Source organism: Carex rostrata, chromosome 12, assembly GCF_964058835.1.
Source record: "Carex rostrata chromosome 12, lpCarRost1.2, whole genome shotgun sequence".
NCBI lineage: Eukaryota > Viridiplantae > Streptophyta > Magnoliopsida > Poales > Cyperaceae > Carex > Carex rostrata.
This window is the reverse complement of record NC_135929.1, coordinates 2,492,297-2,598,924: the sequence shown is the minus strand read 5'-3', so window position 1 is coordinate 2,598,924 and position 106,628 is coordinate 2,492,297. Positions and strand designations below refer to the sequence as shown.

The window sequence follows — 106,628 nt, the reverse complement described above, 5'->3', positions numbered from 1 at the left end:
GTGACGCATTATATCAAGAAAAAAAAATCTCTTGTGACACAAAAAGGATCCTCTTTATCTCGTCATAAAAAAATTATTTGCCTGAATTACACTATAGACAAATTCATGATGCTGGCTGTTGAACTACTATGAATGTTGGGTTGTTAAAAATGGGGTTGTTTCCATTTTTGGATTTGTTCTGTTTTCTTTGTGAAATAAAGAAATTAACGTACTATCTTAGCTCCGTTTTGAGGGACTAAGGTAACAAATGGAGTTACGGTAGTACGTTTATTTATTTATTTATTTCACAACAAACTTAAGCATTTTGAGGACTAAAGCTCCACATCTCTGTTTTTACAAAAATGATGACAACGATAACTTGGGAGGCAGAGTCCGGGAAAATCAAATAATTCGTAGCAATAAAGAATATTATTTGCTAAAATATCAAAATGATATGAACAATTTGATTTTGGTTCTTTTTTTACAGCAGACACAAAACCCAAGGACCAAGTTATTTTGAACTTCAAAGTCCTATTTAGTTCTTTTTGATAAATTAAAGGACTCTTTTCTTTCTTTTTGAAAAGTTTAAAAATAATTCGGTGCAAAATGAAAGTTCAGACAACGACCTTCAAAAACTTATTTGATGCAAATGAGAGTTCCAACATCAACTTCGATTTTTTTTTATTGTGGCATTTGACTTGGCAAATAGTGAAGGAACCAGGAGAAAAAATAACTGTCATACAAGCAGCAAAGGAAAGAGAGTTTTAGAAAAGATCACTAGTTGAGCTTCATCAAAAATCAAAATCATTTTAGCAGACCACCATGAAGAAAGGTATTCAAGGTCAAAAAGTAGCCATATCAAAGCACGCTATCAAAAACCAAACCACCAACGCACCAAACAACAAAACCAACAGGTCTATACGCCCACTTACTATAACTAGCTTATTGGAGCAACACCTACAGTTAGTCTCATACTCTAAGCCACCAGTAAACCAAACTAGCACTGCCACCCATAGTTGAGAGAAGCCACTCAAAGAAGAGACGGAGTAGTTGTTCTCGGTGCACCCTGGGCCTGGAGCAGCCCATCCCTAATCTGTGAAGCTATGTCCTTGACCGCACCAGGTCCATGGGGAATAAACACTGAAGTCGACTTTGACTGTGCACCAATATCCTTCATTGTGTCAAAGTACTGTGTGACGAGCACCATGTCCATGACATCCCTGGCAGAGGTGCCAGGCACGCCCTCTGAGAAGGCTAGCACGCTGTCACGCAAACCATCTACAATTGCTTGACGCTGGCGCGCAATACCGACTCCAGCCAGGTACTTTGACTCAGCTTCTCCCTCGGCACGCTTGATCTGGATGATCTTGTCAGCCTCGGCCTTTTCATTCGCAGCCAGCCTGTGCCTAGCAGCTATTAAAGGGAGCTTTTGGTTAATTAAAGTTAATTTTGTGAAATACCACATACTCTCAACTAATTATGAATGAAAGAAAAGAGTAGACTGCAATACTTGGGATCTAACTAGAGAATCCCTTCAACAAAGCATTTTAATGTATATGATAAATTGATAACATTTCATATCCTATAGGATCATAAGAAAAATATAATTTCCTTCCCCTCTAAAGTAGTCCCACATAACATTCACTTGTCCTGTTTTATCAAGATCCATCAGTTAAATTGTGATTGATATTATTTTAGGCTTAAAGTATTATTAATCAGGACAGTTTAGAAACTTGCCTGCATTGATCTCATTCATGGCCCGTTTGACATGTGCATCGGGCTCAATATCCACAATGAGAGTCTGAACTATCTCATATCCATACATAGACATTGCCTAAACCAGAAAGAAAAATAACTCAAATCATCAATCATATTTCGAAAGCTGGAAAAGAAACAAAAACAAACCTAATTAAGAGCTAGAATGGTTACCTTCTCAAGTTCTTCTTCCACAGCCTTTGCAATTTCATTCTTTTGCTCGAATGCATCATCCAGCATCAGCTTTGGGATGCTAGCACGGATCACTACATAATAATTGCATTAATTTTGATATATCGTTATACTCTCCAAATGTATAAAATGTAGCAATTGTATAAAATATATGACATAATGCAAAACCATACCATCAAAGACATAAGATTGAATCTGCTCTTTGGTGTTTGTGAGCTTGTAGAAGGCATCAGAAGCCTTGTCAGCCAGAGCTCGGTACTGGATAGATGCGACCACAGTCACAAACACATTATCCTGAAATACATAACAGCAGCAATGAAATGAGAAACATAATATATCTTTCAAGAGTTGGCTGCTTGGTTTTAGTTTTCTTGGAGTAATTTTCATAAATACGAGAAACTAAAGCAGCATCATGACTGCCAACATATCAGTATATCACACCTCAAACTACACAACAGCTTGATAAGAAGAACTTCGCAGCATATTCTTATAAAACCTTAAAACACACTAATAATAACATTCAAACTGGGAGGCATCTCACATTCAAGCAAAAGATTTACCTAGAAAACTGCCATCCAAAAGAAAAAAGAATTAACCTACAGGAATGCTATTGTTAATAACTTAATGCTCTTAGAGTGCTTAAAATATTCCAAAAGGTTCCTTCTCAGAACAGATTGATCATGAGGGAACTTCAATTTTATACATTTGATAGACCTGAAGTTTAATTACGGAATAACACTTGAAATTATCTGTATAACTTACTGTATATAATTTAGTCTATTAACTCACAAAGATAGACAAGTGCTAATTTCACATGTAACCCTTCAAGTATCAAGATATTACATGAACCCCTGCAAAACCAGAGATGTCAACTTGTAAAACATCAAAACTATCCTCTGTAGGATGTACCACTCCTTTCCAGGTTATCAAACCAAACCCAGCCTTTTCTCTGCTGCTAAAAATGCTAAACAGATGAGGGAGAACAGAGGGACAATAAGGCTTACAGCGGCCTATCAGTTAGTCCCCTGTTTCCAGGGGTGTATATGAAAAATTTCCAAAACTAAGATGTGAGTAGGAATTGGAAACCTTAGTCTTAGTCTCGCAACGAACATCCAGCTGTTGCAAGCGGAGAGTGAGGTAGCCGGCAACGCTTTTTCCAAAGCACCACGGCACGAAATGGCATCCTGGATCAAGGATATCATCAAACTTTCCAAAGGACTCTCTGACGGCCACAGTCGATTGCAACACCATAACACATCCAAGACATTGCCCCATTTTTCACACTACAAAAGAAAATGTCACTTTGATGAATAACGAGGGAAAATCTTAAAAGACGCAAAAGGTGCCAAGCATGGACAGAATGTTTTATAAAAGATGCATTTAAGTTCCGATCTGTGCATAAAATAATAAGGTGTAAGATTGGCTAAAACTCTAATTTTATAGGAACCATTACAAATCTGAATAGGAGAGAGTTGCATGTTTTCCTTGAATGAAAAAAAAAAAAAAATTCACTAAACTAGACAAAATCCATGAGACATGCCCTTTTCTTGCTTAAATCCTGATCAATAATATTACAGGCTATAGATCAGCAAGGCTACAAAACATGCATCCGACAGAGAAGAAATAATTTCAAAAAGTATGTAAGTCAGAAAAAAATATTTTATCAACATATAATGGTGTTTTTTCCAATCTCATGAACAGTTCAGGTGCACAACGAAATATCAAATCTATTTGAAACGGATATATAGGCAGTTCCAAAGAGAGAAAATACATAACAAAAACATTCCGACGAACAAATATAGCCAATTTAACACGAAAAGTTTGATAAAAACAAAACAACAAAAAAAGGAGAATACCGAATAAACCAAAAGATTAGCAAGAAAGATACCTCTGACGAGATATACCGAAAAAATTCGCTAAGAAAAATAGAAAGATTAATCCGGCTGAAGGAATTCCCGCAATTTTACCTTTCACTCTTCAGTAAGGCTCGCAGCACAAAATAAGTTTGTAAAGGATTGCGGAACAAGAAAAGAGAAGCTAGGGTTTATAAAGATAACACGCAAAGGGGGTTAAATCAAGAGACGGTAAGAAGGCATTTCTGTGAAACTACAGAAGGTAATTTTTAGTATAAGACAAAATTATAATACTCCATTAGATCAAGAGTTAAATCCTTCCTATTAATCAGGCGTACTAATCAGTTTATCTCTAATTATGGATATAATTAAGCCTGAATTACAGTAGTGTAAGCGACTATGCGTACCTCTCTGGACTCTGAAGGCGGGATGAAGATTGCAGGAGAGGAGAGTGAGATCAGGACCAATCTGTGGGGCCCAGATTTGAGCGGTCTTTCTCGCTGAAATTTTTAGGGGAAATTAGAATGCAAAAATGCCACCCAAAATTTGCTAAATGTGACTCCAAATCACATTTATTTAGAAAATTACTACAATTAACAAATTTTTATACATTTGTAATAAAAAAATAAACATAATATATTGTATTTTGAGTAGTACTTTCATATATTCCAAAAATACCCTCACAGTAACCCATTAAGTCCGATCCGATCCAAAAGAAATAATGAGCCGTCTCCTCTCTTCCGTCGAGCAAGCTCTCCCAGTCGAATCTCCTCTCTTCCATCGAGCCTCTCCTCCCAGTCGCCTCTCTTCCGTCTCCTCTCTTCCGTGGATCTGGAATTTATTTGAATTGCATAACTATTAATATCTCTTTTGATTTTATTTGGCTGAATACATTGGAATTTATTTGAATTGCGTAACTATCAATTTACTGCTTGAACCACTCAGTGCCACATTTTTCTGGTACTAAACCCAGCTAGTGATTGGTAAAACCCCCCCACGGGCTCAACCCGGACCGGTCCGCCTGTGCCCGTGCCCAGACCGGACCGTGCCCGTGCCACGGGTATGCACGGGTACACGGGCACGGGTATTAAACGGGCCGGACCCGGTTTTTTGGAAAAAAAAACCCATGCTTACCCGGACCGTAGTGCCCGTTAACCCATGCCCGTTAGCCCATGCCCGTGAATCCGTGTACCCGTGCCCGTGACCGTGTACCCGTACCCGTTTAAAATTTCAAAATTCCCCCCAACTGGACCCTTAGTAGATTCAAATCTATATTCATTTTTTTTGTTAATCACTATAATAATTATTTTGCTAATTTAATTTTTAGTCGATTTTTTTCAGTGATTGGATAACAGATTATGAACAAATTTCTAGTTATGAAATATAATATTATTGTTATGTTATTGTTTGATCCCTTTTATTTAATTATATTAAGAATTATCAATAAGAATAATTATATTGACTATTATACATTTTCAAAAGAAAATTTTGATTTTCCATGATTATTTTCGTACAATCAAATATTTATTTCAGTACATTCGAATAATCATTCAAATACATTACCATGACAATGAATTTTTGTAAATTAACTTATAAGTTCATGCATCATTAAAATTTCATTCTAGAAAGACTTAAATAAAAACCTTATGAAGCATAATTAATTTTACAAATAGGCTAGAAAGATCTTGTATATGGGCTACTATTATTCAGTCAAGATTCTCCTACATAAATATTATAGAAGAGATGAGTGGTTAATTTCATTGCTTATAATTGATTTTTATAGAAGCTCGTAATTCCAATTTAACAATCCATAAAAAATGTAAATTAACTATATAAAGTTAACTAATGAACATATTAAGGAGAAAATCTTTAGGATGCCCCTAATTTTTTTTTTTTTTTTTTTTTTTGAAACTCTTGATAGTGGCCACTAAATTATTTTCTTATATTTAACTATCCAACAAAAAAAAATTAATTAATATGCAAAGCCAACTTTGGTGCTTGGTATAGGTGCAAAGATATCTATATATTTTAATGTACATCATCAATAGGAAAGCAAGCTGTCTGCTTAACTAGTATGTTAGAGATGGATGATTAATTTAATTGCTTATATTTGATTCTCCAAAATAAATAATATATAAGAATGAATGGTTAATTTCATTGCTTATAATTTATTTTTAATAGGTTAAAAAAATAAGTTAGATTCATTTTTTTGAATATGTGAAGTAATTGTATTTGTTTTGAATATGTTATATTTTATTTTTGAAATTCAAATTTGTTTTTAATAGGTTATAAAAATAGGTTAGATTTATTTTTGTAAATATGTGAAGTAATTTCATTTATTTTGAATAGATTATATTTTATTTTTCAAATTCAGATTTATTTTTAATAAGTTAAAAAAATAGGTTAGATTCATTTTTTGGATAGGTTAGATTTTATTTCTCAAATTCGGATATATTTTGATTTTACATGTTAGATTCATATTTAAATATGTTAGATTTTATTTATAATATTAGATTTTAATAGGAATAAATTTGTATTTATAATTTATTGGTTTTCAAAGAAAAAAAAAGAAAAAAAACAGAAAAAAAAAAACAGAAAAAAAGCAGAAAAAAAAAAACCGAACCCGGACCGCCCTGCCTCCGAACCCGTGACGGGCACGGGTATTAAACGGGCAGGGCAGAATTTTTGAAAAAAAAAACCCGTGATGTCCAGCCCGTTGTACCCGTGTGCCCGTGACGCCCGTGCCCGTGTCTACCCGTGCCCGTGCCCGATTTTTGCCCGGACCGCCCGGCCCAGTCCGTTAACCAAACACTAAACCCAGCACATATGCTCTAAGGTTGCTCCTAGTGTGCATGCATACCCTAATTATCACACAATTCCTTGTTAAATAGCCACATTAGTGAACTCTAATGGAGACAGGACTATTCATATGTAGATGGTTTAATAGATACAATTCCTTATTGTTTCTTTTCACATCGATTTGAAATCTGATGGATCCCACTTGAAGTGTTTCGTTAACCTTCATTTTAATGTGCCAATTTTGAAGAGGAAGCCACGGAGAGGAGAAGAGGCGAGCCTAAAATTGTTTATTTATGTCGCGTTAGAAGAGAAATAAATTTTGAAGATAAGGCTATTTCTGTCACTTCACTTATACTATAAATTGTTTATTTAAAATTATACATTAGTATGGTATTTGTGGCAATTTTCTGAATAAATGTGATTTGGAGTGGCATTTAGCAAAATGGAAATTTTGGGGTGGCATTTTTCTAAATTCACCATTTTGGAGTGGCATGGATCTAATTTTCCCAAATTTTTATTAATAAAAAATTAATTAAACAAAATATAGGATAAATATGAAAACGTCACTTATTAATTAACTAAAAAAAATATTGGACGTTCCTATTAATTACGGTCAAAAAAGGTTGCCTGGACGAGAAACTCTATTACTCCCAGTAATTTATTTTTTTAGTTAATTAATAAGTGTGGTAATTAGTTTATTGCTAATTAGACCGTGATAGAGGACGTTATAAACTATCACATTTTCCTTATATCTCGAAAAAACTTAAATTCATTCTTCATTATCGATATTTATTTAATTAATTTTCTATTAATAAAAATTTCGGTCTTTCTCGTGTTTGAGAAATAATACATCTCACCGAGTAAGTGTCCCCGTTTTTCCAACGAGCAAGTGCATACTGCAGAGTAGGTCCAATAAGCTTTGAACAATTGGACCTACTTAGGCTACTTTTGAAGTCCGATGGACACAAACTGTTTGATGCGCTTTAAAATCTGTGCAAACGAAATTCAGAACAGATGCGTGCGAATTTTAAAGTGTATCGGATGGTTTTGATATTCATTGAACTCAATAGTAGGTTCAAAGCCCATCATATCTATAATTTTTTTCCAACAAGCATGTAATTTGTCGTTTTTAAGTAAATAAATTATATTAACAAATAACTTATTTATTTAACATTCGTAGCAGCTGAAAGCAGTTATCAAAGGGAGAGGGGGGGTTTCCGATGGGCATCGGACCAAATCCTGTTCGATGGGCTGTTGGAACTGTCGGATCTACTTTAGGATTTGTGTGTACGGATTTTAAAACAGATGCGAAATTGCGGGTGCAAATCCTAAAGCAGATCCGACGGTTCCAACAGCCCATCGAACAGGATTTGGTCCGATGCCCATCGGACACCCCCTTACCCGTTATCAAAATAATAACTTGTGTCTTGTAATTACATATATGTTTTTTGGTAAATGAATTGTAAATTAAAACTTGCAAGGCTGTCTGCATCCCTTAAACCCTTTCCTTCAATAAAATAACATTTCCAAATGAGTTTCCATCTAAAAAGTAAAGATTTGTCTTAAGATTTATTCGTCTGTACAAACTTCCTCGTTGATAAAAAAACTAGTATGATTTTTTCTTGCTTAGGGAAAAAAATTTTGTTGAAGGGCAACTACATTTTAAAATAAATAATTCTTTTTCAAAATGATTTATACTCTAGTAAAACTGCTAAATAATTTTTAAGGGTCCTTGAAAGCTCCAAAAATTAGTCCGGAAATATGTACTACATAAAACTGAATATGTTCGAAATTTGTATTAATAACATTAAAATCAATCAAATTAAAGAAAATGAAATCACTATTTGGAAAAATCGAGATATGACATTTTTTCCGTATTATCCAGCAGAATTTATAGCCAATTACATCAGAATTAGGTAAAAAGAAAAAACTAATTATGTTGAATAATTCAGCGGAATTGAACAAAAAAAATACTAGTTCCAATTATCCTGTGAAAATGTTGAAAATTCCAGAAACATGTCATTTTCTTTGATTTAATTGATTTTAAAATGTTGTAAACAAAAATTCCAGGAATGTATTTTTCGAGTGTATATCCTATCTATGCGATACCACACTAGGGGTGCAAACGGATCGGATAGTGGTAAAACCATATCCGTATCCGTTTTTATTTTCTGAATACGGATCAGATATTAGGTGGATATGGATACGGATCGGATATTAACCGGATATGGATATCTGCTTTTTATAATAGTGAATAACATAATTTTTTTCATAATTCATATTAAATTATATAATATTTATCTACTATTTGGATACGGATAATTAAAATTTTAAACCATATCCGTATCCGTATCTGCACGGATATTCGAATATTGGATATCCGTATTAAATTTTCAAATACGGAATCGGATACGGTCGGATAATATCCAACCCGTTTGCACCCCTATACCACACAGATGTAGTTATCTTACGGTTTCGATTCTACTTCTACGGAATACGATATGTCATTGTCATTGGATCCGAATTCATGTTTTGCTAAGGCGTGATGTCACCTCGCTGAGTTGCGGTCGACTTTATCTCTCTCTTTTTTTTTTCCTTTCGAGCATACCTATCCCGATTTTTTTATTTATATCCAAAAATTAAATTAAATTTCAAAAAATAACCGAACCGGATGTCAAATTTGAAATCTACCCAAACCGGTTAACCGTTAACCGGACCAAATTTCCGGTTAACGGTTAACCGGACCTTTTCAAAATGGTTCGGTTAACCATTAACCGGACCCAAACCATGGGTCCGGTTAACGGTTAACCGGATTCGTTGGTTCGCTGAACCGTTAACCGAACCCAATTTTTTTTTTTTTTTTTTTTTTTAAAACAGAAAATTTTAAATGCATATGTATATGTATTTTTTTATTTTATATGTATATGTATATGTATATGTATATGTGTATGTATATTTTTCTATAATTTTAAATTTCAGATTTGATTTACAAATTTTTTTTGTGTAAATTTGATAAATCTAAATACGAATTTTATTTTATATGTATATGTAGATTATATAGAATATATAGTGTTTAGGGTTTAGGGTTAGTGTATATAGATTATATAGAATATTAATAAAATAAATATTCCGACAGAATATATATAGTTTCTGCAACATTCAATTATTAAGGTCTAAAATAATAATAATAATAATAATAATAATAATAAGGTCTAAAATTATTTATATGAAAATATATATAATAAATTTCTGCAACAGAAAATTAATTAGGCCGAAAATTATATATGAATTCATATAAAATCATAGAAAATACCAACATAATACAATTTGTGCAACATATACACACATATAGTTTTTTGTACATGCAATCCCATCTTATCCTATCATATAACATATAGTCAAGATCCAATACAACACATATAACACATAGTTCGGTCCTTCCCCTTTATTAGCCATGCAATCAACTTTTGGCCAAAATTCAGCAAGTTCGGCCCATTTTGCCAAAACGCATGGCTGTCATTGAGGTTGGACCGAATTTTTGTTCATCTTAAGTTGTATTAGATCCAATATAGCAAAAATAGAGATGCGCATGTGAGGCCTCTTGGGAGGTTAAAGGTCTCCAACTTTTGCATCTCCCATAAATTTTAATAATAGAGAATAATTATGAATTGATTCAAGAATAATAATTCTCAAAATTTATACGAACCAAAGAATTAAATAAAATTAATAATTCTCCGATTAAAATTAGTAATTAATCCCAAAAAAAAATTTACTCTCGGATTAATCCAAAATTCGTCCAAAATGAATTTCTCAGTTTAAATTAGTAACTGTATATTTCAAAAAAAGTAAAAAAAAGTAAAAAAAAAGTAAAAAAAATTGGTAACTGTATATTATTTATGTATATGTATATGTGTATGTGTATGTGTATTTTTCTATAATTTTAAATTTCATATTTGATTTACAAAAATTTTTGGTGTAAATTTGATAAATCTAAATACGAATTTCCATGTATATTTTCAATAGAAAAAAAAAATTGAAAATTTTCTGTTTTAAAAAAAAGTAAAAAAAAAAAAAAATGGGTTCGGTTAACGGTTCAGCGAACCAACGAATCCGGTTAACCGTTAACCGAACCCAAACCCTTGGTCCGCTAAACGGTTAACCGAACCAAGGGTTCGCTAAACGGTTAACCGAACCCTTGGTCCGCTAAACCGTTAACCGAACCTAGGGTCCGGTTAACCGTTTAGCGGTTTGGGTACTTTTAAAATTTGAAATGCGGTTCGGTTGATTTTTGAAATTCAATTTAATTTTTGGATAAAAATAAAAAAATCGGATACCTATCTATATCAGCTTTCTTAATATAGTTCTTATAAAGGGCTGAGCAAGCTTCGTGAGCCCAATATTTTTCATGATAATTATCTTCTATTGTGTGAAAGTAGAAAAAAAAATGGATGCAATCAGAACCGTTCATCTCCATCATAAGTCGGGACCGTGAATTCTGTTGCATAATTTCTAACCAACTAGGCGTGATTTAATGGTTTTTTTTATTTTATTAAAGTTGTACTGTGTACATCTCAGCAAGAAAAAAAGCTTCTTTTCAACCAAATTAAGTGAAAGAAACATAATTTACTGAAAAATTTATTGGTAGGAAATAAAATAATAATAATAATTAAAAATGAGAAAGATATTGTAGGAGTTTTAAAAATGGAATGGCCTTCCCATTTTTTAAATTCCTACATTACCATTACCATTTTTATTATTTATTTTTTTATTTCTCATCAACAAAAGTTTCGGTAATTTGTAGGGTAATAACTAAATATTTAAACTACAGATAAGCGTCTTAGAGCATCTTCATCCCTGAAACTCTTTGAGTTTCTAATCTGATGTGGCAGTTTCTAAACCAATTTCAAGGATGCAGATGGGTTTCTTATTTAGCAACTTTGCTCCAAAGTTTCTTAATAAGAAACTGTTTATAAACTCTGATGTGGTCAAATAATTTGCTGAAATTCTTTTCTCTTGTAATTTATTTGCTGATGTGGCAATTAAGAAACTCTAATTTTAGTTTCAGAGATGTGGAGGTTTAGAAATGATAAGCCGAAATTGTATCTATTGAAACCTAGGGTTTGTTATGTAAATTAAGCCAAGTTTTGATTAAATTAGGTTTAATTAGGTTAGAAGTGTCCAAAAGTTCAAGTTACTGCCCTAGTTATGTTTGTTTTACAGGTAATCAAGTGTTTGGAGCTTAATGAAGCAAAACGGGTGAGTTAGCACGAAGATTGGAGCTTCTACCAACATTCATTGCGGCCTGCAACCAAACAAGTCAAAGTTTTCATTTCTGCACCTTTCTTGCGGCCCGCAGGAACTTTATTGCGGCCCGCAATGACCTCTCCAGATTTTTCTACGCAGTCTGTTAACTGCCTCCATGCACTGCGGCCCACAATGAATGTATTGCGGCCCGCAATTAGGTCGGTTCAGAGCCCGAATTTGCTATTTTTGGTTGGTTATTTCTAGGTTTTAGAGGGGGTATAAAAAGGGAACTTGTAGAACAGATTGAACACGTTTTTTTTAGGCAGAATTTCTAGTTTTAAACAAGGAAAAGCAAAGAGGAAAGCAAGAAGAGAGAAGAAGGAGGAGAGAGCAAAAATCGATCAACCGGTTTTATTGTTTTCTTTCCTTTGGAACTCTTTTATTCTTTTGATTTGATTTGTATCTTAGCCATGGCTGGCTAAGGGCTTTTCTAGGGTTGATTAGGGTTGTACTTGAAACTTTTGTTACGATTTAGTTGGTTTTATTTTATATATTCTTGTTCTTTGTTATGATCTATTCTTTATTTTAATTGATTGTGAGGACTTAATCGAAATTGCATGAAACCCTAGGATTTGGTATTTACAATTGAGAAATTGAATATTAGGTCCAGACCATAAGGAATAGAGTATTTGATAGGCTAAGTACCGAGAGGTGACGCTTGTCTTATACGGGCTTCACCCAATAGTTTAGAAAATTGTGCCAAGTACCGAGAGGTGAAAGATAGTTTTCTAGATCAATTGGGACAGTAAGAACTTAATGATTTTAGATTAGAGTAGCCAAGTACCGAGAGGTGACGTTTATTCTAATTTAAATATGGTATTAATATAGAGATATCCCTTTGTACCTACAACACCCAACTGTGCCTTCATAACTAAAAGAACAAATTTAATAAACCAATTAGTCATAACACTAGTGGATAGGAACCCTAAGAAACCCTAATTTCTCATACTTGTTAAAAACTCAGATTTTGCTTTAAGACTTTGGTTTAATTCATTTTAATCAAAACCAAACCAACCTTTGAACAAACAAAAACCTTTTTACTTTCTTTTACTAAATTAAATTGTTAGGTTAGAATTAATATTCCAACTTGTCCCTGTGGAGACGATCCCTAAGTACTACTTGACAAGGTTGTACACTTGCAACCGAATTGAGCGTAAATTAGGATTTATTACTTGTATTGTAATATACCACATCAAGAAACTTTCAGAGACAAAATTTCTTAAAATTAGTTAACAGTTATTTAGAAACTTCAAGAGTTTCACGGATATAGATGCTCTATCAGATCCATCTTGGTATGTAAACTTTATAGAAAACCAATTGTAAGAATATCACCTAAGACTATGTAAACTATTTAATCTTGTAAAAAGTTACAATAATGTCTCCTAAGACTTTGTAATTACTAGTTTCACAGAAGAAAAATAGTAATTATAAAATTATTAATCTTAAAAATTAATTATTTTTCCATATCAGAATAAAATATTCTGAAATTGATGTTAAAAATTACTAAATTATTAATATGATAAATAAATTCAGTTTGCTCTTAGCAGGACCTTGTTAGCATGGTAGGTGCAAATATTCCCTGCCTCATTTAGAAGAGGATTTTTATAGAGGATGGATTATGTGATGCCAGAAGAGCATAGGTTGCAAATTTTTAGTAATGCATATCACATGCACAGCTTAGACTTGAGTGCATGATCTAACTTGATTGTGACCTCATCTTCTCCAACAACTATGAGCCGTTGATTACGCATAATAAGAAACCTTTATAGAATTGCATTTCTTGCTACCTATGATTCTGTCTTGATAAGACTGTTGTTCTAGAACTGCACACGGCAATTCTTAACACATGACATCAAAAATTAATTACACAAAGCAAAATATAAAAAAAATATAAAAAAAATAAGATGAGAGAAATAGTGAATGCAAAACCCCCAAGACTAAAGCAAGAACCATTCACAACAGCAGAACAGTCAATTACACCCGGTCAAATCAAGATTCTACTATAACTTTAACACTAAAAATTTACCTTTCTTACCAACAGAAGAAGATTAAAAAGGGGAAAAAAAAAGGGCGGGGTAGAGGTGGGGGTGGGGGGAGGTGGATCCAAGTACCCAACCAACAATCAGCACTATCCTTTTCAAACAGTTACATTTGATCAGACACCGGCTTTCTCTCATAGAAAACAGGTCAAGGTGCAGATTTCACATTAGGTTTCGGTGAGTGACGGTATGGTGAGGCAAGGGGCCCGTTTGACAGGCTTCTCATAGGGAGGTGGTGTCCATTTCTAGTGAGAGAATTCTGGCTCTTCAGCCCATTGAAGCTTGCCGCACGCTCAGCTTGCATGGACTGAAAGAAGTATGAACTGGAGGCCATGTCTTTCAAGTTAAGTAAAGGTTTTAGAGCCTCTACTACCTGGCTCATAAGAGGTCTGGCTTTGGGGTCACGGCTGAGACAGGCATGCGCCAGCTGAGCAGCCTTCTGGGCACCTTTGATCGAGAAGTTCCCTTCAAGTCGGGGGTCGATCAGGCGGTAGAACCGACGTCGCTCACCTAGGTGTGGGCGGGCCCACTCAACCAGGTTGTGCTCTCCATTGGGCCGGTTCTTGTCCATTGATCGCCGTCCTGTCATCATCTCCAGTAGTACCACACCAAAGCTGTACACATCGCTCTTTGATGTGAGGTGGCCTAAAGAGAAAGGTCAGAATATAGTTAAAAACAAGGATATTATATACAAAGAGTAAAATTTCAGAAAGCCCCAGGAAAACATAAAAAAACATATGCACACAATTACCCTCCCCCAATCTCTTCAGAAATATACATAGCGGTTGCTCAGCTGATAACACTATAACATCTGGTTTATACCTAATAGTCACACCTAGGTTGAGCATATTTAGAAGGAAAAGAGAGGTATAGGAAGTGTGCTCTGCTAGGGCCATATTGGTAATTTTTTTAATTTCCAGGGTCCATGACAATTTTCATGTGTTCAAGTTATGTGAAATGGAAGCCACAAGACAAACAAAGTGGCCAGACAAATGTAACAAAACTTGTCATCTGTTTAGTACTTTAAATATAATTAATGAGGGATGGGGTGTATTAAAATCCTACTTCACAACTGTGGCTACTGAAGTCCAAACTCAACCTAAACATCTAGATGTGTCCCACACCATTTAGATGGGACGTATAACAAACTTGGTGCAATTTAAAATAGTTTAATCATCTATCAGTGATTTCAATATTCAATAATTCAGCTTTACTGCCATAAATGGATCCTCCAATTATTTCAAACTTTATACCCTACTTATCTAAGAAGTGGAGAACACATAGACGGCTTTGATTTTTCCATTTTGACAAACTTGATACCAGTTGTAAATAAGTCAGGCACCAATATCTCTATCTTAACGATAAATAAATGAAAGAAATAGCGGAAGTCGTACCAGTCATAACATACTCTGGAGCAGCATACCCATAAGTGCCCATGACACGCGTCGAAACATGAGTTTTATCCCCCTCGGGACCATCTTTAGCAAGACCAAAATCTGATAGCTTGGCATTATAATCCTTCAATGGTAACAGGAAAAATAATCAAGCATGGAAACAAGAAAAAAAAAAAATCAAGTATGGACACAAAAATAATGATAAATGCTGCAAGTTTTAAATGCCTATACCGTGTCCAGGAGAATATTAGAAGTCTTGAAGTCACGATATATAACTGGCCTCTCAGCTTCTTCATGGAGGAATGCTAAACCTTTGGCTGCACCTAGTGCAATTTTCATTCGAATTCCCCAAGGTAGAGGCAGGGACCCTGTTTTATACAAAATCGTGCATTCAACTTTCAGAATATTATCTTAAACATAATGCAAGTGAAGTATTAATGTAAAAATTCATAGAAAAAAAAATATGTATTTTTCTCTATAAAGGAGAATAGACAAATATGTTCTTTAGATTTGATGACACAAAGAGTTGTATAAATAATGAATGATACCAAACAAAAGTTGTGCTACAGATTGCAAGGAGGAAATACACATGGAACCCTGCAAAATGTTATATTCATGAATACTGAGAAATATCATGTACCCCAGTATATGTTATACACCCCTTTAGTTCCTCATTTCACTTCAAATTTTAAACCTGCTTCATTTTATTATTTACACACTGAGTAACTAATTAGAAGCGTAACTGTTTTGAAGAAAACAGAAGGGGTGTAGGTATGAAATTTGCACTAAGCAAGTGCTTACATGATATTTCACATTTTGCAAAAATTTACTTCGACACATCCTTCTGGGGCACCACCCATGAAACTACTCCAACTTCTAGAGTAGAGGTGTTTATAACTAGCACGAAGTTTTAATGGCTTCACTAAGTGTGCAAAGTATACATGAGAGATAGAGGTGTAAATATGAAATTAGAAGTATGATAGTTTTGAAGAAACAAGGAAAGGTGTAATATAAAATAACACTTAAGGAGGTGCATAAAACATGTTCCCAATTCGCAAAAATATATTTCGACGCTACTTTGTTGAACACGCATGAAGCTAGTCCAAATTCTAAGTAGACAATTTACAGTTAGTAGACTTTTAATGGAGAGAGAGAGAGAGAGAGAAAGTACGTACTTCTAAAAAGGTGATTTTCTAAGCTGCCACGAGGCATGAACTCGTACACCAACAGCCTTTGGTCATCCTCAATGCAATATCCAATAAGCTTCACCAAATTTTGATGCAGCAGGTTTCCCAAGAAATTCACTTCCGCCTACATACACATTCAAAACAAATTTCATGAGTACATCTATGGTAACTAAGAACAAAAACTACAACCCCTAAATGCTATCAAGTATGAAAAAAAAAGAGATCTCCAACCCACAACCCCTGTCAAAATCCCTTATAAAAATAAAAGGAACACCTGAAGTACAATTCTTCCTCTTTTCACATGTGTTTTGGTTGTTTTCCTAATTTTTAGTATAAAAAGAACCCTAAAAACATACCACCCACTCCTTGTGGCCTTGAAGCCCATCATGGTTGAGGGTTTTGACTGCGACAGTGAGACCCGTTCCTGGTTTGACTGGAGCAGTCCCATTCTCTTCAATCCAACCCTTGAATACACAGCCGAAGCCGCCTTCTCCAAGAAGACTCTCTGGTCTAAAGTTACGCGTCGCCGACTTGAGTTCCTGGAATGTGAACTTACGCAGCTGAGAGGCAACCTTGAGTTCCTCACCGACTTTGGAAGAGGAGATGCTGTCAGTGTTGCTGGTGGTGGTTGTGGTTGAGCCCGAAACCACCATTAGTCCCTGTTTGGCTGCTGAATCACGAGCCTCATGACTGCTCCCTTCATTTATCGATTTGCTTTCTGGAAGACGGCAACAAATAAGTTATTGTCAAATACAACAAAAGTTTTCAGAATATATCATCACAATCAATATTGGATCCCCCAACAGAGAATATATAAAATTTTCAGAATCAGTTGCTAAACAGAAACACAATTGTGAAGCTCTCTCGGAGTTTGATAGTCAAGTTTGTGAAGATGATGTCATTAGGTTAACCTAAGCCTTTCATCCCAAATTCCTGCTCAGTAAAAATTAGTTGCATAAAAAAGACTATCCCATTAAAAAATAACACTCCTCCCCCTAATTCCTTCTCCTGAACCTAGGACAAATTTAATAATTTCAAGGGAAAGAAAATGATACTTAAAATTAAGACAACAGTTTTTAGTCTAATAGAAACTTATTTGATCAAATTTTACAATCCTCATGTATTCTACACTATAAAAAGAGAACACAAAGACTGAAACATGTTGTAGGTGTGCTACCTTACCTATTTCTAGCAGCCCAAGTCGGGTCCCACCATACAAATCCATGTTCAATTCAGCATAAGGTAATTTAAACTATCAAAAAGTACAAAATATCAAATCCAATAAATTCTGCACCAGATTAGAACATGGAGAAGAGACATTATAACCTTTAAGAAAAAAACTAACTACTTTTGATTTAAATATATCACGTGGGGCGGCATGGTGTATGCAATTACTAACAATAATACTCCCATCCAGTCATCTTTGTCCCAATCAATCACCGTCTTTTATCTTCCTTAAAACTATTCCAGAATTCCTACCAAATTACCTATCAAATATAATTCTCTGAATTTTCAAAGCATGAATTTTGAGATGAGAATGAACCTACCAATTAAAGCATTAAATGACTGAAAAAAGTTCCAAAAATGCTCTGTTATCATAAATTAACGAAGTAATCTACAAATTACCATGAAACAGCCTACTCTCCAAAATTGAACAGACCTGATTTTCTTTTAAACTGAAATCTAGCCAGATAACACGAAAAATAACAACGGTTAAACTCACCACATCGAGTGCTTGCACTGCTGATCGAAGTATCGACCTTGGATCTAGATGACATGCAACTTCCCATCAATGGAAACCTAATCCAGCAGCCAGGCTGTTCTTCTCTCTCCTCCACTTTTTTGACAGTTTTGTTCTTCTTTCCTGTGCTTTCCTTCGTTTTCCCTGCCCCGTCCCACGCCCCAATTTGCAACTCCTCTTGACCTAATCCCATCCTCTTAGCAAAAGAAACTCACGAAGATTTCAAACAGAAATGACTACAAACAGCGCGAGCTACTTGGGATAATCGCCACGCCAGATTCAAATTCAAAGCACATAATTCTGCAAATCCACCGCCGAATCTGAACTCAAGACTCAAACTTTACACCGAAATTTGAAAGCCTCGACCTTTTGCGTTGCCCAGGCAGTGAAGAATCTGAACTAAATCGAGTGGAGTATGCGACTTTGAAGAGCGATCGAGATTTCTCTCCGAAGGATCAAAATCCCCAGATTATCGACTCAAAAAGAGAACTTTTTTCTTGGGGGGTGGAATTGAAGGTGGGCCCAGTTGTACGGACTAGGGTTGGGGTAAAGTGAGGGTATAACCTGGGACCCAGCTGCCGGTGATAGAGGCAGCGCCGCCTAGCATTGCTGGTGGGTTTAAGGGGGAAAAGGGGCGTGAGAATAATACGGAGAGAGAAAAAGCGAGACAGACGAAGAGTGTGGGGATGGAGAAGAGGAAGAGAAAAGGCACGGGCAGGTTGGGCAGGTCAGATTTATCTACAGGCGGAGGTTTTATTCCCACTGAATTCTCACAAATGGCTGACGTGGCATCGATTTCTTCGAGTATAGAAAATGCTTTTGAGCTGATCGAATATGGAAATTTAATTGTTAAAGAAAGGAACCTTGAACTTTTTGAACTTTATTGAACAGCTCCTTGTGCATTATTTTTATTCAATGAACTTTTTTTAATTATTCACTTGATATTATTAAGTTATTACTTCCATAAAAAAATTGATACGTTCTTAATATGGAACTTGCCAGCTGGTAACAAATATGAAATTTGTAAAATATTTAAAAAAAAAAAATTCGATGCAAAGTTTGAGAAAAGTTCGATGTAAGATCATGACATTGTGAAGGGCTGCACGAACATTGTCACAATAAATCTTATAAATCTCTTCTTTTACAACGGTGTAAATTGAACAATGTAGAGGTTGTATTTTTCCGACATTTTGAAAATATGAATTTGTGTGATCATGTAACTATTAAATGCACAGTGGTGTCATTTGACCGACTTTATTAATATTATATTAAGTAGCATGCCTTATATATATTACAGATATTTAAAAAATAAATCTCTCCAAAATTGTTTCCACCGAAAAGTGTTAGCTCCGTCGTATGTTTTTTTAAAGATTATTTCACTCGATATTGTTTAGTTTTTGTTTTCATAAAAAAATATATGTTGTTATTATAGAACTTGCAAGTTAGTAAAAAAGTACGAAATTTTGATAATTATCCGACAAGGTCAGAATTTATTGATTCGTATAAAAATTTAAAAATTTCAATGCAATGTCTGAGAAAATTCGTGTAAGATCACAACATGGGCACAGAAATTGAACATGGGCACAGAAATTGAACTGATTTTTACTGTTATGTGGGGAAAAAAAAATTCAGTTGAACTGAATTTTTATTTTCTCACAGAAATAATAAAAATGCCGAACAAGCCCTAAAAATAATATTTTTCTAACACTTTAGAAATATAAATTTGTGTCCTGCACAGTAAGTTCAATTGACCCACTTCATTAAACTTTATTAAATAGCACGAATTTTAGATATATTTTATAGAGATTTAGTAAATCTCTCCAAAACTTTTTCCACCAAAAAGTGTTAGCTCCGTTATATGATCTTTTTAAATTACTTCACTCGATTTTATTAAGTTTTTTTACTTTCCTAAATATTAATATGTTAAAATGGCTCCTGCATAATATTTAGTAATTATCCAATGAGATCATAATTTATTGATCAATAAAAAAAAAAATTAATTCCAATGCAATATTTGAAAAAAAAAAAATCAATATAAAATTACAGCATCATAAATGGTTGCATAAAGATTATCACGATACATCCGTAACATCCTACGATTTTTATTAGTGGTAATTTGAACGAACTTAAGGTGATATTTATTTAACATTCTTGAAAAATAAAATTTATGTGGAAAGTGACAAATCTGATCAATTTATCCCCACTCACTTCATTAAAACCGTGCTAAATAGCATTAATTTATAATATATATTTTACAGAGATTTTATACATCTCTCCAGTATTTGATTCTCTTTTCTTGTTTATCTTGATCAGAGTCTTTATGTTTTTACCGAAATTTTTATTTATACCATTTAAAAAAATAAACTAAACAACAATAATTTCTGAGTATTTTCATTTTCACTGCATTCTTAGTTTCAAACTGAAAATAGCTTTTTGATATTTCAAACTGAGAACTGTATAATCAATTTATGTCATCATTTTGAAACTGTGGACACCCACAATCTGTCTGCAGCTTCAAACTGAGGATGTGGTGAAAATGTAATTACTCAGAAATAATTGTGGTTATTTGGTTTATAATTTCTTTAAAGATGGTATAAATAGATTTTTCAATGTTTTTTCTCTGCTGTATTTTTACCTTAAAGTGCGTTTAACGCGTCTGAAATGTAATGTAAATTCTAAAGATAACACAACTCTTCTGCGATCGCTCTATAAATATTATTATGCACCTTACTATGTTATCCTCTATTAAAGAGAGTTTAAACATTTCAAAATATATATTTATTTTTATTTATTTCTAAACTTACTACATGTAAAATTGATTTATAAAATCGTATGATTTTATAATTCAGCATTTTTAACAAACATTTATTTTTATCAATGTTTAACTCACATTGATTTAATACGTCATAGATGAATTAAACATCAATCGCCTCATTTGAGTTTGAAATACAACATATTCACATTGATTTAAGATTCCTAAATCTTACTAAAAATTTCAAAGATAATTCATTCGCCTCTTGGGGAACCGAATCGTCTGCCCACTTGGGGGCAGGAAATTCCTGCCCCCAGAGTCACTGCAGAGTGGGCCCCCATTTAATTCTAAACCCAAAATTATTTTAACCCTAAACCCTTTAACAGTAACCGGGCCCACCCTGCAGTGACTCTGGGGACAGGAAATCTGATTCCGCCTCTTGGCATGATGCAAACGGTGCACCATTTGGTCATTGATGACGATGTGACACTAAAAATAATTGATAATCGGTGCGCATCATTTTCTTAACAAGTGCAATAATTTTAAAAAATATTTGAAAGGAATACTTGAAAAAACTAACTGAAACAAGGTCTAAGGGTAATTATCTGTCAAATAATAGTTTTTTTTTATTATGATAACCTTTCCACAAATAAAAACCAACAGTGCATTGACACGTTTGATATATGTAGATCTCAGTAGAAATGACAAGTGCAAAAAACGGCGCCACAAAAGAAAGCGTGAAATTCATAATTTTTTTTCGGTAAAAAGGAAAGTGTGAAAGTTCGGGCAGGAGGAACTTTTAGCAAGGACCGAGGAATTGGTTTCCTCTGAGATATCTCAAACTTTGCGTGACTTTATGGAAATTCCCAACCGTTTAAATACGTTCTACACGAATCTCAAAGCACACGTAATACTGACCCCCTACATCACCCCGAATAGGCACCGGACACGTCGGTCACGCAAAAGTTGACATATCTCAGAGGATACACACTCAGACCGAGGGAGCTCGCAAAGGCCCACTAACACGAGTACACCGTACACGCATAATTTTTAATATGCGTTACAAATCACGACCGTTCGTTTCGGAAAGGACGGTGTATCCATTGGAGCAGCGTACGAGAGTCTGTGGGGTCATGGTATGGATCCCCTAGAATATTCGGTAGAATCAACTGTACAATAATACAAGTGACTGGGAATAAATTTGAACCTTATATATATAGTTTGTTTATAATTTATTTTCTAAGAAAATTTCATAAGCAAGAACTGTGTATAATCTTTTGAGATTTCGATTTATTTTAAGGACCTTAAAATGGACCAAGCTCATGCAAAAGGAACAAATAAAACAAATTTCTAAAAATGAAAATCATATGTGCAACAATTATTGTTGGTTTAAACTATTTGAGACTATTAACATTTTTTCATCTAATAAATTGAAAAAAAGAAGTGAAAGAGAGAAATAAAATTATGTCCAAATTTCAAAACTAAAAAATTTGCGCACGGTAGATGCAGACTGCTGTATTAGTTTACATATATCATTACAAACTAAACTATAACCAGAGATAAAAGAAGGCATAGAAGAAAGGACTTTATCTCTTCGTAAATTTTTTTTCTTTACATTAATATCTTTTAAAAATTATTGTTAATCTCCTTCACAGAATGAAATGACATGACACTTATTCATCCAACTCTCTTAATCTCAATTTTATGATTTCATATCATGACAAAAAAAATAGTTTTAAAAAGCTATCAATTGTGTAGTTTGTTCTTCTGACTTAAAATTCTAAACAATCAAATAGACAAAGGATTGTAGATTCGCTGACAGAGACAGAAAAGTCGTCCGTTACACTTGTACGGTCGGAGTATGCGGTGTTTCCGAATGTACATAAATGCTCTATTTTTTTAACTTAAAATTTTATATTTGTATTCTGACCGGGTAGCCGTATACAACAGTCTTTAATTATTTGTTTTTTTTTTTACATGACTTTAATTATTTGTTACTTCTACAAATCTACCCTTATAACTCTCTGAAATCGAATTGAATTTCTTCTCAGACCAGGCTAATAATTGCATGAGTTTCTGTTACGATTTTCTAGCAAATCTTTTACTAAATCTTTAGCAAATTTTTCACGGATAATTTGGCAATTTTTTTTTTTTTTTTTTTTTTTTTTGCATTATATGCTTGATGAATTTTTTTTCATAGCTAGAATAAATTTGTATTCCTAATAGAAAAAAAAATTAGGATACTTGTTCAGCATATGCTTGATTAATACTATTTACAGAGTTAGGCTGGGGTGCTATGGATAGCATAGTGGCCTCTATGCTACGGCTCAATATTCGAGTTTTCAAAATCCAAACGGTCGATCCGAACCGTTCATCTTATTCTCCATATTAATATCTGCTTGGAGACCAAATTTTATAATTTTCTGAATTTTTTTACTATTTATTAAGCCACTTTGAAAATCGCTAATCCAACGGTTTTACTGTTTTGTGCAGCCACCGTTGGATCAACAATTTTGTAAAATACTTAATAAATAGTAAAAAAAATTCATAAAATTATAAAATTTGGTCTCCAAGCAGATATTAATATGGAGAATAAGATAAACGGTTCGGATCGACCGTTTGGATTTTGAAAACTTGAATATTGAGCCGTAGCACGGGAGGCCACTATGCTATCCATAGCACCCCAGCCTAACTCTTATTTACAAGTTAAACGATGCACGTCATTAAATCTTAATTAGTATTATGTTAACTCGGTCATTCATTTTTTTTAATCTATTATGCGTCTCTTTATAGAGAGATTAGACAATTCAACATCTATATTGAAGTTACAATTCTTGCTCAATTAATTTTAATTAAAGGGTTAAGGATATGATTCACTGGGGCAACTGCTATTTTGGGATTTTGAAATTTCATGGAGATATGTAATTTGAATTAAATTTAGAGTTAAAATTAGTATAACTTTTTTGATTCGGATTAGTAATTAGATTAGAAGTGAGAGAACTAGAAATAACAAGCTATAGCATTGTATTTTATTTAGTATCTAATTGGCTAATAGGTTTGAATTCGATTCGTTACTTTTTTGCCCTCCTCTGATGAAAATCTTGAATCCGCCCATCTCGGTACGTACCACGACATTGAGCCCGCGGTTTTTATTCCTGCTCAATATTGAATATATCCGATGCTTTAAATTATTTTCACGGTATTGCTAGATTCATTTTTGTTCAATACAGTTCTTACCAAGGTTCTAAATAGCGTTTATAGCGACATAGCGGCGAGACAAAAAAAAACCTTTAGCAAATAGCGCAGCTATAGCGAAAGCTATTATACATAGCGTTTTTTTTTTTCTTTTCAAAAAATATATTTTATATTTCTACTAATAATAAACATTATCTAAAGTCCCATAAAAAACGCCAAATTGATTAAGAAGTTCAAATATTATCTCAGGACTAGAATTTGTTTTAATTTCTGAAGAGCCCAACGAACAATGCATGATACAAATAATTTAATTGATGCAGTCCAACGCACAATGTTCAAATTTATTGATATAGCTTCTTAAATTAAAAAAAAAGAGCTCATGTAATTTAATTTTGGTTTGGACTTTAAAGTTCATTTAAATTGTAAAATAATAATAATAAGTCCATGTAGCATAGCGGACCGCTATAGCGGTCGTATCTCAATTGGCACAATTTTACTCTGTAACTTAGTTTTTTAGATCCAAAACCGCTATAACTAACTATTTAGAACACTGGTTGTTACACATTTTTATATTGAAGCAACAACTGAATTTGTGGATCATATGTCAAAAAGATTTCCTAAGACTCGTAAATGATCAATGGATTGAATTTTGATCATATTCTAGCATATCGTAAATTTGAGTCCATTGAGATTTTACAAGATTCGGATGAATATCCATATCCAATAAAATCAGAAGATCCGTTGTCTTAAAATATTTTAAAATGTTATGAATCAGATATGGAATGTCTTAGTCGATTTATTTATAGCAAATTAACATGAGAACTAGGGTGTTGTTAAGATCATCAAGTTTTTTGGTGAACTCAAGTCTAAAATCTATCGAATCGGCTTCAAACGACGAATCTGAACCGTTGAAACCCGTCTACCGTACGAGTGATGTGTCTACATGTAAAAACATTTATTTTTAAAATTAATTTTGCATAGAGTCAAAGTGGTAAAAAAATTTCAAAAAAAATGAATGTATTAAAATTAATTTATTAACCTTCTAATTTTGACAGCTTGACTTTATACTAAATTAATTTGAATGTTTAAAATTTTCACACGTAGACACGTCATTTCTAAGGTATGCGGGTTTCAACAATTCGGATTTGTCATTTAAAGCAAATTCGATGGGTTTTAGACTTGAATTCACCGAGAAACTTGGTCAACTTAAAGAACACCCTAGTTCTACTCAATTAACATATATATTGTCTTTACAATGTAGAAATAGAAAATACTAACATAGCTCAATTAATTAAATCTCTCAGCATATACATAATATAGCTATATTGGAAGCATCTCAAAACGTATTTAATTTATTAGATTAATATTATTTATCAAATTTTAAACGGGTTTTGCATTCTGATCTTGTTATAACCAATTACAAATTCAACGAGCAGGATCGATCCTCCTTCAAAATTTACAGCAGATCCAATGAGTTACGTCTAAATTCTGAGATCTACAAATTGATCGGTTCATCCAATTTCGAATCGTTAATTGAATTGTGAATTCTACGTGCCACGGAAGAAATGATTGAACAAGCACCAAACCTAATCACTTGATAAAGTGATAAAACATGCATAACAAGAATGAGACACTTTTCGTAAGGATAAAAAGTGACTTTTTGCGACGGACTATCCTCATTGTTCAGTTTTTTTTTTTTGCAACGGACGGCCGTCATAAGTGCGTTTTTTCCCTCGCAAAAAGTGTCTACTTTCTTGTAGTGATGTATCAAATCTTGTAATTTTTATAGACGTGATATATGCATAAGTCTCGTCATTTCTATAGACGTGATATAAGTGTCGTCATTTTTATCGACCTATTTACATTAGAGTATGGTTAAAATGTATTATTGGTTTTGTGTTCCAATCATGTTCTATATTCTTATCTTTATTTTCAAAATTTCAAAAAGTCAATCTGAACGGTTCAACATGATCTTCGTATTATAATATATTTTGAAGGCCAATACTTTTTTGAAATTTGTTTACTATATTTTTAGATATGTACAAAATCACTATTTTCATATGGACCATTTAAGATAGTGATTTTGTATCTATCTAAAAAATAGTAAAGGAATTTCAAAATATATAAAATTTGGCCTCCAAACATATTTTAATACGAAAATCACGTTGAGCAGGTCGGATCAATTACCCGAATTTCAAAAACGGAGATAAGAATGTGAAGCATAATATAAGTACAAAATTAATAGTGTATTTTAACCCTACTCTTTACACTGTTAGATTTCAATATAGTTACTATATTTGTGACGATTGTTAATATTGTTCATATAATATTTTATTAAGTAATTTCTCATTATTATATTCAATATTTTATAAATGAGATTTCAATATACAGTTACAAGTCATGACAAACCAACATAGTGATGCCCATGTAGTATTATGCGTCTGCACAGACTGCATATGCAGTCTGCATGTAGTATGTGTCTACATGACCGCATGTAGGGGTGGAACTAAAAAAAATAGATAGCGCGAGGGCGAGAAAAAAATGTAAAAATGTATAATAAAGAACGGGGAATTTGAGCCCAAGTTCTTCCACAACCTAACGACTAACTTTAATCACTAGGTTACAAGTAAATATTTAATTTTATTTAAGGGGTGCTAAAGTATATAAAAACTTAAAGAAGAAGAAAATCCAATTAAATTTTAATATACATAATTAAAAAAAATTAGAATCATGAGGTGACTTATTTCTTTTTGAAGTGCACTAAGATCCGCTCATAACTGCATATATAGTCTGCATATAGGGCTGCATATTAAAATCCACATATATATAATTGCATGATATTTTAAGTGCAATAACAAACCATATATACGGTCCATGCAGATGTATTTAAAAACACTGAATATATATTCACACGTTTCTTTTGTTGGATGATTCAGACAACAACAATAGATTTATCTTTTTAGAGATTTGAGATGAAAATGCATGACTTATAGCTTTGGCAACCACTACAGCAAAAATTACTTTGAGATGAAAATGCATGACTTATAGCTTTGGCAACCACTACAGCAGAAATTACTTTCTGTGACTGGATTTCCGGTCACAGACCACAACACCGGTCGCTGATCCCCCGGTCGCAGATGCTATTCTGCTGACGTAAACGGTCGCTGAATGACGTCAGCCGGTCGTTGCTTGTTTTTGTTGACGTCAGAAAATAGTTTCAGCGACCAACATAACGGTCGCAGAAACTAATAAACCGGTCGCAGAAAGCGTTTTGTCAGTTTTTTAGGATTGTTTTGTTATTTAAATTTGCACCATTTAATAATTGGTACAACACGTACCAACATACAACATAAACATTGATACATACACATAATACAAGACATCGATACATAAAAAATAGATATAAACATAAATATCAAAAAACTGATAATATATCGATCAAACATAAACATCGAAATGTCAAGTAATATATCAATCTAAATGTCGCATAACATAAACAGATAATCTAATCAAGTACCATAAATAGATAATCTAAATGTCAAGATAACATCTGAACAAGATATAAATAACTAAACTAAACAGTACCATCGTCGCCATCATCCTCGTCATCATCCTCGTCATCCTGAGGAGCGGGAATCGAGACCGGCTGCGAGCCTGAACCTCCCTGTGAAGTTGTAAAAGGGTATTTTAGATAATTATGATTTAGGGTTTACATTTCACAATTAAAACATACTGAAATATTGAATTTCGTACCGGAGCTCTGAACCGAGCCTCCACTTGAGCCTCAATGCGAGCCTCCATCTTATCAAGTATCCGGGAAGATATCCTCTCAATATCTTCTTCTGTGAGATGCGTCGATGGCGGCATAGAAAAATATGACTGTGACGAGTGTGACCGAGCACTGCTAGACCCACCAGAGCGAAACATGCCTCTCGTCTTGCTTGAAACATTAAAAGTAAAATAATTAGTATTATCTGACAAAATTAAAAATAAATTTAAAATTTCAAAGAATATTTATTTTACCTAGAGCACCGAGACCGTAGTTATCGCCGTGGACATTCTGATCATCAACGCCCGTAGTGAACCACAGATCGGCGTCGTATCTGGGCCATGTCTCTTTATCCTTTCCATACTTGTCCTTCATAGCTTTCTCATATTTTAGCTGCAATTTTTGTAAAATATAACAATAATGTTACGTACAACATGAACCATAATATTTTATACAACAATTCGAAAGTACTATTACCTGTGCATTTTTAGCCTTACTACTAACGTATTCCCCAGTCTTCTTGTTCGTATGGGTAGGCTGAAACAGCTCATCGCTCCATCTGGGTTCGCGCCCTTGTGTTTGCTCATGTTAAGAATTTGAAAGACAATTTCATTTAAAAAAAGATTATCAAGGTTAGTTCGATTATATTCAATAAGAATGAAAATATATTAATTGAATGAAAAACAACTTACGAAGCGCTATTTGTAAACAAGTATGTTCACAGAGCCCGTCAAAGCCCCTGCACCAAAATCAATCTCACAATTTGAGCAATTCGACCATCTAAACCCTTGAACATGTCCGATTTTAATCTTCCTGCCAAACAAAAGGAATAAACTGCCAAACATGTCCGATTTTAATAAACCTGCCAAACCTCTTTAGAGCCTAAATTAGTACTGGTACAAAGTCCTTGTTCTCACAAAATTCAATCTTAAATAATAGTGGCTAAGAAACAATACATTAATAAAGCATTAAGCAAACAACCACATAAATCATAGGAACCCTCACAAATAAAAAACAAAAAACCAAACAAAAGGTGCAAGTACATCATATGGCTCAGCCCATATACGAAATCAGTACCATGTCGGCACCAAAATCAATCTCAAAATTTTGGGTAATTAACATCATAGAACACTCAACAAAGGGGCTTAGCAATCAATGCCTTCCGGAAAAATCAACAACCCGGCAAGGACATAAGCAAATCGCAACAACCAATTTATAACAAGTTTTGATTTAGATAATTACCCGAGAAATCTTGAACACACAACGAACAACTCAGGACAGCGGCTGGTTTCAAGGAACTAGAAAGCCTCGCCTCGCAACTGTCCCAAAATCAAAATAATATACCAATAAAAGAACTGAACTGGCACCGAATCAAAATAATAATACCATGTAATACTATACGCTCAAAATCAGAACTTGAGAGCCGAATTATACTCAAAATCAAATACTATACGCTCAAAATCAAATTAAAATTACCTTGATACAGTAGAGAGGCGGCACAGGCGATCCTTCTTCGCGCAGGCAGAGGCGACGGTCTGACAGTCTGGCACCGCCGATCCTTCTGCTCGTTTTACGGGGAGAGGAAGTGAGAAACGGAATGTAGTTTAGGGTTTAGGTAAGAGAATGGGCGGCGGCGGCGATTTTCGGTGGCTGGCGAGAGATGGGCTGGTGCGAGAGAACGAGGGGCTAGGGTTCTGTCGTCGACGGAGAGAGAAGGGTTTGAGCGCGCGGTTCTGTCGTCGATTTTCGACGCTGGCGCCTTATTTTTTTTTGGCGAAAAAAACTTTTAGCGACCGGCGTCTTCGCCGGTCGCAGATATGGTCGCTGAAAGTCATATTCGCTGTTGATTTCCGATTTTCTTTTTTTTTCGAAAAAAAATAACAATCTGCGACCGGCGTAAACACCGGTCGCTGATACCGGTCGCAGTAAAATAGTTCTGCTGTAGTGAACCCTTGATATTACGTTATTTTTATACTGATGAAAATGCAAAAATATTTATATACTGAATGAGCCTCGCAAGTTGAGATTCGAAATGAAATGCATGGATAAAAATAGATTGATAATATTATTTGACAAAAAAAAAAGATCTTCTCTGTTAATTAATTACATAAATGAATATGCACATTCTGAGATAAAATAAAAATAGTGCTGATCGATCATCGTTTCCATCGTTTCTTATTTTGCATGGGCTGAGATGAAAAAATGTCAAATTAATTATTAACCGCCTATAAATCAGGCATCTATAGTTTGATGCGATGCTCATTAAAGCTGGTTGTTGTATTATTAAATTATTTAGAGCTTGGTGGGTTCAGCCACTTTTATTTTCCTTGCTTGACTGTCACACACACACTAAATATGCAATTATTTTTCCTTTGAATGCATATCTAATCTAACATTTATGTCTTTTGAAATTATTATGAAGTGAACTGGAATTGCCAGCTTTCTAAATTATTATAATTCAGATAATTAAATTTACATTCTCACCATCCTTTACCTGATCTCCAATTTTTATTTAATGAAATATTTTATCTCCACTGAATTTTTTTCAGGATTTATTTTTGCTTAGAAATAAAATATTATTTTATGCTGAAGAGGTGAGGAATCAGATATATTGGTTTTCAAAAAATAGGTAAAACCAACTAATTATTACAGTGTCAACTTGAGAATATTACTTACACAGTTACACCAGAGCATTTCTACGGTGTAAGCAGCTCTTTGATTTTTTTTTTTACACCAGATTTTTTTCGTGCATCGAGTGGGAAAAAATTCCTTGCATCGGATTTTTTTTTTCTATGTTGTAAGCAATATGTCCATGTTTACACCGTAATAATTTTATGATGCTACATATTTTTCAAAAATCTCCCTAACTCTTTCCCTTTTTAGTAGAAAATAATATTTTATTTTAAAATAAAATAAATCCTTATTAATTTGCATTCAGTCGTTCTCCTTAAATTTTTAAATAAACCATAATCTCAAAAAAGATAAACCAAACCATTACGTTTCTTGAAAATTTTGAATTTTGACACGGCCGCATCTAGAGATGCGGCCACCTTTTTTTTTTTTTTTTTTTTCGTGCGGTAGTTCAATCTGAACGAAAAAAAGGAGTGGCCCTGGCCGCATCCCCTAGATGCGGCCCGAAAAAAGGTGGCCGCACCTACAGGATGCGGCCGTGTCAAAATTCTAATTTTTCAAAAATCGTGATTGTTTGATTTATCTTGTTTGGAAGTATAGTATATTTAAAAATTTCGTGTCGTTCTCGCTTAAATAATTATTGAGATTTTATGACCTTAATTAGTTAGTTTTATCCGTAGAATAACGTATTACCCAACAATTTTGGAAAAATAAATATTAACGGCGTTGTTTTCAACTTCTTGCAGTGCACGAATTATATGAATTTTTTTGAAAAATGATATTAATAGCGTCGTTTTAACTTCTCGAAGCGTACAAATTATATATTTTGACTCGATGTTTAAAGTATGCAGTAAAACCAAGTTGTCAATATGTTGTATCGAAAGTTGAAATCTCTTTTATTATTACTGTGTGTGAGGTATATTTGTCAAAGAGATCAAGCAGGTGCATTGATGAATATTAGAATATAGCAGTTCAAATGCACCGTTTTTTTTTCTATATGCGTGGAATTGTCTAATGTCAATGATTGGTTGGCAGAGATTCGGACCGGTTCTCTGACCGATGCAGAGTAGACTTTTGCAATATGTCCTTAAAAAATATTATTATTGCAGTACATATCAATTAATTATTGGCAAAGGCTTCTATGGACATAAGGACCTATTTGTAAAATGAACATATTTTTATTTTCAAAGTTCAAACAGTCGATCCGAACTGTTCATCTTATTTGTATAGACCGATGCAGAGTAGACTTATCTTATTTTCATCTTAATTGAAAATGAACATATTGTTAGACCGATGCAGAGTAGACTTTTGCAATATGCCCTTAAAAAATATTATTATCGCAGTAGATATCAATTAATTATTTGGTTTCTCAATTAAAAGTTGCTGATTTCGTTTAAATGAGGCTTTTTATTTCTATTTTAAAAAGAAATCCCCTTATTTGTATATTTCTATTTGTACTTCACATTTTCAGGAATATGCATTTTTCTTTGCTTTTATTTGATTATGTAAAAGTTACACTGTTTTTAACAATAATTTCTTTTTTTTTGTTGTATTAATTTATTATACTTGTTCGCTTGGATACATGATTTAGCAAAAGATTATCATAGTGCCTAGTGTTGTTTTCAAGCTTTGTTCTTTGAAAAGAAAAGTGTTTGAGATAATATTGAATTAGTCTTTATTGGTTATACAAATTCTTTTTTTTTTTTGTTGAAAACCCGTAGGCGATTGCATTGATCTAACAATTTACAAGGCAGCTATTATATAGGTTTCTTTGTTAAATTAAAAAACAAAGAGAGAATGAAAACCTATACATGCATTGAACTACTTGTAAAATCATCTAATTTGCTATGTTATAGTAGATATTGTAGGGTGGGACAAATTCACAATATCCTCAGCCGAACCCGAAAAATCGAGACAGATGAACAAAATAATGAGAGACAGAACTCTTGAACTGAGTCATCCACTCAAATGAAGCGAGGCAGGATGAACCGGGTTAGACGAGGGGTGGAGTGGGCGGGATGGCAGACGGGTGGCCAGTTGACTCTCAGAACGGCAATCTGAGCGATGTCTCCAAGGTTTTTGTGGAGTTCACAAGGAAGCGCTTATTTCTTGCTTACAAATTCTTTTATTAATTATTATGATTGTTGGGGTAAATTTAGAAAAGGACATTCAAACATTATTGACGTAATTTTAAAATCTATTAAAGAATGATTTTATTATGCTCGTAAAGACCACGCGACAAATATATTTAAATAACTCTAAAATTTCAAAATGAATATTATACACACATGCATAAAAAACTAAAATTATGCTAAATTTTTTTAGTAATTAATAAACTTTACAGAGGTCAATGTGCAATACAGATAAACAAATAATTTCAACTATGAGTTTATCCTACCGAATCTGTACAATTCAATGATTTACAAATGTTCAATTGAAAAATCAGCAGTTTGAATGATAAGACTAAATTTTTTAGAGAGAATTCAAACCCTCTCAAGTCTCAAGTTAGGTGGGCCTCCTTTTTCTTCTCTAATTACGTAGACACAACAGTAGTTTTTTTGAGTTGCATGATTGGCGGACTATGCCGCATCGCATCCTTCTTTGATGAGGAAAAGTCTTATTCTTTCCAAAATCGATGCCGCCCAGAGGAATGCATAGCCGAGAGGCACTATATCTAACCGACTGGGACAATCACCGCTCAAAGAGGAGAAGGAAGATGGCACTGAATCAAACCGGACCGAGACAGTCACCACTCAACCAAAAATGCACTGAATCAAACTGAACCGGGAACTGAATCAACCAGACCAAGACAGTCACCACTCAGAGAAGAGAAGAGGAAGGAGACTAACTCTTTACAATCTCGTCATCGGGATCAACCATAAAGTACGTACCATATTCACATATAGCTATTAAAGAATGATTTTATTATGCTCGTAAAGACCACGCGACAAATATATTTAAATGACTTTAAAATTTCAAAATGAATATACACACACGCATAAAAAAAAAACTAAAATTATGCTAGAAATTTTTAGTAATTAATAAACTTTACAGAGGGCAATGTGCAATACAGATAAACAAATAATTTCAACTATGAGTTTTTCCTACCGAATCTGTACAAATCAATGACTTACAACTGTTCAATTGAAAAATCAATAATTTTAATGACAAGACTAAAAGAATTAGAGAGAATTCAAACCCTCTCCAGTCTCAAGTTGGTAGAATTAAATGTGCAGATCCAATATATTAATGAGAGGAATTTGTTATCGTTTCCTGTGGTACTTTATTGCAATAGAATATCATAGCTTATTTCTTACCGCTTTTCATTCCATTGCTATTCGTTGCAGGGAATACTGTAAACTTTTTGCTATAACTATTTTTGACTAAGGAAAAAAAATCCTGATCCATATCATGTGCAGATGATGTAGATCGAACGGTACAGGACATCGTGTGAGAAGAGTGCTGAGAAGCTTGGATCTTTAACCAATGTTCTAATTTGTAGCACTGTTCCCTACGGGGCCGTTCGGCAACAAAGGATTAAGCCTCCTTAAGGCTTAATCCGCTTCCTTTAGCTTCCTTAGCCGCTTAATTCTACCGAATACCGGTTCTTTAGCGCGGATTAAGAACACCTCCTTTAGCTTCATTTTGCCCGGACTTTAAGGCACCCATACCCCTTCTTTTAGCTTCCTTAGCAAAATCCACGGATTAAGACAACCGAACATCGGTTCCTTAGCGCTCCTTAAGCTCTTAATCCTTTGTTGACGAACGACCCCTACGGGTGCAAACGGATTGGATATTATCCGACCGTATCTAAAAATTTAATACGGATATCCGATATCCGAATATCCGTGCGGATACGGATATGGTTTTAATTTTAATTATCTGTATTTGAATAGTAGATATATATTATATAATTTAATATGAATTATGAAAAAATTATGTTATTCACTATTATAAAAAAGCGGATATCCGTATCCGGTTAATATCTGATCCATCTAATATCCAATCCGTATCTGGAAAATAAAAACGGATAAGGATATGATTTTACCACTATCCGATCCGTTTGCATCCCTATTGTTCCCCCTTTTTTTAAAAAAAAGTTGACCACTGGTACCGATAATTAAATTAAAAAGTCTGTACAATATTTTTACCTTATTTTTTAATTATATATTGTAGGTCAAACCACTTAATATATTTTTAAATTTCTGTATATATTACAGAGTATTTTTTTTATTTTGTGGGTTTCAAATATATTATCTTTTATACGGGAGTCATGTACTTTTGTCACTAGACCAAAAACAGATTGTTAACACATCTACTTTATTAATTTATAAAATATAGTTTTCTACATAAATAAGTATACTAAATCTGTAATAGATCAAAAATCGTGGAGCACGGGGAGAGAGAGGAACATGAGACTATTCTCTAATAGTCAACACTAGAGATTGGAGTTAGATGACATGCATATAAGATATTATTAGAGGTCTCTAAACTGCTATCTGAAAGTGGGTAGAGTTAGGGGATAAAAAGGAGACAAATGTTTGCTCCAATGTATAAGATTGTAACTAAATTTTTTTATCAATATAATTGCTGGCAACAATTACCGTCACCCATATAAAGAAAAAAACGTAGAATCCCTCGAAACAAGAGACTGAAGACTCTGAGAGTGTGCTCCACAACTCAACTATTAATAGAAAGGAACGACAAGTCAGGTGAAATATGATGTGGTCGAATCTGATTGAGAAGTTTTATTTACTCCTAAATTGAAAAATTAGGGAGTGAAGACAAGGGGAGAAAAGTTTTTTTTTTTTTTTTTTTTTTGAGAAATTATGGGTTGGAGTCAAGCTACCTAATATACTTTCAAATCTTTACATATATTGCATATGATTTCTCCACTGTAGGTTTCGAACGCATGACATCTCACATGAGATCCGTGTGCCTTTATTACTAGATTAAAAACAAATTCTTAAAGAAAGAAAAGATGACATCTTTTTCTTCCATCATCTTTCTTTCTCTTCTCGCAATCGTTTTGTAATACGGTCTTATGATAATTACACTTGTAAAAAAATATTAAAATATTTTGTTGACAGTTACGGAAGACAAATTTGCCACTAGTCTATGTCATTAATTTAGTGCGCTTGAGAAAAAAAGGAGCATCTTTGTACCGGACAAATATGTTGTTCCATCTGTCATCTGTGGCACTAGAAGAATAAAAAAACAACTTGCTATCAACGAAAAGAAATAAATCCACAACTATTATTAGCATATAATTATTTAAATCAAGCCTCCCTCAACAGAGACATGAGACATCAGTGTTTTAATTTTAAATAATAGATAAATATCTTGCTTATCCTGTCCTCATCTGACAATGTCAGAACAATTGACACATTATTTATTATAATAAAGCAATTAAAAAAACAGGTCATTTTTTTTTTTTAACTATAACTCTATTATAATTTTTTAGGTTGGAAACCCTTTTCTCATTATTGAAGTAAATTATAATTTTTAAAATTCCAGTTGATCCAAAATATAATTTATTTTAGTAATCCCATTATTTGTTTGTAAATAAGCAGTATGGTTTGTTGCACGGTATTTTGGATAAACTGGAATTTACAAATCTCATGCTATCAATTTTTTTAATTTCCATTCTGTTAAAATCCTACGAGTTCCTTTAATTTTTGAATCTTTTTATGACTTGATTGTACTAACAGTAACAGATGATAGATTAAAGAAATCTCATCAAGATTCTAGACCGTTAGATTTCTCTGACATGCGTGCAAGACTGTGATGATCGGACGCATGAGATTTCTCCTTTATTTGTCGTTAAAGCTGTCCCGATGAAATAGTGTGATCTTTTCTGCCACGTGGCGGCCGATGAGTCGTCTGGGACTCTGGGCCCTGGGGACCAGTGTAGGGTATACAGATCGTTTCCGTTTAGAATCAAAATCTGTTATTCTTGTGTATAAACAAGTTTCTGCTATCTCTGTTTTTCTAAATTCAGTCATTGAATTGTTTTGAGATGCATGCACAGAATTTTTAAAAAAAAAGTTGTTTTGAGATTTGTTCCCCAAAAAATTGAATTGATGGATTCAAAAAAACAGAGATAGCAGGGTTACTGTTCACGGGAAGAGAATAACAGCGGATTTCATTCCACTCTACTGGAGGAGACGGTGTCACGATGATGTGTAGACTGGACGGTAACCTGAGCGTATGTGAATTCGACCGGACAGTCTGCTAATGAGAATGAGATCACCTGCTCCCCGGTGCAGGAATTTCCTACCTCCTCAGTCATTGCCGGGTGAAGTCGGTCACTTTTAATTTTTGAACTGGGGCCTACCAACAGTGACTCTGGGGACATGAATTTTCTGGACAGAGGATTCGGTCTCCTGCCAATGCTTATATGCATTCCAATATTTATGGGACGGTGATGCGTGCATGATTGAAAAGGATCTCAGCTATCTATCGTAGATCAAATAATAATTGTTTCTAAGATGCTATCCGGCTTTGTTTAAAAAAAACGAAAAAAAAAACATAGCATGAACTATTATATTATATTTACCATGCGGCAAAACAAAAACGGTGTTAACTATTTACCCTCACAAAATCCATTAAACCGACAAATAAAAGATCTCAAGAGAGAAAAAAAAAACATGATTCAAAATCGATTAAACAGACACTACTATAGTACTGTTGAGAACTTTACATGCATCACTGATCACTATGAACTTCTGAACTCTGAATACTGTTGAGAATTATACTGCAAGTATTCTTTTTAATCATGCATTGTTGAGAAGGATACGGTTGAGAATTGTGCATGATTTATGGATCGAGATCAGAATCATTTGATTTAAATCTGCACGTATATTAAAAGACACCGTGCGTTATAGATGCGGACGGTCCTATGAATTAACTCGAATGGTGACACCATTTTTTTTTTTTTATATGTAAAAATATTTGTAGGTGTGAAATAAGTGGAGCAAATTTCTTACTCTACCTGTAAGATGTTAAATGAGAAATAAATTTTAAAGAGTAACATCTGATATCCGAAGTAAGTCATTTCATTTTTACAAACGAAGTAACTTTATTTCACATTTACTCTACATGAATATCTCATCGTTAGAATAATATTGATTTTTTAATTTTTTTTCTCTTTATAGTTACTCCACTAAATATAATTAACTTAATCCAATTTAATCTAAAGTAAGAAGAATCTAATTTGAAATAACTTTAACATGAAGGCATGTGTAGATTTGAAGGTATATCAATTTTGAATTTGATTATGGTGACGAATAAGTATATATTTTCGATCGAAAGATTAGTGAAATGCACATGCACTTACATATGTCATATGACTACATGAGTAAAGCTAGTTGAGTACAACTACAAAAACGATCAAATTAATTTTAATTAATGAATCCAAGTTGTTACTACCGATTTATTTCGGAAATGATGCACATACAAGTATTTTTTTTAATTATAAAATTTATTAAGTACAAAATTATGTGTTAAAAAATAATGAAAAATAAATGTATTAAAATAATTTGCTAACTTTTTTTGCCGCTTGACTTTATATCAGATAAATTAAAAAAAAAATCAAATCTATACATATACACACATAATTTGTGAAGTAGATCGATTTCAACGATTTAAATTCGTCATACAGAGTTGCGCTCGCAAGTCTTCTTAACAAACATAACACACTAACTTTATATTATAGTATATTTAAATACAATAACACAATATAATATAATATAATTAATTAATTAGTAATAAGGGTAAATGGGTAATTTTAACTTCTAAACAGGGTTCAAAGCAAGCAGAGAGCATTCGGATAATCGGATCTGTCGTCGGTGATCTTTCGGACATTTATATTACTGACCGGTTGGCCCCACGTAAATAATTAGTGGGTCCCTGTCACCTTCCGACTCGGAAGCGTATCGGAAGCGCTAGGGTTTACCCTCAAATCGAAGAACTCAAGAAGACACAGCGCCTCTGAATCTGAGGGAGAGAGGGAGAGAGGGAGAGAGCTAATAACACAAACAAATAGCTTGAGGAAGACGAAGGAAGGAGACAGAAGAGATGGGAGAAAGAAAGGTGCTCAACAAATACTACCCGCCGGATTTTGATCCGGCGAAGATCCCACGGCGGAGGCAGCCAAAGAACCAGCAGATGAAAGTGCGCATGATGCTTCCCATGAGCATTCGCTGTGGCACTTGTGGCAATTATATCTACAAAGGCACCAAGTTCAATTCCCGCAAGGAAGACGTCGTAGGCGAGGTTGGTTTCTTTGCTTCTTAGTTCTTCCCTTTCTCGCTTTTTTCCCCCTATTCTGATAAAAAAAACCCTGCATTTTTTATCTTAATTTGTGTAAAAACGGACAAATTATGTTCACTTAAGTTTTAATTTTAAATGCGTTCCTATCTTACCCTAGTTCTTGTCCTGAACAAGACAATTAACACTTGAACTTTATGCTAATTCGCATGCCATTTGATTTGTTATGCCCTGAATTAGACCAACAGCTTCTACCAGCACACTATTTAATCGGCCCAAAGAAGATGTAGTTCAGTAGTATTCTATGGGCTAGTTTCAATTTTGAGTCTCTGCTTGATTATAATTTGATTAATGTGGGGAATTACCTGCAAATTGTATGAGCTGATTATAAAGGCACACTTAAAGCTTAAGCTATGGAACATTCAGCCAGTCACTGGCTTGAATATAATTTCACTGGTTTTACTCTTTCAGAGCATAGGCAGATTCACATATATAGAACAGAAATAAATTTTTCTCCAGAACTTGTATGCCATATTCTATGCATTATAAGAAAAAAATTGCTGTAGGTAAAACTAAATTAATCCCCAAATTTGTTTAAAAAAAATTCTATGAGTAACACCATTCTATTCTCAAGCAAAAACAAAGAATATATTATTGACCCCCATAGTTCACTATTCCGTCGCCACCCCTTATTCAGAGCATACTGCTTTCATTATCTTTAGTTACGTACTTAAATATTAATTGATCATTCTTAAAACTTGAACATGACGCCCTCGAAAATATTGTTGATAACAGTATGCCATGTTGGTCTTATTCATGGTAAAATGGAACTAAATTTGGTTACTGAGCTGTTATTGGTCTTTATAATTCCTAGTTATAGTAGGTACTTCTAAATTCTGGAGAGTAATGCACACATACATCGTGTCTTTAATTTTCAGCACCTTCTGCTTACCACTGAGCTTTCCTCTTCAATGTGTTTTGCAAATTCTTTTGTTGTTAATTCTGTAACCATCATATAAAACATTTTTTTTTGAATTGCAGACATACCTGGGAATTCAAATATTTCGGTTCTATTTCAAATGCACAAAGTGCTCGGCTGAGATCACATTCAAGACAGATCCGCAAAACTCAGATTACACTGTGGAATCAGGTGCATCTCGCAATTTCGAGCCTTGGCGTGACAAAGATGAATTAGCAGAAAACGAAAAACGTAAGAGAGATGCAGAAGAAATGGGAGATGCAATGAAATCGCTAGAAAACAAAGCTCTCGATTCGAAAAAAGATATGGATATACTTGCAGCTTTAGAAGAAATGAGGTCTATGAAGGTTAGTCGGTGTTTCTTGTCTTCTTTTGTCTAAAATAAACTGTGTTGGATTTTAAAAAATAACTATTTTGGATTTGTTTAATTCATTTTTCATCTTTTGTTCTTTTGGGGGTGATGTACAGTCAAGGCATGCGACTGTGAGCTTTGAGGATATGTTGGAGACTTTGAAACGCTCTTCTCAGCAAAAGGTTTGTTTAAGTATTTTTTTCTTGTCTTGACATCTCAATTTTCTTTTAAGCACAAGTAATAATCTTTTTTTTTTTTTTTTCAACACATTCTCTCCTTGACAGGAGGAAAGTGCAATTGAAGAGTTGGATGAACAAGACGAGGCCTTAATTAAATCCATTGTTTTCCAAGTAAGGATTTTTTTTTTCCAGCATTCTTTATTCTACTTCTTTATGTTTCTTTATTTAGTTATTTTATGCTTCTAATAAAATTTGCACTTATTGTAGAACTCAAAGGACTATGTCAGACGGATCGAGGATGATGATGATGATGATGAAGATCTTGACACTGAAGCGGGACCCTCGTCTTCTACTTTACCAATGAAGGTAGGCATTGTTTTCAAGTTGTTTCCATACAGTTTGTATCGGTTAAGTTGTTTGGTTATCACCAGTGGGCGGAACCAGAAAATTGAGATAGGTGGTGCTGGATAAATAAGTGTTCTGTAATTTCACTTTATGACGGGGCTTAATAGTATAATTTTTTGTAAAAATTTAAAAGACAAAACTGATTTTTTTTCTTCGTGGGGGGTGCTTAGCATCCCTTCCCTTCCACATGCCTCCGCCCCTGGTTATCACACAAGTTGTACGATGAGAACTTTATAAATCAAATCTACTGCACTAGCTCTTTTTTGTTGTTGTGTACAGCAACTACAGTTTATAATTATATCTACCTTCAATGCAGTCAAAAAGCCCCTCCCTTGGTAATCCAACTGATGCTTTAACAAAAGCAAGTACTTCTGACAGCTCAAAGGGCGCAGCAGGTATGTTCATATTTCATCTTATTATCCATCTTTCTCATTCTTTGGTTTCCTGCTTATAGCAAAGGGCCTCTTGTGTATAGGTACCCGCTATTAATATATATTTAATGAAGGAACTCTTGGTTTTTGTATTTGCAATAAGTGCTACTTTAGATGGACAACAAAATAGGACTTGGGAGTAGCGTAAATTTAGAGAGAACCATTTTTATCAGTTAGTGTATCAGAAATCAATTCGCATAAATCAAATTAGGAGCAAGGAGTTATTTTAGTTGTTAGAGCACTGTGATAGTTCACATATTAGTTATGGTGCCTTTTGCAAATACCACAAATCTTGATTGTATTTTTGCACATATTATTTCTTTAGTACTCGGTGTGAACTGCTAAAATTCCTCGTAAACCCTGCTAATGCAGCAACAGCATCTCAATTGCAGTACCAGTTAGGTCATTATCACTTCAACACTGGTTTTATAATTTGTACTCGCACTGGGTTGTGATCCAAAAGCTACCATTTCTCATGGTTAAGCACTGTATTGTAGGAACTCGATCCGGCTCTACCTTGATTATGCCGAAATTCGTAATGAAGCCAAAGACAACAGCTGACAACTCTTCTAAAAGAATGTGCTTGGGTCCTGCACCAAGCAACCAATCAGAAATCAAGGTGGAGACTGGAAGCAGGAAGCACGAAGAAGAGAACAACAATACTGCACCAAATGGCCTCCAGGCACTTTGTGCCACTTATGATTCTGACAAGAGTGAGTAAATCAAGCAACTGTTATATCTATATGATTTTGAAGGAAAATCATAATTTCATCATATTTTAGCGGGGAGATGAGATCAGATTAGATGCATTCACAAGTGTAATTATTTTCATGCAAAGTATGAATTGATGATCCAATCTTTTGTAATTAAATTTCCTCTGTAGTGAATAAATCAAGAATTATTATATTTTCAGTGAAGTAGTGAGATAATCCTGTATTTTTCTTTCCTGATCACAAAAACCTTTGATTGATAATGAAATTGATTTTTTGCTATCCCTATTATGTACTTCTAATGCTTATACTATGTAATATGACCGTATACTGCATATCCATACTGCCTTTGCTCAAAAAGCCACGGTAACGCAATTGCTAGTGTCAGACTGTCAGGTAATTTATCTTTTTTCATTCATAAAATTTACTTTTCTTATTGTAGTCTTTTTGATGTTGTTTGTCAATAATTTTAGAGGGATTCCCAAATCTTCGTCAATTAAGATGTCTCTCTGTTATTTAAATTGATCATCAATTGATTTTTCAAAACATTTCTGCAATTTTATAGAAATTGCAGGTTTATATTTTAGCGAGGTTAAAAAGGAAAAACCAATGCAAGACGCCGGATATAAGAAAATCAGACCAGTTCCCTTAGTAGTTTCCTGAGATATTGCTCTGTCCAAGCAATTCTCTTTACACCCTGTTTGGATGGAGCAAAAGAAGGAAGGGGAGGTGAAGAATAGAAGGGAATTGAATGGAATAGAAATGATGATCAACATATTTAACATCTTCGTGTTTTGATAACTAATGTGAGAAAATAAATTTATCTTTCCTTTCTGTTTTATTTCTTATTTGGTTGATTAAAATTTAGAAGATTAATAAGAAATTCGGTGGTTGTTGTAGGTTTTTGCTAAAAAACTTGGATGTGAATTACATTGGTAAGATATGGTTGGACATTTGTATTATTTTTTTTTAAAATATTTGCTACAAAATTTCTTTTCATCCGTTACACTCCAAATCGGAAGGAAACCGATTATATTGATTACAATGATACAAGGTTAAATCTTTCACCTCCGACATAATTTTGTCAATCAAACGAGATTTGATGAAAAGTTTTATTTTCTTCCCATTCTCTGCCTTCCTCTACTCTCCATCCAAAACAAGGTGTTATTAAATAACACAATGATAACTTCACATTAAAACGCATCTTTTCCCAATTTTTTTTTTTCCTGAATTCATTTTAAAAACTCGTAATCAAGCAAGGAAAGAAGTTTTATTTGCGCTCCGCTCAGCGCCTCCTGAAATAGTCCATTGAAAAATCTTATATATGATATGAAAAATGGATGAAATCTAAGTTTTAAGTTTGCTCCGTTGATTATGCCGAAATTCGTAATGAAGCCAAAGACAACAGCTGGCAACTCTTCTAAAAGAATGTGTTTGCGTCCTGCACCAAGCAACCAATCAGAAACTAAGGTTTATATTTTAGCGAGGTTAAAAAAAGAAAAAAACAATGCAAGACGCCAGAGATCAGAAAATCAGATCAATTCCCTTAGTAGTTTCCTGAGATATTGCTCTGTCCGTGGATTTGTAGTCTAGCAATTCTCTTTGCATTGGTAAATTAGACAATGATAACTTCACATTAAAACGCATCTTTTCCCGAATTCATTTTGAAAGCTCGTAATCAAGCAAGGAAAGAAGTTTTATTTGCGCTTTGCTCAGCACCTCTTGAAATAGTGCATTTAAAAAATCTTATATATGATATCAAAAATGGATGAAATCTAAGTTTCATGAATGATCTGCCTTAATGTTTCAAAAAGGGTCAGATGTTCTTTCTTTTTTGTTAGAGCCCCATAGAAGGCATTGTTGAATCTTATATATGATATCAAATATGTCTCCTACAATGCAACCCCATCAGTAACCTATTAGTTTGCACATAAATGCTACCAAAAAAGATATATTTACTGCAGATACATTTTTAATTATTTACTGCATCTTTCCCTTGACTGTTCTGTTGAGTCAATCAGACTCAAAATTAGTTTCTGTTTGTCTTTTTTTTTAAATTTTTTTCCCTTTCAATCATAAATGAGTGCAGGGTAGGTCCGACGGTCATCAAATGTATTTTTAGTTTTTATGGGCACCGGAACCATCCGATGGGCTTTATAATTTGTGCATACAGATCTTAAAGCGCATTGAAGAGCTCCGGTGCCTATCGAACCCAAAAATACATCCGATGCCCATTAGACCTACTATTCGCTCGCCATACAAAGAAAAAGAGTGGCATTTTACGTTTATTTTAAGACAATTAAATACCTAATCCTTTTACAAATGTGTACACCCCTGCATGTACAACCTATACAGCACCAAATAATCCTTAAAATAAACAATATAAACGGCTTACAAACAGAGAGAAGGGCAGAAAAAAAAAAAAACTCCTCCAGCTAGCTTAGGATAGTTGGTGGGACCTTTACAAACTCCAACAGCGAGAAGTGCATCCCGTACTAGCTCTTCCTTCTTAAGACCGTTGGGACACCATAACATACTGGAGCTGCCCCAGTTAGCATATCCAACTTGCATTCTTCCCTGGCCTTGCCTATGCTAGATGCTATTTGTCTGGTGGCACACCCCTTACACCACCTCCTATAGCTACCATGACCATTCGCTTGTGTCTTCCTTCCTCTTCCTCTTCTAGGCTCCTCAATTATAGCACAGGCGGAGCAACTCACAGCTCGTACCTCAGCTTCGCTCTGGAGCCATGAATTGACAACTCCCTTGCTGAATTTGTCAATGTCTCTGTCCGTGATGTCCCACAAATTGGCAATCACGGCCGGGGACCCTGCAAAGAGGTATGAGAGAGGAGTGCCTTGAGGGGCGTAACTCCCTTTACATGTGAGTACGCCACTGCTACATCCCATCAGGAGAGCTGCTGCATGGATCTCCAGCTTTTCAATCTCATGTCTGGGGATGTATTGTGTCCCTGAGACGAGCATTCACAAAGGCACATTTTGTTCGTTAGTTTTACTTCATGAAATTAAGTCTCCTAAATAATTGCAAATATAAGGGAATAGACCAATATGGACTAACCACTTCCATGGCCGAAGTAAAAGAACATGTCATGATTCCTTAAGACCAAAGCCAATTCTTCACTCGTTTGGGCAACTCTGGTCTTTCCCTGTTTACAATTCCACAAAAGGGTCACATCAAACCCAAATGAAAATAATATAGCAAAATAGCTGACAAAGGGAAGCTTTAACAGTAAAGTCAGAGTTGCCGATCAAAGAATGTTTTAGCTACCTCGAAGTTGAGTCCTTCTAACCACAGCTTCAAGTCGTCCTCAGTGTCCTTGAGATCCCCACTAGGGTTTAGTAAGTAATACGTGTCAAAGGGATCCACCTTGGGAAAGTAAGAATTACTGAATAGAAGTTCTTCCCTTTCTTTCTCTCTGTGTCTCTGGTAATTTCTATCCAGGGTTAGGAAGATGCTGCCCATTGATGGCATTCGGTACACCTCCTGCCTCCTCAACCCAGGTATACTCTCCCAAGGCAACATCTGCATGAAAATGAGATTATATTACTGAAAGAACATCAAGTTTAACTGGTATTACCGAGTCAAATTCTGACCTGCACATCGGTATCCAGCACAAAAATCACTGGCTCTCTATTAACTGGCACGGGCCCACAGAATGCATCTTGTAATACTTTATCAATGGAATCTGGTATTTTAGAACCTAAACCACGAGATGCTGAGAAGGCCCTAAATCTATCTTCCCCAGAAAACCCTCCATGGCCAAAGGATTCTCCATATGAGATCAGCTGGGAAAAGCACGCTTTGGCATCCACCAATGACTCACTGCCACCTAGGATAGCTCTTACCAAGCTAGGATTCACCTCTGAGCTGATCAGTGGCTCTAGATGATTTATTAAGGTAGGGACTAATAATTCTTTATTTTGGTCATTTATTGGATATCCCCTCAGCAAGCAGCTCCATGGACCAAACCATGATTCATCAATATTTCTGATAAAGGTAAAATACAAAAAGTAAGTTCTAGAAAAAAAAAAACAGTCAACGAAAATTGAGAACAAAATAATTAATTCAAAAAAAGATTGACAATCCTACCGAAGCAAGGAACCTAGACGATTGTTGATCTCTGTTCTCCATTCCCAAAAATTTTGCTTAACAGTCTCATGGGATGAAAGCAGATTTTCTTTCATAAGCAACTTAAATGATGGGGCAACATGGTCCAGTACAGTGTGGCCCCACGGGCACTGCCATTCTTTGGCCTGTTGTATGTTGCCCGTCTGTTTGCAAGTTTTTATATCGTGTTTCACTGTCAAAAGATCACCACGGTACAGTAAGCAAAAGACAACAGATTTCAGAAAACTAAAAAGCGAGAAATGGTGAAATGCATGATTACCTTCTCTAATTTTATCAGCAGGCAAAAGCATGGTAATTGGTCGGTTTGTTGAGTCGATTTTTGAGAGCATAACCCAAGCAGGACAGAATGAGGGAAGAATCAGAGTTTCTTCAAGTAGGCTTGCATAATCACCACCAATCATACTGATGCATATGATAGGAACATCAGGTAGTTTTTTAAAGAAGCATCCAACATGCTCTTCAAGCTGGCTGAAGTTTTCAAACGGAAATCTGAAAGGGAGCATCAAAATCCAAAATTAAAACAAAATAAAATAAGAGGGATATGAGTTCACTAAGCATCCCATTATCTTATAATCATCATATCGGTTTCCGATCCTGTTTGTTACAGGACTATTGATTTACTGTTCCATGATTAACATATTAGTACTTGTGAAAAAAATTATCGTCTTGCATACCACACATGCATGTATAACTATACATAATTCCTATCTATAAGAGCAAGCATAATTATGTCTGCTTAAGAATACAACTATGGATATTCATGCTAATTAGGTCCTTATAGGGTCGGGTGTGCTTCATATTGGTTCATGCCCAAAACGAATGATAGAAGCTACTGACTATTATCATAGGACTTGTGAGAAGATAGCGCAATGAGAAAGTAGTACAAGTTTCAATTAGATCTTTCAAGTTTTGAACTACCTCAAAATCTTAATATTATTACTGTATGCCTCATCCTTTGCTCCAGCCATGACCTGATAGCATGACGATAGATAGTTAATGGTACAGCAATATTTGGAAAAGAAACAAACTAAAGAATCAAAGAAACAGTGAGAATCTAACATTTGGAGGAATTTTGTTAATTGCACACTGGTAAAGGGTGTCCAAAGAAGTGCTGATAGAGGCTTGATGAAAGTAAGAGGTCCAATGGTTGAGCGAGAGAGATTTGTCAAGATGTAAAGGCAAAGGTATAGAGCGATCCACAGTTGAAAGTATCAAGGTTGATGCAAGGAGCCTGCTCACCTGTAATGGGTCAATCTCAAAATATTTAGTGCAGAAATATAATGAAAAATTGGCAGAGCATAAATAAAAAAGCAAGCTAATAGGACCTTTTGCAAAAGCAAGGGAAACTCTCGAGATAATATGAAGGCTCTCAACAACCAAGTCAGTACATCTTGCATCTGGAAATTTGCAAGGGTACAGCATGCATCCCTGTTCATTACAAAAAATAAACCAGTAACAAAATAAATCGCCACCAAGTATAATCAAAACAGCGAAGAAATAATGAAATAAAATTTCAGATTCCTAGATCAACAAACCTGTATTGATCAGAAAGACAGTACTTCAACATAAAGAGGCTCATGTTATACAAAATCAGTGCACGGTTGATAGAGAGAGCCTTCCATTGCTCATCTTCTATCAATTCCATTAGTTGACGCGCATGAACTTCTGAGGAGTCAGCTCCAGGAGATCTAGAAAACAAAAGAAGGAGGCACTTCCTATATAGACTGTGTACCTCATGCACGTTAGATTTCACACCTTGAGCCCCAGACATTCTTGCTGTTTAAGAACCCAAATGTGTCAATAATATGTTATATATAAAATAAAATAATGCATACAAAATTGTAAGAGTTAATTAAAAAGAAAAAGGTTTTCAGCCTCTGTAAAGAAAACAAATTGCTGTGACTGCACATTCTAAAAAGAAATACCAAGTTTGCTCCTACCCTTCAAATTATTTTTATTTATTTCAGAAGTTCACATAAAAATAGAAGAACATACCGATTTTCAGTTGCAACAAGAGAAGAAAACTACTGCGCCGAAACTCGACCCCAAGATGTAACAATTTTGTCAGAGATCCAGAATCAAGAGTTCTGTTCATTAGACAGGCCCAACACATTCTTTTATAAGATGTAACATCTCCATTACATTTCGAGCTAGGTTTCTTTCCCATCTTATTCGAATTATTGAATTCAATTGCAGGTTTCTCTTTTGTTTCAGTAACAGTGGATGTTTTGCAAGACCTAGCCCTGGTTGTTCGCGTCGGCTTTTTGGTGTCTGAATTAAGATCCTTTAAAGTGGCTTTGTGGTTTCTAGAAGCTTTCTTATTAAAATCTGATTCTGCTGGCTGTTTCAAAAGCATACAGAATTTGCATGTGGAATTCAGTTGCTCGTTTGTTTCAGCTTCTTCCATTTTGGAAAATTCTAATTTGTCGTGATCAAGCTTATCAAAAGCTGACTGGTACGTGCATAAAGCGTCTTCTTGGGTATGTAGAGACCTGTTTTGAAAGCTGTTTTTGAAACGGCTATGTAATAGATCTCCCAATTGAAGATTGACTGTGGTTTCCAGAAACATTTTGCAGTTTCCACAAGAAAGTGCTGGTTTACTCTTTTGAAGAAGCTTTTGGGCACTTTTTAGTTCACTGTCAGCTATGTCCCATAGTTGCCACTTACGATATAGTTGACCTGAAACAGAATTGAATTATTCTTCTTCTTTGCAAGAAAAATTGAATCTAGTTGAACTTGACCTTCACAATGGCATTTGGCACAACAAATAAAATTAAGCACCCAAATTAGTTCAGCTGTGAGTCAATTGCTAATCAAGGAAGTGATCATATTTTCTTTACCTAAAGATGAAGCAAAAATTATTTCAAAAGAATGCAACACTTGAAGATGGGATATCTCTTTTCCTGTCCGAAACATAAATTCAGCTTCAGCACCATTGCCAATTGATTCATAGATACTCCCCACCTGGGCATAACCAAAAATGAGACAAAGCTATCGAAACAAAAAAATAATAAAATGAACAATAGAAACAAAATGTAGCGTACCTGAAAAGTGCTTTCAAGGTAGCATCTGAGAACAATCCAAGGGGAGAGAAAGGAATCCACGATGATGTGTGCCCTAGTAAAATCAGGCCACGTCTCAGTTGCTACTGAATCCCGTGTTTGGAGATGTACATCATATGGATTTTTGTGAAAATACATGAACTTTCTATGTAGGAGCTTTGTGCGCAGATTGAAGGCCTCTTTTGCACAAGACAGAGCCTGAAAGTAAGTTCAAACAAATTTTTTCAAGTGCTTTTTCATAAGGACAAAATTACATAGGAGGTAGGTACAATGGAGATCTGTAAAAATTACCTCAAACAGTTTTCCTTCTGACAAAAACCTCTGTGATAAATCATAGTACAAATAACCAGCAATAAATGCCGAGCGGCTTGATGGTTTAGGCTACATATTCAATTATAGAAACATCAGGTTAGCAAAAGATAGGAATATGAAATTGAAGTACAAATCTAGCTTCCCACTGAGCTTACATCAGAAATTAGAGATGAGGCTATTTGTTTAATTTCCTTGATTCCAAGTTTGCACTGTAATGATTTTTCAAATCCTTTTTCATTCACTTCTGGGAAAACTAGGCAATTCAGCAACATGCTCTGAGCAAACATGCTTAGGGATGGGTTATGACCCTCTAAACAACTGGCCCAAAACTTCGTAAGATGAGCGCTGGCATCACAGTTCTGTAGTGCATCGGAAATAAGCTCCAAATCCATTTGGACACCACAATTGGTATGCCCAAGCCGTCTGTCACTAAATAGCAAGGCAAATAATTTCTCAACTGGGATACTTTCATGTTTGAATGTCTTCGCCATCAACTTGCATATGCGAGAGTGATGCTTGTAGCAACCCTGAGAATAATAGAAAATAACAAAGGAAATGTTGTGAACCATGGTATTTGTATACTTAAACCTGAAAATTTTCTGCTAAACCTATTGCATGAAAGAAAGAGATGAATAAAATGTTCCACCTTAATGGATAATAAATCAATCAAAGAACAAAGCATTGGAACCATGTTTGTCACCACCAGCTCGAAACCACCATCACTGCAAGTGTAATTCTCAATATCTATTCTTAACCACAAATCAAGAGCAGAATCAATCTCTCCCAAGATCACCTGTGCAAAAATAAAAATTGTCCTTAATATCACACAATTGGAAAAAAAAGAAAAAGAGCAAGTGCATAAAGTGTGTTCAAGCTTAAATGACCCACCGAAACAATAAAATGTATAGGCAATTAATTTCCGGTATTAACAAATAATAGAGGCTCCAAAATGAGTAATCCTTATCTTACCTCAAAGTCAAGTTTGTCTTCTTGGGCACACTGTGCATGCAAACAATAAGCAGTTGCTAGTTGATGATATGCCAGAGCTTGACCGTTACAAGAATCTGATTTTGCATCTCTCTGTCAGATAAAAACAATTCCAGAGGGTCAGAATATTATAAGAAAAAGACTATCTGTGAGAAGATTATAATCTCTTTTTTCATCACATCAAATTAGTGTAAAAGCTTTGTTCAACAGAAGTTCCAATGACAAAGGAAAGAAGCAAGAGTGACTCACAAGTAAAGAAATGGCTTCAAAGAGGCAATCCAGAGAGCCTTTCAAGCTATCAACTCCACTAGCTCGTAAATATCTTGCTTTCGCAATCAGAATTCTTGATCTTTCCAGAAAAGAATCCTTTTCACTGTATAGATCCTCTAAGAGAACTTTAATGACCTTTCCTTGCATAATTTTGCATAAATTTGGGTACCGACTTTCCAGTTGTTGATACACCAGGAGCTCCTACAGAAGTAGCAAGATAGTAGTTCTTGTATGAGAAAGTTCTTTTAGGCTTAGAGAAGTAATAAGGTATTAAATTTTTAAAGAAAAAACGACATCAACCTTCTCTATAATTCTTCCCAGAGACATCCTCGAGAAATTTTGTTTGTCCTTTTTCTTCATAAGCAAATGGTACAGAAAAGGAGCATCATATTTCTTGTCAGCATCATTGTATTCTTTGCATAACACCTACAAGTCTCAAGAGAGATTAGTTATCACAACTGTCTAGAAAAACAGAAATGGGTTTTTCACATGCAAGTTAGATCTGTACCTTGACCCATTCTTTGACCAAGGAAAAGGAGTTGCTTTGGATCCTGTGCAAATCGTCAACAAGGGACATCTCAAACAAGGTGCGAACAGTGATATCAGCAATACTGGTAATGTCGCCAGGATGGCATTCATGGAAAAGAAGGATTATTGACCCAATTCTTTTATACCCATCTGATACTGTTTCGTTGATATTCTTCAGGCTATCATTTGAAATATCACTCGACTTAACTGAGTAGTTATGGCAAATTCGCCTCAAGTTTGCCAATACAGCTTCACAATACAGCTTCAATGCTACTGATACTGGTGCCTAGAAAAAGAGGTAAAAAGGATCTCAAGGTAATAAATGTGAAGTTAAGTAAAGTGACAAAGCAGTGCCATATTATTGTAGAAACAGCAAACAGCACCCAGATTGCTCTAAGCCTTGTTATTAAGAGTGTTAACTTTAAAAAGTATCATACTGCAAAAAATTAGGTTTCAGACCCTCAGAAAAACATAAAGAGAAATTTTTTAATACCTGTTTTACATGACTTCGAATCTGGTACAATGTTTGCCCTGTATTAGAAAGCGAGGAAACAAAATACTTGAGCTCTGTCGGTGAGACCCACTCGCTTGATAGTACTATACTAATGGAGTCGGAACACATCTGGAGTAGAAAAAGGAAAGACCTTAGCAATAGATTACAGCAGACAATTTCACAATTGACAGTTCATTGAGGCAAAGTTGTAGTACAATAATTTCTGGCTCTATACTGCAGGACCTCTAATCTGCATCGGATATGGATTATGGGATAAGAAATAATAAATATAATCACCTCATATGGTACGGCAGAGAAGAAGCAAATTCTGAACCCAGAAACTAATGATTCCAGCAGCAGTTTACGTTTTCTATCTGTTCTTTCTTTATCTATGTCGTTCTTGGTAGTAGCCCTGGCAAATTGAAGGGCAACATTAGTAGCGAAGATAAAAATAATCATATATTGTTCTCAAAGTGGCTATTATATCTAAGATGATGTACATTAAATACCATTATTGATGAGTACTTGAGTAGCATAATGATGTCCAATCATACAGGTGCACTACTATATTATCATTCAACTAGTACTGGTCATGACTCATGACAAACTGTTGACAAAGGGTAGCAATTTCAACCTCCTAGGTTCAATATACTGCGGAGATAGCCACTCTGTGGAACCTCAGGTGAAGGAAAAAGCTAGATGAACTAGAAGATACCAAACCCACAGATCAAACAGGCAAACCACAAAAAAAGGTAAAATGCGAGAAAGAAAACAGTATAAAACCGATAACTTGGCTCTTAAAAACTACAATTGAGATACATTAATGCAAGTAAAACAGCACCCCTTAATCTTACCTAAAGGCATTAATGGTAAAACTGCAGAATTCCTGTAGCACTTTGAAAATGTTACTCCAATTAGAAGAATTGGGGAAATCTTTTCCCTCAGAACAGAAGCGCCTCCATCCAGTCTTCGCACAAGGTAGCAACACCTGACACAAAAACTCGAGCGCATCCAAATATGCTAAGAACAATCCTGAAGCATTTCCATAGCCCCCTTTCTTCTCAGAAAAATAACTTGAAAGTGTTTCTACTGATGCTAATAGGCTTTGAAGTTCTTTTTGGCTGCTGAGGATTGTAGCATTACAAGATAAAGGAGTGTCGTCACCAGTCTGGCTTAATGGAATGGTAGATTTGAAGTATAAAGCAGCAGAGTAGAGAGAGAGAATCAAGCCAACAGGAGGGAAAAGCTGAAAAAAAGCAAAAGGTTTTTCTGTTCAACAAAAATGCAGTATAATGCACATTCACCAATGCTTTCAATCTGAGAAATTAGCAGATACCTTGACAAACTTCTGTACATGATCATTAAGAGTGTCCGAAGCAAGTTTACAAATATTGGGTTGAGCATCATATAAAATATCAGATGTAGATGATAATAAGTCAAGAAAATCCTTCGCACCCTTTGCAACTTGATCCTGACAAGATGGGCGTCATAGAGAAACAAACAAAGGAGATTATGATCTAGATAGAAGCATGGACATAACAAATACAAGAATGTTCAACTAGAAAAAAAGAGGCCTTTAAGAAACTTTTAATATAATATCACAAGCTTGTTGTTAGCAGAAGATGCTCTTCTTACACTCTGAGATAATTGAAAATGATGTACAGGAACAAATCACATTTCAAGTAATTGAAAGAAACATAATGTACCTTGCATTCACATAGAGATAGCTCTAGGGTTATTCTTAGCACGTCAAAGAAGATTGAAGGACCATCATCCCAATTTAGGTCAACCCGAGAACAAATCTTGCTAGCACTCTGAAACCAGTATCAAATATTACAGTTTGTCAAACCAAATTCCCCCAAAAGGGGCCAAATGTGCCAGAGTTACAATGTAGCATCCCTTACCAATTGACAATGATGTACAGGTACAGGTTGACAACACAAAATGCTATAACAGAACCCTAAGATCCTGAAAAGTTGAAGTCAAATTACATATTGGTACAGGTTCTACTTAGGCTTGTATCTCATAATATCATCAGAAGCTGACTGGTATGATATCAGCATGATGAATGCAAATGTTTCAAGGAAATGGACATGGCAAAAGTTATCCTATAAACTTACAATTGTCAACTGATTGAAAGAGCAGCTTGCACACTCCCTTAACATGATTATGCAAAATCTAGTGATAAGGTCACAGTCAAATGATGTACATTCGCTGGTAAGAAAAGCTGCACATGTGTACAATGGTCTCAAAAACCTTAAGCGGTTCCTTTTAGCAGCCTCATGATCCAATAACCTACATAAGATACCATTTTCTAGTTAGAAAAGAAATGGGGGACTTAACAATTTTATCAAATACAGATATGTAAACTTCAGATTAGCACATAATGTGCAGTATAACAAAGCAGGTAGAAAATTGGCATGGGTTGTTGCATCTGCGCTTTTTGATAGATTGAGGCATCCAATTACTGTCTGTGAAGTTAAGCGATAACATCTGCTAACCAATAACTACGTACAAGGTCCAAAGGGGTAAAGTATTGACCTAATTGGACTTCAACCAAATATCCAAAAAAAAAGAAGAAAAAAGAAAGGAAAACTATTGTTTGCTCAGTTCAATCATCTCAGTGGATACCAGAAGAACAGAATGTTCTTCTGCTACTAGCAAAATGATAAAGAGGGGGATAGACTACTTTACCTAATCCAAGGCTGCACTTGCTCGACAAGAGCCAAAATCCTCAAATAAGCCCCTGGCCTTTTTGATTTGCAGTTAAATGCGCAATTGCAGAGAGAAATAGTTATATCTATTATCAAGGTAGTGATCCTTGAATCATCAGTACCAACAATTTTTGGATCAGGGAACAATATCTGTTGTTCAGCACCTTTTCCCTTTCCATTCTTTGATCTGGAGACCTTTCTGACTGGAGCAAGAGCGGATATTAGGTCTTCTAGAAGCATGACCGCCTCAGCTTCAGCTTTTTCGTACTTACCAGTTGTCACCAAGCACCGCACAAAGACACCTCTATGTAAGTGCAGCACATAGGGTTCCCCTTCCAAAACAGGCAACAAGTAACCCAAGCACTCAAGTACGAGCTCGAAGATTTCCAGGAGTTCAGTATCTCGCTCTTCAACATTAGAGGTTTCGCGGAGAAGGGCGGGGAGGAGGTTTAGTGCCTTACAGATAAACGATAGAAACCTTTTGGCGAGGGATCGGGCGGATTTAGAGGATTTCGAATCGGAAAACGGCCGGAGGTAAGAGGAGAAGCGAGAGTGGAGGCCATGGTGGTCGGCGCCTTGCTGGAGGCTCGCAAGAAGAGACGAGGCTGTGGCGTCCATTCTTGCGAGAAGAAGAAATCGATTTTGAAATTTGAAATGAACAACACATCGGCGGTATCTGCTTTAGGAGCCTACTTTGTATCCGGTCCGTCCCGTCTAAAGTGAACAGACGGATATAAATCTATTTATCCGTTAACCAGATCCATCCGATTCTTTATCTAAATCGAATGGAAAGGTTTCTAAAATCAATGAGATAAAAGTGGGCCAAGTCCGGCCCGGCCCAGATTAGAAAATTTTGGAAAAAAAAAATGTCTATGAGATAAAAGCACTAAAGCAGGGACTTGATTGCTACTTGCTAGAGGATTCTAAAATCAATGGAGAATTATGTATTGTGAAGGCTTCTAAAACTAATATAGAACATGCATGATGGGTCATGTTAGGATTTTATAGTGGACCATTGCAAATTAGGATTTTAATGTGCTTGACATCAATAGATAAAATCTGACAAAAAGAAACTGATAAAGAAAAGGTAGGATAGGAGACTCTGCTTGTCATTTTTGTGGTATGCACAAAGGGTTGATAATTTGTTTATGTCATACAAATATGTTTAAAAAGTTTGTTTCTAGATTGAATATTGTCAAGACCTGTTCACATGTGAATGATATAACTGAGTTTGTTTTTACATTAGATACAACATGAAAGCTTTCTCTTGATAGTGAATGCAGTTATTTTAAAGTATATGGAAAATTGGAAACACATAAATGAAATACGTTTCAGTAGCAAGCTGTAGTGATTTTAATTGTATCGCCTATTCAATAATGGTCAAGAATATGAAGATGATGAAATAATAATGATCAGTTTTTAGTTTAGTGTCAAAAGACAACATTTTTCATATGTGAGATCATGAGTTTGAAATCCAACTGAGATTTTTTTCAGGCATTAAATGAAAGCCAAAATATTAGACCTCAATCTTTCTATCTCAAAAAGAGATGATGAAATAATGTCTTAGATTGCATCTCAACTTAAATGCAATGTCAACTGGGAGTTTTATAAATTGGAAACAAATTTAAAGGAACAAGAAGAAACTGTTATTTCGATCTCCACCGTTGATATTAGTTGAGATTCGCGTATTGAAAAATTTGAACAATTGGGATCGGCCGATCGGAGTTGGGATTGGATTAATAGGTTACTGTTATTCCCTTGGAATAACAGCTGATTTATTTCCTTCAAAGATTGGGCTTGAATTTTAAGACAACAATGAGCATGCAAAATGAACAAGTTGAGATTGGGATATTTAAGCAGCTGATTTTTGTACCAATATAATATTACCGGTATGGTAGAAGTCGGACAATTTAATATTCTAACGATGAAGTGGGTGTGTTGTTGAGATCCAACATTTCCCATGATTTTCAAATTAAGGGACAAGATAAGAATTTAATAATAAGGTGATTGCTGACGTGTACCTGGTTTAATTTTCACAGTTCAGGAAAATAAAAGATTAAAGCGGGGACTCTTGTTTTATCAATCCGATGATCCAATCTATTTAATTACAAAGAAACGGATTGAATCTATCAGACCCAAATTAATATATTCCATATTGATCTCTGTTCAATAAAAGTTAATTTCAACTTACCAAACGAACATGTTTAGTTGTGCAAAGCATGTCCTTGCTACAAATCAGGCGTAGGTAGCGCTGTTGCTAGATTGTAAATCTCATTGATCTTTAGTTTATTACAAACCTAACAAATTTTCTCAAAATCATGAATTACTCAACAACCAACATTAGATAAAAATTGACCTGGTATCGTTTTGACAATACAGCAATCCACATAAGCCATTGTTGCTTCTTAATATTTTTGTATTAACATGGCCTAATGCCCAACCAAAGCTCTCCGATAAGCATCAAGATTTGTGCGTACAACTTTAAAATTTGTGCAGATCAAGTGTACACTACGATCCCTTAGGAATGTGGGGTCCCTACAATTCCAAATCCAACTTTTCATTTGTTTTGAGATTCGTGCATAAGAAAGAACTTCTATAGAGATTCGTACAATCCAAAAAATGAAAGGTTAGATTTGGAATTGTAGGGACCCTACAATCCCTTAGGGTCGTAGCAGATTTATTTCCCTCTTTCTCTCGCCCTCTTGACTGTCGATGGACGGCTAGAGCGCATTTAACAATTTTTTTGTAACACCGAAATTGTGCCCCCATGTAGGGTCAAATGACATGGGACATAAGTTCATATAATTATCTGTTATAATTGTGCTGGCCCGTACAATAAATACGTAGATCAAACAAAATTAAAGAAATGTAGTTATGACCATAGTGACAAATGAATTATTTGGATTCAGTTCGGCGATGCAAAAATTCGTGATTCGAGAATAATTCAGGTATAATTCAGGAATGATTCGGAATTACCCGTATCATATATCTCAGTCCTGTAAGAGAGCAAAAAAAAAATATGAGAAAAATTCGAGAAAAAATCATAAAATTCGTGAATTATTCGGATTTAATTAGGTCAAAGTTCGGTCAACCAAATAATTTGGCGTTTAGTTTGGCATCACCAAAAAAATAATTATTCGGATTTAATTCGCGAATCTTGTGACTATGGTTATGAACACTAAAGCTGATTATTTTTTTTATTATCACCTCAATATTTCAAAATTCTGATATTACCAACGATTTCTAAAAAATACTAAAACTTAGCACATCTGCACCGTGATTCTGTGCATGAGTTTTCCTCTATTTCAGTTCAATATGAGAAAACTTGTGCGCGTATCATGATAACTTTTTAATTTTACATAAAATATGATAAAATCCGAATTTCAAGATATTGAGAGGACAACTCAAAAAAAAATACCGGCACTCAAATAGTTATCCACGTCTATGACCACATTGTTCATATTTTTTTTTTTTTTGTAATCCAAAAATACCATATTACAACTATTTTACATTTTACATTGAATAAAACAGCATACTTATTTTTTTCAAATGTTTTTATGTTATTTTTTACCTTTTGCGGTTGATATAGCTAGCAATAATTTTCACTTTAATATTTAGATTCCAGTAAACAAAAAGTAAGTAATTTGATAAAAGAAAAGGTTAAATATTTATTTTATATTTAATTTGTACTACATATTTATCATTTTGCACTACATCCACGAATTGATACAAATTAAAACAAAATTCAGTCGTCCATAATTTTCCAATGTAAGCTTTATGTTATAGTACTCAATTACGATATATAATTTATACTTTAGGTGGCGTTAAAAATATATATTAAAGTGAAATACTATGTAATATAGCTTTCATGACAGTTATTGATCCTAACGGCACCTACAAGGGTTGAATATGGAGCTGTTTAAAATTTAAACCAAATAACTTGTAAATATCGATTGGATAGACAAGTTCAAAAGTTGTTCATATGTTCAAGTAAATCTATTTATGTGAAATGAACTAATACAAGTTGTGACCGGCGAGACAACACTCCAACGGTCCACAAATACAGAAAGGTGAGCATTACAGGCTCAAGCAGAGAAGTGAGCAACCAAGGCTCAAAGGCAAGCACAACAGCTTGGAGTAGGCGAGCAACAAAGACCCTAAGTTCAAATAATCATTAACTTCACTCTAATCTCATACTGATTAATTTTAGGTGAAGTATATTTAAGATTGCTAAAAAGATATTTGAAATTTAGACACAAGCAACAATAGACTAGGCTAAACCTCTCAAATAATTTCAAAGGTGTAAACTTTGTGAGGGTATTCTCTGTCTGTCACCTTAGACAGATGACATAGTCCCCTATTTATAATGAGATTCAAAGGGTTTGCCAACGGCTCCATGTAGATCACAAGATCTACAAAATAAAGAACTAACCTGTGATCTTGTAAAAATTATAAAAAAATAGTAAAAAATTTTCAAAAAAAATATAAAATTTGGTCTTCAAACATATTTTAATATGAAGTTAATGTTGAGCCTTTTAAATCGATTATTATTTAAACTTAAAAAACACAACAATGACTTGTAAATATATGCTTATATAATATATATACTTAAGTAGAGTAGTCAATCTATATATATATATATAACAGACAAAAATTATCTGAAAGCATCTAATAAATTCAAAAGAGAAGTGGCTGTTTTTTTTTTTTTTTTTTTTTTTGGTTAGAAGTGGCTGTTTTAAGGGTGGCATTTAGCATAAACCGTGCTAGTGAACAATTATTGGGCTCACGAGGAAAGCGTGGCATTGTGGCAATTGACAAACTTGTGAACCGCACTTTCCAGATAAGCAAAGGAAAAGAAAGAAACAAGAATAAGTGAATAACTAATATTCTGAAAAATATATCAAGAAGCTAGAAGAGGAAGATTGAATAAGAATTGCAGACAGCTCCAACCGGGTATTATATCAAATTGTGTCCAATACCAATATCGAACTGCCCCTACTCAGAGTTATCAACATTTATTATTAATCACAGATATGAGATTTTGGTTCCCAATTTGTTATTGTCATGCAAACATACAACACAACTGCTTGATTTGTTTAGATCTTTAGATTAATAAAAGCGACGAATGTGGAGCACAAGGTTCTGAACTTTAGTTCAGTATCAGTATAAAATTAATCACGTGAGGTTAATTATTTTTCATTCTTTATCTTTCCAATATAAAATTGTATAAAGCAACACAGAGAGCCAGAGTGGAGAGCGTGCATGACAAAACAAAGGAGAACAAATCACCTGCCTTCTGGGGTGCAGGAAAATCCTGCCCCCTCAGTCACTGGGGGTGGGACCGGTTCCTGTTAAAGAGGACTAATTACTGTTACTTTTTAAAATAGAAGTCCACCAACAGTGACTCTGGGGGCAAGAATTTTCTGCTCCCAAGGACAGACGATTCGATCTCAAAACAAAGGCCGAGAGGAGCGCAATTTTCTGGTAAGAAATCTAATTAATTAGTCTATTAGTTGGCTCTCTTTGTCCAATAGTTTATTTATATTTAGTGAACATAATCACCAGATTTTAAATTTTTTTCCCTTTCTTTTTGTGTAACAGCATCCCTCTCACAAGTTGTCATATAGGCCAAATCCACTTTTCATTATCACCTTTTCTAGTTTAAACCTAATCCAGATGTTTTTTGAATTATGTAATGGGAAAGGAACACAAAAAGTGGCACGGAGCACCCCCAAATCGGACGGTTACGTGCACATCAAGATGCGTGCAGCGCATCCATCAAACAGTCCTTCCGAATCAGACGGTCTACATAGCTGGAGAGAAATGCGCTTGGCGCTCTCAGCCCCTCTGGGTTTAGTGGGTCCCCGTTGATTAAAGAGAGGTTGAGAAAAAGACAGAAAAAGGTTGTTAAGAGTACCAACTGCTAGAAACTCTTGGATTCCTCTCTTTTTTACATTCCATTATCTAAAAGTGCTTCCAAAAAGGAATCTACCAAAATATCAATTGAGAAATTATAGTGTTTCAAAAATCTAAATCCCTTGCAAAAGATAATTTTTGCTTCCTGACAAAACACAAAACAAATGTAAAATGAGCATGAATAAAAAAAAACTAAACTAAAACTATATAAGCAAAATTAAATTCAATCAAACACACACTATCTATTCCCTGTGCAATAGCATCATCTCTATATTCTGTATCATCATCATCATCTATAGCATTATAAATTCAAAATTATCCCCAGCAGCAAACAAAAGCAAGAAAACCATAAACAAGATCAAAAGGAAGGAACTAACAAGTACCAACATTTCTGAATTAAACGTAGAATTTTTGCCTAGATCAAAATATTTAATTAAATATGTATCCCATCATGATCTTCAGCCCCTAATTTATCCTCCCTCTCTTGCCTCTCTTTTCTCTTCTCTTTCTCTTTGGTCGAATTAATTATCTCCATTTTGAGACCATCTCTAAACCGCTTGATAAACAAATCAGCTTTATCATTTACATCTGGACTAGCGCAAAAAACCGCCACACTGCCATTTTTCTGCACTACTTGGTCTCTACTCTCAGAGACATTTTCACGAACAGATGGCAGGGGTGGTGGGGGTGGTGGGGCCGGAGGCAATGGTGACCGAGGTGGCAATGGATAGTTCACATAAGATGAAACATTCGATCTTTCCTTTCTCCTGTACTCATAAAGCTCAGTATCTTCAATTCTCCTGTAACCCAAGGAAGCAACTTGATCCTTCCTAGACCGGTGCAGCCCCTGATGTGGAGGTTGTGGTGGCGGTGGTGGTGGCGACGAGGTAGAAATGGTATTAACAGTAGAAGGAGAACTAGAATGTGTAGATGCAGATAGAGAATGTATTTTTCGACTCTTACTTCCAGCCTTTTTGCTGGATAGAAATTTGTAAAAGATCGATGATGGTGGAGGCGATGGTGGAGGCGATGGTGGAGGTGCGGCTGTGCTAGGATTACTGTTACCCTCAGTTGTAGAATTGGAATTGGGATTAGGTTCAATGGAGACCTCGTATTTCTCTTTTCTCTTTTTGTTTCCTTGCTTTTTCTTCTGATAGAAATGAGTAATTGCTGAGGCGAGATCCTTTGCGCCGCCTCCACTACCACTCCTCTTGTGCTTCCTACATTCCTCAGCCACCTTGGTCTCTGGAAGCGGCGGCGGTGGCGGCGGAGGTGGCGGAGGTGCCACTTCCACCACCAATGGTTGCTTCTCAACCACATTTTCTTCAAAGTTTGTATCTTGCTTTACCTCTTCAATTTCGGGAAGCTCCACCGAGCTCTTTGCCTTCCTCACTGCTGACTCTGATTCTTTCTCAACCATTTCTTCTTCAAGTTTTGTTTCTTCCTCGATCTCGTTCATTTTTGGAAAAATTTCCAAGCTCTTTCTTCTCATTCTCACTGCCATTTGCGGCTTGTCGACCTCTTCTTCTACTTGTACTTCTACGTTCTGAAAATTCGCTTCTTTCTCCACCTCTTCCATCGAAGGGAACCTCTCGAGACTTCTCCTTCGCCGCCTCCCCACCGTAACCATGGGTTCATTTTCCACCTCCTCCCACTTGGGGAGTGCCTCTAAGCTCCTCCTTCTCCTCCTTACCCCTATTGCTTCGCTTCCCTTCTTTTCCTCATAAATTGTATCACTCTCCATTTTTACATCTTCAAAATTGGTTTCATTCTCCACTCGTTCCAGTTGCGGAAACCTCTCTGTATCGACCGGTATGGTCGTGCATTCCCTCTCTTCCTCACCTTGACCTGAAACCCCATACAGCTGTACTGGGCGCCGGTTCCGGTATAACTCCCCGTCATCAAAGAACCGCCAGCTGTCAGGCACTCTGTTCTGGCCCCATACGTCAGTCTCCAGTCTTAGATCTGGGTACGAACTACTGTTCCGCGTCCGCCTCATCCCAGCCGTCCGATTCACCTCCCCCATCGGATTCGAGAATCCTGTCCATTCACTCCTCGGCTGCTTATAGGATCCTGATTCGCTTCCGGATCCATCACCTATACGGCCGAGAACACCGCATAATATCGCAAACACAACCAGACAGAGGTTTAACACATCCCATCCGCTTTTGATGGAGAGGCTAAAGCGACCACTTTTAAAGGGGGTAGATATAATAGAGGGGAGGAATAAGAGAACAACAATGGAGAATACGAGCACGATAATCCATGGCCTTATTCCGGATTGGGTTGAACTGGAACTGGAATAAGAGTTAGTAGGAGAGGGATTTGAGGCATTACTAGCACTAGCCCAGAAAGGGGGAGAATGCACTGGTTCTCTCACTTCCATGGTTTTCTTTTTCTTTTTCTTTTTTCTGAAAGACAGAAATGGAGAGATAAGAGGAAAGAGGTAATAGGCTAACGGCGTGGCATGGGGCTTGGCTAGTTTAATAGTAACACTGTGCTTCTCTCTCTCTCTCTCTTTCTTATATAAATGAGTCGCTCCGGTAGGTTAGTTGGGGAATTAGCAACCTCTGATATATCTCATATTTTGAGTGTTTTTTTGGAAAATCTAAACCGTTCAAATATGTTCCACACGAATCTCAAAGCAAATTAATACTGGCCCCTGCGCTATCCCCGAATAACCACCAGACACGTCGGTCACGCAAAATATGAGATATCTCAGAGGATACGCACTCTTTTGGGTGGGGTTGAAACTGGGGTATTCTGTGACCACAACTCGTACGAATAGCATGCATCTTATAACTGACATGTGAGCTTTGATCATTTATGTGGGTCCCGGTTTCAGTTAACGTGATACACCGGCTACTGGTCTGTACCAACTTTTGTGGATTTGGTCATACGGGATGTAGGGTTTTATAGAAGGTTTAAATAAAGTACCAGTATAATCATTAATATTATTCATTACTAGTAGCTTAATAAAATAGTTAAAACAAAAGGAAGTAGTTGTAGCTGAGGTATTTAAAAGAATGTTTTTAAGTGAGAGTTATTGTGCATAATTAGAGACGCGGTTTTAGCTCATGAAAGCAGTTTAATGCACGATAATTTATAGTCTTTTTTAATTTCTTATTATCATGTATGACAGATGGCAGCGATTTTGTGCTTTTCGGCTGGTGAACATTCGGAAAATTACAACCAATTAAAAGCTCAATTTGTAATTTTACGATAATATTATTGAAAATGCACATAACAAAAAAGAATACAAAAACTTATTGTAAAGAATTTTGTTGAAATTCATAAAATAAAATAAAAAAAATCAGTTTCTTTTTGTTTAATGAATTTTGTCGATTGGTTGTAAGTACATAATCCGCCTATATACTAATTACAACAATTACAGATTGTGACACATCTCATGACGAAATTTTTATTAATACTCAAAAATTCTATCAAATTACTCAATCTACTCAAATTTGCGTAGAATCTCAAAAATTGCCCCTTCGGGTTATTAAATAACCGGACTCTATCCTTCTTTCCGGTGATTTAGTCACCGGATTTAGAAAAGATTTCCGGTTATTAAATAACCGAAAAGTTGCCTATAATTTAGTCACCGGACTTGGTAACTTTTTGTTTTGTTTTTACAAAACAGAATTTTTTTAATTTTTGTATTGAAATATTACAAATGTTGAATATATTTCTTTGAAAATAGATGAAATACAATATAATTTAATTTATTAGAAAGACTGCAACAAATAATCAGGATCAACATTTTTCATGCCGGATTTTTTCACGGTTGTAAGAAAAATTAATATATTTCTTTATGTGTTATTGGAAAACAAAATGCTTAGTTTCTGAGTTATTGACCCCGCCAAAAGTCACTTCTAGGTACATACAGAAAATATTATCATCCTTCTAGTACATTTAATTTCTAAAATTGTGTATCTATTTTTGAAAAAAATTTAAGTTATTTAATGATTGATATTCAAAAAGAATTCTCAAAATAGATACAACTTTTTAGAAATTAAATGTATTAGAAGGATCACAATATTTTTTGTATTACCTAGAAGTGACTTTTGAACCGCGATCAATAACTCACATTCAAAACATTTTTTTTTTCCAATAACACATAAAAAAATATATTAATTTTTCTTACAGCCATGAAAAATCTTGCCTGAAAAACGTTAATCCGTATTATTTGTTGCAGTCTTTCTAATAAATCAAATTATATTGTATTCCATCTATTTTCAAATAAATATATTCAATACAAAAAATAAAAAAATTTAAATTTTTTTTGTTTTGTAAAAAAAACAAAAACAAAAGTTACCAAATCCGGTGACTAAATCATAGGCAACTTTCCGGTTATTTAATAGCTGGAAATCTTTTTTTAAATCCAGTGACTAAATCACCGGAAAGAAAGATAGAATCTGGTTATTTAGTAACCGGAAGGGGCAATTTTCGAGATTCCAAAAAATTTGGGTAGATTTGATAGAATTTTTGGGTATTAATAAAAAAATTCGGCATCTAATGTGATATCCCTTTCAAGGATAAATCAAACAGCTAATTTGCTTCTGTTTTCTTCCTTATTTCGTTTTTTTTTTAAATAAAAAATAAAAGAAAGATGGATCTGGCCACCTGGGCATATGGCAGTTTCTCTGCTTACTTCATCACACAAGCTATTTGCTCACACAATTTGTAAACAGCTAAGAACTTTACCTCTAAGAAACAAAATGGGTCCCACAACGCAAGAAATGTAACCCCTCCATGTCAAAGCATTTTACCTGTTCCATTTTGGATCCCTTTTCGTTGTCTTTCCTCATATGTGCTCAGGTCACAACTTCTCTCTTCTTTAGTTTTCAATTTATATATTGTAAAAATAACAAGAGAAGGGTTCAAATGCACCCAAATTTTTATGCACCTAAATGCACCCTATTCTTTTTCTCCGTTTTCAAAGTCCGAATAGTCAATCCGAACCGTTAGATGCGATCTATATATTAAGATGTGCTTGGAGACCAAATTATATATTTTTTGGAATTTGTTTACTATTTATTAAGCCACTTTGAAAAATCGCTGATCCAATGGTCCAGAAAATGTAAAATCAGCGATTTTCAAAGTGGATTAATAAATAGTAAAAAAATTCCAAAAAATGTAAAATTTGGTCTCCAAGCACATCTTAATATATAGATCACATCTAACGGTTCGGATTGACTATTCGGACTTTGAAAACAGAGAAAAATGATTTGAAAGATAGGGTGCATTTGAACCCTCCTCAATTAAATATTGGTAAGGTTTCCATTAAATTGCTTGATAGACCAAATATTTGCACCGTGCCTTGCGCATTATTATAGTTTTCAAGTCAAGGCATTAATTGTTTGGAAACACTGTTTATCTATTGATTGGTATGGTACATTCCATTCCAGCCATTATACCAAGAGAAGAAGCATGTCTACTCGGAAACAGCTCGTAATATACTCGTTTCAAACGTGATTTGTGTTCTTTTTTAATTAAATTTGATGTGATGGCGTGATGCCTACAAGTTGTATTACAATAACCTGCTAACTAACATGTTTGCGTGATGGTCTGGACTGAAAGAAATAGGAGTGAGTCTATGGTACTATGCATATCATGGGTTGGTCCGTGCTACGGCTCAATATTCGAGTTTTCAAAATCCTAATGGTCGATCCGAACCGTTCATCTTGTTCTCCATATTAATATGTGTTTGGAGACCAAATTTTACATTTTTTGAAATTTGTTTACTATTTTTTTAGATATTTAGAAAATCACTTGATCTGAAAATTCCGGACCATCCAAAAGTAGTGATTTTCAATAAATCTAAAAAAATAGTAAAAAAATTTCAAAAAATGTAAAATTTGATCTGCAAACACATATTAATATAGAGAACGAGATGAACGGTTCGGATCGATCATTAGAATTTTGAAAAGTAGAATATTGAGCCATATTACGGGTCAAATCATAATATGCATAGTACCATAGACCCACTCAAGAAATAGCTACATTTTATGTCCAAACTTTGTTCCAATTTCTACCTTGACATGTCTCATGCAGCACCGCCATATGAAAGACGGTCAAAAATCAAAATCGTTAGTATAGTAAAAAATGATGAGGAATAGACTGTTGTGAGTTGGCTAATGATTGGAGTATACGCATCCACACGACGGAGGTTTTTGTTAAATAAATGGAAACGCATCCACTTGACATTGACTTGAATACTTGGGGTTATGAAGTGTGGAGAAAATTAGGGGAAAGGGTACGGTGCAAGAAATCCCAATTTTGTTTTCTACTAGGTCTAGCATTTCATCAAATTCCATAATCAACCAATGTAGAGAAGTTTAGGTGGCAATGATACATCATCGCTAAATTAGCAAGAAGTATTAATTGTGGGGATCACTTTATATATATATATATATAGAGAGAGAGAGAGAGAGAGACATCGTTTTAGAGGGGGGGGGGTATTGCATGCATCCGAAGATATCAAATTAATTCGTGTTTCATTCTACACTCTAAAATATGCTCCTCAACTAGTTATCTCAAATTTCAGGTTCCTTGTGGAATTTGATATCCTTCCTCATTCTGTACTAGATACCTTTTTTAATTATAGATTCGTATATTGTTAAAATAAAGTGTCAATTTTTTGGCATCACGGGCCTAAGATTTTGTCATTCTGTAACAAGAAAAAAAAATCGTCTTTATAAACTTGCTACTACAAAAATAGACAATCAAACAAAAAAAAAGATTTTATTGCTGGATAGCGTGGTGATAGAAAACCACTCTATGAAAGATCAAAACTTGGTTTCAAGAGTGACATGGACAGCCCCGATGAAAATCTGTACCTTTTACAAAAGGGTAGTTACTAACATTAATCTAGAACTTATTAACTTAAACGCAACACCTCGAATTTATGTAACTTCAACTCTTCCTGACAAAAAGACAAAATTAAGTAAATTGTGTAACCAAATCGAACTCTCCTGTTACATGCTCATAGAAAACAAGCAAACATCAAACCTCCAGACAACTGAATTATCCCAGAACCAGCCCCACCCGTAAGGGAGGGAGCGCTGTATCTTTGCTTTCAGACCCTTCAACCTTTTATCAATCTCAAAGACGAGCTCCACCAATGAAAGGAAATACTTGATGAAAATGCAAATTAAATTATTACTTGTGCATTAAGGGATCTTAAACACAAGCTTCAATTTCACAACAAGCCTCCACTCCTCCATTGATAGATCATCCTGGAAACAAAAAAATAAGAAAGTGTGGTCAGGTGATAAAAATAAAATAAAAACCTGTTCTTGCCTCATATAAGGGATAACAGTTGATAGGAAGAAATAAACATTTGAACCCCCAATAAAATTACAGAAACTAGAGGCCAGCTATTAACTTCATATTGTTCCTGACAGATTGTCGGTGCATTATAAAAGGAAAAAGGGTATGGGATACACTTGCTGCTTTTGTAAAGATAAATTTAGAAGGGTTAGGATCCATTGACAATAGATTAACCTAACAGTCTTGAGAATCGTTAAAAATAACTTCTAATTTTGAAATATGACATTTGGACTGTGATTTACTATGTTTATCATGAAATTTGATGCAACTTCACTGTTCATCAAAGGATTTCTTAATAGTCAATATTTAACGGCCTTTAATGCAGGATATAGAATGACGCCAAAATAATATGAAATCTGATACACAAAATCTATTTTTAAAACTTACTTTAAAATTGATTTGAAAAATATCATCAAATTGTCAAGTCAGCCCATTGTCAATGGATGCCAACCCAATTTAATTATCATTTTATTTAGGTACAGAAAAGATATACATAATAATTTGTATTCTTACCCTATAGTTGGCTTTAAGAATATCGATTGATCTCCTAGTGATGTGACTGACAAGCTCATCCTCCATATCAAAATGCCGACCAAACATCTTCTGCGATTCCTCGGAATTTGAGCTCACTATCTATTTTCACAAAGTAGAGGTACACAATTGCAGGTGAAAATCACCTTTTTTATTTAATTATTGGTAAATAGTCAAAAACTAATGAAATATCCAAATACCTTTATAGCCACCTTCTGTCCTTTAGTCGCCACATCAACTTGTTTGTGGTTGATTTCGATAGAGGCAATCTTCCCTATATCTATAAATTCCCTTGAAGGGATACAAATAGGTGTTCCAATCTGAAATGAATTTCAACACATTAAGATGATTGAAAGATCATTTACATACCAGCTAGCCAGGTCTGGTACCTTAACATGTCAATTGCATACTCCACAGATAAGTGAAAAGAAAAGGATAGTGATAAGAAATGAAGAAAGTACCTTTAGAATACCTTCAAGCACATCTACACCCAATACAATGGGATCCTTCTTGTTAAAAACACAATTCGGCATAATTTTGAGCACACAAGGGAACACTGCCTCCTCTGCACTCTCCTTCTTCTTCTCCTCTCTCAAATTATCAATATAGGCCTTGAATTGATCAAACAGATGATAAATGATATCCGCCACAAAAATTCGCACACCGGTTTCCTCTGCCAGCTCACGTGCATCCGGCATCACCCTCACATCAAATGCCAGAATAGTTGCATACTCCTTTTTCCTTTCCAGCATGACACTAGCCTTCATGACATCTTTTTTGTGCACCGGGCCTATGGAGAAGTCGCAGAAGGGTATGTTCACTGCAGGTGATTTTAAGAACTCAGTTAGGGCTTCTAATGAGCCAAGAGTTGAGGCTTGGACATAAACACCCTCGCCACTCTTGTCGATTCGGCCCATGACCCTTTCCATATCTTGCATTACGGCATCTTTTAGGGCTTCAATGTCATCTCCAGGTTTGACCACATACAGTGCTGTGCCTGCTATTGCATGCTCCAAGCCTTGGGCTGAGATCTTAACACCCTGTGCGGCCTTTAGTTCTTTGTGGTGCAGGTACGTGCCCTGGTAAAGTTCAGTTCATGTTAGAATTACACACAGATAAGGATTAAATATTTATTAAAAAATGATAAACTGTGCTTTACAGTTACCTTTACTCTGAGTTCCTTCATCGGATGAGGGGTCAACAGAGCTCTTATTGTAGTAATTATAGGTCCCTGTGTACAAAAAAAATTCAAGAGATATATAAAAGAGAAAGAGAAATACCAAAGAGAAAGATAGGAGTTATGTCAGAGGACTCTTCACCTGCATTCCACACACGATGATTTGATCGCTCTCGTGAAGGATACCATTAACCAAAACAACGTCCACTGTTGTACCGAGACCTTCTATAACCTTAACCTCCAGTACAGTACACTAAAACAGAAACATTCAATGATAAAGAAGTTAAATTCCACAATAATTTCAACCAAGATTTTTATTATGAACTTTATATCAACTCGTAATCATAATTACTGGAATATCATAGCAAAAGATGTATGAATAATGACCTGAACTTCGTCAACATAGGTTAGTTTTTCTTCCATGGTTTTTTGAGCCCATTGCACCAAGAGAAGCAACAGATCCGGTATGCCTTCACCACTGGAATGACCAGTTCAATGTTATAACACGTTCAAGATAAAACACATTATAGAAGTTATAAAATTATTGATGTAATAGCATACGTAATAGCACTGGTGGGAACAATGTTAAATACTTCTCCCATCTCCTTGTTTTTATAATATAGTTGTGTATTCAACCCCTGCTCCTTGAACTCTGTAATAATCTGCCCAAAAACCATTTATCACACATTTTAGTTTCAGAGATAATAACAGGTGCTTCGGAAAGGAAAAAGAACATAAGATGCTGTGCAAGTGAACCTGAGTAAGCCTCATATTGAACTCTCTTTTTACATCCTCAGACTGTTGTTTCAGAGCCCTAATTATAGGTGCATTTGGGGACCTCTTCCATCCATAAAGCCGATCAACCTACACAAACAAACACATAGGCAAAGCATGAAGTTTATAACAAATACATCTAAGGTATTTAGATTTTACAAAGGTAAATTAAACAATTAAACAATCTACCCCTAACGAAAAAGGTGTAGAAATAGGTACCTTATTTAAAGCAACAATAAACTCAGTACCACGGCTCTTCAACATATTCAGTGACTCGATTGTCTGTGGCTCCAGCCCGTGCATTATATCAACGACCAATATGGCGATATCACACAAGCTAGAACCCCTTAACCTCAAATTTGAAAAAGACTCATGACCTGGCGTGTCAATGACAAGTAATCCTGGCACCTTTAATGTTGCATCAGCTTTAAGCTCCTTTGTTCTCTCTCTAATGTTCTCGGTTGGGAAATAAGTTGCACCAATTTGTTGGGTTATTCCACCTGCCTCTCCCTCTTGCACATTGGTACGCCTAATGCAATCCAAAAGCTTTGTTTTGCCAGTGTCGACGTGACCTAAGATGCAACATATAGGGGAACGAAGGTTGCTTTCTGTCTTGCTCTTAGTGTCTCCATTTTTGGCTCCTTTCTTAGTAGCAACCGGTTTCTCTCCCTCTTCTTTAGGAGGGGGTGCAACCACCTTTTTAACTGCTGGCTTTGAAATTTCTTTAGGGACTGCTTTAGTGGTTTCAACCTCAGGCTTACCTGCCCCACCATCCTCCTCTTCCTTTGCCAAAGCGTTTGCAGGTTTTAAGTTTACATCCACATCATCCCAGCTCTTCGCATCCCAATCATCATCAACCTCCTCCTCCTCCTCCGTAGGTTTCACCTCTTCTATCTGTTCCTTAGCCTCCTCAATATCAGCTACCTGAGATTGTGACTCAGCTGATTCATCATCCACCATGGATTCTTCCACATCATTACCAACCTCCATGACCTCCTCTACGACCTCCTTTTCAACCACCTTGGGCTTTTGCTTCTTTGTCTCATATTTTGGCTTCTTTTTAACCTCAGCTGTACCAGTTGTACTGCCCAAACCCTCACCACCTTGTCCAAGGAACTGCCGTCTCATAGCTTCCAATCTTCTCTGCTCCTCCTTTTGTTTCCCAGTTAGAAGCTTACCCTCTTGCATCTTCTTCAATCTCTTCTCCTTGTCTTTCTCCTTCTTTCTTCTCCTTGCCTCCTCAGCCAACCTCTCTTCTTCCTCCTTTCTCTTTGTCTCCTCTTCTTCCTTTCTCAACCTCTCTTCCTCCTCTCGCTTCTTTCTTTCCTCAGCCTCTTTCCTCTTTGCAATAGCCTCTTGCATCTCTCTCAAACGTTTCGACTGTTTCTTATTTCCTTTAGCCTTTGACTCGTCAGCCTCATCTGTAGCCTCAACTGTCCCCGATGAAGAAGCAGCTGCAGCTGCAGCCTTCTTCTCTTTCTCCTTTTCTTTTTTCTTCTTTTTCTTTTTGGCCGCGGCTGACTCAGCTGTCTCTGCAACCTCTCCTTCTCCTTCCTTCTCTTCCTCAGCATGTTCATCAGTGTTAGTAGAAGGTGCATCTGTGACAGCTGAAGCTGGGGCAGCAGGCCCCTCTCCAAGCTCAGCCAATATCTTATCCAAATCCTCCTCATCTTGAGCAGTACGCCCTCCTTTCTTTTTCTTTTTCTTTTGCGCCTTTTTTGACTCGCCGTCCTTCTCCTTTGTTTCATCACCATCAGCCTCAGGCTCCTCTGTGACAGCTGATGGTGGGGCCGTTTGAGTGACCATTGAGCCCTCACCAAGCTCAGCTAACAGCTTATCCAAATCATCCTCTTCCTGTACGGTTCTACCACCACCCTTTTTCTTTTTCTTTTTATCTTGTTTTTTTGAAACGAACTCTTCTACTACAGTTGGTTGTCCCTGTGTCTCAAGCTCAGCCTCAGGTTCGACTGTGGCTGGAGGTGGGCCTTCACCGAGATCTATAAGTAATTTATCTAAATCTTCATCACCCTGAGCAGTTTTACCTCCTTTCTTCTTCTTTTTCTTCTTTATTCGACCAAAATCTAACTCGAGTTCCTGATTTTCTTCCCCTTCTTCATCCAAATTGTGATTTTTATCTAATTTGGGTTCTAATTTCTGTTTCGGTTCTGATTCTGGTTCGGATTCTGGTTCATTATCCTCTTCATCCTCTCCAAGAGCATTGAAGGCACTAAATGCGCTAAAACCAGAGGTACCTTTCTTCCCTTTGCTAGATTTCTTCTTACCTGAGAACACAATGGGGATTGGCTCCTCTTCTTCTGGTTCATCAATTGTGTCCAATTTCTCCAGATCGTCGGATTCGTCAGGGACAGTGTTACGTTGTGATTTGCCCCCTTTCTTTTTTTTCGAACCGCCAGTGACGGAGCGAGTCTCCTTATCCGGTGGAGGAGGCGCCGCCGCCGCATCGTCGTCCTCTTGGGGTAAGGAGTACTCGTCGTCAGCGATCGCGATGTTCTTCTTACGCCCCATCGATCAAAACCCTAGATACCCTTAATGGTGTGATAAAAAAAAAAAAGTAGAGAGATCAGACAAGAGACGATAGAACAGAAATGAATTGTAAAACCTAGAAATTGCAGTGGAGCCTGTCTCTGTAGGGGCTGAGAAATTGTGAAAGAATGCTGTTTTTCATTATTTAAAGTTTTTAAACTTTAGACGAGATTATCACTTTGGTCCCTGCAAGATGGAGAAATATCCTACTTGGTGCTTAAGCACCTTTTTTGCCGAAATTATTATTAATAGGAAAAACATAAAAAAAAAATCGATAATAGAATTTGACAAATTTCGAAATATAAAAAAACTGTTTAGATTAATCAAACGTTATAAACTATAATATTTAAATTAGCAAAATTAATTAAAGCAATAAACAAATAAAAAAATTTGGACATTAGTGTCTATAACGTTCAGACTCAAATTTGAGAAATTATTTCATTTGAATGCTAACTATCAAAATATCAAACTTGAGAATTTTTTTGCAAGGATCTGAATGTTATGGACATCAACGTCCTTTTTTTGTTAATTAAGAGTTTAATTGAGTCTGTTAATCTAAATGTTATGGTTTATAACATCACTGGATGTTATAAACCATTACGGCTTTCTTATATCTTAAAATCTAGCAAATTCTTTCACTATTTTTGAATTTTCTTTTTCCTTTAAATAAAAAAACCTGCCGTTTTTGACTTGGTGAAGCACAGATTAAGTTGAGTTGAAAATAGAATAGAAGAAAATTGATTGGAAAAAAAACTCTTTCGAGCACAGATTATTCAAGTTCAAAATTAGACTGCCTAATAGAAAAATAAAATAAAAGATAATTTAGATGTCCAGAACTTTTTTTTAGACTATCTAATGAAAATACCATCACTACTTTTCTTTTAAGAGAGGGTTCAAATGCCTCCATTTTTTATGCCTCCATCACGCCTCCATTTTTAAAAACTTTAATAACTCAAAATTTAAATCTTAAAATTCAAAATAAAACTGTTGGATATGAACTACATTATTTTATCTATGTACGCGTAAAAAATAATGGCATTTCAACTTTGTTTTGGTTGTCATCTTGAGCTTGTAAAAATGTATACTAATATGGATAATTTTTAGACGTTGATTTTTCAACTTATTGATTCATATAAAAGCAAAATCAAAATGTGATAATTTTTTATGAACACATAGAGAAAATAATATAGATCACATCTAACGGTTTTATTTTGACGTTTGAGTTTTAAACTTTGAATTATTTAAGTTTTTAAAAATGGAGGCATGATGGAGGCACAAAAAATGGAGACATTTGAACCCTCCTCTTCTTTTAAACCATAGATGATCTAGATTTTTTAAATCAAGTGATTTTCTATCTATCTAGAAAAATAATAAACAATATAAAAATATATAAAGCTTGGACTAAATAATAAAGTACATATGTAAGTTGGTTGGATCAAAATCAATATAAATTCTCTTTTTGAGAAAATTTTGAATTTTTCAATCCTTCATTTTTTTCAACTCGGTGCCGGATGAATCCTATTCAAACAAAGAATTAATCTTTAGTGGCAAAGTTATATGATCTCTTATGTAAATGTCAAGAGTTCAAAATCTAAATTGAAAAAATCTTTTATTGTAATAATAGAGATATTAAATAATTAAATGAGTTCAAAATCTGAATTGAAAAAATCTTTTATTGTAATAATAGAGATATTAAATAATTAAATGGCTTGATCTCAACCTTTATAAAAAAAATCCTATTCAAACAAAGTTAAAACACTGAATAAGAGTCAATACATTTAATAACAACACCATTAAACTAAAAACTAATTATGGTAGCAACGATTGTGTCTATTAATAAACTCTCGTATTTTTGAAGAATAAAAAAACACAATAAGACTCGTCATACTTCCCAATTTCTTGAAAGATAACAACACGATACTTGACATAAAAGGGCTGGGTTTAGTCAATTTTACGTTAAGGGAAGCTTTGGCTCATCAATTGTATATTTTAAAATTAAACTAATATATTTTAAAATTAAAATTACATTACTAGAAAATTAAAATTAGAGTCCGAATAACTAATATATTTTAATTTAATTTTACGAGGGAGAGCAAAAGGTATTTGCATTTCGAAAAAATAATATGAGGTATATAGGAAAACAAATAAGAATTTCCAATTCATAGGGAATCATAGGGAAGCATGCCTCCTTTGCTCTGCCCTTGATTGTAAAGATGCAATTCTGATATTTTTATATGAGTAAGACTTGAGTGTTATAGATAGCATAATTTTTTTTCGTGTTATTATCTTAAAAATCTATCGTATCTCCATTCTATTATTAAGCACGTTGGGTGTCCGATCTGCCGACGGCTACGATTGAAAGATGAAACTTCGGATTTGATCTCAACCCTCCAATTACATAATTGGTCTTCTTTTGATTAAATGCATCGGTTTTATGTATAGAAGTCTAAATTTAGTTAAAAACATACTCACCACATGTGCTGCTGCACGATACATTACAATTAAAATTAAACAAATTCTGAAATTTAGCTATATATTTATCTGTTTTCTTATTTCTTTATTTCCATATTTCTTCTCTTTAATTGAGAAGACTCCACCTTCCATTTTCTTATTTCTTTATTTCCTTACTTTTTCTTTGTTTCTGTATGGATCACAATGGAAATTTTTTTTTATTTCCTTATTTCTTTTTCTTTGTTTCTATACATATTGTTGTGGGCAATTTAGAATATATTTTCAATATATAACATATCAATGTGTGTGTATTCTAAATTGGAAACAAAGAAGAAGAGGAATATAAATTAGAAACAAAGAAAAATATAAATTGGAACGTGTGTGTGAATATATATTTCTCTTATAATATATGTGTGTGTGTGTATATCCTATTACTATACATACACATGATAACACTTTTTATTTATGTTTTTTGATATCATATTATATGTCGATATTGAATTGTTGTACGATATTTGATATTAGATTCGAATCGAGCTATTAATATGTGTCTTAATTTTTGGATAATTATTATTATTTTTATTGATATTTTTTTTCTTATAGTATGTCCCCGTTGCAACGCACGGGTATGATACTAGTAAATTTTAAATTTCAATCTAAGTAGCTTAGTAAATTGGTTTTATAATGAACTTATAGAATACCAACTTTTACTATTTTTGAAACTCTTTTATTATTTTTTATGATTTATGAAAGATGACAAAAACAATCTAAAATTGACAAAAAAAATTATTCTTTTACTATTTTTGAAACCCTTTTATTATTTTTTATGATTTATGAAAGATGACAAAAACAGTCTAAAATTGACAAAAAAAAAATTATTTTTAAGTTATTTTTTTATCATCTTTCATAAATCATAAAAAATAGTAAATTTTTTTCAAAAATAGCATAAGTTGGTATTCTGCAAGTTCATTGCATAACCAATTTATTAATTTATTGAGCTACATAAATCGAAATTTAAAGTTTATATAATAGGTTTTGAGACAATAGCACAGAAGGCATTATGCTATCTATTGCACCTAAGCTTTATTCTTTCTATATATATGTGGTTGATAATTTCAGTTTTAAAAATGATCGAACTCAAATGATATTTTATTTGTCAAGTCAGAGATGAATTGGAGCTGAAATTGTTTTCAATTAATTGTGAAACCCTTACTGATTCAAATTTGAACATTACTCAAACTTTACACATGCTCAAATTGTTGATATAGCTTATATTTATTTTGGAATTATTATAATGAACGAATGTCAAAATAATCCCTCATATTGTCTCTCGCTCTCAATATTAAGGGGTGTGCTAATTAAAATCCGACCTATAATGTTAGGTTATGTTGCGCAAGAAAAGGCAAGAGAGCAAAGACAAGTAAAGGCGTGAATGGAGGGAAAGAGAAGGAGATAGAGACAAGGTGAGTTATATATGACTTGTGCGTACAAATTTTGCTTTTAATTTGAGATGTAAAAGATGTGAATTTTTTTTTTTTATTATTATGGTTCACGGCAAGGGCCGTGGACAATAATTTTCATTAAAAAGGAGTAGATACAAGGATCCTAACTAGTGTCACAACTCAATATGTATAGAATATTACAAAAGATAGAATATCCTATCTCTAACAAAATAAAATTAAATTAGGGATGAGTGAACTTCTCGCTACACATGACTCAGCCACTCAGAAGCCTCAATCGTTGCCTAGGCTATGAGGCGATGTGCCGATTTTTGGTCTCCCGAGAAGTGTCTCCTGTTTCTTTCTCTCCATATGGTCCATACTCCTGCCGCCCAAGTTGTAATACAAAACTTTCTTAGTCTCAGTGGCAAATTAGACTGCCCTTTTATCCACTCCTCTACCATATCCCCTCTCTTCTTATCGAAATGTTGAGGGATGTGCACAACCCAGTCTAGAATGTAGTTGCGAACCCACACTCCCAAATCAAGTGGTCCCTTGTCTCCATCATTGAAGAGTTGCACATGTGACAACCTGCTGTGACTGTGCACCCTCTTGTTATTAGTACTTCTTGGGTCAGAATCTTATTTTCGAAAAGCAGCCACATGAAAACTTTGACTTTCATTGGTATATTCGCTTTCCAAAGTTTCTTACCCACAAGGGAAACGATGCCTCTGTCATTCATCATTTGATAGGGCGATGAACATGTGAATGAACGTGATGCAGTCCATCGCCATTCTAGCTCGCCCACTCTTTTACCGGAGCGTTGTAGAAGTGTACCAGATTGGCTAGATCCTTAATGAAAAATGAAGCTTTTGTATCATTACGTAGGTGAGCCACCTGTGTTACACCATGGAGACTCCTTAAAACCGTAGACCAAATCCCTTTCGACTATTTTTCCATTCTCCATATCCATTTGGTTAACAAAGCGTCGTTTTGTACCCGTAGGTCTATGATTCCCAGACCACCATTCAGTTTTGAACAACAAACTCTAGCCCAGTTCACTAGACAATTGATGCCCTTACACGTGTCATTTCCTTTCCACAAGAAGTTACGTCGCATTTTATCCAAGTGCTTAATTACTCCCACAGGAATTTTGAGCGCTTGCATGAAGTGCAACGGCATTGCCGAAAGAATTGCTTTAATTAGAGTCAACCTACCCCCGTATGACAGAATATTCGATGTCCAGCCTTCCATCCTATTCTGTACCGCTTCTATCATTGGTTGAAACATGATTTTTCTTGGTTTTTTTTACCGTCAGAGGCAATCCCAGGTATGTAGTGGGAAGCTAAGACATCAGAGTTCCCAGGATATCCCTAACTACTTGGTGAAGATGTAGAGGAATTGAAATTGGTACCACTGTACTTTTTCTTTCACTGAGCTTTAGGCCACTCAACTTAGATAAAATTTTGATGACTCTTTTAATGATTTTTAGTGTTTTAGGGTGGGCTTCTGATATGATCAAGGTATCGTCTACGAACTGGATAGCTATGGGATCCAAGAATGCACGCAAGGGCATAAGAACTCTGTTGTTCATCAGGAAGGTGTTTAGGGAGTCTGCTACCAAATTGAAAAGGAGAGGGGATAGCAGATATCCCTGTCGAAGACCTCTTTGATGCTGAAAATGACTTGTCCGGATGCCATTAACTTTGACCACGGAAGTTGATGATCTCAAGATGTTTAGTATCGCTGCCATCCATCTTGGCGGAAAGCCTCTTTCAATCAGTAGGTTAGTGAGGAAACACCAATCAACTGAGTCGAAAGTTTTAGCAAAGTCCACCTTGTACAAAACCGCCGATAGTTTCTTCTTTGTGCAGAATGCCAAAAATTCCCTTGCCGAGAGGAATGAATCCATAAGTGACCTGCCCTTAATAAAAGCCGTTTAGTTTGCCGAAATTAAATTCGGCATGTGTTTCTCAAGCCTATTAGCCAGCACTTTCGTAACCAGATTGATGATCATGTTAATCACACTTATAGGTCTATAGCCAGCCACTTCCTGCGGATTTCTCTTTTTCGGGATGAGAGTAATTGTCGCTTTGTTTAATCGCATCAGGGATACCCTGCCCGTTGCGGCAGTCCTAACTAGCCGAAGCACATCGGAGCCTACTGTTTGCCAGAATGCCTGATAGAATTCGGCCGGTAGCCCATCAGGGCCGCTTGATTTCTCCTTTGGTAATTCACTGAGCGCCTGTGACACTTCCTCCTCAGAAGATGTGAACTTGTTTTATTTCATTTCCTTCTGTCCCTTTCTGTATGAGATGTCTGTGTAATACGGACTTGGTGAAGAAAGATACCGTACTCTCCTATACAAGTTATATTTATGCGCATGTGTGTATTATTTTTATTTCTTGTTATTCACGTTTGATTCAATAAAATATGAAAAGTTTTTTATAACAATGGTTTATATTTTTAGGTTATTATATTTGTCCCAAATTCGATTTGGTTTATTTAAATAGCACACGCAATTCTTTGTACGCATATATGATTATATTTTGAGGGGACCTGCGAGTTTTTGTGGTCGTTTCGCTTGTATTGAGAATTTGAGATACAATAGATTAGAATTTTTAGTTGTATACAAACACATTCAAGATATCGTTGTCGGGTTTTTTTAGTAAAAAAACTTGATATAATTTCGGTTGTAGAAATGATGTTATTGAGTTGATAGAAAATGATGTTCCAAACATTCCGTGTGCATTTTTTTTTTTCCGATTTATATACTTTGGCCCACCTTATCAAAATCTCCATAAAATTTATGATTGAATATCAACTCTCCAATAAAACATTATGATTTTATACATATTTTTTATATTTTTTTACGTATAGAAATCTAAATTTATTTAGACACAAACTCTTTACACGCAAATTGTATCATCTTTTTTATTGATCATTATTTATTTCTATTTTTGAAATATCATTCAAGGAACTTTCGAATTGATTGATAAATGATTGGTATGTCATTATTTCTTTCTATTTTTTTATATCATTTCAAAAATGTTATTTGTCATTTAATATGACATTTTGTTTGAGATTTATTTTCTAAAAATATATCAAAAAGATTTTAAAAAAAATGTGTCATTTAGGAATATTATTTACGTGTAAAAAAAATATGTCACATAGGAATATTATTTATGTATAGATGTCATTTAATATGCCATTTAATCAAAAAAAATATGAAAATATATCTGTGTTTTTTTCTTCTCTTATAATATTTTTCCGTTTCAATGCACAGACAAGATACTAGTATTCTAATACCGCTGAAAACATTTTTGTGATAGGTAAATTCAAACAATATATATTAGCAGAAAACCTAGTGTACTTTTGTTAAAATCAGTACAAATTAATGAATTTGATATGAATTGATACATGTTTACATTTGTTACTCCACTTGAAAGTTGGAGCCCAGAGCCAAATTTGGTAGGTCATGGTTGGAGCTATTCAATCCGCATCAAGATTTGTGCAAACATCTTTTCAATTATGTAGATCAAGTATGCATGGATCTTGACACGGTTCGAACGGCTCCGACTGTGCATCGGACCAGCCCCTACTCCCATCCCGTAAACCTTTGCAACAATCAAAATAAACAAGAAAACCGGCATGCATGTGTGCATGTGTTAGAAAATTAAAATGGTTCTGTAAATAATAAAAATTGAAGCATCAAGTTATGTTCCACCAAAGTTCACAGTATGGCTGCGGAAGCTATCAAAATTTCTTTCATTTCTCAAGAATTTCTCAACAAATAACTAAAAAAATCATAGCGAAGAAAAAATAGTGTTAGCTTTCCTAGCTTTCCTTCACCACCAGCTTGACATACTTGTCTTCAACCAAAAACCGGGAGCTAGAACTTATCTGAAAGAGGTAAAAAGGAAAACAGAGAACAAATCTAATTATAAACAATTCAAATTATGACAGATAATAATGGAAACCAGTATGCACCAGGCATCACGTGATTCTGATTAGGAATGTTGTTCACGGGTCCAGATCCCCTACAGTAACCCAACTTTTGGGTTTTGGATTGGGACCGTCCGATTTGAATCTATTGCTCGAGATCGTCTCAAGATTCAGATTTGTTATTCGGGATGTGTGCCTCCACTTCGGCTAGATCGTCGCGGATTCGAATCGGACGGTCCCGATCCAAAACCCAAAAATTGGGTTACATCACTGGATCCGAATTCGTTGTGCACCAGGCACCAATAGATTTTAATAACAGTACCGTCTAGTTAGTACTAATTAGTCAGTTTCTGTTTGGGGGGGGGTATACCTTGCTAATTAACTCATCATGGAGTTGATCTTTATCTTTTGTGATACCACGCTCTCTAAGTGACTTAACCACTTCTTTTTGCAATTTCTTGATCTTCATAGCTCCATCGGCCTTCTGCTTCAAGACAAACCAGAAAATATATATAATTACAAAAATACAATCAGACATCTAGAACTCCAGTACAATTCATTATAAGATCTAAAATTGTAAAATGTATGAAAGTTGGACAACACTGACATGTTATATTATATTTTTAATAGTTGGCTTTTCCTTTTCCTTTGGTAAGGTGTTATTGCTAATTGTGTTCATTTGATTAAATGAAAATTCACTTAAATGGTATTTGTTTCCGTGTATGGGGCTCACCGATTTTAAAATCGACGTAATAATCTTCTTCCATTTGATTTCATTATCGACATCCTCTTTTGCTACTTTGACTTTCTTTTTCTTCTCAAATTTATTATCCACCTTTTCAGCCTCTACAACCTGCCCATTCTGCTCCTCAGTTTTCTGATCTTCTCTCTTTCTCTTAACACTTCTCTCTTCTCCCTTTAAATCTCCGTTGGAATGATTCTGACCATTTGCAGTATTTATTTCGCCAGTTTGGGATACAGGTGCATCCACAGGTGATACTGGCACACTATTTGATTCTTGTGTCCCACCTGCAGGTTGATTTTTCGCATGAAAAGCGCGTGCCTTGGCACGGTGCTTCTTCCCATCTGCATGGAGAAGCAAGGTTTGCTGGCTAGTTGTTGTTGTATTGCATAAACTGTAATGAATTTAAATATATCAATCATTTATTTTTCTGAGAAAAGCTGTTCAAACAAATAGACAACCAACAATACCATGGCAATTAGATAATAAACCAGTTCACAATGACATGTTTTTCCTTTTTGTCTAATTTGATCTAAAAAGGATTTCAGGCAGAAATAAGACTCAATTTATGTTGAAACTAAAAGCATTAAATCATGTTTAAAATGTAATTTGGCCGCTGTAAATTTCGCTAAGAAATGACATGCCTCTTCACCAGGCCACACTGTAGTCATATCAGGATAACTGATATATTCTACCAGAGAAACATTAATACTGGCCCACAAAACTCCATAAATATTATTTTAGTATACCCCTGAAAAGTGAAAATACCAGTTATGCCCCACTAGAGGTTTCATTGGGGGGGGAGGGGGGTCAATTCATAGAGATAAGAGCATCATTTCTCCACACAATTCCCAAAAGGTAATAGATTCACAATAATTTAGGATAACAGAAAAGAGAGAGAGGATTACCTACAAACCCATGGAGGTCGAGTTGACAAGCCGACATTTATATCCACATCCGAATTTGGTTTTGGTTTATCGGGTTTTGCTTGTGGTGTGCTCCCTGGCTTGCCTTGACTTTTGGGCCCATACTTTTCCTATAAATAAAAGAAATACCTCAAACCTGTTTTCATTCATAACAACTAACAAGGCTAAAACTGTAAGATATTATCACTATTTACTAGTTGTGTATTTAAAAGTGACAATATTTTCAAACTTCTGTGCAATTGAAAAATACACCGACAAACTAATAACCAAATTAGCAGTATTAGAGATGTTTGAGCCAGAAAAAAATAATAATAAAAAATAAAACATTACCGCTTCAGAGATGCATTGATTGTGGCCTTTTACGCTCTCTTGATCGAAAGTCACTCCGCAGTCAATGCACGAAAGCTGCAAATTCGCCAAATAAAAATGGGGGCAAAATCACAAATTATGGTCAATTAGACCAAGGAATCCAAATTTGAACTCGAACCAAAGAGTCTTTGGTGAAATCATACCTTGTAAGCGGAGCATCTGTTGAAATGGGCAGCGAGTTTGGGCTTCTTCAGCTCCTCTCCACAGTCCTCGCACTGAAACCACACCATTGTCTCTTTCCTTCTCTCTCTATCTCTCTATTTGGTTCAGAAATCGTATTAGCGAAGCGGCGTGCTTTACTAGGGTTTTTGGTTTTGGTAGGAAGGAGATGAATCTCTGGCGTTTCTCAAAGGTGATACTCTCCTATCAGTCTGTGTAACATGTCATTTCTTACCACTTAAAAAGGACCCGCCACACAGATAATATTAGAACAAGTAACGCACGAAATCGATGGTTTTCTTGGGTTTAATGGAACAGTATCCTATTTTCATTAGATCGCACTCGAACTGTCGTTACTTGATTTGGGGTCAATGGGCTTAGAATAGCCAGCCCATTAAGGTCCGATCCGACATACAGGCACAAAAGAAAGTGGGCATGAGAGATCTCGTTTGCAACAAGGCATCTCTTTTTCTGTTTTTGATATCTTAATGATATTCCGTTTCCTTTTTTGATATTATTTGGCATGTATCCCTTGCAAAAGCAGCAAAACCTTTTGAATAATAGTGATGGATGCTGCAATTATAGAAAATGTACTGCCCCACAAACACTATAAATGTTTCCTTTTAACACTACAAAAGTGAAAAATATGCTTATATGCCATGCCTCTGCGATGCTACTTGCAAAGATTTTCCAGATATGGTTTATGATGTCTATGTGTAGCCGTGTAGGTACATAAGACATTATGATATTTTTGAGTTTATTCCGATAGGAAAGTGCAAGAATTGGTGCTAATTTTGTCTAGTTCTTGATTTTCATCATAGCAAAGTCAAAAGAGAAAAGGTAACGTCCCCCGGGCTACCGGGCTACCGTCCTCCGAAAATCCCCGCGGATAAAATCCTTCTCTTTTTAGCTTAGTTCCGATGCGCTTTCAAAGTACTTTTTCGGCCACGCGCTTTCAACTGCCATAATTTCAAGTACAATATGTATGTTCACAGAATAATATTTGTATGTTCACAAGATAATATGTGTATGTTCACATGATAATATGTGTATATTCATAAGATAATATTTGTATATTAATAGGATAATACGTGTATATTCACAGAAGGTGGTCCCGAGTTTAACTACCGATTGTACTTCAATTGTACTTTGTTTGTTGACCACGCATTTTTAACAGCTTTCAAGCGTTTTCATCTAGGACCACGCAGTTTCATCTGCAGAACATCCATTGAACTTGTTTATAGGATTGTTTTCATAGTATTACCAGATCTAATGAACTTGTTTATAGGATTAATGTAAAAAGTCCGAATATTTTCAGAGGACTGAGGATCGGAGACTGTTAGCTGCTTCCAGGTCAAAATACAAAAGTTTTCATATGGGGGTAGAAAAAATAATATAAATAGCATAAAAGGTTTTATTTTATAATTATAATTTTAAATTTTATATTATTATTAAAAATGGAGGCATACAAAATAAAGACATCTCAATCCTCATCATATCACAATAATCAATTTCTCTAACTCGAAAAGGTACAGAGAAAGTGCTCCCAATCAATACAACTGCAAAAGAAAAGAGAGAAGAACCATGAAAACAACTAGTAACTTGAGAGTTAAATACAATTCAGATAAAGTCTTGGTATCCAAAATTAACTATATTGAATTAATGAAACGGCAGGCAAGTGCAAGAATTGAAAAATTATAGAACTTGCACATTTAAACCCCACAGAGCCTTGAAAAATACTCGGAGGCCCACAATAGAAAATATAACTTAGTAGCTGGATGACTTAAGTCAGAAGGGTAATTCACAGTTTGAAACTTCATCCCTTAACATATCAGTTTTGTTTTTTACCCTACTAACCCTGAAATATACATCGCCAGCTTATGGCCAATCTAAAACTCAAAAAGAAAAAAAGAAAAAGAAAAAAAAAAACATAATTCCATCCAGCATCAGAGGCATTAATCCCTAATGCATGCACTCTTAAATCCAAGAGCTACTTCTGATTTAAAAACCCCTTAAAAATTTAGATCCATCTCATGCCTTGGATTTGAATTTTCTTTGAGCTTTCAAGTCTATGACAACAACTGTTATATTGTCCTTACTACCCTTTTGTAAGGCGTGCTTGGAAAGGTACTCGGCTGCTGCCTGAGAGGCGGGATCCATAAGATCACCACCCCTTTCATATAAGGAAGTACTCGAAGTACCAGTACCAGTACCGTTTTTCTTGTGCCATAGTAGAATACGTTTTCGGGCCATTTCACACGCCTCTTCATTCGACATGACGTCCCATAAACCATCACTTGCTAGAATAAGGCACTCATCATCTTTTGCACGTGGTAAGATAGTGACCTCTGGTACCGGTATAATCCATGGTTTCAGATATCTGTCTCCTGAGAAATAATAAATATAGTATTTACTATTTGAACAACAAGAGAAGGTTTACTTCCCTCGGACTGTCTAAAATTTAGTGACTATTCAAGCCCAGTTGGTACTCAACCAAGTAAACATTTATGCTTGTTTTATGGAAACAATACATCTAATAATTTCTAATTTGTGGAGACCGGGCACTGCAATACCGGACATCAATGAAGTACGCTACTAGATCCAGTACAGACCATCCTCATTATTAGTTATTTGGCTTATTTTATTGAGGGTTAATTACGGTTTAAAATATTTTCCATCTCAAAATATAATAACAATGATAGAAACAAAATAGTAGAACTGGTAACAGTTTGGTACCAAATGCGTACCAATAGATCTTGACATAGCAAGTACGCCAAACACGCGGTACCCGTTCCATTGTATGACCTTGCCTCCACTTGCTTCTATCCTAGCATACTCATCTTCCCTATTTGGCTTTTTTTTCCCGAAAGCAACAAAAGAAAATAAATAAAACATCACAACGATAAAAAAAATCCCAAAAATCAGAAATTCTAAAATAAAAAAGTTAAATATGCAGAAGCACAGACTGTACCTTATGATCAACAGATAAAGGCATAGGTTGTTTTCCTCGGCAAAGAACTGCACGGGAATCACCACAATTTGCCACAATTATATGCGAAGAACAAATAACAGTGACAACAGCAGTTGAACCCACTGTCTCGGGTGCTATCGGATCCGATGCCCCCTCTAAATTTGTGGCTGCCAGTGTGGTCTGTGTGCTGCCTCTTGGTAACTTGCCTCCTATTTCATCATCAACCTGCTGAAAACAATTTACAAAGGCTCTCTCCCATTTTTTCTTGAAATCAGGCACAGTGTTGGAGCTACTGGCACCTATAACTGCAGCATTAATGCTGGTACTGGCCTCTTCTGAGTACTCATCTTGCTTATTTAGTTCTTCCATCAATGCTACATGCATTCTTTCCCTGCAATAGTTTGCGACCTGTGATTAAGCAATGACAAATTACAACAGTGAACTAACACAAAATGGAGAAATATCACTGATCCAAGAAATGAATATTAGTTCACCAATGGTATGAACCATGAAAGATAAGGTACCGGTCTAAAATACTCAAAACCATAATCCTAATAAGGAACAGAGTGCAAAGTACCGTACACCCGAACTACAAAATCAGAAGTCAAGAACTAAGAAATGGGAAAGAAAAAAAAAAGGAATAAAGGCAAACAGGTTGTACCTGAGCACCACCATGGCCATCATAGACCCCAAAAAAATGGGCAGGCAGCCGAAATGAATTGGGATCCAGACCGTCTATTTGCAAATCAGCAGTTAACATCTTTAGTGACACCTGAAAAAATCTCGGCACAGCTGCCACAGCATCCTCCATCTCAGGCCTTCTACCACATATTGAAGTGAAACCCCATAACGGCACATATTCCAATAAGAAGACACTTTTTCCTCGAGCCAGACCGGGACAAGGACTAGGAACATCTCTAAGCTCCATCCGTTCCACGGGAGGCAGCAAATCTGCACCTTTTATCATATCACCGCTGCTGATACCGGGTTCGAACCCGTCAGAGAGAAATACCGAGAAGTCTTCTAGACTGCTCGCGACACTGCTACAATCGCTATTGACAGAGCAAGGGCTGCTGACAGATACCGAATCTTCTTCTTCGTTCTGCTGATTGGGCCTTATATCCATGGACACAGTGACTGGGGGAGTCGAAACTGAGTCCTCGGCCATTGTATCTGGACCTGGATTCTCTGACACAAGCTTGATTGCATCAACTCTGAATGGAAAAGCCAAGGAAGGGGACATCTCCTCCATTAATGCACAAAAAACTCTTTGACTTCGTTTCCCTTTTCTCCTCTTTTATTGCTTGATTGAGCAATCACATCAGGGATCGGAGGCTGATTGCCGCCTCCGCCGTCTCTTCATCTCTGGCCAGAAATTTTCCCTCTTTTTCCTCCCCTGATATTATCACGGGTTTCACTGGATTTCCCTACAAATGAGGTATGAAAAGGGAATTTGGCGAGATAGACCCAGATCTGTGGAAGTAAAGTGGGGTCCTTCCTTAAGTAGGAATTCTAGTGCTCGACGGGAATACGGGATTAGTCTAGAAAAACTATTAAATGTTATAACACTATAAGTGAAAATGAAGTGACCTTCGATGTAGTTATTTATAAGTAGAGAGACACTAAAGGGAAAGGTAATAAGCAGGAACAGACAGAGGAGAAGAACCTAGTATAATAGGAGGCTATAGGGGAATCACAAGAAAAAGAAGTTGAGAAAAGATTGCAAGCTTTTCCATCTATCTCTGTTCCCTTCTCCCAACGCAACACGTCTCTCTCTGGATTTCAGATTTTAGAGAGATGTATCAGATAAAGAGATCGAATGAATGCTCCTGGACAGTTCTCTTTCTCTATCATGCTTAGGAACAGTCACGATAAACAGTACGGGGAGAGAGAGAGAGAGAGGGCAACGGACTCGTTTTCACCTCGCTTTAACAGTTCCAGGCGTGGTAGAGAGAGAAAAAGAAAAAAAAAACGAGAGAGAGACGAGGGAAAGCAACCTCCACTCCAAAGGCTGTGTAAGTGGGAAAAATCAAGAACGAGAGGGAAAAAAAAGAAGTTGGGATTTCTGGGGACATTAATTTGGTCCGCGTAGCGAAACGAGACGTATCGAGATGGAGACGAAGAAGAAAGAGAAAAGACAGGTGTCGAGCGCTGACAGCATCCCAACTGTCCGTGCGATCAGCTGTCTTGTCCGAAACAGCACGGACAATATTCGTTACACGTTTCAAGCCACAAATGGATGTATATGGGGACCACAGATCGTTCCGCCACCAGGGCCCGCTCAATTAAATCAGAGTACGCCACTGATGAATGATGAGTCAACAAACAGCGAACAGCGATTCCACCGGCTTCGGTGGATTGCAGATCCGTCTTGCCACTAAATAAAACGAAGCAACTTTATAAGTTTATTATTCTGCCCCTGAGGAGGTCGCTCTTTGACACGTGAGGTTATAAGTAATTTCCGTGTTTCACGCACCATCCATCAACAGGTACTATTACAAATTGGCGACCCCTATGCATAACGAACGGCTGAGATGAGATCTTGAATTGGATAGATGTGATATCGACCATGAGATTACATCACTGACCTGGCGATTTTGCGCCTCTGTCGACTCGAATTCGTATTCTCTGAGATATCTCAAACTTTGCGTGACTTTACGGAAAGTCCCAGCCATTTAAATACGTTCTACACGAATCTAAAAGCACACATAATACTGCCCCTGCATCACCCCCGAATAGGCACCGGACACGTCGGTCACGCAAAAGTTGAGATATCTCAGAGGATTCGCACTCCTGTGGACTCGGGGTAAGGTTTCACGGAGTGTTAGTTTTCTGCGGCGGGGACAAAAAGAAAATGATACTTTTGAGTCATCGTTGTGAAATATAGCTATATCGTAACCCGCTACATACTTTGGTGTAGTATATATAGCGCATGAGGCGGCCAGGGAAGCAAGTGGCCAATGATAAGATTAGATGCCTGGAAACACGTGGCGGAGCGAACCTCACGTCGTCTGATCGATATTTTATATTGTGTCAAGAGGGAATCGGGTCGAACCTGCGCCGTGACGACACCGTCTAAAATAAAGCGGATCGATGGAACTCATGGAAGCATACAATTTGTATTGTAAAAAGTACGGTCTGGTCGGAATCCAATCGGCTGTCGGCACGGACCGGATTATTATTATTTTATATTTTTTGTAATTGGATGAATTGTGAGTAAGGGTGAAAACCGAGCCGCATTATCTGGCGGATATCCGCTCCGTATCTGGAAATTATCTGACTGTTATTTGTTTTATATCCATATTCGAATCCGTATCCGTATCCGTTTAAGGCGGATTTTGTTTTGAATTTTGATATCCGTTTACTATCCGTATCTGTAATTTGTGAAGTAAAGATATTTTGTTTTATATCCATTATTTTCACCCCTAATTGTGAGGTAAAGATATTGTCAAATTATTTTAATTTTAGCAATTAACGGAGACAGAAAAATATATATACAGCTGCTGTGTTACATGAAGTCAAAATAATTCTTTTGATATTTTTACCTTCAATTGTGCTCTATCATTTTACGTTTATAAAATTTAGTCAAGTAGGTTATATTTCCGAATAAATCACATTAGTAAATCATTTGTATTTTATATATTTAAATTCAATAATTTTCTATCAAGTTGAACACAAGGGGCAAATATTTTTTTAATTTGAACCAAATTGTATTATCTCATTAATTCAAGAGTTTCAAATTTTGATATCAAATTTGATATGGATTTTATGTTGTTGCCATGTAATCTCGTTGTAGGTTAAATCAAGAAATTATATAATATGTTTGAAAGTCTTGCAACATTTTTTTTTCAATGTTAGTGGGTACTTACGTTACATACGTCACAATTTTTTTTTTTTTTTTGTATTCCTAGCTAATTAAATATTTACGCTTTCTTGTAGCAATATTAATAAATCATTTTGTAACACACTATGAGAAAAATGGCATGATAAAATTAAGTATGTTCTACATTCTAGAATGTAACGATAAATCTAGTTTAATTACTTGTTTCATTTGGCTTGTTCTTTTTTATTTTTGCAATAGCAATTTGATTTCATTAGCGCATCTACGAATACTTTAATTTAAAGTTGTTGTCATCTTCGCTTATTTGGTGCATTTACACGGAGATTTAGAAATTCTAATTTTTTTTATCATTTACTGGACTTCCAGCAGACTCAAAATATTTAATTTCTTTGAAAGTTGCGTACGTACGTGTCTGTATTTATTAACTCCTGGTGTGTGGAAATTTTTTTTTTATTTAAATCACACAAATTATTTGACTTCGTCTTCTTATTATTCTACTAAATTAGATTTCTAAATTAGAATCGTTCTTTTACTTGACATAAGTATTAAAACAGACCTCCTACTGTAGATATAAGCACGAAGTTTCAATTACTTGGCTGGAATCGTGCCACAGTTATGTATAACTCGATGTAAGAAAATAAATCTGCTGCAATCCGAAGGAATTGCATGAACTTGTTATTTCAAATTAAGTTCATTTATTTTGAAATTTGTGCATAAAAAATAATTCTATTAAAATCCGTAAATTCTAAAAAATGAAAAATTGAATTTAATATAACAGAAACCTTACAAGTTACAATTCCGTTGGATGGCAGCAGATTTATTTACCTCGATGCAATGCGCGCGAGAGATGATACAGATTCGTAAAAGTGAGGATTTGTCCAATAGCTTTTTCACAAAATCCCTTTCGGAACACAAAATAAAAATGACATGTGAGATTTCTTTTTTCTTTTTTGTGAGAGAGATTTTAACGGTATGGGAAAAAAATTACGAGGCAGAAAAGAGGCACGTGTTTCCCGCAATTTTTAAACGGTGTACGATTGGTTGCAGGGCACCAATCAGACCTGCTGCCTTGCCAGCATGCGCCACGCGTCCCTGGTCCCCCGACACGGTTGTCCGTTTCCCTCACGGGACCTCCGCCACGTGTCCCTTTCGACACCGATGTTCCTCCGATATTCTGCGGCTCAGCTGATGTTACTAACACGTAGCGAGTTCAATTCATTCATTGACTTGGTAATGTCATCTTGATTAGTCGGTCAGACATAAAATACTTGGTGATAATAATGGTCAGTGGGTAGTTTGTCTAATCATCAACGACTCTGCAAACATTTCGAAGTTTGCTACTTCATCAGTATGCTTTATTTTATTATTTTTATTAAATATTCCGATCGGGTGGTGATTGTTTTCTTTAACTTTGATTAGCTCGTACGGAATTATGTTAAAATTAATATTTAATGTTACTAAGAAAGGCTTATGTTCTCTTCTCTTCATACTTAGTCTATCGCTAGTATTGTAAAATAAATGTTTAAGAGTAAAACAACATTCCAATACAATATGAGTTTATAAAAAAAAAATCAAAATTCAATGCAGGACAGAAACCCAATCCTGAACAATACTGACTCTGTCACTGATTTTTACTGTACTCATCTATGGTAACTTTCGTTTTTATATTCATATTTTAAACTTTTCAATTCAATTTTTTCTTTTATATGTCTACCAGACTAGAGTTCACATTTACATCTTGTAAGAGGCTTCTAACAAAATTCAAAACAATCCAAACAAAAAAAATATAACAAAAATGTTCCCATAAAAATGCCTTAATTTAACAAACTATTTAATTTAACAATCTTGACAGTATGTTTTGAAATCTCCTCAATAACTGAAACAAAAAAGAAGATAAATTATAGACTAGCCGTGTATTATCTTTTATGCATTTTATAATTTTGATGTTCGATCGAAAGTCGTTAAATATTGGTTGCAAATTTTCAGTATGTGCGTAAGGTATATATATAAATTAAATTATAAGTGTTGAACTTTAAAGTTATATATTATTTAAATTGGTTATCAATATTATATATATAAATTTGTTATCAACGGGTACTTGTCTTATTTAAAATTTAAATTTAGTCATCACTCCATAAAACAAGCAATCCTCGTGTCAGAAAAGAAAATAGACCAAAATATTATGAACCTCAATTACTCTTTGCACAATATTATGTAGATTATCAAAGTCGTCAAATTATGGCTATGCTGGCATCGACAAGTATCATCTCAGCCTCTCAGGTACTGTAAAGATTCTCCTCACTTTACGGTTTGAGATTTACTCTTAGCCGCTTTAAAATTTAGGCTAATGCAAGAGCGGTATCATTGAACTTTGAAATTCGTGCCAAGTTAAGAAAAAGGGTCCTGATCCACTAATAATAAAAGATTCCCTTTTCATACTGATATTTTGTGTATGGTGTAGTGTTGTGCTCTCGGGTAGGGTATGGGTACCTCAGGTAAATTCGGGACGGATAATGGGTAGGGCAGGTACGGGCAGTCGAGTAGAACGGGTATTTTTTTTAAAAACTGTACCCTATCCGTTTCATACTCGTGCCCGTCTCGAGTAGGGGTAACGGGTACCTCGAGTAGGGTATGGGTTTTTTTCTATTTTTTTGTGTTTTTTTTGTGTTTTTTTTTCTCTTTTTTCTCTGTTTTTTTTTTCTTTCTTTTTTTTCTGAATCGGCGGGAATTTTTTTTTAAAATTTGAATTTCAAAATTAAACGAGTTAATGGGTACGGGTTAAACGGGTAAAGGGTGCGGGTAGAACGGGTAACGGATGCGGGTTCGGGTTCGGGTAAATGGGTGCGGGTACGGGTACAACGGATCCGGGTAGGCGGGTTTTAGGTACGGGTTGGGCTGGTTTTTTTCTCAAATATTGGTGTCCGGTCCGTCTCAAACCCGTACCCGTTTACCCGCCTATACCCGGGCACAGATACGGGTACCTCAGGTAACGAGTACGGGCGGACTGGATTCGGGTAACCCGTTTAGGGTATTAGCAAACCTCTAGTATGCTGATAAAAATAATTACAGTTCTACAGTTCCGACGGCGACTGTTTACTGTTTTCTCGATGAGTGAGTTTATGGTACTATGCATATTACGGGTTATTACCGTGCTACGGCTCTATATTCAATTTTTTAAATCCTAACGGTCGATCCGAACCGTTCATCTTGTTCTCCATATTAATATGTGTTTGGAGACCAAATTTTACATTTTTTGAAGCTTTTTTACTATTTTTTTAGATATTTAGAAAATCACTTGATCTGAAAATTCTGGACCATCCAAAAACAGTGATTTTCAATAAATCTAAAAAAATAATAAAAAAATTTCAAAAAATGTAAAATTTGGTCTTCAAACACATATTAATATAGAGAACAAGATGAACGGTTCGGATCGACCGTTAGGATTTGAAAACTCGAATATAAAACCGTAACACAGTGCCAAATCGTAATATGCATAGTACCATAGACTCACTCTTTCTCGATTTAAAGAGGTAGCGACTGCGACAGCGCATTAAAGACTTTTGTAACAAGGTTACAAGACAAGCATGCTGCAATTATGAAATTGTCAACTGTAATTCTCCTCCGTTCGATTTTCTCGTGCATGATCTCGATCGCACGTCTTAAGATTTTTCCTTTTCATTCCAAATTTTCAGCAGCATTAACTATGCAACCTTTGATGTGGCAGGTGATGGAAATAAATCTGCTACGATTCCAAATCTAACCTTTCATTTTTTAAGTATTACGAATTCCCATAAAAGTTGTTTTTATACACGAATCTCAAAACAAATAAAAGGTTGGATTTGAAATCGTAAGACCCTACAATCCATGGAAACGATTGCAGTTACATGCTGCATCATTGGCCCCTCTCTCGAAAAGTCACTACGGATCATATTTATAAAATGAGGATTGATCACATGGGATAACTCACTAGCGAAGCAAAAGCAAATCAAATATCGACACGTGAAGTGCATTTGGCGACAGTATGGTATCTTATTCTTCCGCATCGCAAATCCAACGGTCCGTACAGGTTATGTTTCCTCAATATTGTTATGCTTCCTTATTTCTGCAGCTATCCGTGTGGTGAATGGGTCTGAAGAGGAAACCATTCATGTAATATTTTTCAACGGAACATTTTTAAGTACTTCATTTTTCTATAAGAACTTCATAATATTCAATATCCTAGGAAAATTTAACATTTTATTCATTAACTTATTTTATTTATTTTATATTTTTTAATTAATTATTTTAGAAACTGAATTGATAAATGATTAATATATTATTTTATTCAAACTCTCGCCCCCTCTCCTTCCCCATCTCCCCTCCACCCCTGTCCCTTAAAATAACGGTGATCAGAGAAAAAAGAGAATCGTAAGGACACTGGACACAGTGAAAAGGGAGGCAAGAGAACGGAGAAATGCAGAAGACGAGAGACAAATTCGGAACACGGACTAAATCATAAGAGGATTTAAAATCAAAAATTATATTTCTTAATTTAATTAAAAAAATAAATAAACAAACAAAAGAAAAACTGCATAAAATATTAAGTACTATAAATTCTCCTCATTTGTAATTCAAGTCAACTGCACCATCTAAGGTACCTCAACCTCTGATTTTGAATCTGATCCGTCTGTATACGGTGGCATGCATCTCAGAGGAATTCGGTGCATTACAGATTACGAGCGAGTTGGTTATATTCTGATCGGACAATCTAAATTTAAACGGAAACCTTAAGGTAATGCAGAGAATCTGGCAACGTAAGCAGGAACCTGGAAAACTTTTATCCACATAAATAATAAAATTCGGATGTACAAAAATAGAAAAAGTGTCTTGGTTCTATAAAATATTGTAAGATTGGATTCAATTAGTCCGATCCAACTATTTATGAATCAGACTCAATGCTTCAGATCCATCTTTTTTTAAAATTAGGTTGCTGATGGGAAAATTTTAAATACAGCTACCACAAAAAATCAAGTCATAAGTGAATCGAATTCAATGAGTCCGATTCATAATCTGTTTTTATTTTTATTCGGTGGCAGTCATTAAAAATAAAATTATGGATCAAACTCATTGCATCCAATCCACTTTCGACTGGATGAAATGTGGCACACTTATTGCAAATTTCTACCGTTTAAAAAAACAAACTTGAATCTGAATCATTAATTCTAATCTATAAATAGTTGAATCGGAATCAATAAATTAGATCTTACTATATTTATTACATAGGAGGGTTCAAATGCACCCAAATTTTTGTGCACCCAAATGCACCCTATCTTTCAAATCTTTTTTCTTCATTTTCAAAGTCCGAATAGTTAATTCGAACCGTTAGATGCGATCTATATATTAAGATGTGCAAGGAGACCAAATTTTACATTTTTTGGAATTTTTTTACTATTTATTAAGCCACTTTGAAAATCACTGATTTTACATTTTCTGGACCATTGGATCAGCGATTTTCAAAGTGGTTTAATAAATAGTAAAAAAAATTCAAAAAATATAAAATTTGGTCTCCAAGCACATCTTAATATATAGATCGCATCTAACGGTTCGGATTGACTGTTCGAACTTTGAAAACGGAGAAAAATGATTTGAAAGATAGAGTACATTTGAGTGCACAAAAATTTGGGTGCATTTGAACCCTCCTCTTTATTACAACAAAGATACTCTTTAGTTTTGTATGTCTCAATTTTATAATTTGTATGGATAAAAATTTTCCGAAGCACGCACATGCTCTCTTGAAACTTGAAAGAAGTGCCCTGATCAGCTTTAATTAAGCAATGATATTATCAATTCTACATTGTGCAATTTAATTCCAACTGTTTAGATTTTCCACCAATGTGCAGCAAGGGTAGCATTTGATTGCACAGAGTTGTGTATTTATTTTGGAGATTTACATTTATAGCCCCTCTATTTTTATGAAATCATGGTAGGTTTTAAATTTAGACGGATTTCGGCGTTTGAATCTATACAATTTGCTGTGTTATAAATTAGCTAAAAATTTAAACGATAATGTTTATCTTATTTCACTGATCAAAATGAGTTCGATGATAGATAAATTTTGTAGATATTTGCATAGTGTCTCATTCCTTTTATCAAGGTTTTAAATAGTGATTATCGCATTATAGCAAAAAGGCTAAAAAAAAGCAATTGTAAATAGCATAACTATAACGAAAGCTTTCCTACGTAGTCTTTTTTGTTTAAAAAATTATATTTTATATTTCTACTAATTGTCAACATTATCTAAAGTCTCATAGAGTAATAACTAATAAGTAACACAAAATTGATTAAGAAATTAGAATATTCATGTTGAATCAGTACAGATTTCAAATTGTTATTAAAAATATCTCTAATAATATCATAAACTATTTATCTTTTTTTTCATTCAAAATAACATAAATATCATGACATAAACTATATATTTTTTCTATTAAAAAAAACATACACATCATGAAATAAACTATCTATTTTTTTTCTATTTAAAAGCAAAATCTATCTGACCTTGAAAAAATTAATCTTTAAAATTAATTTTTAGTTTTGGCCTCTATATAAAAGCATATGTAACATAACGTACACTATAGCGCGTAGCGTGTAGCACAGATAACGAACCTCTATTATCGCTGTAGCGGCCGTAGCTGAAATAACACACTTTTATCCCATAGCGTAGCGTTTAAGGTCTGAAAATACTATAGTGCCGCTATTGCTATAGAATAAGATCTGATCCGGAACTGACCCGGATCCAATTAATTTGGATAAGCTATGGTTTAAAAAATATAACTGGTTAAATTATGGGTACGGTTACAAAATTAATAATTTAATATCCGATCCGAACCGGAACCGATACTGTAATGGGTAGGATATGAGTTTCATTTAATTATCCTATCCATAACCGAACCCGACCCGATACCCGTATAAATACCCGATAAAACATATATTAATTACTATTAATATATAAAAATACAACTTTGCATATTAATTTTTGCATAAGCCATGGTGAGCCCAGTACTTTTTTACAACTTGAATGTGAGAAAATATAATGCAGTCACATATTCGCTATATTTATACACACACGGATGCCAAATTTATTCCTTTCATAACAGCCGCATTAATTTTTTAAATAAAATTTATTGCTATGAATACATCCTTCAATATTTGCCTTAATATCCTCTGCATAATAATAAAAATTTATTGCTCTCATTGATATGTCATTTCTACAAATTATAAGTATTCAATTCATAGATTTTTTTGAATCATAGAAAAGAAAATCGTCATCTCCAATATTTCACTTTCTAAAAATTATATCTATTCTTCAATATTTTTATTTTCAAAAGTTATTTCTCTCCATCCTCCTGAATTCAAAAGTTATTAACAAAAAACAAAAAACTCTTTAATATTTTTTGTTACACCGTGAGTACTTCAAACAACCAACAATCAAATTCTGAAAATAATTCTACCCAAGTTTCACAAAATATTGTTGAAGACTCTAATGAGAAAAAAAAAATGTAGTATGGAAAGAATACTTGTAAATGTTGAATCAATACGATAATATTTTTTCCTGATTATAAGCTACGAATTATCTTGATAAGCCTTTTGTTGTTTTTGCATTTGTACAAATTGAATAATTGATAGAGAAGGGTTCGAATTTTTTTGTATGTACCGTCTTCATTTTTAAATACTGCAATTAACTTAATTTTTTAATTTATATATTAAAATAAAATCTTTAAATATGATCTATGCTATTTTTTCCATACACATATAAAATATTATGATATTTTAACATTTATTTTATTGTTACTGAGAGCCTGTAAAAATATATTGATGTAGAATAATTTTTTGAACTTCATTTTTAAGTTCAATTGCTTCATTTTTAAATTTTACATGTATAAGATAGATCATATCCAACAACTTTAATTTAACATATAATGTTATAATTTTTGTGGATAGAAAAATATAAAATGAAGATTTAAGACACAAAAATAAAGAAATTTGAATCTCCTCAAATTTATATGTTCTTTTCACATTTTTATGACTATTCCTTTTTGAAAATTATAAGAATTTTAGTCCTTTGTATTAAATTTAATTACATACATGATAATACTGAGCAAATTATTCTCTCCTGTTAATTTTTATCGAGGAATGAAATATTAAATTAATTGTACTCATGTTTTTCTGAATTCTTTTAAATATAAACATAAAAAAAAACAAAGTATGCCAAATAGAGCACGGATGAAATTTCAAGTTTTTTTTTTAATTAAAAGTCTCGGTACATTTTAAAATATTATTATTAAGAATTAAATATGCATCTCTAAAAAGAAATCAGAGTTCACGTCACTACACTAAGTTCATTGTTCAGTTTCTAGTTCTTCTCAATTCGCCACAATTTTGTTAGATTATAATGAAATCTACTTGTAGCGTCAACTAATCAACAGAGTTTCACCAAAAAAATATATTATATTTATTGTTACACATGCCTACAGAATATAAAGATATTCCCAGCCATATCAAAATTATCTGTAATCACCGTTTAAAGTATAGGAGATTTGTTTTAAGATTCGTGTTAGATTAAACATATGACTCAGATAAATTCGCCTGTAGACTCGTACCGTACAAATGAAATTTTTGTTGAGTAAGACTACGGTGCTATGGGTTGCATAGAGGGCTACAGTGCTACGGCTCAATATTTGATTTTTCAAAATCTTAACGGTCGATTCGAACCGTTCATCTTGTTCTCCATATTAATACGTGTTTGGAGACCAAATTTTACATTTTTTGAAATTTTTTAAAAAAAATGATAACGAAAGAATAGAGGGTTGTGATTAAAACTAATTAAAAAAGTGACATTGACAAGCGATATGATAACCTGTTAATCATATAGAAGAATTTAAAAAAAAAAAATAAATAGAACCCTGACATAAAGTGTCTAAGTGGCATCTCATAGAAGATGAATTAGCATCTTTCTTTTAAATAAAATAAAATTACGAAGATATTCTGAATCTAATTTTGTACTGCGGTGGTGTAGCAATTGAAAAAAAAAAATGGAAAGTCGATTTATTGACTGCCTTTTCCAGTAATTATCTTTTGCGAGATATTAGCGTGGAAGGCTATCACCAAAATTCATTTAATAAATTTATTCGGTGGCTGAGTAGAAAATAAAACTGTAGTCTCTTTCTGACGAAAAATAAACAAAATAAAACTGTAGTCTCGTATCTTCTTTGATTGTTAAAAAATCCAGCGTAAATCGAATGGAGGATCTTTGTCAAGGTTCGAAATTTATTAATATTAATTTAATATAGAGTTTTTGAACTTAAAAAGCAACTTTGAAAGAAAAACACATTGACTTTATTATACAAATTTATCGTTGAGGATGGCCGGTAGCTTTTTTTTTTAGCCTTTCCGCTATGACGCGATAATCGCTATTTAAACTTTGAAAAATAGGTATTTTTAAAAGTAAATATATGAGTTATTTATTTCTTTGTATTTTTTGTTTTAGCAAAGAATTCTACCTTACTTTTGTATTATGTTACTACATAAAAAACTAGTTTTGGCACTGGTGCATTTCCCACTAAATACAAGCATCAAAAAGGTAAATAAAAAGTACAAGTGGTAATTAGGTTTGAACCCGATAAGGGCTCAATCTATGCACAAATATTATTTTGTCTTATAAAATTTGTACTATAATAATATAATTGTTCTTCGTATTTTATTTTTTGAATTTGATTGAAAAAATTGTGTAAGAAAATAAGTTATGTACAAATTAATATTTCATCTTAGTGATACACATTGCATTTAACGAAGCTTGATTAATTCTAACTTACATGCATAGCAATTTATTTTGTCAAAAGTATGTTGAGTTGTTGAACAAAAGATTATTTATTTCTAGTATATTTTGATAAATATTTTATTCATTTATTTTCTGGATGATATATTTTGTTAATTTAGAAAGTTAAAAATTTATAAGTTCCTTTACGTTTAAATGTAAACAAGATTAATTACTTATGAGTGAGTCTATGGTACTATGCATATTATGATTTGGCACCGTGCTACGGCTCTATATTCGAGTTTTCAAATCCTAACAGTCGATCCGAACTGTTCATCTTGTTCTCCATATTAATATGTGTTTGGAGACCAAATTTTACATTTTTTGAAATTTTTTTACTATTTTTTTAGATTTATTGAAAATCACTGTTTTTGGATGGTCCAGAATTTTCAGATCAAGTGATTTTCTAAATATCTAAAAAAATAGTAAATTTTTTTTGAAAAATGTAAAATTTGGTCTCCAAACACATATTAATATGGAGAACAAGATGAACGGTTCAGATCGACTATTAGGATTTGAAAACTCGAATATAGAGCCGTAGCACGGTAACAACCCGTGATATGCATAGTACCATAGACTCACTCATTACTTATTTATATTTCTTAAAAAATAATTGAAAATAATAAAAAATAAAAAGTTAGGTCTCACATTCAAATAAAACTAAACTATCATGAATTACTTTAGATCAATTTAAATTACTCTATCAGCTTTATTTCATCTTAATCCAGATTAACTAAATCACATTTGATAGAATAACTAAAACTTAAAACCCTTGTTTTACTCGTTTAGTCTATAACCAAACATCACCTTAAAGTGAAGCTGGTTTGTGAAATTTCAATTACACCGATTCAACTACTGGACTTTTGAAAAATACTTTAGCGGGCCGTTAAATTTTCCTCAGACAACCTGGTTCCTCAAGAAGACCAACTTAGCCTTTTCCTTTTTCTTTTAGGCTGTGCTTCAGAACGCGGAGGGTAACGCTCATTAAAGGGAAGGGAGGGGAGACGCGCTTAGACCGCTGCTGCCCGCCTCGTTTACTCGCTCCAGAAACGAGGAGATCCGAGAGGAGAGGAGGGGAGACGGCACTGTGGCAGGGGAAAATCAAGCGTACAAAGCTGCGAAATTCGTACCCCCCGATTTGGGGTGTAGACGGAGTAACACGAGCGCGTTCCTCTCCCGTCCCTTCCTCTGTGCGACAGGCTTCTGGAGCACAGCCCTAGTTAAAACGCTAAGTTGATGCAAATAACTTATGGGTTAATTTGTCGTCCTTCTTCGAAAAAAGTTAAAAGACCAATTAAAAAAAAAAATCGATGAAAAATAAATACATAAAACAAATTATAAAATAATTTTTAAAATTTTCTTTTTATTAAATAAGTTTAAAACTTTTAATTTTTTTCATGTATATACATCACTTATAAAGTTGATAGATTTCAATAATATAAATTCATCATTTAAAAACAAATCAATAAGTTTTTTAGAGTTATGCTCGTAAACCTCTTTTGATGATGAGCACATCGTACTCTAACTCTGCTCTGATTCATATTTTAAGGTTTTTGCAGGAACATGCATAATTTTTGAGTAAAACTGATTTTCTTCAAGAAATCAAATCCTCTGTCTCCCGGGGGGCAGGAATTTTCTGCCCCCAGAGTCTCTGCGCAGTGGGACCGGAATGAGACCGTTACTGTTTAAGGGTTTAATTATTGTTACTGTTTTTAAATGAGATCCCACCCGCAGAGACTCTGGGGGCAGGAAATTCCTGCCCCCCGGCGGGCAGACGATTCAGTCTCTTTCTTCAAACATCTCGTAAAAATTGGGTCAAAGGCGGTGGAGTCAGGTCAAAGAACAAAACCAAATCCCGGACTCGATCGCCACTCGCTAGACTCGACAGTCGAGACTCGAGACTGAGAGAGAGGGATGTCGACGATTTATGTGTTAGAGCCGCCGACGAAGGGGAAGGTGGTGGTGAAGACGACCCTGGGCCCAATCGACATAGAGCTGTGGCCCAAGGAGGCACCTAAGGCTGTACGAAATTTCGTGCAGCTTTGCTTGGAGGGTTACTACGACCGCACCATTTTTCATCGTGTAATCAAGTCATTTCTCGTCCAAGGCGGCGACCCCACCGGCTCCGGAACGGGTATCGTCAAATTTACACTATACTTTCTCTTATTATGAAAATTTGTTTTGATTTGGGAGAAATCGAGGAGTAGAAGTACAAAGGTTTGCTTATTTCTGATAACTTTAGGTTTGTGCAATTTGTAGGTGGTGAGAGCATATATGGATCACCATTTGCTGATGAATTTCATTCCAGGCTTCGATTTAACCATAGAGGCTTGGTTGCTTGTGCAAATGCTGGTACACCCCATTCCAATGGGAGCCAATTTTTCATGACACTTGATCGATGCGAATGGCTTGATAAGAAAAGTACTATTTTTGGAAAGGTATAATTTCTACATTTGATTTGAGTGCCAGACCTGATTTTGGTACTGCTTTGGTGAGGTATTCTACCAGGCTTGAGAATTTAGCCCTTTTCGTTTCATGGCCTGTTTGCAATCATCCAATTTTTGGTACCTCGAATGTAATCTAGGTATGGTTTAAAAGTTTGATTGAGTCAATGTGAGACTTAAACGCATAATCTATGATAACTGAAGCTTTCTTTGGGCCTGTTTGGAAAATCTGTAGGTGACTGGTGATTCAATTTATAATCTATTGAGATTGGGAGAAGTCGACTCAGATAAAGATGACCGGCCTTTACAGCCACCTAAAATCCTTTCTGTTGAGGTAATTACTTCTTATATGAATCAAACCATATGATGCTCCTTTTACCTATTGATTTTTAGATGTATAATTTATTCTAAATATATTTTAGGACTAAAGGCTTGGTTCTTGTTGTCGTTGTTGTATATTTTACAAGGTTTTGTGGAACCCATTTGATGACATAGCACCTCGTGAAAAGCCTCAGCTACCTACCAAAGTTGATACCGAGGTAAAGCAAGAGAAGAAAAAGGCAGTTAAGTACGTACTTTCTACCTCTCCTATTATTCATTTGAAAATACCAACTTGTGAATTTAAATTTGCATTTAAAAGGATAAATTTGAAATTTAGAAGCCTTGATTTTTATACAGGCAGCTAAATGTGCTATCCTTTGGTGAAGAAGTAGAGGAGGAAGAGAAAGAGGCTGAGGTTGTAAAAGATAAAATTAAAAGCATACATGATGTGCTAAATGACCCTCGGTTTCTCAAAGAGGACCCGCAGAAGGAACAATTGGTATAATTAATGTTTCCTATTCTATGTTATGGTATTGATTAAATATTCTTAGTCTTATTTGTTATATCTAAGCATCTAAACTTCTAAATACACAGACTGATGAACAAGTTGAGAAGAAAAAGGAAGCAGTTTTATCAGTTAGAGAGTCTCTAAGCTCAAAGAAGAATGAATTTAGAGATACGGAAAGACATGATGATGATTTACATGATGACGAGGACGACGACGATGATGGCCTTATGTTTGATATGAGGATGCGATCTCAAATTCTCAAGAAGCGCAAAGATCTAGGAGATGCAACTGTTAAAGACAAGCCATCTATAGGCATGAAATTATGCTATCCCTTTCTGTTATCTTGTTCTGTCTGTTCTTTATAGGCATTTCTGTTTTTTTTTTTAATATATGTACAAGTCTATTTGCAGATAAAATAAATCGTAAAGCTCGTCAGAAGTCACCACCTCCAAGAAAGTATGAAGCACTTTATTTTTATTTTCTATTTGTTCAAAACAATTTTACTTGTTTGGGCCCTTTTGATGTGTTTGTACCAAATGCTATCAGGAAAGACTTTGACAACACCGAAGAGTCTGACGAGGATGGACACAAGGCTGGGAAACTGTCACTTAAGAAAAAGGGCATCGGGTCAGAGGCAAGAGTTGAAAGATTTTCCAAGGCTGATTCTGACCTGCAATTATTAAATAAAGCTGAGCAGGAGAGACAATTGCAAAAGCAGAGGAAGCGACGTCACCAAGGCCGTGAGGACACTGTATGTGTCTATTTATATAGTTTCCTTATAAAATTTTCATAACTCAATTCTGATCAAGTTGTCTTTGTTTTTTTAAAAGACTCTAGCAAGACTGGAGAGGTTCAAGGTCTCTTTGTCCAATAAATTGGCTGATGCCAGTGGAAGTAATAACAAAGAGTCGATGGATGAAAATGAAAATGAAAATGACGGAGATCTTTCAGGATGGAAATCCGCCAAATTGCAATTTGTTCGTGACCCTTCTGGAAAGGTAAATAGTGACATGGATTACAACATATGCTAAGATATCAGTTGAATACTAGGAGGTATTTGATTTGTTTCTTTTTTCCTTATACGTTGTTGTTGTAGAACGAAATGGCAAGGAAGGATGACCCTAATGACTATGTGGTGTTTGATCCTCTCTTGGAAAAAGGAAAAGAGAAGTTCAACAAGATGCAAGCCAAGATGAAGAAGAGGGGCCGAGAGTGGGCTGGTCAATCTCTCACTTGATTACCATGAATTGCATGTAAGTACCCTTGCTTGCAACAGCAGGATGCAACTGTAGTGTTCGAGCTCCTTTTTGTGCATATCTTTTGTTAATCAGGTGGAAGTTTAAAGTTCGAAGAGGAGAGGGGTCGGCAGTGACGGGTTGGTTCCAGATGCTGTCAGTTGCTTTATCTTTCCTCTATTCATGAGCTCGGTGCTCTTGGTGTGCATGATTAATGGATTATGGAGCAAATTTTGAACTGTACATGTAAGATCTGAGTTTCAGTTGGTCTTGGCATTTTGTATGACTAACCTATGTTGTTTTTTTTGTAGTGATTTATATGAATATTCATAGTTGGAGAAAAGATGACATTATGTATTCTTGGCTAGTTGTGTTTTGTGATGTAATGCACAGACCAATTGAGTCTCCAGACTCTCCACAATAAATTAGGAAATCCATGTAATTTGGAAGGCAAGCAAGAAAAAAAAAATTACTGTCACTATCAGTTTACTCAATTGAACATTATCCACTATTCTATAAACCTGACACTAGAACATTTTATTTTCCCACATGGATTGTAATTAATTGTCAAGTATTTGTCCATCAAACATAAAACATATCCATCATAGTGTTCCTACTCGCACATTCCAAGTTTCCAACACTATCAAAATTTTATTGTGTACCAAATTGTTGTGCGTTTTCAGTTTTGAATAATTACATATTTAAAGCATAATATATGTCAAACTCAAATGGTTTTCTCAAAACATCTGCTCGTATCCCTTGGTGCAAACTACTACGAGACTTGAAAATATTTACATAATTTTAAGGCGGAATTCAAACAATGCGCCTCTTCTGTCTTCCTTTAATGTCAGTTCTCGACTGTCCCAACACCTTCCGGCTTCCCCTTATTTTGGAATTATTACAACAGAAGAAAACATGTCAACACAAAAATGATATCAAAGTGGAAAAAAATACTTTGGAAATTAGCAATCACCTAAGAGTCCTACCTTTACGTCATATAAAAATGATCCTAATGCTATTACAGGGTTAAAATCATGATTTTTCCTCCTCTCAGCTACCTAATTCTTTGATCCCCTAATACATCCAAGCTGTTTGCCTGTTTTGAGATCCGTGCAACAACTAATCTGGATGCAATTGGTCGTTCGGACTTGTCATGTAATGGTCAGGTATAGATGATATGGATTCTGCCTATCCCAAGCCCAAGGGTTAACACGGGGTTCTAGTAGTATGATGGAGACTTTAAAGTGTGCAGAGAAATATCAGAATATACTGTTATCATGCTAATAATATACCATTCTGGGCTTTGTGTTGTCTTTGGGTTTTGTTTAGGCATGCCCACATACATTTTTTTTTTTATTTACTAGAATTTGTACAATCAAACTTGTATTACAGAATTTACCTGATCAACTGAAGAGGGACCGGTACCACTGAACCCAAGTGAGCTGTTTTCACTGCAGACACTTTCACCAGCATCATGTGCAATACCAAGATTCCTAAGCCGGTTTAACTCTGGCAGGATGACGGTAGCAAGGTCAGGTCGGTCCTTCCTCTTCAGTTCAGTACATTTGAGTGCCAACCTGGCGAAACCCAAAATCTCCTGGATGGGCCAGTCTGGCACTGTGGGGTCCAGTAACTCTACAAAAGTTCCTCTTTCAAGGGCTCTTTCCGCATGGTGTGTCAGACCCATTGGTGGTTTTGCAGTTATTAATTGCAGCAGCAGCACGCCTAAGGAGTATATGTCCGACTTTGTACCTAATTATGGTTTAGGGTTTAGTTAACCAAACAAAAAAGGGGTAAAGTTGGTATAAACTAAGTTTATATTGGTATCGGAATCAGTGGCCAGTGAAATAAAGATATGTTTACCTAACATGCCGGTTTGTTGGTACTCTGGGTCAATATAACAAAAGGTCCCAGCAGCCGAGGTCATCCTATACTGAGTCACGCTGTCAGCCACAGATGGTGGTACAAGCCTTGAGAGACCCACGTCAGATATCTTGCTCGTGTAGTTATGATCAAGCAAAACATTAGCCGGCTTCAAATCCCGATGAACCAATGGCTCTGGTTTTGTCTGATGGAGGAAGAGCAGACTGGTGGCAATTTCAGCTGCAATCTTGAACCGCACGCTCCATGGTATCGGTGGGGTGTTTCCGCGTCGGAATAAACGATCATCTAGACTCCCGTTGTCCATATACTCATAAACTAAGCACCCGTACTCGGGGCATGCACCGAGTAGCAGCACCATGTTTGGGTGCCTTATGCAACTCAGCACCTCAACCTGGATTTTTGATAGAACCTTTTTTAATTTTTGTGTACCCAGTTTTACTCCTATTATCAGAGTTATCATACATGAAGTTCCAAATTGAGTTGATATTTGCGATATGTCGGCAAATGAAATAAAACAAGCATTGTTTGTTTCTTATTTGATTATACTTATTTGTTTAATACTATGTTACCAGAATAATGTTCAACAATGGAATTTTGGGGGTTGGGTTTTTCTTTGTCAAAAAACAAAAAAATTATTAAAAGCATAACACGGACCTTTCGTTATTCATTACAATCTGTATATCTTTACAAGTTAATACCTCTTGATGAAATTGTTTCCTGCCTTGTGCTGCGTCTGGCCTCAGGACCTTGATCGCAACTGGTGTATGATCCAATGAACCTTGATAAACGGGCCCATAGCCGCCCTCACCAATCTTCATCTTCTCTGAGAAATTA

The 106,628-nt window shown here is 35.0% G+C and overlaps 10 protein-coding genes across 16 annotated transcripts in view; 2 read left to right on the top strand and 8 right to left on the bottom strand.

Annotated features, from left to right (window-relative positions):
- Positions 1-703: 703 nt before the first annotated feature.
- LOC144563411 (hypersensitive-induced response protein 1-like) lies at positions 704-4,270 on the bottom strand. 3 transcript variants are annotated; one of them, XM_078312887.1, is made up of 6 exons: positions 4,187-4,270; positions 3,013-3,209; positions 2,100-2,220; positions 1,909-2,000; positions 1,717-1,813; positions 704-1,392 (listed from the first exon to the last, which is right to left on the bottom strand). In XM_078312887.1, exons 2-6 carry the CDS (start codon positions 3,199-3,201, stop codon positions 1,010-1,012), a joined length of 882 nt encoding a protein of 293 aa, XP_078169013.1. In that variant the 5' UTR covers positions 3,202-3,209; positions 4,187-4,270; the 3' UTR covers positions 704-1,009. The 3 variants fall into 3 exon arrangements, with proteins under 3 accessions (XP_078169013.1, XP_078169012.1, XP_078169011.1); XM_078312886.1 differs by having other exon boundaries at positions 4,163-4,236; XM_078312885.1 differs by lacking the exon at positions 4,187-4,270 and adding an exon at positions 3,894-4,032.
- Positions 4,271-13,803: 9,533 nt separating this feature from the next.
- LOC144562573 (serine/threonine-protein kinase PBL34-like) lies at positions 13,804-18,968 on the bottom strand. Its single transcript, XM_078311766.1, has 6 exons — positions 18,226-18,968; positions 16,859-17,220; positions 16,491-16,626; positions 15,547-15,683; positions 15,316-15,439; positions 13,804-14,566 (listed from the first exon to the last, which is right to left on the bottom strand). The coding sequence occupies exons 1-6, from the start codon at positions 18,434-18,436 to the stop codon at positions 14,070-14,072; spliced, it is 1,467 nt and encodes a 488-aa protein (XP_078167892.1). The 5' UTR covers positions 18,437-18,968; the 3' UTR covers positions 13,804-14,069.
- Positions 18,969-38,520: 19,552 nt separating this feature from the next.
- LOC144563406 (coiled-coil protein (DUF572)) lies at positions 38,521-42,199 on the top strand. The gene is made up of 7 exons (XM_078312877.1): positions 38,521-38,867; positions 39,903-40,187; positions 40,309-40,374; positions 40,477-40,542; positions 40,639-40,737; positions 41,093-41,171; positions 41,705-42,199. Exons 1-7 carry the CDS (start codon positions 38,670-38,672, stop codon positions 41,926-41,928), a joined length of 1,017 nt encoding a protein of 338 aa, XP_078169003.1. The 5' UTR covers positions 38,521-38,669; the 3' UTR covers positions 41,929-42,199.
- A 2,002-nt stretch (positions 42,200-44,201) lies between these two features.
- Positions 44,202-55,121, bottom strand: ESP (separase). 3 transcript variants are annotated; one of them, XM_078312506.1, is made up of 27 exons: positions 54,413-55,117; positions 53,839-54,013; positions 53,425-53,532; positions 53,055-53,189; positions 52,573-52,964; positions 52,016-52,130; positions 51,719-51,847; positions 51,206-51,511; positions 50,998-51,123; positions 50,677-50,898; positions 50,410-50,520; positions 50,087-50,233; positions 49,596-49,967; positions 49,420-49,509; positions 49,111-49,326; positions 48,907-49,030; positions 48,062-48,745; positions 47,602-47,842; positions 47,392-47,494; positions 47,126-47,305; positions 46,985-47,037; positions 46,326-46,555; positions 46,028-46,238; positions 45,532-45,925; positions 45,206-45,460; positions 44,996-45,083; positions 44,202-44,888 (listed from the first exon to the last, which is right to left on the bottom strand). In XM_078312506.1, the coding sequence occupies exons 1-27, from the start codon at positions 55,048-55,050 to the stop codon at positions 44,413-44,415; spliced, it is 6,321 nt and encodes a 2,106-aa protein (XP_078168632.1). In that variant the 5' UTR covers positions 55,051-55,117; the 3' UTR covers positions 44,202-44,412. The 3 variants fall into 3 exon arrangements, 2 of the variants coding, with proteins under 2 accessions (XP_078168632.1, XP_078168633.1); XR_013514265.1 differs by lacking the exon at positions 45,532-45,925 and having other exon boundaries at positions 54,413-55,121; XM_078312507.1 differs by lacking the exon at positions 44,996-45,083 and having other exon boundaries at positions 44,693-44,888; positions 54,413-55,120.
- A 5,454-nt stretch (positions 55,122-60,575) lies between these two features.
- Positions 60,576-62,830, bottom strand: LOC144563670 (uncharacterized). Its single transcript, XM_078313145.1, has one exon. It carries the CDS (start codon positions 62,732-62,734, stop codon positions 60,782-60,784), a length of 1,953 nt encoding a protein of 650 aa, XP_078169271.1. The 5' UTR covers positions 62,735-62,830; the 3' UTR covers positions 60,576-60,781.
- A 4,249-nt stretch (positions 62,831-67,079) lies between these two features.
- Positions 67,080-72,830, bottom strand: LOC144563404 (eukaryotic translation initiation factor 5B-like). Its single transcript, XM_078312876.1, has 10 exons — positions 70,385-72,830; positions 70,148-70,255; positions 69,953-70,053; positions 69,779-69,869; positions 69,534-69,644; positions 69,380-69,445; positions 68,676-69,293; positions 68,415-68,534; positions 68,197-68,316; positions 67,080-67,589 (listed from the first exon to the last, which is right to left on the bottom strand). Exons 1-10 carry the CDS (start codon positions 72,689-72,691, stop codon positions 67,524-67,526), a joined length of 3,708 nt encoding a protein of 1,235 aa, XP_078169002.1. The 5' UTR covers positions 72,692-72,830; the 3' UTR covers positions 67,080-67,523.
- Positions 72,831-80,287: 7,457 nt separating this feature from the next.
- On the bottom strand, positions 80,288-83,079 carry LOC144563403 (zinc ion binding protein). 2 transcript variants are annotated; one of them, XM_078312874.1, is made up of 6 exons: positions 82,725-83,079; positions 82,543-82,617; positions 82,195-82,322; positions 81,278-81,680; positions 80,915-81,031; positions 80,288-80,502 (listed from the first exon to the last, which is right to left on the bottom strand). In XM_078312874.1, exons 1-6 carry the CDS (start codon positions 82,809-82,811, stop codon positions 80,437-80,439), a joined length of 876 nt encoding a protein of 291 aa, XP_078169000.1. In that variant the 5' UTR covers positions 82,812-83,079; the 3' UTR covers positions 80,288-80,436. The 2 variants fall into 2 exon arrangements, with proteins under 2 accessions (XP_078169000.1, XP_078169001.1); XM_078312875.1 differs by having other exon boundaries at positions 80,915-81,028; positions 82,725-83,074.
- A 1,299-nt stretch (positions 83,080-84,378) lies between these two features.
- Positions 84,379-87,720, bottom strand: ABI2 (Protein phosphatase 2C family protein). Its single transcript, XM_078312141.1, has 4 exons — positions 86,373-87,720; positions 85,712-86,119; positions 85,488-85,593; positions 84,379-85,127 (listed from the first exon to the last, which is right to left on the bottom strand). Exons 1-4 carry the CDS (start codon positions 86,961-86,963, stop codon positions 84,772-84,774), a joined length of 1,461 nt encoding a protein of 486 aa, XP_078168267.1. The 5' UTR covers positions 86,964-87,720; the 3' UTR covers positions 84,379-84,771.
- Positions 87,721-101,203: 13,483 nt separating this feature from the next.
- LOC144562572 (Cyclophilin-like peptidyl-prolyl cis-trans isomerase family protein) lies at positions 101,204-104,256 on the top strand. 2 transcript variants are annotated; one of them, XM_078311765.1, is made up of 11 exons: positions 101,204-101,536; positions 101,662-101,840; positions 102,082-102,180; positions 102,314-102,414; positions 102,525-102,666; positions 102,762-102,987; positions 103,086-103,131; positions 103,222-103,426; positions 103,506-103,673; positions 103,772-103,932; positions 104,007-104,256. In XM_078311765.1, exons 1-10 carry the CDS (start codon positions 101,317-101,319, stop codon positions 103,910-103,912), a joined length of 1,527 nt encoding a protein of 508 aa, XP_078167891.1. In that variant the 5' UTR covers positions 101,204-101,316; the 3' UTR covers positions 103,913-103,932; positions 104,007-104,256. The 2 variants fall into 2 exon arrangements, with proteins under 2 accessions (XP_078167891.1, XP_078167890.1); XM_078311764.1 differs by having other exon boundaries at positions 103,772-104,256.
- A 1,029-nt stretch (positions 104,257-105,285) lies between these two features.
- The window catches only part of LOC144562992 (U-box domain-containing protein 52-like), a 4,182-nt gene continuing 2,839 nt past the window's right edge, over positions 105,286-106,628 (bottom strand). Inside the window, exons 7-9 of the mRNA XM_078312364.1 lie at positions 106,493-106,628; positions 105,774-106,185; positions 105,286-105,662 (exon numbers count right to left, since the gene is read on the bottom strand). The exon at positions 106,493-106,628 is cut by the window's right edge and continues 293 nt beyond it. Of these exons, the coding sequence (XP_078168490.1) occupies positions 105,286-105,662; positions 105,774-106,185; positions 106,493-106,628 (925 nt within the window). The remainder of the gene's footprint in view (positions 105,663-105,773; positions 106,186-106,492) is intronic.

Coding starts and splice junctions, on each gene's coding strand:
- ABI2 (XM_078312141.1), bottom strand. CDS start 86,963: ATGGAGGAGATGTCCCCTTCCTTGGCTTTTCCATTCAGAGTTGATGCA. Junction 86,120..86,372: donor ATGGCCATGGTGGTGCTCAG/GTACAACCTGTT, acceptor GCTTAATCACAG/GTCGCAAACTATTGCAGGGA. Junction 85,594..85,711: donor CTTTATCTGTTGATCATAAG/GTACAGTCTGTG, acceptor GGGAAAAAAAAG/CCAAATAGGGAAGATGAGTA.
- LOC144563403 (XM_078312874.1), bottom strand. CDS start 82,811: ATGGTGTGGTTTCAGTGCGAGGACTGTGGAGAGGAGCTGAAGAAGCCC. Junction 81,681..82,194: donor CGACCTCCATGGGTTTGTAG/GTAATCCTCTCT, acceptor AATTCATTACAG/TTTATGCAATACAACAACAA. Junction 81,032..81,277: donor TTACGTCGATTTTAAAATCG/GTGAGCCCCATA, acceptor TTTGTCTTGAAG/CAGAAGGCCGATGGAGCTAT.
- LOC144563404 (XM_078312876.1), bottom strand. CDS start 72,691: ATGGGGCGTAAGAAGAACATCGCGATCGCTGACGACGAGTACTCCTTA. Junction 69,294..69,379: donor TGAAGGAACTCAGAGTAAAG/GTAACTGTAAAG, acceptor GAACTTTACCAG/GGCACGTACCTGCACCACAA. Junction 67,590..68,196: donor TTCTTAAAGCCAACTATAGG/GTAAGAATACAA, acceptor TTTTGTTTCCAG/GATGATCTATCAATGGAGGA.
- LOC144563411 (XM_078312887.1), bottom strand. CDS start 3,201: ATGGGGCAATGTCTTGGATGTGTTATGGTGTTGCAATCGACTGTGGCC. Junction 2,221..3,012: donor GTTGCGAGACTAAGACTAAG/GTTTCCAATTCC, acceptor TATGTATTTCAG/GATAATGTGTTTGTGACTGT. Junction 1,814..1,908: donor TGGAAGAAGAACTTGAGAAG/GTAACCATTCTA, acceptor TTTCTGGTTTAG/GCAATGTCTATGTATGGATA.
- LOC144563670 (XM_078313145.1), bottom strand. CDS start 62,734: ATGGAAGTGAGAGAACCAGTGCATTCTCCCCCTTTCTGGGCTAGTGCT.
- LOC144562572 (XM_078311765.1), top strand. CDS start 101,317: ATGTCGACGATTTATGTGTTAGAGCCGCCGACGAAGGGGAAGGTGGTG. Junction 102,415..102,524: donor GAGAAGAAAAAGGCAGTTAA/GTACGTACTTTC, acceptor ATTTTTATACAG/GCAGCTAAATGTGCTATCCT. Junction 102,667..102,761: donor ACCCGCAGAAGGAACAATTG/GTATAATTAATG, acceptor CTAAATACACAG/ACTGATGAACAAGTTGAGAA.
- ESP (XM_078312506.1), bottom strand. CDS start 55,050: ATGGACGCCACAGCCTCGTCTCTTCTTGCGAGCCTCCAGCAAGGCGCC. Junction 51,848..52,015: donor TCTCTGCCGTACCATATGAG/GTGATTATATTT, acceptor TTTCTACTCCAG/ATGTGTTCCGACTCCATTAG. Junction 49,327..49,419: donor CAGAAGGAAAACTGTTTGAG/GTAATTTTTACA, acceptor ACTTACTTTCAG/GCTCTGTCTTGTGCAAAAGA.
- LOC144563406 (XM_078312877.1), top strand. CDS start 38,670: ATGGGAGAAAGAAAGGTGCTCAACAAATACTACCCGCCGGATTTTGAT. Junction 38,868..39,902: donor AGGAAGACGTCGTAGGCGAG/GTTGGTTTCTTT, acceptor TTTGAATTGCAG/ACATACCTGGGAATTCAAAT. Junction 40,188..40,308: donor AAGAAATGAGGTCTATGAAG/GTTAGTCGGTGT, acceptor GGTGATGTACAG/TCAAGGCATGCGACTGTGAG.
- LOC144562573 (XM_078311766.1), bottom strand. CDS start 18,436: ATGGGATTAGGTCAAGAGGAGTTGCAAATTGGGGCGTGGGACGGGGCA. Junction 15,684..16,490: donor AGAAAATCACCTTTTTAGAA/GTACGTACTTTC, acceptor TGTATAAAACAG/GGTCCCTGCCTCTACCTTGG. Junction 14,567..15,315: donor TCCAGAGTATGTTATGACTG/GTACGACTTCCG, acceptor CTTTCTCTTTAG/GCCACCTCACATCAAAGAGC.